General features: G+C 34.1%; 2 protein-coding genes across 8 annotated transcripts; both read left to right on the forward strand.

The window, feature by feature from the left end:
* The first annotated feature begins 18,344 nt into the window (after nucleotides 1-18,344).
* LOC127560763 (piggyBac transposable element-derived protein 1-like) lies at nucleotides 18,345-53,560 on the forward strand. Of its 4 annotated transcripts, none has more exons than XM_051995620.1 (3): nucleotides 18,345-18,604; nucleotides 52,406-52,816; nucleotides 53,113-53,560. In XM_051995620.1, the coding sequence occupies exons 2-3, from the start codon at nucleotides 52,421-52,423 to the stop codon at nucleotides 53,248-53,250; spliced, it is 534 nt and encodes a 177-aa protein (XP_051851580.1). In that variant the 5' UTR covers nucleotides 18,345-18,604; nucleotides 52,406-52,420; the 3' UTR covers nucleotides 53,251-53,560. The 4 variants fall into 4 exon arrangements, with proteins under 4 accessions (XP_051851580.1, XP_051851577.1, XP_051851578.1 ...); XM_051995617.1 differs by lacking the exon at nucleotides 18,345-18,604 and adding an exon at nucleotides 45,272-45,760; XM_051995618.1 differs by lacking the exon at nucleotides 18,345-18,604 and adding an exon at nucleotides 45,767-46,122.
* A 7,946-nt stretch (nucleotides 53,561-61,506) lies between these two features.
* PGBD1 (piggyBac transposable element derived 1) lies at nucleotides 61,507-96,808 on the forward strand. 4 transcript variants are annotated; one of them, XM_051995593.1, is made up of 4 exons: nucleotides 66,912-67,452; nucleotides 68,034-68,130; nucleotides 86,615-86,792; nucleotides 96,450-96,808. In XM_051995593.1, the coding sequence occupies exons 2-4, from the start codon at nucleotides 68,045-68,047 to the stop codon at nucleotides 96,504-96,506; spliced, it is 321 nt and encodes a 106-aa protein (XP_051851553.1). In that variant the 5' UTR covers nucleotides 66,912-67,452; nucleotides 68,034-68,044; the 3' UTR covers nucleotides 96,507-96,808. The 4 variants fall into 4 exon arrangements, with proteins under 4 accessions (XP_051851550.1, XP_051851552.1, XP_051851553.1 ...); XM_051995590.1 differs by lacking the exons at nucleotides 66,912-67,452; nucleotides 68,034-68,130; nucleotides 96,450-96,808 and adding exons at nucleotides 61,507-62,054; nucleotides 62,636-62,732 and having other exon boundaries at nucleotides 86,615-94,166; XM_051995592.1 differs by lacking the exons at nucleotides 66,912-67,452; nucleotides 96,450-96,808 and adding an exon at nucleotides 61,507-62,054 and having other exon boundaries at nucleotides 86,615-94,166.
* The last annotated feature ends 41,666 nt before the right edge of the window (nucleotides 96,809-138,474 follow it).

Below are 138,474 nucleotides of genomic sequence, written 5' to 3' on the forward strand. Positions count from 1 at the left end.
ATGGGGTATTGGGTCTTGTTCTCCCACCTTGTTTTCCCATTCTATCTCTATACCAACATTGAGCTTTCAGATGCCCTACTTTTCCACACCGAAAGCATCTATGAGTCTCTCTGGAAGTCCCTTGCCAAGAGGGACTCTGTCTTCCCATGTTTGGATTTTGGGAAGTCTGCATCATAGCCTGGCTATAAAAGGCATCTGTGCCCACTGTAGCACAGCGTCTTATGATCTCCTCTAAAGGAGTATCCTTGCGCAGTCCTAGTATAATTCTTCTGCAAACTTCATTAGCATTTTCCTTAGCAAGTTGCCTTATCAAAATGTCTGTTATTGGATTTCCTCCATTTGTTCTTGTGATGGCTGTCTGCAAACGTCCCAGAAAGTCAGCAAAGGGTTCATTTGGCCCTTGTGTTATTTTTGTGAAGGCCCCACCCTTGTCTGTGGAGAGAAGCCCATGGTTTGATAGCATTAGCAGCAATTTGCTCATATGCTGCTATAGAATAATTAATTTGTACTTCGACATCTGCATAAGGACCTACACCTGTTAGTAGGTCATAGGTGATTGCAGCATGAACTCCACTTTGACTATTTTGTTGGGCTTGTATCCAACAGAGCTCACTATATTCAGAAAGCCACAAAAAGTTTTGTCCAGGTTCTAGGCATATCTTTGCTATAGATTTCCAGTCATTAGGGGTCAAGATTTCAAAAGCCAAATTCTGTAATAACATTTTAACATAAGCTGATGTAGCCCCATAAAGAGTGCAAGCTTTTTTCAGGTCTTTGAGGATTTCTATATCAAAAGGAGAGTATCTTCTACTTTCTTGACCTGAAGAATTAAACTGTTGAATAACTGGAAAAATGTGGTGTTGGAATTCCAATACATTACTCCCTTCTTCTTTGGCCTTAATTAGTCCCTTTTGCAATCTACTCAAAGGAGCAGCTGGATGCTGGGGGGGGAGGTGCTGGATGCTGGGGGGAAGGTGCTGGTGTTGTCACTGCTCCCCCCACTACCCCTCCTCCCTCCATCCCGGAGGGTGGAGTTGATGGAGGAGAGCCAATTACCTGCTCCTTAGGTGGGGATGAAGCTGCCTCAGATTCACCCTGCCCTTGAGCCTCACTTAAGTCTGCATGCCCTGTGGTGATATGGCCATTAATCTGTTCTTTGTCTTCCTCCTTTATCTCAGGCTTCCCCATTTGGCTATTCCTAGAGTTTTTTCCTTTTCTCCTAGAACTTATACATCCAACTGTATCGTATTGTATAAATAGAATGCCTCAAAGGAAAGTGAATGAGGACCCTTTTCATTGTTATATGCGGAGAGCTGTTGACCAACCAATGCCCAGTTATCTAGAGAGATTTGCTCTTCCTCTAAGAACCAAGAGGAGGTGGGTTTTAATGTACCCAGAAGTCTAGCTGCTTGTTCCCAAGTTACAAGTAGCCCTTGATCTTCTATCAGGTTAAGCAGGCTTTCTATAGCACCACTCCTGGGTGGGGCGGGGGTTGGGGGGATTGGGGTGGGGAATGGAGAATCTTTACCTAGGATCTGTCCCATTTCAGCCAAAAAGTTACTAATTTAGTCTTTAAGAAAATAAGTTCCCTGTTTGTCTTATACTCACCTAAGTTCCTGATCACTGGAGACTTCTTCAGTGAAAGTAGGGTCCTTGGTTCCCATGCTTGGGCGCCAAATGTAATGACCGCATATTTAAAATCAGCTGGAGTCAGGAATTCAGGTTAAGGGAAAAATCTTCAATATTTATTGAAGTGAAGAGGTGAATAAAGATTGCGATAGCAATATGGGTAAGAAAGATTGCTATAGCAATATGGGCAGCTGCAACAGGAAGCCAGCTAACAGAGAGCGATCTGAGCTGAGCAAACTGTCTCAATAGCAATGCCAAAAGTCTCTCCTTCCCCTTCCTTTTCCACTCCCCTGCCTCCACCCACCAAAATCGTCATTTCCTATACAACACATCAGGACTTGCACAAAGAGTGGGAGGGGGCCATTCTTTCTCCAAGCTTATATATTAATAGAGTATGGTCCAATTACTATTTAGCCTCATGTGCTTGGGACCTCAGTGCATCAACTCAAGCCTCAGTAATGATCAAGTAATGATCTCTAGTTCTTTTTTTGATCACAAATTGCTTCCTCCTCCAGAAGTCTGAGAGATAAACTATTCTATGTTCCTCTAATTTATTTATAATCTCATTTTTATGTCTAAATCATGAACCATTTTGATCTTATCTTGGTGTGCTGTCATGACCGGGTTAGCACCCTGGAACCTTAGAATCAGCCAGAATCAGGATAAGCAAAAGTCCTTAGTCTTTATTCTTGGTCTTTAGCGGTAGGATTGAATTGGATGGAGACAGACTCTCCCTGATCTTCCTTCTTTATCTTCTGCCCCGACTGACCCTGGCTAGTCTTACTCCACCCCCTAGTCCCTCCTACAATTCTCTGTATACAGCAATTATCGAGCCAGCACAGGATAGTGGGAAGAGCCATTTTCCAAGTATATGCTTACACAGTATTGTCCAATCGGTAATTAACCTTAAGTGCTTGGTGGTCCAGTGCATGAACTCAAGAGTTTCAGCCCTCTACAATGTGCAGTGTTAAGTGTGGGTCCATGCCTACTTTCTACCATACTAATTTCCAGTTTTCCCAGCAGGTTTTGTCAAATAGTGAATTCTTATCCCAAAAGTTGGAATCTTTGGGTTTGTCAAACACTAGATTGCTATAGTCATTGACTATTTTGTCCTGTGAACTTAACCTATTCCACTGATCAACTATTCTACTTCTTAGCCAATACCAAATGGTTTTGGTGACCTTTGCTTTATAATAATAATAATAATAATAACAATATATTATTATTATTATTATTTATAATATAGATCATGTACAGCTAGGCCACCTTCATTTGATTTTTTTTTTCATAAGTTCCCTTGAAATTCTTGACCTTTTGTTCTTCCATATGAATTTTGTTGTTATTTTTTCTAGGTCATTAAAATAGTTTCTGGCAAGTCTGATATAAATAAATAGATTAGTTTAGGGAGTATTGTCATCTTTATTATATTCACTCGGCCTATCCAAGAGCACTTAAAATTTTTCCAATTTTTAAAATCTGACTTTATTTCTGTAAAAAGTGTTTTGTAATTTTGCTCATATAATCCCTGACTTTCCTTTGGTAGAAAGATTCCCAAATATTTTATGCTATTGACAGTTATTTTGAATGCAATTTCTCTTTGTATCTCTTGCTATTGGGTTTGGTGGTGTATAAAAATGCTGAGGATTTATGTGGATTTATTTTGTATTCTCCCATTCACATTTTATCAATTTTATTGTTTTTTTTTCATAAAACCAACTCTTAGTTCAATAGTTTTTTTACTTTCTATATTATTAATTTCTCCTCTTAATTTTAGAATTTCAAGTTTAGTAATTGATTGGGGGTTTTTAATTTAGTCTTTTTCTAGCTTTTTAAGTTGCAGGCCCAATTCATTGATCTTCTCTTTTTCTATTTTATTCAAGTAAGCCTCTAAGGATATAAAATTTCCCCTTATTACTTTATTTTGTATCCTGCAACTTTGCTAAAGTTATGAATTATTTGAATTCCATTTATTTCTGATGAAAAGACCAGAGCTAAACAAAAAAATTTGACCTTCAAATATAGAACTCAAGAGAAGCATAAAAAGGTGAAAAGAAAAGAACTCTTGAGAACTGTATATTCTGTTACAAATATACATAAAGAATGCATGTATAATTTGATTTTACTATTATAATATAAAAAAGAAACAAGAGGTGTACTGGAAAAAGAGGAAAGTAGAGGTAAAATGAGGGAAATTACATCTCAGGAAGAGGCAAATAAAATTTTTTATAATTGAGAGAAAGAAGGGAGGGTAATGAACATTATATGAATCTTACTCTCATCAGGTTTGGCTCAAAGAAAGAATATTCATCATATTTGGTTTCACCAAGAAGCTTCTCTCACCTTATAGAAAAGTGGGAAAGGAAAGTGCAAAGGGGAGGGGTAGGCTAAATAGAACGGAAAACAGAAATAGTAGGGGAAAGATATAAATAAGGGGGAGGGACTCTAAAGGGGGAGGACTGCTTGAGGCTAGTAGTGCTCATAAGTAAAATACTGGGGAAGAGGGAAAAGGGAAAAGGACAGAAAAAAGTATAATTTGGGGTTAATAAGATGACAGGAAATACAGAATTAGTAGTTTTAACTGTAAATGTGAATGGGGTGAATTATCCCATAAAGTGTATGTGGATGGCAGACTGGATTGAAAGCTAGAATCCTAGAATGTTGTTTACAAGAAACACATTTAAAACAGAGTAATACATACAAAGTAAAGATAAAAGGCTAGAGCAGAATTTATTATGCTTCAGGTGAAGTTAAAAAAAAAAAAAAAAAAAAGCAGAGTTAACCATCCTGATCTCAGATCAAATAAAAGCAAAAATTGATCTAATTAAAAGAGATAAGGAAAGAAACTATATTTTGTTAAATGGTACCATAGATAATGAAGCAATATCAATATTAAACATATATGTTTACCATCTAAATTCCTAAAGGAAAAGGTAAGAAATTTGCAAGAAGAAATACTGTAAAACTGCAATAGTGGGAGATCTCAACTTTTCTCTCTCAGAACTAGATAAATAAAACCACAAAATAAATAAGTGGTATGCCATCTAAATTCCTAAAGGAAAAGGTAAGAAATTTGCAAGAAGAAATACTGTAAAACTGCAATAGTGGGAGATCTCAACTTTGCTCTCTCAGAACTAGATAAATAAAACCACAAAATAAATAAGAAGGAAGTTAAAGAGGTAAATAGAAGACTAGAAAAGTTAACTATGATAGATCTAAGGAGAAAACTAAATGGAAACAGAAAGGAGTACACTTTTTTCTCAACAGTTCATGGAACCTATACAAAAATTGACTATGTATTAGTTCATAAAGACCTCAAAATCAAATGCAGAAAAGCAGGAATAGTAAATGCAATTTTTTTCAGATCATGATGCAATAAAATTACATTCAATAAAAAGCCAAGGGAAAATAGACTAAAAAATAATTGGAAACTAAATAATCTAATCCTAAAGAATAAATGGGTAAAACACCAAATCATAGATAGAAATAATAACTTCATCCAAGAGAATAACAATAATGAGACAACATACCAAAATTTGTGGGATGCAGCCAAAGTGGTAAAAAGGGGGAATTTTATATCTGTAGATGCTTACGTGCATAAAATAGTGAAAGAAAAGATCAACAAATTGGGTTTGCAACTAAAAAAGCTAGAAAAAGAACAAATTTTAAAATCCCCAAAAAAGACCAAACTTTAAGTTCTAAAAATAAAAGGAGAGATCAATAAAATTGAAAGTACAAGAACTGTTGAATTAATAAATAAAACTAAGAGTTGATTTTTATGGAAAAAAACAACAAAATAGGTAAACTTTTAGCAAATTTGATTAGAAAAAGGAAAGGAAAATAAAATTGTTAGTCTCAAAAATAAAAAGGGAGAACTTTCCACCAATGAAGAGGAAAATAGAGCAATAATTAGGGATTATTTTGTCCAACTTTATGCAAATAAATTTGATAACCTAAGCAAAATGAATACCTACAAAATTATAGATTGCCCAGATTAACAAAAGAGGGAATAAATTACTTAAATAGTCCCATTTTAGAAAAAGAAATAGAACAAGCTATTAATCAACTCCCTAAGAAAAAATCCTCAAGACCAGATGGATTTACATGTGAATTCTACCAAACTTTTAAAGAACAATTAACTCTAATATTATATAAACTATTAAAAAAAAAAGGGAATGAAGGACCCCTACCTAATTCCTTTTATGACACAAACGTGGTAGAAAATTATAGAACAATCTTTCTAATGAATATTGAAAGCAAAAAATCTTAAATAAAATATTAGCAAAGAGATCACAGAAAATCATCCCCATGAAAATATACCATGACCAAGAATTTATACTAGGAATGCAGAGCTGGTTCAATATTAGAGAAAAGTTGTAGCATAATTGACTTTATCAGTAGCCAAATTAACAAAATACAGAAAAAGCATTTGATAAAATCCAACATCCATTCCTATTAAAAACACTAGAAGTATAGGAATAAATGAACTTTTCCTAAAATAGTCAGTAGCATCTAATTAAAACCATCAGCAAGCATCATATGTAATGGGGATAAACTGGAACCATTTCCAGTAAGATCAGGGGTAAAACAAGGTTGCCCATTATCACCATTATTATTCAATATTGTATTAGAAATGCTAGCTTTGGCAATAGGAGAAGAAAAAGATTAAAGGAATTAAGAGAAGATAATGAGGAAACCAAATTATCATTCTTTGCAGATGGTATGATGGTATACTTGGAGAACCCTAGAGATTCTACTAAAAAGCTATTAGAAATAATCCACAACTTTAGCAAAGTTGCAGGATACAAAATAAATCCACAAAAATAATGAGTATTTTTATACATCACTAACAAAATCCAACAGCATTCCCTTTAAGCTATGGAATTCCATTTAAAATAACTACCAATAGTATAAAATATTTGAGAATCTATCCCAAGGGAAAGTCAAGAACTAGATGAGCAAAACTACAAAATACTTTCCACACAAATAAAGTTAGATCTAAACAACTGGAAAACTATTAAGTGTTCTTTGATAGGTTGAATGAATATAACAATATGAAAATACTACCTAAACTAATCTTTATTTAATGCTATACCAATCAGATTCCCAAAAAACTATTTTACTGACCTAGGAAAAAATAACAACAAAATTCATCTGGAAAAACAAAAAGTCAAGAATTTCAAGGGAACAATGGAAAAAAAATCAAATGAAGGTAGCCTAGCTGTACCAGATCTAAAACTATATTATAAAGCAGTGGTCACCAAAACCATTTGGTATTGGCTAAGAAATAGACTAGTTGATCAGTGGAACAGGTTAGGTTCACAGGACAAAATAGTCAATGACTATAGCAATCTAGTGTTTGACAAACCCAAAGACCCAGCTTTTGGGATAAGAATTCATTATTTGACAAAAATTGCTGGGAAAATTGGAAATTAATATGGCAGAAACCAGGCATTGACCCATACTTAACACTACACACCAAGATAAGATCAAAATGGGTTCATCATTTAGATATAAAGAATGAGATTATAAATAAATTAGAAGAAAATAGGATTGTTTATCTCTCAGACCTGTGGAGGAGGAAGAAATTTGTGACCAAAGAAGAACTAGAGGTCGTTATTGATCACAAAATAGATAAATTTTGATTATATTATGTTAAAACTTTTGTACAAATAAAACTAATGTGGACAGGATTAGAAGGGAAGCAACAAACTGGGAAAACATTTTTACACCTAAAAGTTCTGATAAAGGCCTCATCTCCAAAATAGATAGATGTTGGAATCTTTACAAACTGCTAACTCATTAGAGATGTTTTGGGCCAGAACTTGAAACAAGGTACTAAGTAGAACTAATTGATACAATGCTTGTGTTCACACCAGTACTCATTGGAGTTCACAAGTATGGGAGATTCACAAAGTAAACTTTGTAACTTTGTGAATTCACATCTCCCTTGAAGCTCTTAGAGCCAGAGAGCACTCTGGGAGAAAACCCATAATCCCATTCTCTCAGAAGAGTCATATATAAGCCCAATCAAGAGAGTTCAGGGGCATTGGAGGCTGAAGAAAGCAGAGGCAGAAGCAAAGGACAAAGCTGCAAGAGAGATTCATTCCATTTTCCACTTGGCTGGCTGATGGCAGAAGGGAGTTCAGCTGACCTTGATGCTGGCTGGAGGCAGAGGCAGAAGCAAAGAACAAAGCTGCAAGAGCTCTTCGGAGGCAAGCAGAGAGATAGGACTCTAAGCTAACAGGGCTATATTGGAGGCAATAAAAGATCTGAACTTTTATCACCTGGCTGCATTTTGGGTGATTATTACTCTTAACTGATACTCAGACTGCCTCCAGAAAACCTCCCCGAGAAACCTGCCCTCTCCCCCAGAGAAAACCATTATTATATTTTAAAGAAGAACAAAATCACCAGGAGATAGAGAATTGACTCTAATTTATAAGAAATCAAGCCATTCTCCAATTGATAAATGGCCACAGGATATGAACAGACAGTTTTCAGATGAAGAAATTGAAACTATTTTCAGTCATGAAAAGATGCTCCAAATTATTGTTGATCAGAGAAATGCAAATTAAGACAACTCTGAGATATCACTACATACTTCTCAGATTGGCTAAGATGATAGGAAAAGATAATGCCAAATGTTGGAGGGGATGTGGGGAAACTGGGACACTGATGCATTGTTGGTGGAGGTGTGAATGGATCCAATCATTCTGGAGAGCAATTTGGAACTATGCTCAAAAAGTTGTCAAACTGTGCATACCCTTTGATCCAGCAATGTTATTACTGGGCTTATATCCCAAAGAGGTATTAAAGAAGGAAAAGGGACCCGTATATGCAAAATTGTTTGTAGCAGCCCTTTTTGTAATGACTAGGAACTAGAAATTGAAGGTATGCCCACCAATTGGACAATGGCTGAATAAATTGTAGTATATGAATATTATGAAATATTATTGTTCTATAGGAAATGATGAGCAGGATGAATACACAGAGGCTTGGAGAGACATAGATGAACTGATGCTAAGTGAAATGAGCAGAACCAGGAGATCATTATCCACTTCAACAACACTACGTGATAATCTATTTTGATGGATGTGGCTCTCTTCAAGAGAGGATCCAAATCAGTTCCAACTGGTCTGTAATAAACAAAACCAGCTACACCCAGAAAAAGAACACTGGGAAAGGAGTATGGACCACAACATAACATTTCCCCTCTTTCTTTTACTGTTTGCTTGCATTTTTGTTTTTTTCTTCTCAGGTTATTTTTATCTTCTTTCTAAATCTGATCTTTCCTGTGCAACAAGATAACTGTATAAATATGTATACATATATTGTATTTAACATATATTTTAACATATTTAACATGTATGGGACTACCTGGATGGGAAAATTTGGAACATAAGGGACAATGCAAGGGACAATGTTAAAAAATTACCCATGCATATGTTTTGTATATAAAAAGCTATAATAAAAAATAAAATGTTAAAAAAAGAAAATAATTGTGTACTGTTTCAGAAAACAATAAATGTAACTTGAATTTATTTTTTGGGAGGACCTTTGTTTAATTGCTTTGAAGAGTCCTCCAAGTCATAGCATATTCATATCACTATAGAAAATAAAGGAAAAATATTTGGAAATATAATATAATATATAGGAATTAATGTGTCTTACTTGGAAGATATCCATTACTTGAATTAAATACATTACCCTCTTTCTCCTCCATTTTTTCCATTTGATTGTTATTGAAATCAAACAAAACAGGTTTTTTCTCTGCACAAATTGAAATTTTTTCTTTTGTTCAGAAAATTGTTTAGTACAACTGGTATTTCAGAAAATGAAAGCCAGTGTTAATTCTCAGGATCCTATTATAGAGGGGGAAACTGAGGAGATATCTGGAATTAAATTACAGTCCACCTACTTTCCAGATTTATCACTTTTGTGAATGAGTGATTATCAATCAGTGGGATAATGTTTATGTAAACAAAGAAAGAAAAAGAAGATACTTAATTCTCATTCAGTTTTTCTTGTCCTTCATCAAACAGACTTCACCCTTTTACTTCATGTTACAATGCATTGTATTGTCACAAGACTGTGAAGAAAATGTCTAATATAGTTTACTGGAATCAAGAATTGCTATTAATGACTTGTGACATTTCCTGAAAAGGACACTGGTTAAGAGTAATTTTAATGTAATTCCACTCAATCAAATGCATTTTTCTCTTTATTTAGGGGAAAAAAATGAAAATCTATCTTTGGTGAAGTGTATGTGGATACATAAAATCTCAAATAATCAAAATCAGAATAAAATTTTGACCTACATACCCAGATCAAAGCAAACTTGAAGTCAAATAATAGGAATAGGAAACAGAAGTCAAGTTTTATTTTGGGTGGTTGTACATTGTTCTCAATCGATGGGATAGATTACTTCAATGGAAAAAATTGGCGTACTGCTTTAGGAAAGCAATCTATGTAACTCTAGTTCTATTTCTGGAAGTCTTCATCTACTTGCCAGGGGAAATCCATAAGTTATATAAAACTGAATAGAATATAGAATTGAACAGATGAATAGAATAGAGAAAAGTTATGTAGAATCTGATAATATAATCTATAGCAATTAATGTGCCTAATTAGGAAACTGGTCCATTCTATGAATCAAAGACTTATAATATGCTCTCTTGTTCCAATTAAAGAGCTGAAACTATGAAAAGGTGTGCCTGAATCAGACAATTGAGCACTTAAGGCTAATTAAGACACTGACTCTATTAGTATATATTTGGAAAAATGGCTCTTCTCACCATTGGTGCTGGCTCAATGTTTGATGTTAAGATAATCATAGGCAAGGATTAGAGAGTGGGATGATAGAGGCCAAAGACTCACTTACTAGCAGGACAGGAGGAAAAAGGTGGAGATTCTGAACTCCAGAATCAAGAAGAGATCTTTGGCAAAACTCCTGGAAGTCTGCCTGCTTCTTTAACTTCTCACTCTAAAGACCAAGGACTTTTATTTATTCTGACTCTGGCTGATCCTGAGGCCTCCTAGGAGCTAGTTTGGACTTAACACACATGAATTAGACTTTTTCTCTCAGCTTTCCAATAAAAATCTTGCTTTTTGTTCAGAAAGTTGTCTAGATAGGGAAAGCTGGTATTTCAGCAATTAAAACACAATGTCAACTCTGTTACCTTAGTTAGAGTTTACCTAGGTTATGCTATGTTAATACAAGAGATAGAAATTGGAGAGAAGCCTGGATTCCACTAAATGTCCTAGAACTGAATGAATTTAACCCATTTTGCATATTAATGGTTATCAGCTGATGTTGATCTATGTAAAGAAAAGACATACTGCTAGAAAAAGGCAAGACATAAATCTCAACCAGTTTATTCAGATTCTTAAATAAACTGCCTTTCCAACGTTTCATTTTATGTCACATTGTTGTCTAGAAGAAGAATCTTAGAAATGTTGAAGGAAAATCTATTGGAATTAAGGATTTTGATCAATGACTAGGAACATAATTTTTTACTACAATCCTAAGAATTTAAATTAATTTTGTGCTGATTTCGTGCAATTGAAAGGATTATTCTGTTTACATGGAAAACAATGAGATCCTCCATTTGATGAGACTGACACCATTATGAAAATATGTAGAATCACAGCAAATGAAGTAGAGTGTTTTTCCTAATGACTAAAATAATAAAATAATTTTGTTGCATTTTTATTGTTATTCAATGGGATGGATTGCTTCAATAACAATGAATAACATAGTGAATAATATAGAGAAGCAAAATATATAACTCTCATCCAGTTTTTGGATAACCATCTCATTTCTACTGAAGTTCTTCAGATTTAAGTCATATTAATATTCATATAGAGAGTAAAGGTAAAGCATTTGTAAACATACAAAATAATTTATAGGAATTAATGGGCCAAAAAAAGAAATTTAGTTCATTTCTTCAATTAAATATATTGCAATTTTCCTCATTCATTGTTCTAGTTTGGGCTGTCTTTGCAGTCAATTAAAGCTAGTTTTTTTTTTTTTTTTTTCTAAATCTATGCAAATGAAATCTTGACTTCTGTGGCAAAAACTGTTATCTCAGCAAATAAATCATATCAAAGTAAAAATTTTTTGTTTCCTGAAATGAAATTAAAGTCAATCCAACTGTTTCACTCCCACTATGTATGTATCATATCCAACAGATATGATGTTATTTACTACTAAAAGAAAACAATGTTTTTAGGAGTATACTAATCTTTTAACTTTCAGATTCTTGAAAATCATGATTATAAAAATCTAGGAGACTTCTGTCTCATGTCAGACTGAAAAATCATAGAAATGGTGCAGAAATAACATAATACAGGATGTCAGGATGATTGAACATGAGACGTCATCTAAGCATTTTTGTAAACATACATATTTTCTATATTTTGTTTGGTTCACCACAATTTTGTGGTTATTGCAATTATCTGAAAGGATTTCTTTCCATCAAGAAAATGCAATTATATTTAATTCTATGAAATTGCTGCTTAACAAGAATTTTTGATGTGTCAGTCAATTTCTAAAGATAAAGATGCATACTTCTATGACCATTTCTTGTTGATATCATGTAATGATTCTGAAAATCACTGAATTTATTACCACAGGGTTTGTATTGTCCCTAATAAATAGTCCAGGCTAACTCCATTGAGATTAATTAAATTGTTATTTTCTTTCATTTTGGAAGAAGACCAATAATATTTAGTATATGTATTGATATATATTGCTTGTGCATGAATTGGATTTAAGTGAGGCAGAATTGCACAGATATCATCTCACTCATTCTTCTAGAGTCATTAAATTCCAGTGGTAGGATAAAAGTCAAAATAACTGGCACTGGTTTGGGATATAATGGTTGAGATTAGTGTCTTTGATGTTTGATTAACTTCTAAATCCACAGGGTCAAGTAATGTTGGACACAACTGAACAACTAGTGATATTGCTGAGTCAAAGCATATGAAGGGTTTTTAATAGTCCTTTGTGTATATTACCAAATTATTTTTCATAATGGTTGGGATAGTTCACAACCCCACCAACAATTTATTATTATATCTATTTTCTCTGGTTTCTTTCAATATTTATTATTTCTGGTGAAGTGTTACCTCAGAGTTGTTTTAACTTGGATTTCTCTAGTCAATAGTGACTTGGAAAATTTTTATTTGACTAAAAATATCTTTGATTTCTCCTTTTGAAAACTGTTCATATCCTTTGACCTTTTATTAATAAAGGAATGACTTATTTTTATAAATTTGACTCAATTCCCTATATATTTGAAAAAAATGATATCTTTATCAAATGAACAGGCTAGAAAACTTTTTTGTTACTCCATTGTTTATGGTGCCTTTAGAAAAAGGTAGCTTTCCTGATTATCTCTTTTAATTAGATCTATTTTTGCTTTTGTTTTGTCTAATTATTACCCCGTCTTTTTTTCAGTTGAAGCATATTAGATTTTGTTTTAAATTTTGTTTTATTTTTTGAAGACTTTTTTTTTGAAATTCAAGCTTTTTATTTTCAAAACATGTGCATAGATAATTTTCAACAATCACCCTTGCAAAACCTTGTGTTCTAAATTTTTTCCCTTCCTTCTTCCTACTAGATGGCAAATAATCCCTTCCTCTCCTCTAGATGATAAGTAATCCAATATGTTGTTAAACATGTACGATTCTTCTACACATATTTCTACAATTACCATGTTGCACAAGAAAAATCAGATCAATAGAAAAACAATGAGAAAGAAAACAAAATGCAAGCATTGTTTTTATTTTGGTTTCTAATACAGTCTTCAATCTGCTTCCTATGGGTGAATTCAGTCCATTCACATTCACAATTATGATTACTAACTGGGTAATTCTCTCCATTCCATTTTTTTCTGTTTATCCTTTTCTCTTTTTATCCTGTCCTTCTTCAAAAGTCTGTTTGGTTTTGCATATTTTGGTTTGCTTTCTTTTGATTGCTTTCTTAATGTTGAATCATCTTTGTGTTCTAAGCATAAATTCAACTTGATCATAATTAATTGATTTCTTAGATAAATCATTGTAGTCTTCTCTGGTTTAATTATATTTGTCTCGTAAAAGGAATAAGGTAGGATACTTTCATTTTCAATTAAGAACAAATTTTATAATTTTAGTGCTAATATTCTTTAAAAGTTTAAGTTTTAAGAATTTTAAGTTCTTTTAAAGCATTCTCTTGAATACATCAAGACCCAAAATTTTCTCTTTGGCAATTTTTAAATATCTAGTTCTATTTCTTTTCTAGGAGTGTGTTAATATCTTTGTTTAGCCTTTTGTTAGGTTGGATAGTTTATATTTTTAAAGACATTCCTTTTTTGTGTTCTCATGTATTAGTATGTAACTATGTATAATAGATTCTGAGAATTCTTTATATTTTTTCAGATTGTGTTGTAATTTTTATCTTGCTTAATATTTTCCTGATATTATTTTCTATCTTCTTTTCAATCAAGTTGGATAAAGGTTTATCAATTTCGAAGCCTTTCAAAGAACAAGTTTTTAGTTTTATAATTTTCATATTTTTTCTAGTTTATCTAATTTCCTCTAATTGCAATATCCTCTTCTATAGTTATTTTTAGGTTTTCTTATTTGTTGACTTTCTAATTCTTTATTTTTTGTTTTGTTTTGTTTTTAATTAAAGATTTTGATTTTCAAAACATATGCATGGATAATTTTCAACCTTCACCCTTACAAATCTTGTTTTCCAGATTTTTTTCTTTCCCTTCTCCTTATCCCCTCCCCTAGATGGCAAATAATTCAATATATGTTAAACATGTGCAGTTCTTCTACACATATTTCCACAATTAACATGCTATACAAGAAATATCAGCTCAAAAGAGAAAAAAAATGAGAAAGAAAACAAAGTGAAAGCAAATAGCAGAAGAAAAAGTGAAAATATCATGTTGTGACCTCAAAGTCCTCTCTCTGGATGCGGATGACCCTTTCTATCACAAATCTCTTGGTATTGGACTAAATCCTCTTACTGTTGAAAAGAGGAGAAATCCATCACAGTTGATCATCACATAATCTTCTTGTTGTTGTGCACAATATTCTTTTGGTTCTTCTCATTTCACTTAACATCATCATGTAAGTCTCTTCAGGACTTTCCAAATTCATTCTGCTAATTCATAATGCTAATAATATTGCATAATATCCATATACCATAACTTATTCAGTATTCCCCAACTGATGAGCATCCACTCAGTTTCCATTTCCTTATTCCTACCAAAATTTTTGCATATGTGGGTTCTTTTTCCCTTTTTTATGATTTTTTTGGGATACAGACCCAGTAGAGACATTGCTGGTATGCAATTTGATAGCTTTTTAATTCTCTCTTTCTCTATATAGTTATTGTATGTTTAGAAAGAGATAATTTCCCAGGCCTATTTTAGCAGCATCCCAGACACTTTGGTATATTGTTTCATAAATTATCTTTTCTTTCACAAATTATTAGTTGGTTCTATCACCTATTTTTTGAACTATTATTTAGGATTTGATTCCTTATTTAAAAGAATTAACTCCATTTGAATTTGTGTCTTTTGTTTGTGATCCATGAATTAATTACAATTTTTTTTAATACTGTGTTTTGTAAAGGATGTCTTTCCTAATTCTGCTTTTCTACATTTGTTTGCAATGTCTCTATGCTTAATTAGATGGTCAATTTTTATAAAAGTTCTATGAGATGCTAAAATAAACAAATTTTTTATCAGTCTTTCAAAAATTGTTGTTTCATTTCCGCCCCCCCCCCCCCCACTTTTCTTTATGTTAGACTTATCCAAAACAAAAAGGGATATTTCCTGCCACTGGCATTTTACTATCTATGTCTTTTTATAGTCAAGTTAATATTTTATATATAAATTTAGATGTATTTGAAGCATATAAATTTAATATCGATGTTGGTTTCTTGTCTGTTTCCTTTCAACATATTGCTTTCTTGCTTATCCCTTTTTATGTTTTAAATTTTGTTTTAGCTTTGTCTGATAACATGATTGCAACTCCTGTTTTTTTTTTTTTATTTACTTGATGCATGGGAAATATTTCTTAGCTCCTAATTTTTATGTATTATTTATTTTTTAAATGTGTTTATGATAAGCAACAGATTGTGTTTTTTTTTAACTCTTCTCTTTTTTCTTTCAGTTAAATATTTAAATAAAATTTCCCTTTTATTCTTTTTCAATTTATTTTGTCTATTAGTTCTACAATTTCATTTTGTGCATTTTTTCCTTAATAAAAAGAAATCTAATTGTTTTTTCTTATTTTGTATTTAAATTCAAAAAAAATTTAAAAAGACATCTTTTCTCTTTCCCTTTATTATTTTTCTTTACTTTCTGTTTATTCTTGGTTTTTATTTCTTAGATTCATGACCTTTTTTATTTGATTAGTGTTCTTTAGTCTCTATATTCTCCATGGATAAAGCTTCTAAGAACATCTAATTTTTTCCTTATAATTTCTATGTTATTGCGTTGTAGATTTCCTTTGGCCCCCTTTTTATTCTTGTACCTCATTTATATACAATAATCCCACTCCTATAGGGAATTATGTAGATTATTATTTGCTCTAGACATCCTTGTGGTCACTTTCCCCCCATTTTCCTTTAAATTTCTTCCCTAGGTTCATACTTTCCTACTTTTTTGGAGTGTCTCTAGGACGTCTGATTCCCTATGTTCTGCAACAGGATAAATGGTCTTTCTAATCACTAAATCACTATAGATTATACACTTTTCAAGGTTCCCTATCCTTCTGCAGATTATCTCTTTTCCCAAGAAAGCATTCATCAGAGTTACACGTACTGATGTAATTGAATCAAGGTTTTCTTCTTTCTTTCTCCAACCCTTTTCAATCCACCCTTTTGACTTGAGCTATTGTCCTATAGGCTGTGTTTTCCTTGAGAAACTACAGGAGCTATTTTCCCTTCATTGTTATCTTTTGACTTGATTACTATATTACATATTCCTCTCAGACTTCTTTCATGAGCAAAAAAGGGGATGATAAAAAATAGGTTAAAAAATGAGTACAAAATCAGAGGGGACTAAAAGATAAACTGCCTACATTCTAACATGTAGGGAATAATGTGTTTCTTCAAAACTACACCATTAGCAGAGGGGATAAAGACACTCTAGAGAACAGTAGGATCTGATGATTTTAAAGAAATAATGGAAGGGAATGGAAGAATACAAAAGAGAGGGGAATTATGGGGAAATTATGTTACAAAATTGGAATGTGCAAATATAAATCTATGCAAACAAGAAGGAAGGCTTAAACGTGGGGAATATTTGAACCTAACAGTGGAATAAAGAAATATTTCCATTCAACAGAGTTACAGGAGGGAAAAAAATATAGAAAAAGAGGGAGGCTAGAGTTGGGTTTCAAAGAAAGGCTTACAAGAGAAAAGAAAGGTTAATAATTTGTGAGGTTTTGGGTGAGAGAAATAAATGGACATAGGTATAAAAGTAAATTTTACCAAACTTAAGAGTACTAGTATTGAGCTTAATCCCCATTACTACTCTCTTGTTCTTTATAAAGAGAGAGAAGGAAACAAGAAGAAAGAAAAATATAACAGAACAGGATGGAGAGAAAGACAGTCATAACCGTAAAATGAATGTCATGAACTCTTCACAAAATAAAAAAGGATGGATCTATTAGGAAGAAAAATTCAATGTTTTATACAAGAAATACAGTTGAAATATGAATAGACATAAAGAGTTAAATAAGGGGTTGGAGCACTTTCTATTTACACTTCAACTGAAGAAAAAAGGAAGGTAGGGGTAGTAGTTCTTATCTTCAATATGATGATAGCAAGAAGAGATTTAATTAACAGAGATAGAGAAACTACATTTAGCCAAAAGGCAATGTTAAAACTAAATATATATGTACCAACTGGTATAACTTCTGAATACTTAAAGGAAAAGTTAAATAGAAAATTACAATGGTGGGGAAACAGTTTACCCTTCTCAAATCTAGACAAATCTTAACAATAAAAATAAATTAAAAAGACATGAAGGACTTGAATTGATTTTTTTATTTTTAATATGACAGAAATACTGAATGGAAATGAAAAACTTTATATGCCATCATCACAAAAGTTGACCACCATAAAACTCAAAAAAATGCAGAACAGAAATATTAAATGCATTTTTGCAAATCTCAATGCAGTAAAATATATTTAACAAAGAGTCACTGAAAAACTTAAAAATGAATTGAAGAATAAATAACTTAATTCTAAAAAATGTAAAGGTCAAAGAACAAACCAAAGAAAACGGAATTAATTTGATTAAAAATGCTAATAATAAGAAAACTACCAACACTTTGGGAGTGCAACCAAAGTAGTCTTTTTAAGGAAAATAATTTTTTAAAAAACCACTTTCATCAATAAAGAGAAAAAGAGCAGATCAACTAAGGGCATACAATTAAAAAAAAAAAAAGGAAAATTGAAATAAATAACTTGAAAACCTGAAAACCAAAGGTTATCAAAATTGAGAGGAAAAATATCTTCTAATTAATTAATAAATAAAACCAAAAGCTTTTTTAAGGAAGTAGAAAAGAATAAACCATCAGTTAACTTTTTTTTTTTTTTTTTTTTTTTTAAGTAAAACAAATTGTCATTGTTTAGTTATGTCTGACTCTTTGTGATGCCATTTGGGGTTTTCCTGGCAAAGAAACCAGAGTAGTTTGCCATTTTCTTATGCAACTTATTTTACAGATGAGGAAAGTGGAGACAAAGGAAGGTTAAAAACTTTCCAAGATTACCAGATAGGAAGCGGAAGCTTCCAAAATTACTACATAGGAAGCGGAAATGTAAGTGTTACAGATACACACCTGGCTTTGTGAGTCTCGTCATTTCGTACTCTCCTTTCTGGGGAACCCATCTGAGCTCCAACATCTTTGCCTCTCAGTTGGGCATCCACTGGCGCTCTCCCTTCTGCAGCCCGCGGCGCTTTCGGTGAGTGGGGCGGTACCCCAAAAGGGCTGCGGGAGGGTGGGCTGAGTAGCCCCTCTTTCCAACTAAGCTCTTCTAAAACAATGCCTAATAGAAAATGTTTACGAATGCAGGTTAGGTAGGACAATGATAAGAGATGCAAAGGCTGAGGGATAATTCTGAGATCTAGGAAGGTTTCGTGGAAAGATTGCATTCCGAGTTGTGTCTTGTGGAAAAGGTAGAATGTGTTGTCTGCAGGCAGCTATTTGAGCTGGGGTGGGTTGTTCCAAGCGTGGGAGGCAACTTGGTTAGAGGGGAGTGCAGGTAGCAGAACAACTTTGTGAGCTATTACGTATGGTGTGTTAACAGTAGGACAGTAGTGTTAAAGGAATATTGAAGCCAGGTTGCTAGGAGATTTTAGGAAGCTCCTTTTTGAGAGGGGGAGTGACATGTTTATAAATTCATATGTTCATGTATATGCCTTAAAATGGTCATTTTGTTCCATGTCAAATGCCTACCATTTCTCTATCTGACCATAACCTTGGATTATTCCAGCTACCTTTATGCTTTATTTCCCAAAAATTTTTTCTTAGCCCACAATGTGATTGTCAATTCCTTCATCCCTTATTACTTTTTCCTTATCATCAACCCTGCTCTCTGATTTCACTTTCCCCCCTTCTTAGTGACTCTCTTCTGATTTCATCTTTACTCAGACTTTACACAGTACTTACAAATCTCTTGGCCCTTTAGCTTACTGCTACTTATTTCTTGTCTATTCCCAACTTTGCATTTCTCCCATCATCTACATCGTCCCCTATTCCTTCTACTCACATGCTAAATGGAAATAAGTCACATTCCTAAGCCAACTGGATACTACAGTTCATATTATCTAACTTCTGTTGAACTTTCTGTGAAACAAGCTTGTTTGTTCTTTGTTCTTTAAAAGAAACATGACAATTTTGTCACTGAAATCCCCCAAGATATCTTGAGTTTACATCTAGCATCATGCTTACATTCAAATCACTTTGGCTCCCTTTGATTGACCAATTGACCAGTAGATCCTAGGCCAACTCCTCTTTTATCTTTGAGTCATGATTGGCTCGGAGTGAATTGAGCAATTGTTTCTGTTTTGGCCAAAACCTCTGAGAGGGTCTTCCCTTCCCAGATTGATTGATTAATTTTTGACTAGGTAAAAGAGAGTCTTCTCTACCTCATTTTTTACTTAGTTTAATCACTGATTGGCTGTTGCCTTTTAGCTTAAAAAGTCCTATATCTCCCACTGCGTCCAGGGCCATTTCCTGATATCCTGATCTGTATCTTGTCCAAAGAAGGTGAGGCGATTTCTTTGACAAAGAGACCTACCTCCGTTTCAATTGATAAATGATGGACAGAAGCAGCTACACCCAAAGAAAGAACACTGGGAAATGAATGTAAACTATTTGCATTTTTGCTTTTCTACCCAGGTTATTTTTACCTTCTGAATCCAATTCTCCATGTGCAACAAGAGAACTGTTTGGTTCTGCAAACATATATTGTATCTAGGATATAACACAACATATTTAATATATATGGGACTGCTTTCCATCTAGGGGAGGGGGAGGAGAGAGAGAGGGGAAAAACTGGAACAAAAGCGAGTGCAAGGGATAATGTTGTAAAAAATTACTCTGGCATGGGTTCTGTCAATAAAAAGTTATTATAAAATTTAAAAAGAAAAAAACATATGCCAGGATAATTTTTCACTATTGACCCTTGCAAAACCTTGTGTTCCAATTTCCCTCCCTTCCTCCCACCCCCTCTCCTGGATGGCAAATAATCCAGTATGTTAAACATGGTAAATATATATATAAATCCAATATAAGCATATGTATTTATACAATTATCTTGCTACACAAGAAGAATCAGATCAAAAAGGAAAAAAAAATGAGAAAGAAAATAAAATTCAAGCAAACAGAAAAAAAAAAAACAAAAACAAAGAAGGTGAGGCTAGTGACTTTGCATAGCCTTCCCTCACCTAAATCCATTTCATTTGCATGTCATAGCAATACCTTACTGAAGTCCTGGGCTTCTTGCCCCTATTTGCCTCATTTCCTCATCTGCAAAATAGGGGTACATTGAAGAAGGAAATGGCAAATGACTCAAGTAGCTTTGCCAAGAAAATGCCATTCTCATGAGCCTCTTCCTACCTCTGCAAAGAAGAGTTATGGGGGATGCTTTCTACTGGGGGCCATGCTTGTTCTTTATAGTTTCATATTAATCTCAAATTGTTTTATTGTTTTTTCTATTTTCATTGTTGTAATCATTATATATGGTTTATTTTGGCTCTTACCTTATTCTACATTAGTTCATATAAGTCTTTCCATATGTCTCTGTATTCAAAATATTTTTTATTTCTTTTTAAAATTTTAATTATTTCTTTTTTTTAACATTTTTTTCTTTTGAAATTTTGACTTCCAAATCCTCTTCCTCCTTCCCAATCCTTTCCCATTTGCAGAGAAGGCAAGATATGTAATATCAATTATACATGTGAAATCATGTAAAACACATTTTCATATTAGCCAAAACTTTTTGCTATTTTTTTAAAAAGCAAGAACAAAGGAAAAATTATACTTCAATTTGCACTCAGAGTTAATCAATTCTCTCTCTGGAGATGGACAGTAGTTTTTCATCATAAATCCTTTGAAATTGTCTTTATAATAATCAGAGCATTATATTGATGAGAGCCCTATATTGCTCAGAGCAGTCAAGTCTTTCATAGTTGATCATCATTACTTCATTGCTTTTACTATGCACAATCATCAGTTCTCATTTTACTTTGCATCAGCTCATATGGCTTGCCATGTTTTTCTGAAATCACTTGTTCATTGTTTCTTATAGCATTGTAGTATTCCTTCACAATCATATGCTGCAGCTTGTTTGGCCTTTTTCCAATTGATTAGCATCCCTTCAATTTCCAATTCTTTAATATCAAAAAAGTATTTAAATATTTTTGAATATACAGATTCTTTTATTTTTTCTTTGATTTCTTTGGGATAGAGGCTTAGTGATAGTACTGCTAGATTTGCAGTTTTATAACCCTTTGGGCATACTTACAAATTATTTTCCCAAATGGTTGGACTCATTGCCACACCAGCACTTTATTATTGTATCTCTTCTTCCCTAATCCCCTAGCATTTATCATTTTTGATAGGTGTAAAGTGGTACTTTAGAGGTTTTTAATTTTCATTTCTGTAATCAAATGATTTAGAGCATTTTTTCATGACTATATTTTGTCTTGTTTTTATCCTTAGACCACTTGGGGAATGTCTCATATTTTTATAAACTTGGTTCAGTATGTATTTGAGGAATAAGGACTTCATCAAAAAAATTACTATGGCAGTTTTTTATATTACTTCATTGTCTACTAAATTACCATTTAGTATAATACAATTTTCCTAATTTATCTTTTAATTAGGTCTGTTTTGGTTTTTGTTCATGATTGCTAACACTGCCTTTTTTACTTTAGGTGAAGCATTATTAGATTCTGCACCAGCACTTTATTTTAATCCTACAAATGTTTTTGTTTCAATTGTGTCTCTTGAAAAAAAAAAACCGTATATTGTTGGATTCTGCTGTTCTAATCCATTCTGTTGTTTCTGTTTTATTATTGATCTCATCTTATACACATTCACACGATTATTAACTGTGTCTTTCCCTTCATCCCATTTTCTACTGTTTCTTCCCCTTCCCCACTTTTTAATCCTTTTCCCTCCTCAAAAGTCTATTTTGCTTCTAACCACTGCTTCCCTTAATTCATAATCCATTTTATCACTTTATTCTGCCTCCATTAATCCATCTTATTCTCTCTATATCTATATCTATATCTATATCTATATCTATACATATATATACACACACACACACACACACATAAATATATACATATTCTTCCTTCTTTGAGTCAATTTTGATGAGAGCAAAGTTAGGTTCAAGCATTGCCTGCAACTCCTATACACACATACACACAATTTCCCCCTCCATTATAAATCTCTGCCTTGTGTGCCTTTTAAGGTGAGAAAAATTTCCCCATTCTGCCACTTCCTTCTCCCCTTCTCCCAATACATCCCTCTTTTTCATCCTTTCATTTTTTTCAGATCATTTTAACATAATCAGCTCAAAACCATGTTCTCTATGTATACCTCTTTTTAACTATCCTGATAATGATAATATTCATAAGAGTTACACATATCATCTTCCTAGATAGGACTGCAAATAGTCTAACTTTTTTGAGTCTCATGATTACTCTTTCATGTTCACCTTTTTTGCTTCTCTTGAGTTTTCTGTTTAAATGTCAGATTTTGTGTTCAGCTCTGGCCTTTTCATTGGGATTGTTTAAAAGTCCTCTATTTTACTTACATGAACTAATGCAAAGTGAAGTAAGCAGAACCAGGAGAATTTTGTACACAGTAATAGCATTATACGATGATCAGTTGTGAATGACATAACTGTTCTCAGCAATACAAGGATCTAAGACAATTCCAAAGGATTTTTGATGAAAAATGATATCAAATTGTAGAGAAAGAACAGAGGGAGTCTGAATACAGATAAAACATGCTATTTTTCATTTTCTTTATTTTTTGTTTTGTTTTTTGGTCCATTTTCTATTACAACATGACTAATATGGAAATGTGTTTTACATGATTACACATGTATAACCTATATAAAATTGTTTACAATCTCAGAAAAGACGAGAGAGGGGTAAGAAGAAAGAAAATTTTGGAACTAATATTGTTTTTAAAATCAATGTTAAAATTGTTTTAACATGTAATTATGAAAAAATATTTTTTAAAAAAAGTTATAGGCCAGAACTTGAAACAAGGTGCTAAGTCACTGAAATTGATAGAGACAATGCTTATGTACTTAGTTCACAACTTTAGAGTCCACACCTTTAAGAGAGTTCACACATTAGAGTTCACACTTTTAAGAGATCGTATATAAGGAGGAGCTCCCACAAACCCACTAGAGACTTCGGGAGATTCACAAGTCAGAAACCCACAAGCCCAATCTCTTGGAGGCAGAGTCAAATTGTAGAGAAAGTTTAACTTTTAACTTTCAGATCAATTCATTCCATTTTCCACCTTTGGCTGAAGCCTTTGGATTCAGAGGGAGCTAGAGGCTGAAGCTGGCAGAGGCAAAGTACTAGTGGTAAGAGCTCTTGGAACCAAGGAGAGAGATAGGCCTCCAAGAAAGCTAACCAGGCTATTTTGGAAGAGATAATAAAGGACTGGACTTTAACAGCTGGCTGCATTTGAGGTGATTATTGAATTTAACTGAAACTAAAGCTGCCTCCAGAAGCCCACCAAGAAACCTGCTCCCAATTTGGAACTATGCTCAAAAAGTTATCAAACTATGCATACCCTTTGATCCAGCAGTGTTTCTACTGGGCTTATACCCCAAAGAGATACTAAAGAAAGGAAAGGGACCTGTATGTGCCAAAATGTTTGTGGCAGCCCTGTTTGTAGTGGCTAGAAGCTGGAAAATGAAAGGATGTCCATCAATTGGAGAATGGTTGAGTAAATTGTGGTATATGAATGTTATGGAATATTATTGTTCTGTAAGGAATGACCAGCAGGATGAATACAGAGAGGACTGGCGAGACTTACATGAACTGATGCTGAGTGAAATGAGCAGAACCAGGAGATCATTATATACCTCAACAACGATACTGTTTGAGGATGTATTCTGATGGAAGTGGATCTCTTCGATAAAGAGAGCCTTAATTGATCAAAGATGGACAGAAGCAGCTACACCCAGAGAAAGAACACTGGGAAATGAATATAAGCTGCTTGCATTTTTGTTTTTCTTCCCAGGTTATTTATACCTTCTGAATTCAATTCTCCCTGTGCAACAAGAAAACTGTTCAGTTCTGCACACATATATTGTATCTAGGATATACTGTAACCCATTCAACATGTAAAGGACTGCTTGCCATCTGGGGGAAAGGTTGGAGGGAGGGAGGGGAAAAATCGGAACAGAAGTGAATGCAAGGGATAATGCTGTAAAAAATTACCCTGGCATGCATTCTATCAATAAAAAGTCATTTTAAAAAATTGAATAAATAAATAAATAAATGAAAAAGAAGCTTGCTCCCAGAGAACAATTATATTTTAGAGAAGAACATTATACTCTATTTCTATTTTTTTCTTTCCTGAAGGATTATATTCAGTTTTGCTGGGTAGGTTATTCTTGTTTGTAACCTCAGCTCCTTGGCCCTCTAAAATATGATATTCCAAGCCCTCTGCTTTTTTTTTTTTTTTTTAAAGGATGGAAGCCACTAAATTTTGTGAAATTCTGACTGGTGTCACAATATGTGATTAGTTTCTTTCTGGCTGCTTGGAGTATTTTCTCTTGGATCTGGGAGTTCTGGAATTTGGTTATAATATTCCTGGGAGTTTTCATTTTGAGATCTCTTTTAAGAGATGTATTATATATATGCATTATATATTTCAACAATAATACTATATGATGATCAATTCTGATGGACCTGGCCATCTTCAACAATGAGATGAACCAAATCAGTTCCAGTGGAGCAGTAATGAACTGAACCAGTTACACCCAGCAAAAGAACTCTGGGAGATGACTAAGAACCATTACATTGAATTCCCAATCCCTATATTTTTGCCTGCCTGCATTTTTGATTTCTTCACAGGCTAATTGTACAATATTTCAGAGTCCGATTCTTTTTGTACTGCAAAATATGGTTTTGACATGTATACTTTTGTATTTAATTTATACTTTAACATATTTAACATGTATTGGTCATCCTGCCATCTAGGGGAGGGGATGGGGGAAGGAGGTGAAAAAATGGAACAAAAGGTTTGGCAATTGTCAATGCTGTAAAATTACCCATGCATATAACTTGTAAATAAAAAGCTATTAAAAATTTTTTAAAAAGAGATGATCAGTAGATTCTTTCCATTTCTCTTCATAATTTCTTCAAAGATTCTATCTGGGTTGTTTCTTTAATAATAGCTTTCAGATAGCCCAGTAATTTTTTTAAAATCTCTCCTTGATTTATTTCCCAGGTCAGTTGTTTTTTCCATGAGATAGTTCATATTTTCTTATATTTTGTCATTCTTTTGATTTTGTTTTACTGTTTCCTGATGTCCCATAGAGTAATTAGTTTTCACTTACCCAGTTGTAATTTTTAGCAGTAATTTTTCCCAAATATATGCAAAGATATTTTTCAACATTTACCTGTGTGAAACCTTGTGTTTCAATTTTTTTTCTTTCTCCCCACACCACCCTACCCAAGAAACAATCAATATAGGTTATACATGTGCAATTATTTTAAACATATTTCCATATTTGTCATGCTGCACTAGAAAAATCAGATCAAAAGAGAAAAAATGAGAAAGAAAAAAATACAATCAACTAAACAATAAAAATATAAGCAACAACAAAAAAAGGTGAAAATACTATTCTTTGATTCACATTCATTATCCATAGTTCTCTCTCTGAATTTAGATGGCATTTTCCATCTATTGTAATTGACTCATTGTTGAGAAGAGCCAAGTCCATCACATTTGATCATCACATAATTTGTTATTACTGTGTACAAAGTGCTCTTGATTCTGCTCACTCTACACTTTTCTGAAATCAGCCTGCTCATTATTTTTTATAGAATAATAATATTCCATTACATTCATATACTTTGAATTATTCAGCCATTTGCCAGCTAAGGGTCATCTACTTAATTTCCCATTTCTTGCCACTGCAAAAAGGGCTGCTACAAATATTTTTGTACAAGTAGGTATTTTTTCCTCTTTTATGATCTTTTGGTAAAGGACTGCTGCATCAAAGGGCCATGTGGGCATAGTTCCAAATTGCTTTCCAGAATAGTTGAATCAGTTTACAACTCCACCAACAACGCATTAGTGTCCCAGTTTTCTCAAATCCTCTCCATTTATCATTATCTTTTCCTGTTATCTTAGCTAATCTGAGAGGTATGTAATGATGCCTCAGAGTTATCTTAATTTACATTTCTCTCATCAATAATGATTATGTTTTCATGCGACTATAAATAGCTTTAATTTCTTCATCTGAAAATTGTTCATATTCTTTGACCTTTTATCAATTGGGGAATGGCTTATAGTTTTTTAGATTTGAATCAGTTCTCTATATATTTTAGAAATAAGACCTTTATCAGAAACACTCACTGTAAATCCCTTCCCCCCCCCCAACTTTATGCTTCCCTTCTAATCTTGGCTGCATTGATTTTGTTTGTGCAAAACTTTTTTAACGTAATGAAATTAAAATTATTCAATGAATATTTCATAATGTTCTCTAGTTCTTCTTTGATCATAAATTCCTCTTTTCTGTACAGATCTGAAAAATGAACTATCCTCTTATTCTCTTAATTTGCTTATAATATCACCCTTTATGTCCAAATCATAAATTCATTTTTAACTCAATTTTCAGTTTCTCAGTTTTTAGCAAATAGAAATTCATTTCCTAAGTAATATATATTTTCATGTTTATTGAACATTGGTTTATTTTTTTATATTTTATTATTATATTATATTTATATTATATATTATTAATATTATATCATATTTATATTATATAAATATAATTATTTTATATTACATTTATATTATCATTATATTATAAAATAACATTTTACATTATTATATTTATATTATATTATATATTCTTATTGTTTATATATTATATATAATATTATATATTTTATTTTTTATTATTATATAAATATAAACATATTTATATTATTTATATCACATCATTTTGTATAATTAAAATATATTATATTGTTATTAATATTATATCAAAATATTATATATTATATAAATATTGTTATAATATTTTATGTTATTATTATATTATATTATAACTTTTTATATACAAAACATATACATGGGTAATTTTTCAATAATGACCCTTGCAAAAACTTCTGTTACAACTTTTCCCGTCCTTCTCTCCATCCCCTCCCCTAGATGGCAGATAGTACCATATATATATTAAATATGTTAAAGTATATGTTAAATACAATATTTGTATACATATTTATATAGTTATCTTGTTGCACAAGAAAGATTGGATTTAGAAAGAAGGTAAAAATAATCTGAGAAGAAAAAACAAAAATGGAATTAAACAGTAAAAGAAAGAGTAGAAATGTTATGTTGTGGTTCATACTCATTTCCCAGTGTTCTTTCTCTGGGTGTAGCTGGTTCTGTTCATTACAGATCAATTGGAATTGATTTGGATCCTCTCATTGTTGAAGGGAGCCACATCCATCAGAATAGATCATCATGTAGTATTGTTGAAGTGATAATGATTTCCTGGTTCTGCTCATTTCACTCAGCATCAGTTTATGTAAGTCTCTTTAGGCCTTTCTGAAATCTTCCTGCTGGTCATTTCTTATAGAACAATAGTATTCCATAACATTCATATACTACAATTTCATTCAGCCATCCTCCAATTGGTGGGCATCCCTTCGATTTCCAGTTTCTATCCACTGCAAAAAGAGCTGTCACAAACAATTTTACACATACAGGAGCCTTTCCTTCTTTAATATCTCTTTGGGAAATAAGCCCAGTAGTAATATTGCTGGATCAAAGGGTATGCACAGTTTGATAACTTTTTGAGTAAAGTTCCAAATTGCTCTCCAGAATGATTGGATCCATTCACAACTCCACCAACAATGTATCAGTGTTCCAGTATTCCTACATCCCCTTCAACATTTGTTATTGTCTTTATCTGTCATCTTAGCCAATCTGAGAAGTGTGTAGTGATATCTCAGAGTTGTCTTAATTTGCATTTAATGTTGCAAATCAACATTGATTTGGAAAACCTTTTCATATGAGTGGAAATAGTATCAATTTCTTCTTCTGAAAATTGTTCATATCCTTTGACCATTTATCAATTGATTTCTTATAAATTAGAGTCAATTCCCTATATACTTTGGAGATGAGGCCTTTATCAGAATCTTTAGGTGTAAAAATATTTCCCCAGTTTATTGCTTCCCTTCTAATCCTGTCCACATTAGTTTTATTTGTACAAAAGCTTTTCAATTTGATAAAATCAAAAATTTCTATTTTGTGATCAATGATGATCTCTAGTTCTTTTTTGGTTCTTTCCTTCCTTCTCCACAGGTCTGAGAGATAAACTATCCTATGTTCTTCTAATTTATTTATAATCTCATTATGCCTAGATCATGGACCCATTTTGATCTTATCTTGGTGTATGGTGTTAAGTATGGGTCATTGCCTACTTTCTGCCTTATTAATTTCCAATTTTCCAGCAATTTTTATCAACTAATGAATTCTTTTTTTTTTAAATAATTTTTTATTGACAGAACCCATGCCAGGGTAATTTTTTACAACATTATCCCTTGCACTCACTTCTGTTCTGATTTTTTCTCTCCCTCTCTCCACTCCCTCCCCCAGATGGCAAGCAGTTCTATATATGTTAAATATGTCGCAGTATATCCTAGATACAATACATATTTGCAGAACCGAATAGTTCTCTTGTTGCACAGGAAGAATTGGATTCAAAAGGGAAAAATAACCTGGGAAGAAAAACCAAAATGTAAACAGTTTACATTCATTTCCCAGTGTTCTTTCTTTGCATATAGTTGCTTCTGTCTATCACTGATCAATTGAAACTGAGTTAGATCTTCTTTTTGTCAAAGAAATCCACTTCTATCAGAATAATCCTCATATAGTATCGTTGTTGAAATATATAATGATCTCCTGATTCTGCTCATTTCACTTAGCATCTGTTCATGTAAAGTCTCTCCAAGCCTCTCTGTATTCATCCTGCTGGTCATTTCTTACAGAACAATAATATTCCATAACATTCATATACCACAATTTACTCAACAATTCTCCAATTGATGGGCATCCATTCATTTTCCATTGTCTTTGTGTTTTGGGTTTAGGGTCTTTGGATTTGTCAAACACTAGATTGCTATAGTTAATTGACTACTTTGTCCTGTGAATCTAGTCTATTCCACTGATCAACTAGTCTGTTTCTTAGCCAATAACAAATGGTTTTGGTGACCGCTGCTTTCTAATATAGTTTTAGATCAGGTACAGTTAGGCCACCTTCATTTGATTTTTTTTTTTATTAGTTCCCTTGAAATTCTTGACCTTTTGTTCTTCCAGATAAATTTTGTTATTTTTTCTAGGTCATTAAAATAGTTTCTTGGGATTCTGATTGGTATAACACTAAATAAATAGATTAGTTTAGGTAGTATTGTCATCTTTATTATATTTGCCCGACCTATCCAAGAGCACAATATTTTTCCAATTGTTTAGATCTGACTTTATTTGTGTAGAAAGTGTTTTGTAGTTTTGCTCATATAGTTTCTGACTTTCCCTTGGCAGATAGATTCCCAAATGTTTTATACTATCGACAATTATTTTAAATGCAATTTCTCTTTGTATCTCTTGTTGTTGGATTTTGTTAGTGATGTATAAAAATGCTCATGATTTATGTGGATTTATTTTGTATCCTCCAACTTTGCTAAAGTTGTGAATTATTTCTAATAGCTTTTTAGTAGATTCTCTGGGGTTCTCTAAATATACCATCATGTCACCTGCAAAGAGTGATAATTTGGTTTCATTACCTATTCTAATTCCTTTGAATTTCTTTTTGATCTCTTATTGCTGAAGCTAGTGTTTCTAATACAATATTGAATGGTAATGGTGAAAGTGGGCAATCTTGTTTCACTCCTGATTTTACTGGAGTTTATCACCAGTTTATCACCACTACATATGATGCTTACTGATGATTTTAAATGAATGCTAATGACTCTTTTAAGGAAAATTCCATTTATTCCTCTATTGTCTAGTGTTGTTGCTTTTTTAAATAAGAATGGGTGTTGAATTTTATCAAATGCTTTTTCTATATCTATTGAGATGATCATATGGGTTTTGTTAATTTGATTATTGATATAGCCAATTATGCTAACAGTTTTCCTAATATTGAACCAGCCCTGAATTCCTGATATAAATCCTACTTGGTCCTGGAGATGATTTTCTGTAATCTTTTTGCTAAGATTTTATTTAAGATTTTTGCATCGATGTTCATTAGAGAGATTGGTCTATAATTTTCTTTCTCTGTTTTCATCCTACCTGGTTTAGGTATCAGTACCATGTCTGTGTCATAAAAGGAATTTGGTAGGACTCCTTCATTCTCTATTTTTTCAAATAGTTTATATGGCATTGGAGTTCATTGTTCTTTTAAGTGTTTGGTAGAATTCACATGTAAATCCATCTGGTTCTGGGGATTTTTTTTTTTTTATGGTGTTGATTAATAGCTTGTTCTATTTCTTTTTCTAAAATGGGACTATTTAGCCAATTTACTTCTTCCTCTGTTAATCTGGGCAATCTATGTTTTTGAAGGTATTCATCCATTTCATTTAAGTTATCAAATTTATTGGCATAAAGTTGAGCAAAGTAACTCCTAATTATTGCTCTAATTTCCTCTTCATTAGTAGAAATTTCTCCCTTTTCATTGTTAAGACTAACAATTTGATTTTCCGCTTTGCTTTTTCTAATCAAATTTACCAAAGGTTTATCTATTTTGTTGTTTTTTTCATAAAACCAACTCTTAGTTTTATTTTTTAATTCAATAGTTTTTTTACTTTCAATTTTATTGCTCTCTCCTTTTATTTTTAGTATTTTAAGTTTAATGTTTGATTGGGGGTTTTTAATTTATTCTTTTTCTTTCTTTCTTTCCTTTTTTTTTTTTTAGTTGTAAGCCTAATTAATTGATTTTCTCTTTCTCTATTTTAGGCAAGTAAGCCTCTTAGAGATATAAAAGTTCCCCTTATTACCACCTTGGCTGCATCACACACATTCTGGTATAATTCTCATTATTGTCATTATCTTGGGTGAAATTATTAATTGTGTCTATGATTTTCTGTTTCACCCAATCATTCTTTAGGATGAAATTATTTAGTTTCCAATTACGTTTTGGTCTATTTATCTCTAGCTTTTTATTGAATGTAATTTTAATTGCGTCATGATCTAAGAAGGATGCATTTACTATTTCTGCCTTTCTGTATTGAATTTGAGGTCTTTATGTCCTAATATATGGTCAATTTGTACTCCTTTCTGTCTTCATTTAATTTTCTTCAAAGATTTATCATACCTAACTTTTCTAGTATTCTATTTACCTCTTTGACTTCTTTCTTATTTATTTTGTAGTTTGATTTATCTAATTCTGAGAGTGCAAGGTTGAGATCTCCCAGTATTATAGTTTTGCTGTCTATTTCTTCTTGCAACTTTCTTAATTTCTCTTTTAAGAATTTAGATCCTACACCACTTGGTGCATATATGTTTAATATTGATATTGCTTCATTATCTATGCTACCCTTTAGCAAGATATAGTGCCCTTCCTTATCTCTTTTAAGTAGATCAATTTTTGCTTTTGCTTGATCTGAGATCAATATGGCTACCCCTGCTTTTTTGACTTCACCTGAAGCATAGTAGATTCTGCTACAACCTTTTACCTTTATTCTGTATGTATAACCCTGCTTTCAAGTGTGTTTTCTGTAAACAACATATTGTAGGATTCTGGCTTTTAATGCAGTCTGCTATCTACCTCTCTTTTATGAGGGAGTTTACCCCATTCACATTTATGGTTAAAACTACCAATTCATTATTTTCTGCCATCTTACTGTCCACAAATTATGCTTTTCTCTTTCTTTTCCCCTTTACCCCCCCTCCCCAGGATTAGACTTATGAGTACCACCTGCCCCACACAGCACTTTCTCTTTAGAATCCCTCCTTTCCTGTCCCTCCTTCCCTCCCTTTTCTTAAATCTTTTCTTTATTTCTGTATTCCCTTCTATTTACCCTAACCCTTCCCTTTTTGCTTTTCCCTTCCTACTTTTCAGTGAGGTGGGAGAAACCAAATATGTCTAATATTTCCTCTTTGAGCCAAATCTGATGAAAGTAAGATTCACACAATATTTATCCCCTTTCCTTCTTTCCCTCACATATAATAGCTTTCCTTTGCCTCTTTGTGAGATGTAATTTTCCTCTTTTTACCTTCACTTTTCCCTTTTTCTGATACAATCTCTTTTTCACTTCTAGTTCCTTTTTTATAACAGTAAAACCAAATTATACATGTACTCTTTATGTATATCCATATTAGAAATACATTTCTCAAGTTCTTTTTATCTTTTTATGCTTCTCTTGAGTCCTATATTTGAAGGTCAAACTTTGTTTAGGTCTGTTTTTTTTTTTTTTTTTTTTTGTTTTGTTTTTTTTTTTTGTTAGGAATAAGTAGAATTCACCTATTTAATTGAATGTCCGTCTTCTTCCATGGAAGAAAATGCTCAGTTTGGGTGGGTAAGTTATTCTTGGCTGCATACCAAGTTCTTTTGCCTTTCAGATTCCAGGCCTTTTGATCCTTTAATATGGATGCTGCTAGATTCTGAGTGAACCTTATTGTGGCTCCTTGGTATTTGAATTGTTTTTATCTGGCTGCTTTTGTATTTTTTCCTTGGTCTGATAGTTCTGGAATTTAGCCACAATATTTCTTGGAGTTTTGATTTTGGGATCTCTTTCAATAGGTGATCGATGAATTCTTTCAATTCAATAGATGAAGGCTATTTTGCCTTCTGTTTCTATAACATCTGTGCAGTTCTCTTTGATGATTTCCTGAAAAATAGTATGTAGTCTCTTTTTTTCATCATGATTTTCAGGGAGTCTAATAATCCTTAGATTATCTTTCCTAGATCTATTTTCCATGTCTGCTGCTTTCTCAAGTATGTATTTAACTTTTTTTTTCTGTTTTTTCTTTTTATTTTGGTTTTGCTTGACTGATTTTTGGTGTCTCCTGGAGTCATTCATTTCCATTTGTTCAAGTCTGATTTTTAGTGAACTATTTTCTTCATTTACTTTTTTATTTCTTTTTTTTCTTTTTGTCCAGTTGAGTTTTTAAATGAGTTATTTTGTTCTATGGAATTTTTTTCCATTTCATCAATTTTTTTTTTGGAAGAATTAATTTTCTTTTTCCAATTCACAAATTCTGTTTTCTCACTTTGAAACAAAAACAAAAAACAAAACTACAGTCTGCTTCTCGGGGGCAGTGGGGTATTTCCAAGCTTCCTCTACAGCAACCGGAAGTTGCAGTGAAGGAGCAGTGGGACAGCCCCCACTGGCTGCACTGGGATTAGTAGTTGTGCTGAAAGCAGCAATGGAAAAACAGCTACTAGGACTGCATTGTGGCTGCACCAGGACCAACTACTGCTGCTGCTTTGATCACGCTGAGTCACTCTGAGTGCTGGGTAGGTATGGCCAGATCCCAAGAGCATCTAGTGTTTTGGGATTATAGTCTTTACTCCTCTGTTTATAGCTTCTCTGCTGATCTACTGACGTGGTGCCAGGACAAAGTAGCCACACTGTGGTAGAGTTTCCTGCAGATTTTCCACCAGCAGAGACCATACCCCGCCAGCTTATTTTCAGTTGGTAATGCATTGTATTCCCAATATTTGTGGTTTCTGAAAGTCTAGCACTAATTCCAAGGCAGAATTTCATTAAAACAAATGGATGCATGTGTCCTCTCTGCCATCTTGAACAGTGTTTATTGAGTTCCATTATTTCTGGTTTCTTTTCTAATTTTAGATTATTTAATAGAGATCCATTCGGTTAAGTTTGAGTGTTTTTATATTTTTGTAATATCCTTCTATTTCTTTTGTGCGTTCTTATGTGCATATTGGTTTTCTCTTTTCATAATTCTTTTAAAATTATACTTTCCATAATAATAATTTTGTTAATTCTTTTCTGGCTTTGTTGTACTTTCAGCTTATTCAGTAGCTATTTTCTGTATTTGATTTTTTTTCTTCTCTTAATCAATTTGGTTAAAGACTTATTAGTTTTGTTAAGCCATTTGCCATTTCTAGATTCTTTTATATCTAATTTATATCTTCATGATTTTTACAGAAAAACATACTCATTTTGCCTAACATAGAGGCACTCTATTTCTCTGGAATAACTCCCATTGATTATCTTTTGGGGCTACATCTTTAAAACTGCCAGACTGGGACATCATCATTATTATTTTTTAAATTTCATTTATTTATTTTTGCTGAGGCAATTGGGGTTAAGTGACTTACCCAGGGTCACACAGCTGGAAGTGTTACATATGTTTGAGACCAGATTTGAACTGAAATCAGTGTTTCTGACTTCAATGCTGGTGCTCTATCTACTGTGCCACCTCACTGCTCCGGGACATCATTATTTTAAGAAAAAAATTGCCTAGATAGTTTCATAGAGGGAGAAAATATTAAAATGGGAAAAAAAAAACTTTTATCACTAATAAACTCCAAAATGAATTGAATATGCAACTTAAAAACCTAGAAAACCAATACTTTTAAATCCTAATTTAAAACCATTAAAATAGAAATTCTACAAATCAAGGGAGAGATTTTTAAAACAAAACCAAAAAAATTGAAGGTTGGAAACGTTATTAGATAAAGCTAGGAGCTGATTTAAAAGACAAGATAAAATAAAACCATTTAACTCACTTGAAACTCATTTGTTAAAAAAAAAAAAAAAAGAGGAAAAAGAAATTGCCAGTATCAAAAATGAAAAAAGAGAATTCAAAACAAATGAAGAAATAATAGAAATCACTAGAAACTCTTTTGTGCAGCAGCATGCTGGTAAAAGTCGTAACTTAAATGAATAATTGAATATTTAGAAAATTATGAAATTATCCAAATTAAAGAAGAAAAAGAAAATTAAAAAAACCCATTTCTTAAAAGAAAGGAATTGAATAAGCCACTACTATTAAGTAGGTTGATGGAATCTAAATTTTCTGTCATTGGCTCTAGCTACCATTAATAGTGTTCCCCCATTTTAAGAGGTTATCTGTATCCCAACTCCATTTAACCACTTAGCAAGATTAACTTTTACAAAGAGGTGGCTTACTTCAAAGACAAGACAAATATACAAACATACTCTAAAATGTAGGGTATAATTTAATTTCTTCCTTCGTAGAAAAGGGAAAGGGATTAGGTTCACACAGCTCACTTCACTTTTAAAGCACAATCTGAAGTTTCAAGTTCTGAGTCCCTCTTGGGCTTGCATTCCACACACATTTGCTTCTTTTTTTAAATTTTTTTTTTAATTTTTTTATTTTTTAGAATTTTTATTTTTATTTATTTATTTAAAAATTTTTTTAAAATAACTTTTTATTGGTAGAACGCATGCCAGGGTAATTTTTTACAGCATTATCCCTTGCATTCACTTCTGTTCCGATTTTTCCCCTCCCTCCCTCCACCCCTTCCCCTAGATGGCAAGCAGTCCTTTACATGTTGAATGGGTTACAGTATATCCTAGATACAATATATGTGTGCAGAACCGAACAGTTTTCTTGTTGCACAGGGAGAATTGAATTCAGAAGGTATAAATAACCTGGGAAGAAAAACAAAAATGCAAGCAGTTTATATTCATTTCCCAGTGTTCTTTCTCTGGGTGTAGCTGCTTCTGTCCATCTTTGATCAATTAAGGCTCTCTTTATCGAAGAGATCCACTTCCATCAGAATCCGTCCTCAAACAGTATCGTTGTTGAGGTATATAATGATCTCCTGGTTCTGCTCATTTCACTCAGCATCAGTTCATGTAAGTCTCGCCAGTCCTCTCTGTATTCATCCTGCTGGTCATTCCTTACAGAACAATAATATTCTATAACATTCATATACCACAATTTACTCAACCATTCTCCAATTGATGGTCACCCTTTCATTTTCCAGCTTCTAGCCACTACAAACAGGGCTGCCACAAAAATTTTGGCACATACAGGTCCCTTTCCTTTCTTTAGTATCTCTTTGGGGTATAAGCCCAGTAGAGACACTGCTGGACCAAAGGGTATGCACAGTTTGATAATTTTTTGAGCATAGTTCCAAATTGCTCTCCAGAATGGCTGGATGTGTTCACAGTTCCACCAACAATGTATCAGTGTCCCTGTTTTCCCACATCCCCTCCAACATTCCCCATTATCTTTCCCTGTCATTCTAGCCAATCTGACACGTGTGTAGTGGTATCTCAGAGTTGTCTTAATTTGCATTTCTCTGATTAATAATGATTTGGAGCATATTTTCATATGTCTATAAATAGTTTCAATTTCTTCATCTGAGAATTGTCTGTTCATATCCTTTGACCATTTATCAATTGGAGAATGGTTTGATTTCTTATAGATTAGAGTCAATTCTCTATATATTTTGGAAATGAGGCCTTTATTGTAAAAATGTTTTCCCAGTTTATTGTTTCCCTTCTAATCTTGTCTGCATTTGTTTTGTTTGTACAAAAACTTTTCAATTTGATATAATCAAAATTTTCTATGTTGTGGTCAATAGTGACCTCTAGTTCTTCTTTGGTCATAAATTCCTCCCTCTTCCACAGGTCTGCGAGGTAAACTATCCTATGCTCTTCCAATTTATTTATAATCTCATTCTTTATGCCTAGGTCATGAACCCATTTTGACCTAATCACACATTTGTTTCTAAGTTTCTCCTCTTAACTGGCTGGCTACATATCCAACTGGGAGTCCTGTCTTCGAAGTTGTCATGTTTTGAACTCCTAGATAGTATGGGGATTGTATTACCTGCACAGATAAAACAAACTACAACCCTTTATCTTTATTCTCAGGGGCCAAAGAATAAAAGGAGAATTGAGAGGAAGAAAAACTTTCCCCCACCCACTCATTCATGGTGCTTTTTCTGTGGGTGAATTGTGACTATCACTTTCTCCATACACAAGAAAGAGTACAGAAAAAAGCCCAATGATATCTTAGTTTGACAGTTTTAAAGAGAGGCTGTCCTGAGTATAGCCAGTTGAAGGAAGCTACTCCCACCTACTTAGTGAGGGAAATGTAGAGTATCTTCTCACAGAAGCACAATGTTTACATGTTAGATGATTTGGACATAATAAAAAGCCCTTTCTTAGCTCATGTTCCCTAAAATGTATCCCCTTTAGTCCTGGTTCAGTTCCCTAAGGGCCAAAAGAAATTGTTGAATATTGTTAGCACATATATAAATATGAAGGCTTGCAAGTGACAGAATGAGGTGATGCATATATTCCAGTTTGGAGTCAGGAAAACCTGACTTAAGTTCAGGTCTTGCCTCTGACCTATCTTAGTTGTATGTTCAACTTTCCAGAGTTCCATACATTTTTGTATGGTTAATATTTATTTTGTATTATTCTGATCTAGCCGATAATCCAGCATGAAAATTAGAGAAAGAAGATTGCATACAAAACTGCACGTCTCTGCTATTTAAGGCATTTTATAGTACATTACAAATTTGTTTCAAAATTGTCTTAAACATGAATATTTTTTATTTTTATTTCATAAACATTTTAAAGATGTTTCATTAATGATGGTTCAGTGTTATGGGCTAGAACTCTGAGCTTGAAACAAGGATTTTTACAAGGTATTAAGTCAGTGGAATTGATAAAGACAATGGTTTCTATTCTAGCATGGTGCCTAATAGTTCTCTAGTTCAGTACATGTACTTAGTATTTAATATAGTTCTACAAGATTCACACCTATGATAATGTATTATAAGAGAACATATAAACTTGGTCAAACTCAGCCAGAGTCAGAGCCACGGAAGACAAGTGAACTGGAGGTGGGAGTTCAAGCCCTCAAATTCAGAAAGATTCATTTCCATCTTCATCAGTCTCCTGATTCAGCCCTTTAATGCATTTTGGCCCATTTAATTACCCCGACTAAAAAAGTCTTACAGGGCTCTTCTTCCTTAACTCTGGAAGAATCTTTCTCAAGAACAGCTCTGGTTCTTGTAATTCTTCTTATCTTCTACCCCACGTTCAGCCTCGGAGAGAGAAAAAGAGAAAAATGAAGATGGAAAACTGTGAATGGATCCAACCATTTTGTAGAGCAATTTGGAACTATGCTCAAAAAGTTGTCAAGCTGTGCATACCCTTTGAGCCAGCAGTGTTACTACTGGGCTTATATCCCAAAGAGCTCTTAAAGAAGGCAAAGGGACCTGTATGTGCAAAAATGTTTGTGACAGCTCTCTTTATAGTGGCTAGAAACTGGAAATTGAATGGATGCCAGTAAATTGGAGAATGGCTGAATAAATTGTGGTATATGAATGTTATGGAATATTATTGTTCTGTAAGAAATGACCAGCAGGAAGATTTCAGAAAGGCCTGAAAAGACTTATATAAACTGATGCTGAGTGAAATGAGCAGGATCCAGGAGACCATTATACACTTCAACAAAAATACTACATGATGAGCAAATATGATGGAAGTGGCTCTCTTCAACAACGAGATGAACCAAATCAGTTCCATTTGTTCAATAATGAATAGAACCCAGTAAAAGAACTCTGGGAAATGGGTGTGAACCACTACATAGCACTTCCAATCCCTCTGTTTTTTGTCTGCTCGCATTTCTGATTTCCTTCTTAGGTTAATTTTACATTATTTCAAAGTCTGATTCTTCTTGCGCAGCAAAATAACTGTATGGATATATTTAACATGTATTGATCTACCTGCTGAACGAGATGAAGTGAGATCTTTCAAGACAGTTGGGAAAATCAAGTAAGGCTTCATCTACTTAGAGTTTGAGTAGGACTGAAGGACTTTGAAGATTGAATCAAGGGCATACTTAAGTCTCCTTCCTGCTATCCTCTCATGACATCATTTTCTCCCTGTTTCAATCAAATATGGGCAACTATGTATTTATTAGTCAGGTTCAATTTCTTGGGTAGTTCCCTTGTTTAGAATGTAAGATCCTTAGCCAATAAGGATGAGGGTCAGTGGTAGGAGGGGGTATTTGTGTTAGGGATTAAAAGTGTTGACTTTGCCCCTGAAGGTGCTTCCTCCCTTCGATTGTCTGCTTAAGGGGTGGGACGCCCTTCTCACGAGAATGTATAATAAGCTTTGCTTTGCTTCTAGAGATCTCTCCAGCTTTTTTTATTAAATGGTGACCCCCCTCACCATTTCTGAACCACACACTGCCATCTGGAGGAGGGCATGGGGGGAAGGAGGGGAAAAGTTGGAACAGAAGGTTTTGCAAGGGTCAATGCTGAAAAATTACCCGTGCATATATCTTATAAATAAAAAGCTATAATTAAAAAAAAAAAGAAATATTTCTCAAAGTTAATCACTTTAAACTGTTAGTAGGGCTGGTAAGCTTTGTGCCTATTCTCCAAATAAGATGGGTGAAATTTAGATTATTGATTGATGTGTTGGTGGTGGTCAGTAGTTTTTAGTCTTGTCAGACTCTTTATGACCCCATTTGGGATTTTCTTGGCAAAAATACAGTAGTTTGCCATTTTCTTTTAACAGATGAGGAAACGGGATTAAATGATTTGTTCAGAGTCACCCACCTACTAAGTGTTAGAGATTTATGAAGATGAGTCTTCCTGATTCCAATCCCAGTTCTCTATACCCTGTGGCACTCACCAACCTTATTGATTAATACTGATAAATGGTTAAAAGTTTAATAATTATAGGAGTAATCAGTGTAATTAATTTCTAAGCCTTAGATTTGCATTTATTTTGTATAGGTCTTGGTAGAAAGTTTGCAAGAGATTCTATAGGAGACAGTACACACAACTGAGACTGGATTTCCTTTTGAGGGAAATAAAGATGGATACAATGGATACAGGATGATTCAACTTGGTCAAGAGATTTTTTTTCCTAGCCCTAGTTTTTTTCAGTGAAGCCTGGTATTACATTGGGGACTTTCCAGAAGATGTGCTTTCCCTAGGTGTTTTCCTGATTGTTATGGATTCTGGAGAACTCTTTTGCAAGTCAGCATAATAATATAATCGGTCCAGAGAAAATAGGGAATAGTTTTTTGCAGGTCCAGGCCCTTCTGAAAGAGACAAAAAAATGAAAACTTCCAGGAATATTATAATCAATTCCAGACATCCAGGGCAAGAAGAAATTATTGCAAATATCCAAAAAGAAACAATTCAAATATCATGGAGCCAGAGTTAGGACAACACAAAATTTAGTAGCTTTCACATTAAGGGAGCAGAGGGTTTAGAATGTGATATTTCAAAGAGCAAAGGATTGTAGCCAAGAATCACCTATCCCACAAAAAAAAAAAAATGAGAATAATCCTTCATGGAGGAAAATGGGTTTTTAATGAAGTAGAGGATTTTTATGAATTCCTGATGAAAGAATCAGAGTTGAATAAACATTTGATTTTCAAATACAAGACTCAAGTATAAAAAGGTAAACAGGAAAGGGAAAGTATAAGGAAGTTAACAAGTTAAACTGTTCTTACATGGGAAGATGATACTTGTAACTTATAAAAACTTTCTCATTATTAGGGCAGTTAGAAGGACAGAGGACACAGGTATGAGTTGAATATAATGAGATGATAACTAAAAAAAATAAAATTAAGGGGTGAGAAAGAAAAATGCACTGGAAAAAGGGAAAGGGCCAAATGAAAAAAGGTAAAAGCTCTTTTACAGTGGAAGATGAGGGAGGTGATGAGGAACAAAGAGGGAATAATATACACACCCAATCCGGTATAAAAATCTACATAACCCTTCAAGAAAATAGGAGGGGAATGGGATAAGAGGAGTGTGCAGAGGTCAGGGGAGTTAATAAAAGAAAGGGTAGATTGGGAGAAGCCGTGGTCAGGAGCACAACACAGTTGAAAATGAATAGGGTAGGAAAGAGAAAGATAAGCAGTGGGAAAAAGTAGAATGGAAGGAAATACATAGTAATTATAACTGAAAAATATTTATAGAAAGTTTCTCTTGTAAAGGCTTCATTTCTCAGATATATAGAAAATTGAATTATAAGTCATTTCCCAATTGATAAGTGGTCAAAGGAAATGAACAAGCAATTTTCAGATGATGAAATCAAAGCTCTCTGTAGTTATGAAAAAAAGTTCTAAATTTGCTATTGATTTGAGAAATGCAAATTAAAACAACTCTGAGGTACCATCTCATATCTGTCAATTTGGCAAATATTACAGAAAAGGAAATTGGCAAATGTTAGCTGGGATGTGAGAGAATTGGGACATTAATGATATTAATGTAATTGAAAACTGATTCAGTCATTCTGGAGAGTAGTTTGGAATGTTGCTCAAAGGAGTATAAAACCACGAATACCTATTCACCCAGCAATTTTTGGGACAAAAAAAGATTTTTTAAAAGGGAAAGAACCCATATGAATAAAATATAACTGTTCTTTTTGTGGTGGCAAAAACTTGGAACTCAAAGAGATGGAAATTAATTGAGGAATGGCTAAACAAGTTGTGGTATTATGATTGTAATAAAATATTATTGTGTAATAAGAAAAACCTGGAAAGACATGAATGGTGGTACAAAGTAAAATGAGAAGAACCAGAAGAACAATATACAGAGTAACAATATTATATGATGATCAACTGCAAATGACCTAACTATTCTCAGCAATACAATGATCTGTGACAATTCTGAAGTTTTAATGAAAAAATGTTATTTGCCTCCAGAGAAAGAACTGGTGGAGTCTGAATACAGATCAAAGCATACTTTTTAAACTTCGTTTTCTGTTCTGTGTGTGTACTTGTGTTTGTGTGTATGTGTTGGGCTGGGGGGGGGGGGAGGGGGGGAAGGGAGAGGTGGGTTGTTTTTTCTTTCATAGAATGACTGATATGAAAGTATGTTTTATATTCCTGAAAATGTATAATCTGTATCAAAATGCTTGCCTTCTCAATGAGGGAGAGGAAGAGAGAATTTATAACTCAAACATTTGAACAAGTGTTAAAAATATTTTTACATGGTATTGGAAAAAATTATAAAAATAAAAATTCATTCATATGTGTATTTTTTTAGATTTGATATAAAAATAAATCATTAAAGATTAAGAAAATATCACATTTTAGAGAGATGCATGGTATTGCATATTAACTCCAGGAAAAAAGAAAAAAATATTTTAAACTACAGTCTACTGATACTAAATTGACTCAGGCATAAATCTAATACATACTCTTCCAAGTGTAATTTTATCCAATTTTATAGGTTTAATAATTAGCAATTAGGCATTCATTATTTGTCACTTATACTGACAACTATAGTTAGACCTGTAAATCATCCATTTTGGCTGAGTATGTTATGAGAGATCCTAGTTTCTCAGCAAATCAGGTAAGTATCTTAGAATTTTAAAGGTCTCTCTTTAGCTATAAATGTTCTTATAGTTCCTTCTTTCACAGAGCTAAGATTTTTTTGACCTTGCCAAGGTTGAAAATCCAGAAGATCTGACATTCCCAAATATCTTCACAGACAAAAATTTTCCCAAACACTGTGAACATCATTATTATTGATTTTCAAGCAAAATGTCACTAATTAAATGGTTGATAGTTTTTCACTATAAGGACAAACTACAAAAACTCTAATAAGTGAAAGTCCAAATTTATCATTACACAGCATTCAAAAAAAGTGACAAATTCATCATATTCTAGGTGTCATTTCTCAAAGGAACAGTATTTTTTATATGCTGATAAAATCATAATAAAAAAATTTAGTGGCTCTTTTTAATGTTATTTTGCTTTTTCCAAATATATGCAAATATAGTTTTCAACATTCATGTTTCTCAAAACCTTGTGTTCCAAATTTTTCTTCCTCTCTTACCCCCAAATACCAAGCAATCTTATATAAGTTAAATATGTGCGATTCTTCTGAACATATTTCCATATTCATCATGCTGAGCAAAAAAAAAAAAATTGGCTCAAAAGAGGAAAAAAATGCAAGAAAGAAAAAAAGACACAAGCAAACAACAAAAACTGAAAATACTATGCTTTGATCTACATTCAGTCTTCATAGTTCTCTCTCTGGATGTGGATGGCATTTTTCATTACAAGTCTATTGGAAGTGCCTTGAATTATTGAAAATTATTGAAAAAGAGCCATTATTGAAAAGAGCCAAATTCATCACAATTGATCATTACATAATCTTGTTACTGTGTACAGAATTCTCTTGGTTCTACTTACTTCACGTAGTATCATTTCTTGTAAGTCTTTCCAGGTTTCTCTGAAATCAGCCTGCTCATTCTTATAGAATAATAATATATTATATTCATTATCCATTACATATTCAATATAAAATATTCAATTACATTATATTCAAATACCATAATTTGTTCAGCCATTTGCCAATTTAAGGACATCCACTCAATTTCCAGTTTCTTGTTTTTTTCATATGTGAATCCTTTTCCCTCTTTTATGATTTCCTTGGGATACAGACCCAATAAAGACATTGTTGGATCAAAGAGTATGCAGTTTTATAGCCCTTTGGGCAGAGTGCCAAATTGTTCTCCAGAATGGTTGGATTGTTTCACCTCTCTCTCAACAATGCATTAGTGTCCCAGTTTTCCCACATCCCCTCCAACATTCATCATTATTTTTTCCTGTCCCCTTAGCCAATCTAACAGTTGTGGAATTGTTTTCACTTTCATTTCTCTAATCAATAGTGATGTAGAGCATCTTTTCATATGACCAGAAATGGCTTTAATTTCTTCATCTGAAAATTGTCTGTTTATATCCTTTGAACATTTATCAATTAGAGAATGGCTTGTATTATTATAAAAATTTGAGTCAATTCTGTATATATTTTAGAAATGAGGTTTTTTTCAGAAACACTAATGCAAAAATTTAAAAACAACATAAAATATAAACTAATATGTATTTAAAACAAGAAATAAAACATTGCCAGTTAGATGACATCATTCAAAGGAATTCTGGTTTTTCTTACATGGAAAAATAATTTCATTTATCCATCAGTTTTTATATTCCATACTAGTAGCATTTAGAATCCAATAAAGAGTAATTAAAATCAAGTTGTTCTTAGTGTTTATTGCTTAATTTCTTCAGTTTAGAAACTGCAGATCACAAAACTATTGGCTTAGTTTTTCCTCCTTTTTGGAATCAGTAGAGATAAAACTTTTAAAATGGCTTCAGTTCTGTTTAAGCCTTTATGAGCAATCTAGTCATCTTAACTCCAGGGAAGAGGAAAAATGATAAAGGAGTCTGAGTTCTACCTGCATGAAAATTTCATAAACTTTTTATTTTATAAAGTCGTGGGGAGCTGCAATCTCAAAAACCCATAATAAACAGATATTTTAGTCTCAAATTAAAACATATTTTAGGTTACAATGCCTACAATACAATAGATTATCAGTTTTCAATGAGAGAATTTCATAGAGAAGGGTTTTGTTTTGTTTTGTTTTCCAAGGTTGTAAAGAGTGATATTATTTCTTAAATTAACAGGATTCTGTCTCTGGGGTTCCTGTATCCCCAAAGAGAAATTACCTGATTTCACTTCAGGGGTTGCCCTAATGAACAATTAGCTCATTTGTTTCAGGAATCTAAATTCTATTTTACCTTCTAAAATTTGTAAAATTTCATGAGCAAAAGTACTGTTAGGTAATCAGGGCCATTCATTTAGATAATTTTGGGAGGGCCATTTAAGATTGCTAGAGCTGACCAAGATGAGAATTAGACTATTCACCCTGTATTTTTTTTTTTTTTTTTCAACTCAGTCAATATGGACTCCATTTTGGACCAGAAATACTGGCTCGAGTAGTGATGACTAACTATTCAAGTTGTAATTGAGGTTCAGACTTTGATGTGACTGGACCTCCCTTTCCTTATCTGTAAAATAGAACTAATATTTGATATTTCCAACTTCACAGGGTTGGTACGAATTATGCAGATGTTAATGTGATTTAGAATTTAGCTTTTATTATTACAATCAAAATGTGCACTTCTCAGAGAGAATTTTGAATTTGCTAGATTATCTGAAGGACAGGTTTTGATTGTGAGTCAGTGCAAGTACGGACATTATGGAAAAGGGAAAGCATTCTGGGCTGGAGAGATGAGTGTCACAGGCGAACCTGACAGATCACAGTTCCATTTTGTTCGCGGAGCAGCTGCGCGGTGGCCCTAACAAAGAGACTACATCATCCACCTCTCGCAACCGCTGTATTTCAGTCTCGGTGGGCGGCGCCCTAAGGTAGAAGAACAAAGAGATGAAGCCAGTGGGCCCTGAGATTCCTAGAGAGGACTTGGAAGGGCCCTAGCTGGAGAAACAGCCTAAACAGCATGCGCGCTGCCGGGCGCCGGGCAAATCGTAGAGAGGCTAATCTGTGCTGAGCGCCCACTCGTTTTCAGGGTGCATCCTCTCGGAAGGTTTGTGGTGAGTGCCTCTGACGGGAATGGGGGAGGAGTCGGGAGGGTGTGCGGTGAAATGCCTTTCCGTCCTCCTTCTTCATTCTTCTCGGCTTTTCCCTTCCCCTACTCCTCTTCCCTTTATTTTTCTTCCCGTTTTCCCTCTGCGCCCATCGTCCCGCCTCCCTGATTGCTGGAGAACTTCTAGAGGGAGCGGAGGAAGGCCTTAGAATACCGGCTTTGTGGAATGGTGCCAGTTTCTGGAGCTCATCAAAGGCTCTGGCGGCGGTATCCTTCCTCTGGACGAAGCCCAACCCTAATCAGGGCCTGTTCTCCGGATTTGCGCCTCTAATCATTGAAGAACCTCTGAGGATTTCTGGGTAACTAAAGGTGCTGCCTTGGACATCTCATGGGGCCGAGACTTCCTTGGAATTTCCTTGGGATTTTCTCTCCTAATCTCTGGTTGTAGGAATACAATTTTACACAGTCTGTTTTCTGATTCTGAGCTATTTTGACTTAATAATTACCAGCTATTGTTTATTATAAAACTAGCCGTCTCTGCTTCTCTGACTGGTAATCTTAAAAGGAAAAGCATTACAATTGGAGGCTCCAGCCATCGGTTTTAGAGAATCGCTGTCTTCCCAAATCCCTACACTCTACAGGAACACTCCTAGAAATGGGGGAGGGGGGAGGAAGGAGGGAGGAGGAGGAGGAGCATTTTTGTTTCGCCTTCTGGCTTCGTCACTCTCCACTTGTGCCCTAGAGGGAAGAAGATTTTAATTCAAATCAGATCTCAGACCCTAGCTGAAATTAAGAGATTGGGGAAGGTTTCTTGTAGAAGATTTCCTTTAAAATAAAAATTTAAAAAGGTAAAGAGGTCTGTAGTCCGAATGTAGGAGAGAGTGAGTTTAAGGCTTGAGGTGTAGTAAAGTCCCAAGTGTTAATGGAACAGTCAGGAGGCCAGTATCAAACACTGGAAAGGTAAGAGGCTAAGTTATGAAGGGTTTTGAATGCCAAGTAGAGCATTATTTGTTTTTGGAAGTAATAGGAAACCACTGGAATATAGGGAATGGGGGTGGGGATGGGATGGGAAATCTGCATTGTAAGAAAATCACTGTAGTGTTAAATGAAGGATGGATTGGAAGGGAGAGAGATTTGAGGCAGGCAAACCCACCAGCAGCCTATTGAAACAATACAGGTAGGTGTGAAGTGATGAGAGCCTGAGTAGAGTGAGAGTAGTTTCAGAGAGAAGAGGGCATATACAAGAGGTGATGAAAAAGTGAAATTGATAGGCTTTGGCAACAATTTAAAGGGGGGTTGGGAGAGTGAGAGTAGTGAAGAATCCAGAATGACTCCCTGATTGTCAGTTTGAAGGACAGGGAGGATGGTGTTGCCCCCTCCACTAGTAGGGAAAGGAGTAGGGAGATTAGGGGGGAAATAATGATTCCAATCTTGATCAGATTGAATTTTAAGATGTCTGAAAGGCAGTTGGAGATGACAGTTTGGAGGTCAGCAGAGAGGATAGGGCAAGAAAGGTAGATTTGAGAATCATAAGGATAGAGATAATAATTATATCTATGGTTGCTGATAACAATAGAGAGAGAAGAGGGCCCCGGAAAGAAACCCTGATAAACAGTTAAAAGGTGTGATCTGGAAGGGAGTTCAGCAAAGGAGATAGGTAAGAAGAGAAACAGGAAAAAGTAGGTATTTAAAAAAAAAAAAACAATTTGGAGAAAAGAAAGTATCAAGGAGGAGAGAGTGATCAACAATGTGAATGGCTGCAGAAAGATCTAAGAGAATGAGGATTAAGAAGAGCTCATTGAATTTGGCAACTGAGAGCTCAAATTAGAAATTAAGAGTCCAGATTGTAAAGTTAAGAACAGAATGAGACTGGGAAATGAATGTAAACTGTTTGCATTTTTGTTTTTCTTCCCGAGTTATTTTTTCCTTCTGAATCCAATTCTTCCTGTGCAACAAGAGAACTATTCCGTTCTGCACACATATATAGTATCTAGGATATACTATGATATATTTAACATGTATAGGACTGCTTGCCATCTAGGGGAGGGGGTGGAGCGAGGGAGGGGAAAAATCGGAACAGAAGTGAGTGCAAGGGTTAATGCTGTAAAAAATTACCCAGGCATGGGTTCTGTCAATAAAAAATTATAATTATGAAAATAAAATAAAATAGTCAAACAAAAACGAGAGAGTGAGAGAAAAATAAAGTAGAGGCACATAATGTAGATAGCCTTTGGAAGGAATTGTAACCAAAAAAGATAGGAAAAAAATAACATAATTAGTGATAATGAAGAGATCAGTTGAGAGATTTATTAAATCAAGGGAGATGTGGACAGGTTTGTATGCAGAAAATGAACCAGTGGACAAATTGAAACTAAGCAAAAAAAAAAGGGGATGACAGGGTAATTTGTTGGGAAAGGTAGAAGAAGTGTTTGCACAAGAGGATAAAAAAGTAAGAACATTTCATTTTGTGAAATAGAGTGATGGGGGGGGAACAGTGACAATGTGAATCATTGAAGGTGCAGAATAGTATAAAAGAAGGAATTAGTGGCTAGTGGCCTCAGTGTCTTCCCCCTGCAAATTATGAGGCAAAGTTCTCAACTGTGAAAACAAGGAAGTCATGGGAAGTTTGAGAATAGAAGAAAAGTTTGAAAGAGCAGTTAAGAAAAGGAGGTTAGTGACTTGATAAGGGAAATATAGTAAGACTACTAGCAGCAGTGAAGGCCCAGTTGAAATTCTCATTCTGGGCACTTACATTACTTCTGCAAATACATAGCAGCATATGTGGACACAAAACAGTTGCCTGATTTTCTGTACCTTCAGTTAGAAGTACATGTGTAGGAGTAAAGAGGATGAATAGTGGGAGTGATCCAAGGCTGATGCTTGTTTGGGTGTATAAGCAACATGATAAGAGAGAAGATTGGGATTTAAGAGGGGAAGAACTGTATGGAGTTAAATTGGTTTAACCAGGAATCAAGACAGGGAGAAGAATACAGAGATCTTGGTTTTTTGTTTTTTTTTTTTTTTTTTTTTTTTTAATAATTTTTTATTGATAGAACGCATGCCAGGGTAATTTTTTTACAGCATTATCCCTTGCATTCATTTCTGTTCCGATTTTTCCCCTCCCTCCCTCCACCCCTTCCCCACAGATGGCAAGAGTCCTTTACATGTTGAATGGGTTGCAGTATATCCTAGATACAATATATCTGTGCAGAACCAAACAGTTTTCTTGTTGCACAGGGAGAATTGAATTCAGAAGGTATAAATAACCCGGGAGGAAAAACATAAATGCAAGCAGTTTATATTCATTTCCAGTGTTCTTTCTCTGGGTGTAGCTGCTTCTGTCCATCTTTGATCAATTAAGGCTCTCTTTATCAAAGAGGTCCACTTCCATCAGAATACATCCTCAAACAGTATCATTGTTGAGGTATATAATGATCTCCTGGTTCTACTCATTTCACTCAGCATCAGTTCATGTAAGTCTCGCCAGTCCTCTCTGTATTCATCCTGCTGGTCGTTCCTTACAGAACAATAATATTCCATACCGTTCATATACCACAATTTACTCAACCATTCTCCAATTGATGGACATCCTTTCATTTTCCAGCTTCTAGCCACTACAAACAGGGCTGCCACAAACATTTTGGCACATACAGGTCCCTTTCCTTTCTTTAGTATCTCTTTGGGGTATAAGCCCAGTAGGAACACTGCTGGATCAAAGGGTATGCACAGCTTGATAACTTTTTGAGCATAGTTCCAAATTGCTCTCCAGAATGGCTGGATGTGTTCACAATTCCACCAACAATGGAATACAGAGATCTTAGAGCATCTCTTTGATTTCCTTTATCTCTCTTTACATGGTCACAATCACCATTCACCTATTGACTGGTTTTCTTGCTTTCTTTACACAGTTATCAAAATAATTTTCCCAAAGCAAGATTTGTTTGTGTGATTCTCCATTTCTCCATTGTTCCTAGAACAAAGTCAGTCTTCAGCCTGGCATTTAAAGGATCTTCACGTTCTAGATTTTCCTTGCCTTTTCAGCCATATTTTCTAATCCCTCTCTTATTTGAGGTCAGTATTGAAGCCAGACTCAATGACTAACTAGAAAGTTAGCAGTCCATTTCTGTTGCTATGTATTTGCACAAATAGTGTTAGTATCCAGAATGAGAAGGAATGCTTCCTCATCTTCATTTAATAGAACGGTGGTCTTTTCATTAAGACTCTGAGACTTTTTTTATTTCCCCATTTGTTAGTACACCTTTTGTCCTCAAATTATGTTCTTTTTTACCTGTGGATGTGATATATTCTGTCAACTCCGTCCCCTCAGTAGAATGTAAGCTTCTTGAGACCAAGTGTTTTAATTTTGTATCCTGAGGGGGAAAAAAAATCTATTTAATCAATGAAGGAAATTTTAAGTGTGGAAACTTTTCTAATCTGATTTATATTGTCAGGGACTTAGAAAGTTTAAGCAATTTGTGTTGGCCACACAGCCATTATGTATTCGACAGGACTTGAATCCAACTTTTCGTATTTCCGATACATGCTTTTTTTTTTTTTAATTAATTTTTATTGCTTTTTTTATATCACCAGAACTTCTCCAAACATGCATCCCTTTTCCTCTCTAAAATATATATATGTATATATATATTTTAAATAATATTTGATTAATACATTGAAAAAATCTAAAGTATATACACTGCCTCCCACCTGTAGTCCTTCAACTTCTATAAAGGAGAGGATTGGGGTGTCTTCTCTCTTTGGGGCCATGTTTGTGTAATTTTGCAAAATTCACTTTTAATTGTTTTCTAATGATTGTTTTTATGTTGCATTCATTGTATAGTGTTTTATTGGCTTTACTTCACTCCATATCAGATCCTAGAAATACTTCTATACTTTTCTGTATATATGTAAATTATCATTTGTTGTGGCACAAAAATATTTTATTATGTTATGCGCCACTATTTGTTTAGTCATCCTCCAATTGATGGGTATCTACTTTGTTTTCAGTTCTTTCCTACACAAAAAGTGATATAAATATTTGATGTATATGGGGACCTGTTTGGAAGTCTGCTACTGAAATCTAGTAGAATCTAGAAAACTAGTAATGGATTCTCTGGATCAAAGATTATAAACTTTTGGTCATTTTATTTACATAATTGCAAACTAATAGACTGTGCCCGATCACAGAGTTCCACAAAAACTGCTCCAGAATTACTTAGTCAAGTCAGTAAACATTTATCAAGCAGCTGCTGTATATTAGACACCATGATAAATGCTTATTCTGATGGAATTCAGAATTCAGTGGAGTAAACAACATGCAAAAAACTATGTTCAAGCAATACATATAAAAGATAAATTGGAAATTTAATTTTAGAGGAGATTTAGTAGGAGTTAAGGAGAAGGGGTGGGAGGAGAAAGCTTCTTTCAGGAGGTGAGATTTTAGTTGGGACCTAAATGAAGCCAGGGAAAGAGGAAAAACATTCCAGGCATGAGAATAAGAGTGAAAATGCCTAAAGATTGGGAGTGGAGTGTCATGTTCAAGGAGGAGCAATAGGACAAGATACCAGGTTACGAAGGGCTTTAAAAGTCACAGAGTGACATTTAATACTGAAAGTAACAGAAAGCTACTAGAATAGACTGAATAGAGAGATGACATGGATCTGTAATTTAAGAAAATCATTTTGATGACTGAGGGGAAAATGTACTGGAGTGGTGAGATACTTGAAGAAGAGAGACCAATCGGTATGCTGTTGCCATAAGCTGGGCACGACAGAATTAAAGGCCTGTCCCAAGGAAGTGGCAGGATCAGAAGGGTGATTATTCAAGAGATGTTATAAAGAGAAATGACAGACTGACGTTTGCCTTTCTTTGTTTTATCACTGATTATCATTGTGGTATTTAAAAAATGTTTATTGACTGAAGTGAGAGGTGAAGGAAAGTGAGAAGCCGAAGACTACATCTAGGTAGAGAGACTGGGTACCTGACAAGATGGTGGCGTCCTGAACAGTTATAGGGAAATTAGGAAGAGGAGAGGGTTTTGTGGGGAGTGGAAGATAATACATTTAGCTCTAGTCCTCTCTAACATTTTTTAAGTCTTGTTTTTTAAACAGTAACAAAGAGGAAGCTTGGTTTACTAGTTTTACTTAGAAAGGGAAAACTGGTTTAATCCATGTTTGCTATTAGAGAATTTTAGTGTATTGAGATAATACACAAGTGTCATTCATTTTGTTTGAAGTCAGAGGTTGCTTCCCAGGCCTGGGATATCCTCAATGATGCCTTTGAGAGATTCATTGGATTATTTTACAGTACAGAAAACTTGGGAGATGTGATCTGAAGGAAGCAGTTCTCATTGTCTTGTTTATTTCCTCAAAAAGGAATAAATAAAGAGTAGATTTTCTACTTCTGAAAGTTTATTAGCTCTTGGCAACTTCTTTTTCCTTGAAAATTGTGCTTCAATTCCATAACCTATATTAAGCAATCAAGAGGCAATAATTGTTTAGGAAGACCTAAGTTTAAATCCTACCTCAAAGATTTTTGTGACTTTAGGTAAATTAAGTAATCTCTCCAGATCTCAGTTTCCTCTTCTGTAAAATGAGAGGTTTAGATTAACTTCCCTTCCAACTCTAAATTTGTGATCCAATGACTTTTTTAGATATTTAGCCTCAAGATGTCCGAAGACTTTTCTGTCACAGTTCCAGAAGAGCAGAAAGAAATTTTGAAAGTGAAAGAAGAAGACCTTACATGGGAACAAAAGTCCAGCCAAACTGAAGAAAACTGTCTTAACCAGGAGACCTTTAGGCAGCGTTTCAGACAGTTTTGCTACCAGAAGACAACCAAGCCCCAAGAAGCTTTGAGCCAATTATGGGTGCTTTGCTCTCAGTGGCTGAGGCCCGAGGTACTAACTAAAGAGGAGATGATGGAGTTGGTGGTGGTGGAGCAGTTTCTGACTATCCTGCCGCAGGAGCTCCAGGTTTCAGTGAAGAAGCGTTTGCCACAAAACAGAGCAGAAGTAATTACTGTATTGGAGGAATTGGAGCAACAATCAAATAAACCTGGGCAGCAGGTAGGAAGATGAATAGTGTCATGAAAGCAGCCATAAGGATGGGTTTAGCAATGGGTTTAAATTAGTCAAATTTGCTTGTAAGTGGCTTTGCTTAGCCATTAATCTCTAGGTCTGTCTTGTTCCTTCTTTTTTCTTACTGCTTTAGAGGATTAAATGCAATTCTGGTTTCTTTTCCCCTTGTTTTGTTCTGGCAGGGTGGGGTGGAGATTGAGAGGGAGAGATTTTTTTTTTGGTGATCTCTTCTCAATCCAAATTAATTCCATGATATCCTTACATAACCAAAATTTTGTTCCTAGACTTCAGTTCTTGCACAAGGACTAGAAGAACATTCAGAGGAGACAGAACATCAAGGAGCATCCCAGGAGTCACAAAGCCTCCAAGTGAAATGTGAATCTCAGGATCCTAATTCTCTACAGGAGAATGGTAAGTGTTAGAATTTAGACTTGCATATTGTTTTTTTTTTTTTTTTTTCCCCAAAAAAACAGAATAAGAAAAAAAGAAAAACAGAAAAGGAATACAAAACTAAATAAAATAAAACAAAAAAGAATATTGTCATGTTCCCAGAAGAAAGAACCAGGGAGGATTCAGAATATATAACAACAAATTATCAGATCAAGAAAGTATATATATTAGAAGATGAAATTAGATCCATGAATGTCCATTTTTTTCCTTTACTTCTTTGTAAATTGTTTTTTAGTTCTCTGATGTACACCTTATTTAGTTTATTCTTTTTCTCCCCTTCATTCCCACCTCCCAAGCAAGCTACAGTTGTTGTATTTATACATATGTAGATATGTGTGTATTTGTGTGTGTATGTATGTATGTATGTGTGTGTATATATATATATATATGTATGTGTGTACATACACACATACATACATACACACACACACCCTACATACACATGTGGAAGATCCATTTTTTCTCATTCACAATTATAGATAATTTTGCTGGATATGATAATTTTTTGCTGTAGTCTTAGACTTGGAAGTCCTGGAAAGTTAGCTTGCCTTCATGAGGGAAGAAATCCTTGGATTCAAATATTGGCTGAGTCTATATTAAAATGAATAGAGAACATTAGAATTAAAAAAGACATTCTAGTACAATCTCATTCCTTTAAGGCCTTGAGATATGAAATGACTTTGCAACACTAATCAGTTTGACTTTCAGTCCAGTGTTGTAAAAACATCACTATACAACATTGCTGCAGTATGTACAACCTAATTTTAATATTTGGGTATGTGACTTTCCACAGATTCATTCTTTTTGCCATAGTAACTATGTCCTCATTAGCCTATCTATTATCTTTTAAATTCATGAGTTGTTGAGTAAAGCCATTATATTTTAATAACTAGGCATTAATAATTTTGTTTTTCTTATACTCCACTTTATAATTTTTCATCCATTGAATCCTATAGATTTCTTCATCTTTGACAAGTAGCAGAAACTATTACTTGTAAACTACAATAGCAAAACTATACACATAGTCATTCAGGCTTATTAACACAGATATAATACCTGACTCTTCATTATCACTCCCCATATCCAATTTGTTGCCAAATCCTCTTGATTCTACTTTATAACATCTCTTGGATTTGCCTCCTTCTGGCATTGCTGCTGTTTTGTGCAGATCTTCAGCTCCTCATGCACAGGAAAAATAACCACTTCTCTTTTGATTCATGGTAGAAGTAGTCATAGAAGTAACAGAATTTCTTTTTTTTTTAATTTTATAAAATTTTATAGCTTTTTATTTACAAAACATATGCATGAGTAATTTTTCATCATTGACCCTTGCGAAACCTTATGTTCCAACTTTTCTTCTCCCCCCAGCCCTCTCCCCTAGATGGCAGGCAGTCCAATACATGTTAAATATGTTAAAGTATATGTTAAATATAATATATTTATACAGTTACCTTGATGCACAAGAAAAATCAGATTTATAAGCCATTCTCCAATTGATAGTCAAAGGATATGAACAGACAATTTTCAGATGATGAAATTGAAACTATTTCTACTCATGTGAAAGAGTATTCAAAATCCCTGTTAATCAGAGAAATGCAAATTAAGACAACTCTGAGATACCACTACACACTTGTCAGATTGGCTAAGATGACAGGAAAAAATAATGACGAATGTTGGAAGGGATGCAGGAAAACTGGGACACTGATGCATTGTTGGTGGAGTTGTGAACGAATTTAACCATTCTGGAGAGCAATCTGGAATTGTGCCCCAAAAGTTATCATACTGTGCATACCCTTTGATCCAGCAGTGTTACTACTGGGCTTATACCCCAAAGAGATAGTAAAGAAGGGAAAGGGACCTACCTGTATGTGCCAAAATGTGGCAGCCCTGTTTGTAGTGGCTAGAATTGGAAAATGAATGGATGCCCATCAATTGGAGAATGGTTGGGTAAATTGTGGTATATGAATGTTATGGAATATTATTGTTCTGTAAGAAATGACCAGCAGGATGAATACAAAGGCTTGGAGAGACTTATATGAACTGATGCTAAGTGAAATGAGCAGAACCAGGAGATCATTATATACTTCAACAATGATTCTGTATGAGGATATATCCTGATGAAAGTGGATTTCTTTGACAAAGAGAAGATTTAACTCAGTTTCAATTGGCCATGATGGACAAAATCAGCTATACCCAGAGAAGGAATACTAGGAAATGAATGTAAACTGTTAGCATTTTGGTTTTCTTCCCGGGTTATTTTTCTGAATCCAATTCTTCCTGTGCAACAAGAGAACTGTTAGGTTCTGTACACATGTATTGTATCTAGGATATACTGTGACATATTTAACATATATAGGACTGCTTGCCATCTGGGGGAGAGGGTGAAGGGAGGGAGGAGAAAAGTCGGAACAGAAATGAGTGCAAGGGATAATATTGTAAAAAATTACCCAGGCATGGGTTCTGTTAATAAAAAGTTATAACTATTAAAATAAAGAAAGAAGGAAAAAAAGAAAAAGAGAAAGAGAGAAAGAAAAGAAAAATTGGATTTAGAAGGAATGTAAAGATAATCTGAGAAGGAAAATAAAAATGCAAGCAGACAATAACAGATAGAGTTGAAATGCTATTTTGTGATGCACACCCATTTCCCATAGTTCTTTTGCTGAGTGTAGCTGGTTCTCTTCATTACTTAACAATTGAAACTGATTTGGATTATCTCATTGCTGAAGAGAGCCACTTCCATCAGATTTGCTCATCATATAGTAGTATTGTTGAAGTGCATAATGGTCTCCTAGTTCTGCTCATTTATCTTAGCATCAGTTCACGTAAGTCTCTTCAGGCCTTTCTGAAATCATCCTGCTGGTCATTTCTTACAGAACAATAATATTCTATAACATTCATATACCACAATTTATTCAACCATTCTCCGATTGATGGGAGTCCATTCAGTTTCCAGTTTCCAGTTTCTAGCCACTACAAAAAGGGCCATCATAAACATTTTTGCACATATGGGTCCCTTTCCCTTTTTTAAGATCTCTTTGGGATACAAGTCCAGTAGTTATACTGCTGGATCAAAGGGTATGCACAGTTTGATAACTTTTTGAGCATAGTTCCAAATTGTTCTCCAGAATGGTTGGATGTATTCACAATTCCACCAACAATGTATCAGTGTTCCAGTTTTCCCACATCCCATCCAACATTCTTCATTATTTTTTCCTGTCCTCTTAGCCAATCTGAGAGGTTTCATAGTGTTATCTCAGAGTCATTTTAATTTGCATTTCTCTGATCAATAATGATTTGGAGCACCTTTTCATATGACTAGAAATAGTTTCAATTTCTTCATCTGAAAATTGTCTGTTCATATCCTTTGACCATTTATCAATTAGAGCATGGCTTGATTTCTTATAAACTAGAGTCAATTTGGGAAATGAGGCCTTTATCAGAACCTTTAACTGTAAAAATGTTTTTTCCAGTTTATTGCTTCCCAAGATTGTGGAATCTTGTCCACATTAGTTTTGTTTATACAAAAACTTTTTAACTTGATCTAATCAAATTATTAATGATCTCTAGTTCTGTGGTCACAAATTCCTTCCACCCCCCCACAGGTCTGAGAGAGGTAAACAATCCTATATATCCTTCTAATTTATTTATAATCTCATTATGCCTAGATCATGGACCCATTTTGACTTTATCTTGGTGTATGGTGTTAAGTGTGGGTCAGTGTCTAATTTCTGCCATCCTAATTTCCAATTTTCCCAGCAATTTTTGTCAAATAAAGAATTCTTATCCCAAAAGCTGGGGTTTTTGGGTTTGTCAAACACTAGATTGCTATAGTTTTGATTATTTTGTCCTGTAAACCTAATCTATTCCACTGATCAACTAGTCTATTTCTTAGCCAATACCAAATGGTTTTGGTGACTGCTGCTTTATAATATAGTTTTAGATCTGGTACAGCTAGGCCATCTTCATTTGATTTTTTTTTCTACTATTAGTTCCCTTGAAATTCTTGACTTTTTGTTTTTCCAGATGAATTGTGTTGTTATTTTTTCTAGGTCAGTAAAATAGTGTCTTGGGAATCTAATTGGTATAGCACTAAATAAAGATTAGTTTAGGTAGTATTGTCATATTGTTATATTCACTCGACCTATCCAAGAGCACTTAATGTTTTTCCAATTGTGTGGAAAGTGTTTTGTAGTTTTGCTCATATAGTTTTTGACTTTCCCTTGGCAGATAGATTCCCAAATATTTTATACTATCAGTAGTTATTTTAAGTGGAATTCTTTTTGTATCTCTTGCTATTGGATTTTGTTAGTGATGTATAAAAATGCTCATGATTTATGTGGATTTATTTTGTATCATCCAACTTTGCTAAAGTTGTGGATTATTTCTAATAGCTTTTTAGTAGAATCTCTGGGGTTCTCTAAGTATACCATCATATCATCTGCAAAGAGTGATAATTTGGTTTCCTCATTACAGAAGTAGCAGAATTTCAAAAATCATATAATTTGGTTGAGAACCTCCCTGTCGCAAATCTCTTCCTACTTTAGTCAATCTTCCTTCCACTATCAAAGTGAACTTTCTAAAGTGCAGTTCTGACTTTGTCTCTTCAATCAGTTCCCTATTACCTCTTAGATCAAACACACCCTGGCCTTTTCTTGGTTTTCCTAATCTAATTAAACCTTCCTCCCCTCCATATACTCTGTGATTCAGTTACACTGACCTCCTTGCTGTTCTTTGCATCTGACATGCTGTGTCTCTGGATTTCTGACATTTTCATTAGTTGTTGCCCCATGCCTGGATTTCTTTCATTCCTTCCTCAGCTCTAGCTCTTGTCTTCCCTAGTTTCCTTCAAGCTTTACCTTCTACAACAAACTTCAATCTTTCTTAATCTTAATCCTTTCATTCTTTTTCTTTTTGAGGTACTCAATCAAAGGTAGATCAGTCATGCCTCAAGATTTTAATGTTAAGAAATGTTCTCCCAGCATGATGAAGGCTCAGAAATATCTTTATTCCTTCACAAGTGGCTAGTATAGATTGGTAGGGATGGCTGAGAAGATGTTCAGACCTCAGTTCTGTTTTTGCCAAGTCAGCTCTGTTCTAGGATCCACTCCCAAAGTTGAGTTAGTGAAAACATACAAATCTTGTTTGAGTAGTGGCCATAGATGCTGAATGTAACATTCTCCAACAATCTTATTCCTTCTATCAGTTGGTTTTGTTAAAACTATTTTCTTTGTTACCAGAGTATGTTCTATTGGGAGTGTAGGAGTAGGGAGTGAAGTAGATATGCACATAGAAAAATAACTTATACCAAAAACAAAGTTTTAATAAAACTTTATTTAAAGGAAAACAAAGTTATTTACTATGAACCACCCTTACTCCATAAAGATATCTTCTGTATTGTTATTCTTTCATTGTTTATCACTTTCTTTAAGTAAGAAATAACTTTATTTTGCCCATATCCTCCAATGGCCCACCTCATTGATTTTTTCCTCATTTTAATTTTGAATCTATTACTATTACCTACCTACTTCTCCTTGCTGCTAACATATTCAGATCTACTCAGTCTTTAAAAAATCACTGCTATTCCCTCAAGCTATCATTTTCTTCCCCTATTGTTTGAAGCAATATGGTGTCAGAGAAGGTTATGAGCTCTTCTTGAAGTAACCAAAACCTGTGCCCCTTCAGTTCCCAGATTGTTGTGTTCTTATTGGCATAACATCTATGTCCTTGTCTCCTGGGGAGCAGAAAGCCAGGTGAGCCAGAGTCCTTGTTAGGGATCAGTTTGCCTGCCACTTGGCAATATCACCCCTGAAACTGAGGGGCTGTGGTACTGATGATGGTGGTGGTGAAGGAGGTACCAGACTCTGTAGTTCCAGAGTAGTCAGAAGTCCTAACAGCTTTTGTGGTTAGGGAACTCTCCTCTGGATATGGTGGTCCACTGGCTAGCAGAGGAAGAGGAGGAAAGAAGAAACAGGAGGAACAGCATACCTAGCTACAGCACTTCAAGAGAAAGTCAAAGCAGGAAGAAGCTACTATCCCTTGTGTTTGTCCTTCTGGCTGTGGTGGTGGGTGTGGTCCCCATCTACATCTGGCCTGGGTACAAAAGAAAGTGAGCAGTCATTTTTACACTATCTAACTAGATCATGGTGCTCTTCTTCTAAAACTACATTTGTGTCCAGATAATACTATGTTAGGGATTTATCTAGACATTAAGAAAATATGTTTACCAAATCATCAGTTGACAGGATTGTTGTGGACATTTTTGGCAATCAGTTATTATTGTTAAGGGCACTTATACTGAGTTCTGGGAAAAAATGGCTTAAAATGGCTTCCATTATATAGTAGTATTTTTTTTTAAATAAAATGCCAAATTTAATGAAAAAGAAATGAGAAATAAGTTGCAGACCTTGATGAAAGTAGATATTTCAGTGGTTATTTTTTTTTAATCTTATGAATTTTCTGGAGAGAACAAGATGTAATCTGGCACTAACGAAAGTTACTGAAACTAGTCAAACATGCTGTTAAACAAGATCTTGTTAGTATTAAAGCATATATAAAAAATTACTTAGATGAAATTTATGATGTTACATGAACTTATGTAGATAAAATGGGAAAGAGAAAAGAAGCACCATCTATGGTAAAATTTCTTTGCAAAGAATATCCAAAAGTTTACATTCACATTGATCACATAGACCAAAAAAGGCCCAGAAGAATAGATATGAGAAGGTGGTTTCATGACCTTTTTGAAATAAAAAGTAAGTTGCTGATAGAGTTCTATGATTCACTGAATTTCCAAAGAAGAAACAAGTTTTCTGCAAATAATATTAATTTCAAATCAAGGCTCAGATTCTGGAAAGAAATTTTATGTGAAATTTTGAATATATGGAGCTTTAATTAGTTGCTTGCTGGTTAGTATTAAAGTGTAAGCAAATCCTGTCTGCCAGCATTTTTTCATCTTTAACACTATCTTTTTATGTATATTTAGAAAGAAGTCTTACTGGTTTTCTGTTGTCACTTCATTGCTGTTGTGCTTGCCTGATGAATTTATTTTCTTCTGCATTTCTGTTATTTTGGATGTTTGAAAGGCAAATGGTTTCTTCATTTTCTTGTTTTCTTGTCCTTTATGGTTAAGCTCATATTTGCAGGATAGATTACCCTGGTCTGTATCCTGGTGGGCTCCATTGCTCTTAATAACATATTATTCCATCCCTTCTTATTATAGTCCAAGCAGAATAGTCCTACATCATTTGAATGTCCTTCCTTTATATTTGAAGACCTTTCTCCAGAAGACTTGCAGAACTTGTGAGTTTGAAATGAAATGAAATTTAACCATTTTGTGTTTTGGAGTTCTCAACCTTGGTTTATTGTTGTTTTTTCAGGAAGTGATCTGTGAATTCTTTCAGTTAGATTTTCATTTTCTTCTATTCTTTCCTTAATTATAGTGTTGAAATTCTTTGTCCTGTCTGGGAGACTACTGATCCTTTTTTTGAAAGCAGTATGTTTTGCTTCTTTTTAATCTATTTACCTTTCTTTTCCCACTAATGAATCTGGATTGTCCCTGTAGCAGTAGACTAAATGATTATATGCTTTCTTTAGATCTGTAAAAGAAAGGACCTGATAAACTCATTAAAATCACCAATTTGGCTTAATGTATTAATCTACTTAAGAGTGATTTATGTTTCAATTATGGCAAAAGCCTTAAATCAGATAAGCATGCTTAAAAGTCACTAGTCTATGAGCAAACATTTATTAAGAGTTTGCTATGTGCCACACACACAGTTGTGGTTTATAAAGAAAAACAAAAATAGTCGTATATACCATTCTTATGTTAGACCAGTCCATTGCTTTTTGTAGTCTATAGCATACTGGACAAAGCTTCGTTGATCAGTTTCATTTGCAAAAAATTAGTAAGGTATCTTTTTATTCTAATGTTTGTGTAGGTGACTTTGTACTAATTTCTACTCCTTTCCTCTCCCATTCTTGGAATTCCTTCTTGCCTTTGAATTCCTAGTTTTCTTTGAAGTTCAGTACAGTCACTTCCTATAGGACAAAGATTCTTAAATTATGAGTTGTGACCCCAAGTGGGACTGTGTATCTGAATGTAGGGGTCACAAAAAATTTGGCAGCAGTAAAAGGTATCAGATATTTTGCCAAGATTTCATTCTTTTATACAAAAATAAACAAGCACATCCATCTCATTAGTATACAAATTTGCTTTTGTGTTTAATAAATCATAAAATTATATGCATACCAAAGAATTACTTTAAAATAAATTTCTTTATTATTTATTATCAGTAAATGTTTGATTTGTATATTTTATATGCCTATATACCCAGAGTCATAAAAAATTCTCAGACAAAAAAGGGTCACAAGTGGAAAAAGTTCAGGAAGCTATGCTATAGCAGACATTTCCTGATTTTCTCCTTTCCCTATTAAATTAGAGCCTCCTTTTCCCTCCACTCCTCCTGAAATTACTTCATATTTCCTTTCTATATGTCTTACATATGCTTACTTCTATATATGTTACTTCTACACCCACTGTAAGACACTTGAAGACAAGTACATTTTCATTTCTGTTTTTGTATCCTTATTGCTTAAAGTTTGACACAAAATAGACACTTAATAAATGCTTATTGATTGATTTTTTTTTTCATAATTCAGACATCAGTGAAGACTGAGGAAGACGACCAATTCCTTGTTTCAGAAGATTGGCAATGTTTTGACCCAACTGAGAAGAATACATGTGGAAATGTGGAGCTGAAGAACCTTGACTTGTTAAGTAAGGAAAGACCATTGGTACCACTTCACCCCATGCTCCAACCCTTCAACTCTGACTTTGCTAGTAACCAATCACTGTTCCATATCTTTGATAATCCTCTCTTGCTAACCTTGTTTGTTATCACTGTTTCCTACCTTCCCTAATCCTCTGAGCTTCCTAGTCACCCCAGATTTATCCATATCCACATTGTTCTCATCTTTTTACTCTTCTTTTTCTACATAGAACCTTTTCCAATGAACTTGTTCCTCATTCTATGAGCCAATTCAAAATCACACTTAACTCCTCTTCCTCTACCCTAGCCATATCTTCATCTTCAGTGTCAAAATCTTTCTTGTTTAAAAATACCCTTGTGTAACTCTTCTCCCACTTCAATCTTATCTGATCTTTCCAAATACTTTCTGCCTTCTTTATTCTTTTTAGTACTTTTTTACTTTCTCTTCCTCTTTCCCCATATTGCGACACATTTAAGTCCTACATTCCCATCACAAATGTTTCATTTGAATCATCTTACTCCCCCTATTTTAAGTTCCTTTCTCCTAGAATAGGGGACTGGTGACATTTAGATGTTTTGTTTATTTCAGCTGGAGAAGTCATGATTAAAGATGGAATGTTGCTTCCAAAGCCAGAAATTTCTAAAGAAGCAGAGCCACAGGAAGAGGTTTCTAGTGCACTCAAAAGGTATGTTCTCTGGGTTACCAGTGTTAAGAATCTTGTGAACAACAGGTTGTAAAGCAAGCAAATAAAACACTCAGGCAGGACAGTTAAATGTCTGTTAGATAATGGAAAAACTTCATTGAGAGCTTCAAATGAAAGTTACTCCATGATTCTTTCACTTATAATTTCTTTCTGGCATATGGTTGGTCATCTTTGCATATCAAAGCCAGATAAGAGCTAGCTCTCTGACTCTGTCTCTGTCAGTTAATAAGTGTATGTATGTTTTTTCCCATGCCATATATTTGGTCATACTTATGTGGCTTTTTTTTCTATCACCCAATAGATCTAACATCATTAGTTATGTTACAATGCAATTCTCTTCATGAAGTTTCCTTACATCATGTTACTTAAAGCAATTCTGACAAAGACATTTCATAGCATGCTTTCCCTCTCTGCCTTCTCTATAGATTTCTTATAAATTACAAAACACAACTTCTTCTTGACCTATAGAGAGAAGTGCTTCATAAGACATTTCTTAAATATGTATTTTGTATATATTTATATATGCAACATATATAGATATATATGTATGTTGTTTTCTTAATCTTCCCACATGTTGACACCATTGTCTCTTCATTTTGATTTACCTTCACCCTGGTAGATGTAGATTTTCAGAGACAAACCAACTACCCTAATTTACATTTAAATTCTCTCATGGTCTAAGGAGTAATTCTGTTATGAGAAGATATACTCCCCTTTTAACAACCTTTTAACAATTGAGCCCCCATCCAGTATATTTTTAGACAATTAAGTGGCAGAATGGATAGAGAGATGGATTTGGATTCAAGAACAATTGAGTTCATATCTTGCCCCAGATAGTTACTTGTTTGTAAAATTGTTGAGTTCTAAATTCTCTCCCTTATCCCCACCCACAATTAAGAAACCACATGTGAAATTATACAAAATATTTCTATAAAAGTCAAGTTGTGAAAGAAAACATAAATCTCTCATCCTAATGAAAATAAATATCCTCAAAAAAAATTAAGCTTAAAAAAAGAAAGAGAAAGAGAAAATGCTTTGATCTGAATTCAGACACATTCAATTCCTTCTTTGGGTATGAATAGAATTTTTCATTCTAAGTCCTTCATAGTAGTTGTGGATATTGTATTCCTGAAAACAGCAAAGTCATTTCCATCTGGTCATTCCAGAACTATTACTTTGTATATAATACATTTCACTTTGTTTGAGTTCAAGGAGGATTTTCCAGGTGTTTTAGTTTAGTTTAGTTTAGTTTTTTTTCCCCCCAGCACATCTTGCTAATCATTTTCCATAGAACAATAATATTCCATCACAAATACATACCACACTTTATTTAGCTATTCCTCAATTGATAAGTATCCACTCGATTTCCAAGTGTTTTTGCCATGAGAAGAGAGCTGCTATAGGTATTTTCTGTATGTACAGATTATTGGGAATAATACTATATCATTTACCTCCCAGAGTCCTGAAAATAAAATGAAATATTTGTAAATTGACTTGAAAATTTTAATGTGCTATATATATGTGTGTGTGTGTGTGTGTGTGTGTGTGTATTTATTTATATATAAAATATGCTTACATATAATTTGCTATTATATATAACATGCTATTAGCATTGTCATGATTATAATTATTATTTTCTAACTAGATACAATAATGATGCTTTTAGATAGTAAAAATAATCACTTATTCAATAAATGGCAAAAGAAATCTCATCCCAGATGCTAATACATTATAATCGTTTCATAAACAATAAATTATAATACCCATATAAGCCTGTGTCATACTCTCCCACTAACGTATTCAGTATCTACAGTGAAGAATGAGATCCACGGAAACCTGACAGGGAGACACAAGGAAGGAAAAGCTCTATCCCATAACTCTGGACTTTTGAGGCTTTGATGTTTTGGGTCTCTTCAGGGCATCGGCATAACATAAAATTGCTTTGCCCTTGCCCTTGCCACTCTTTAGTTGTGCAGCCCTTTTGAATCCCAGTCACCCTTAACAAGAGAGAGCCAGTAAAAGTGTTCTGAATGGAGAAGTGGGGTGTTGTGTGGATAGAAAATAGACCGCAGAGTACATGGAAGAAAAAAGGAAGACAGGAAAGGTCAGTCTAAACTAGATAAGACTTTAAGAGGTAAAGGATTTCATTGGGTCTTGGAAGCAGGAGGAGGTCACTGGAATTTATTGAGAAAGGGGTTATATGGTCAGATCTGTACTTTATGGAGATTATTTGACTGCTGAGTTATCACTCAGATAACTATCTATCAGGTATATAGGAGTAGATAAAAACTTGAGGAAGGGTATTGCTGGTAATAAAGATAATGAAGGTGTGCATTAGAAAGGTTGTAGTGTTAATAGAGAGAGCATATCTGAGAATTTCTATGAAGGTAGAAATGACAGGCCTTCCTTGACAATTGATTGCATAAGAGGGGTGAGAATAAGAAAATGGAAATTCTGTCTCAGATAAGAACCTGGATGTTAATGGTATACCCTCAACAGTATAGGAGAAATTAGGACGGGGGGGAAGTTTCTGGGGATGTGGGCAGGGAAGCAAAGACAGTTTAGTTTTAGATGTCTGCAAGGGCATCTGGTTCAAGGTGGCAGTTGAGTATATGAAACTGGAGCTAGGAAAGAAGTTAGGACTCAATAAAGAGATCTAAGAATCATATTCATAAAAATAATCATTGAAACCATGGAACCTAATGAGATAATATAGTATAGAGAAGAAAGCCCAAGACAGAATCTTGGTGGACACCCATAGTTTTAATGAGCAAAATGTAGATGAAGGTCTCTCCAAAGAGAGAGAAACAGTCAGAGGTATAAGGAGAACTAGGGGAGAACAGTGTCATGAAAACCTAAGGGGAAAAGAGTATCTAGGAGAAGCAGATCAATAACATCAAGATTAAGAGGTTAAGAAGGAGAGAGGTCAAGTATTGAGGAAAAAACATTACATTTGATAAGCATGTGCTGGTAGATGGAGGGAATAGAAAAAGAAAAGATTTAAGATGAAATATAGATTTTTACCTATGAAATAGGCATTCTAGATAGTATATTGGAAGGGTTATGTAGCTTTAGACTAGGAAGGTGGGAGCTTTGAATTTTTTTTTTAAATAATTATAACTTTTTATTGACAGAACCCATGCCTGGGTAATTTTTTACAACATTATCCCTTGCACTCACTTCTGTTCCGACTTTTCCTCTCCCTCCTTTCACCCCCTCCCCCACATGGCAAGCAGTCCTATACATGTTAAATATGTCACAGTGAGAAGGGAAAAGTGGAAAGGGAAGGAATAAGCTAAGCGGAAGGGAATACGGGAACTGGGAGGGAAAGGGGTAAGATAGGGGGAGGAACTCTAAGGCGGGGGGAGGGACACTAAAAAGGGAGGGCTGTGAGAAACAAGGGGTGCTCACAAGCTTAATACTTGGAAGGGGGGGAAAGGGGAAAGAAGGGAGGAAAGCATAAACCGGGGTTAACAAGATGGCAAGTAATACAGAATTGGTCATTCTAACCATAAATGTGAACGGGGTAAACTCCCCCATAAAGAGGAAGCGGTTAGCAGAATGGATTAAAAGCCAGAATCCTACAATATGTTGTTTACAGGAAACACACCTGAAGCGGGGAGATACATGCAGGTTAAAGGTAAAAGGTTGGAGCAAAATCTACTATGCTTCAGGTGAAGCCAAAAAAGCAGGGGTAGCCATCCTGATCTCAGATCAAGCTAAAGCAAAAATTGACCTAATTAAAAGAGATAAGGAAGGACACTATATCTTGCTAAAGGGTAGCATGGATAATGAAGCACTATCTATATTAAACATATATGCACCAAGTGGGGTAGCATCTAAATTCTTAAAAGAGAAACTAAGAGAGCTGCAAGAAGTTTCTACTCCTTTCCTCTCCCATTCTTGGAATTCCTTCTTGCCTTTGAATTCCTAGTTTTCTTTGAAGTTCAGTACAGTCACTTCCTATAGGACAAAGATTCTTAAATTATGAGTTGTGACCCCAAGTGGGACTGTGTATCTGAATGTAGGGGTCACAAAAAATTTGGCAGCAGTAAAAGGTATCAGATATTTTGCCAAGATTTCATTCTTTTATACAAAAATAAACAAGCACATCCATCTCATTAGTATACAAATTTGCTTTTGTGTTTAATAAATCATAAAATTATATGCATACCAAAGAATTACTTTAAAATAAATTTCTTTATTATTTATTATCAGTAAATGTTTGATTTGTATATTTTATATGCCTATATACCCAGAGTCATAAAAAATTCTCAGACAAAAAAGGGTCACAAGTGGAAAAAGTTCAGGAAGCTATGCTATAGCAGACATTTCCTGATTTTCTCCTTTCCCTATTAAATTAGAGCCTCCTTTTCCCTCCACTCCTCCTGAAATTACTTCATATTTCCTTTCTATATGTCTTACATATGCTTACTTCTATATATGTTACTTCTACACCCACTGTAAGACACTTGAAGACAAGTACATTTTCATTTCTGTTTTTGTATCCTTATTGCTTAAAGTTTGACACAAAATAGACACTTAATAAATGCTTATTGATTGATTTTTTTTTTCATAATTCAGACATCAGTGAAGACTGAGGAAGACGACCAATTCCTTGTTTCAGAAGATTGGCAATGTTTTGACCCAACTGAGAAGAATACATGTGGAAATGTGGAGCTGAAGAACCTTGACTTGTTAAGTAAGGAAAGACCATTGGTACCACTTCACCCCATGCTCCAACCCTTCAACTCTGACTTTGCTAGTAACCAATCACTGTTCCATATCTTTGATAATCCTCTCTTGCTAACCTTGTTTGTTATCACTGTTTCCTACCTTCCCTAATCCTCTGAGCTTCCTAGTCACCCCAGATTTATCCATATCCACATTGTTCTCATCTTTTTACTCTTCTTTTTCTACATAGAACCTTTTCCAATGAACTTGTTCCTCATTCTATGAGCCAATTCAAAATCACACTTAACTCCTCTTCCTCTACCCTAGCCATATCTTCATCTTCAGTGTCAAAATCTTTCTTGTTTAAAAATACCCTTGTGTAACTCTTCTCCCACTTCAATCTTATCTGATCTTTCCAAATACTTTCTGCCTTCTTTATTCTTTTTAGTACTTTTTTACTTTCTCTTCCTCTTTCCCCATATTGCGACACATTTAAGTCCTACATTCCCATCACAAATGTTTCATTTGAATCATCTTACTCCCCCTATTTTAAGTTCCTTTCTCCTAGAATAGGGGACTGGTGACATTTAGATGTTTTGTTTATTTCAGCTGGAGAAGTCATGATTAAAGATGGAATGTTGCTTCCAAAGCCAGAAATTTCTAAAGAAGCAGAGCCACAGGAAGAGGTTTCTAGTGCACTCAAAAGGTATGTTCTCTGGGTTACCAGTGTTAAGAATCTTGTGAACAACAGGTTGTAAAGCAAGCAAATAAAACACTCAGGCAGGACAGTTAAATGTCTGTTAGATAATGGAAAAACTTCATTGAGAGCTTCAAATGAAAGTTACTCCATGATTCTTTCACTTATAGTTTCTTTCTGGCATATGGTTGGTCATCTTTGCATATCAAAGCCAGATAAGAGCTAGCTCTCTGACTCTGTCTCTGTCAGTTAATAAGTGTATGTATGTTTTTTCCCATGCCATATATTTGGTCATACTTATGTGGCTTTTTTTTCTATCACCCAATAGATCTAACATCATTAGTTATGTTACAATGCAATTCTCTTCATGAAGTTTCCTTACATCATGTTACTTAAAGCAATTCTGACAAAGACATTTCATAGCATGCTTTCCCTCTCTGCCTTCTCTATAGATTTCTTATAAATTACAAAACACAACTTCTTCTTGACCTATAGAGAGAAGTGCTTCATAAGACATTTCTTAAATATGTATTTTGTATATATTTATATATGCAACATATATAGATATATATGTATGTTGTTTTCTTAATCTTCCCACATGTTGACACCATTGTCTCTTCATTTTGATTTACCTTCACCCTGGTAGATGTAGATTTTCAGAGACAAACCAACTACCCTAATTTACATTTAAATTCTCTCATGGTCTAAGGAGTAATTCTGTTATGAGAAGATATACTCCCCTTTTAACAACCTTTTAACAATTGAGCCCCCATCCAGTATATTTTTAGACAATTAAGTGGCAGAATGGATAGAGAGATGGATTTGGATTCAAGAACAATTGAGTTCATATCTTGCCCCAGATAGTTACTTGTTTGTAAAATTGTTGAGTTCTAAATTCTCTCCCTTATCCCCACCCACAATTAAGAAACCACATGTGAAATTATACAAAATATTTCTATAAAAGTCAAGTTGTGAAAGAAAACATAAATCTCTCATCCTAATGAAAATAAATATCCTCAAAAAAAATTAAGCTTAAAAAAAGAAAGAGAAAGAGAAAATGCTTTGATCTGAATTCAGACACATTCAATTCCTTCTTTGGGTATGAATAGAATTTTTCATTCTAAGTCCTTCATAGTAGTTGTGGATATTGTATTCCTGAAAACAGCAAAGTCATTTCCATCTGGTCATTCCAGAACTATTACTTTGTATATAATACATTTCACTTTGTTTGAGTTCAAGGAGGATTTTCCAGGTGTTTTAGTTTAGTTTAGTTTAGTTTTTTTTCCCCCCAGCACATCTTGCTAATCATTTTCCATAGAACAATAATATTCCATCACAAATACATACCACACTTTATTTAGCTATTCCTCAATTGATAAGTATCCACTCGATTTCCAAGTGTTTTTGCCATGAGAAGAGAGCTGCTATAGGTATTTTCTGTATGTACAGATTATTGGGAATAATACTATATCATTTACCTCCCAGAGTCCTGAAAATAAAATGAAATATTTGTAAATTGACTTGAAAATTTTAATGTGCTATATATATGTGTGTGTGTGTGTGTGTGTGTGTGTGTATTTATTTATATATAAAATATGCTTACATATAATTTGCTATTATATATAACATGCTATTAGCATTGTCATGATTATAATTATTATTTTCTAACTAGATACAATAATGATGCTTTTAGATAGTAAAAATAATCACTTATTCAATAAATGGCAAAAGAAATCTCATCCAGATGCTAATACATTATAATCGTTTCATAAACAATAAATTATAATACCCATATAAGCCTGTGTCATACTCTCCCACTAACGTATTCAGTATCTACAGTGAAGAATGAGATCCACGGAAACCTGACAGGGAGACACAAGGAAGGAAAAGCTCTATCCCATAACTCTGGACTTTTGAGGCTTTGATGTTTTGGGTCTCTTCAGGGCATCGGCATAACATAAAATTGCTTTGCCCTTGCCCTTGCCACTCTTTAGTTGTGCAGCCCTTTTGAATCCCAGTCACCCTTAACAAGAGAGAGCCAGTAAAAGTGTTCTGAATGGAGAAGTGGGGTGTTGTGTGGATAGAAAATAGACCGCAGAGTACATGGAAGAAAAAAGGAAGACAGGAAAGGTCAGTCTAAACTAGATAAGACTTTAAGAGGTAAAGGATTTCATTGGGTCTTGGAAGCAGGAGGAGGTCACTGGAATTTATTGAGAAAGGGGTTATATGGTCAGATCTGTACTTTATGGAGATTATTTGACTGCTGAGTTATCACTCAGATAACTATCTATCAGGTATATAGGAGTAGATAAAAACTTGAGGAAGGGTATTGCTGGTAATAGAGATAATGAAGGTGTGCATTAGAAAGGTTGTAGTGTTAATAGAGAGAGCATATCTGAGAATTTCTATGAAGGTAGAAATGACAGGCCTTCCTTGACAATTGATTGCATAAGAGGGGTGAGAATAAGAAAATGGAAATTCTGTCTCAGATAAGAACCTGGATGTTAATGGTATACCCTCAACAGTATAGGAGAAATTAGGACGGGGGGGAAGTTTCTGGGGATGTGGGCAGGGAAGCAAAGACAGTTTAGTTTTAGATGTCTGCAAGGGCATCTGGTTCAAGGTGGCAGTTGAGTATATGAAACTGGAGCTAGGAAAGAAGTTAGGACTCAATAAAGAGATCTAAGAATCATATTCATAAAAATAATCATTGAAACCATGGAACCTAATGAGATAATATAGTATAGAGAAGAAAGCCCAAGACAGAATCTTGGTGGACACCCATAGTTTTAATGAGCAAAATGTAGATGAAGGTCTCTCCAAAGAGAGAGAAACAGTCAGAGGTATAAGGAGAACTAGGGGAGAACAGTGTCATGAAAACCTAAGGGGAAAAGAGTATCTAGGAGAAGCAGATCAATAACATCAAGATTAAGAGGTTAAGAAGGAGAGAGGTCAAGTATTGAGGAAAAAACATTACATTTGATAAGCATGTGCTGGTAGATGGAGGGAATAGAAAAAGAAAAGATTTAAGATGAAATATAGATTTTTACCTATGAAATAGGCATTCTAGATAGTATATTGGAAGGGTTATGTAGCTTTAGACTAGGAAGGTGGGAGCTTTGAATTTTTTTTTTAAATAATTATAACTTTTTATTGACAGAACCCATGCCTGGGTAATTTTTTACAACATTATCCCTTGCACTCACTTCTGTTCCGACTTTAACTCTCCCTCCTTTCACCCCCTCCCCCACATGGCAAGCAGTCCTATACATGTTAAATATGTCACAGTGAGAAGGGAAAAGTGGAAAGGGAAGGAATAAGCTAAGCGGAAGGGAATACGGGAACTGGGAGGGAAAGGGGTAAGATAGGGGGAGGAACTCTAAGGCGGGGGGAGGGACACTAAAAAGGGAGGGCTGTGAGAAACAAGGGGTGCTCACAAGCTTAATACTTGGAAGGGGGGAAAGGGGAAAGAAGGGAGGAAAGCATAAACCGGGGTTAACAAGATGGCAAGTAATACAGAATTGGTCATTCTAACCATAAATGTGAACGGGGTAAACTCCCCCATAAAGAGGAAGCGGTTAGCAGAATGGATTAAAAGCCAGAATCCTACAATATGTTGTTTACAGGAAACACACCTGAAGCGGGGAGATACATGCAGGTTAAAGGTAAAAGGTTGGAGCAAAATCTACTATGCTTCAGGTGAAGCCAAAAAAGCAGGGGTAGCCATCCTGATCTCAGATCAAGCTAAAGCAAAAATTGACCTAATTAAAAGAGATAAGGAAGGACACTATATCTTGCTAAAGGGTAGCATGGATAATGAAGCACTATCTATATTAAACATATATGCACCAAGTGGGGTAGCATCTAAATTCTTAAAAGAGAAACTAAGAGAGCTGCAAGAAGAAATAGACAGTAAAACTATAATAGTGGGAGATCTTAACCTTGCACTCTCAGAATTAGATAAATCAAACCAGAAAATAAATAAGAAAGAAGTTAAAGAGGTAAACAGAATACTAGAAAAGCTAGATATGATAGATCTCTGGAGAAAATGTAATGGAGACAGAAAGGAATACACTTTCTTTTCAGCAGTTCATGGAACCTATACAAAAATTGACCATATATTAGGACATAAAAACCTCAAACTCAAATGTAGTAAGGCAGAAATAGTAAATGCATCCTTTTCAGACCACGATGCAATGAAAATTACATTCAACAAAAAAGCAGGGGGAAGTAGACCAAAAAATAATTGGAAACTAAATAATCTCATACTAAAGAATGATTGGGTAAAACAGCAAATCATAGACATAATTAATAACTTCACCCAAGAAAACGATAATAATGAGACATCATACCAAAATGTATGGGATGCAGCCAAAGCGGTAATAAGGGGAAATTTCATATCTCTAGAGGCCTATTTGTATAAAATAGAGAAAGAGAAGGTCAATGAATTGGGTTTGCAAATAAAAATGCTAGAAAAGGAACAAATTAAAAACCCCCAGTCAAACACTAAACTTGAAATTCTAAAAGTAAAAGGTGAGATCAATAAAATTGAAAGTAAAAAAACTATTGAATTGATTAATAAAACTAAGAGTTGGTTCTATGAAAAAACCAACAAAATAGACAAACCCTTAGTAAATCTGATTAAAAAAAGGAAAGAGGAAAATCAAATTGTTAGTCTTAAAAATGAAAAGGGAGAACTCACCACTAACGAAGAGGAAATTAGAGCAATAATTAGGAGTTACTTTGCCCAACTTTATGCCAATAAATTCGACAACTTAAATGAAATAGAAAAATACCTCCAAAAATACAGCTTGCCCAAACTAACAGAGGAAGAAGTAAATATCCTAAACAGTCCCATCTCAGAAAAAGAAATAGAACAAACTATCAATCAACTCCCTAAGAAAAAATCCCCAGGACCAGATGGATTTACATGTGAATTCTACCAAACATTTAAAGAACAATTAACTCCAATGTTATATAAACTATTTGAAAAAATAGGGATTGAAGGAGTCCTACCAAACTCCTTTTATGACACAGATATGGTACTGATACCTAAACCAGGTAGGCTGAAAACAGAGAAAGAAAATTATAGACCAATCTCCCTAATGAATATTGATGCTAAAATCTTAAATAAAATATTAGCAAAAAGATTACAGAAAATTGTCACCAGGATAATACACTATGACCAAGTAGGATTTATACCAGGAATGCAGGGCTGGTTCAATATTAGGAAAACTATTAGCATAATTGACTATATCAATAACCAAACAAACAAAAACCACATGATCATCTCAATAGATGCAGAAAAAGCATTTGATAAAATCCAACATCCATTCCTAATAAAAACACTTGAGAGCATAGGAATAAATGGACTTTTCCTTAAAATAGTCAGGAGCATATATTTAAAACCATCAGTAAGCATCATATGCAATGGGGAAAAACTGGAACCTTTCCCAGTAAGATCTGGAGTGAAGCAAGGTTGCCCACTATCACCATTATTATTTAATATCGTATTAGAAACACTAGCCTCGGCAATAAGAGTCGAGAAAGATATAAAAGGAATTAGAGTAGGCAATGAGGAAACCAAACTATCACTCTTTGCAGATGATATGATGGTATACCTAGAGAACCCCAGAGATTCTACCAAAAAGCTATTGGAAATAATTCATAATTTTAGCAAAGTAGCTGGCTACAAAATAAATCCCCATAAATCCTCAGCATTTTTATACATCACCAACAAAACCCAACAGCAAGAGATACAAAGAGAAATTCCATTCAGAATAACTGTTGATACCATAAAATATTTGGGAATCTATCTACCAAAGGAAAGTCAGGAATTATATGAGCAAAATTATAAAAAAGTCTCCACACAAATAAAGTCAGACTTAAATAATTGGAAAAATATTAAGTGCTCTTGGATTGGCCGAGCGAACATAATAAAGATGACAATACTCCCTAAACTAATCTATTTATTTAGTGCTATACCAATCAGACTTCCAAGAAAATATTTTATTGATCTAGAAAAAATAACAACAAAATTCATATGGAACAATAAAAAGTCGAGAATCTCAAGGGAACTAATGAAAAAAAAATCAAATGAAGGTGGCCTAGCTGTACCTGATCTAAAATTATATTATAAAGCAGCAGTCACCAAAACCATTTGGTATTGGCTAAGAAATAGATTAGTGGATCAGTGGAAAAGGCTAGGCTCACAAGACAGAATAGTCAATTATAGCAATCTAGTGTTTGACAAACCCAAAGCCCCTAACTTCTGGGAAAAGAATTCAATATTTGATAAAAACTGCTGGGATAATTGGAAATTAGTATGGCAGAAATTAGGCATGGACCCACACTTAACACCATATACCAAGATAAGATCAAAATGGGTCTATGACCTAGGCATAAAGAACGAGACTATAAATAAATTAGAGGAACATAGAATAGTTTATCTCTCAGACTTGTGGAGGAGAAAGAAATTTGTGACCAAAGATGAACTAGAGACCATTACTGATCACAGAATAGAAAATTTCGATTACATCAAATTAAAAAGCCTTTGTACAAATAAAACTAATGCAAACAAGATTAGAAGGGAAGCAACAAACTGGGAAAACATTTTCACAGTTAAAGGTTCTGATAAAGGCCTCATTTCCAAAATATATAGAGAACTGACTCAAATTTATAAGAAATCAAGCCATTCTCCAATTGATAAATGGTCAAAGGATATGAACAGACAATTTTCAGAGGATGAGATTGAAACTATTACCACTCATATGAAAGAGTGTTCCAAATCATTATTGATCAGAGAAATGCAAATTAAGACAACTCTGAGATACCACTACACACCTGTCAGATTGGCTAAGATGACAGGAAAAAATAATGATGAATGTTGGAGGGGATGCGGGAAAACTGGGACACTAATGCATTGTTGGTGGAGTTGTGAACGAATCCAACCATTCTGGAGAGCAATCTGGAATTATGCCCAAAAAATTATCAAAATGTGCATATCCTTTGATCCAGCAGTGTTTCTATTGGGCTTATATCCCAAAGAAATACTAAAGAAGGGAAAGGGACCTGTATGTGCCAAAATGTTTGTAGCAGCCCTGTTTGTAGTGGCTAGAAACTGGAAAATGAATGGATGCCCATCAATTGGAGAATGGCTGGGTAAATTGTGGTATATGAATGTTATGGAATATTATTGTTCTGTAAGAAATGACCAGCAGGATGAATACAGAGAGGCTTGGAGAGACCTTCATGAACTGATGCTAAGTGAAATGAGCAGAACCAGGAGATCATTATACACTTCGACAACGATATTGTATGAGGACATATTTTGATGGAAGTGGATTTCTTTGACAAAGAGACCTGAGTTTCAATTGATAAAAGACGGACAAAAGCAGCTACACCCAAAGAAAGAACACTGGGAAACGAATGTGATCTATCTGCATTTTTGTTTTTCTTCCCGGATTATTTATACCTTCTGAATCCAATTCTCCCTACGCAACAAGAGAACTGTTCGGTTCTGCAAACATATATTGTATCTAGGATATACTGCAACATATCCAACATATAAAGGACTGCTTGCCATCTAGGGGAGGGGGTGGAGGGAGGGAGGGGAAAAAAAAAAATCGGAACAGAAATGAGTGTCAATATAATGTAATTATTAAATAAAAAAACTTATAAAAAAAAAAAAATAAAAATACCCAAAGGCATTATTAAAAAAAAAAAAATAAAAAAAAAATAAATATGTCACAGTATATCCTAGATACAATATATGTGTGCAGAACCAAACAGTTCTCTTATTGCACAGGAAGAATTGGATTCAGAAAAATAACCCAGGAAGAAAAACCAAAATGCCAATAGTTTACATTCATTTCCTAGTATTCCTTCTCTGGGTATAGCTGATTCTGTCCTTCATTGATCAATTGAAACTGAGTTAAATCTTCTCTTTGTCAAAGAAATCCACTTCCATCAGAATACATCCTCATACAGTATTGTTGTTGAAGTATATAATGATCTCCTGGTTCTGCTCATTTCACTTAGCATCAGTTCATGTAAGTCTCTCCAAGCCTCTCTGTATTCATCCTGCTGGTCATTTCTTACAGAACAATAATATTCCATAACATCCATATACCACAATTTACCCATCCATTCTCCAATTGACGGGCATCCATTCATTTTTCAATTTCTACAAACGGGGCTGCCACAAACATTTTGGCACATACAGGTCCCTTTCCCTTCTTTAGTATCTCTTTAGGGTATAAGCCCAGTGGTAGCACTGCTGGATCAAAGGGTATGCACAGTTTGATAACTTTTGGGGCATAATTCCAGATTGGGGAGCTTTGAATTGAGGAGGATGGAAATAAAATAGGAATCAGTGGGGCTGAGGAATGAGGTTTGAACCATGGTAAATGGGAATTCAGAATCATTGGGATGAGTTGAGTATGATACTGAAATATGTCAGTCATTGAGAAATGAATTTTATCATTTGTCACAAAGGTTTAAATATAGATAGGGTTGTCCCAGGCCATGTGACTAGAAAGTAGAGAATGGTTGGGAATGAAGGCAGCTGCTGTGGAAATATGGGTGACTAAAGAAAGCATCTAGATAAGTGTGGAATGGTAGAGGTAAGGTAAACTTCATGGAACCATAGGTGATGAGAGAGTGCCTTTAATGTGATGGAATGGCATAGTCAAGATCGGCCCTATTGATTTTGTATTGGCTTTTCCCCATGCTTAGAATTCTTTTCCTCCTCTTAACCTTTAACTTTTAGAATCTTTGGTTGTCTTTAAAACTCAAATATCATGCAGGAGTCTCTTCACAGTCCTCGCAAATGCTTTAAGCCTACCTTCCATCTGTTATGGATTTATCTTATACATATTGATTTATGTATTGTGTACCATCACCTTTCATTACATATGTAAGCTCAGGGATGGGAAAGGATTATTGCATTTTCTTTATATGCCCAGTGGTTAGCACAGTATCTGGCACAAGATAAGTACTTAATAAGTGTTTGTTGACAGTCTGGCATGTAGTAAATGCTTAATAAATGTTTATTCATTGATTGATTCATTATTGGGGAAATTCATATTTGTTAAATTAAACATGTTTAAAAAGTATTTGTGGAATAAATCCTGTAAATAATTAATATGGAAATTAAAAAGCAATAGAAAATGTGATTCTCAACCCTTAAGATCCCTGCTCCAGGCACTGTGCTAGCAGTTTACAGATATTATTTCAATCAACCTTTACAATAAGGTGAAGGAAGTAGTTGGTGTTATTACCATTTTGTAGTTGAGAAAATGGAGGCAGATAGATAGAGGTTAAGAGACTTGCCTTGGTTCACATAGCTAGCAAGGACCTGAGATCAGATTTGAACTCTGGGGATAATAATGTGAGTACTACTTACTCCACAGGATTTTTATAAGAAAAGTGTTTTGTGAATAAAAGATATGGAAAACAAGTCCATCATGAAGCAGAAAGGGATGGGATCCAGATCACATGTGGAAGTTAACAATAGTAATACAACATAAAAGAGGGAAATTCTATACTTTTTTTTTCTGTTGCTACAAAAAAAAAAAAAATAGAGACAAACAAATTGATTGAAAGTTTAAGTGTTTTTCTGTGTTCTGAACACTGTGCTAAGTACTGATGATCCAAATATTGGCAAACAACATGGCCTTTGTTCTCAAAGAACAAGGAGAAACCAACATGTAAAGGGGAGCTAGGTAGTATTGTGGTATAGAAATGACCAGAACATGACCTTGTTCCCAGAAAAATAAGATGAAAGATCCCTTACAGAGTTGTAAGTTCCAGGGACAAAGTTTAAGGTTGCAGTTATGGAGAGATGAGTGTGATAGTCTTGACTGATACCACCTCACTCAGCCTTTTTACCCTTCTGACTAGAGAACTTAGAAAGTAAAGTACCAAATTCCTCCCAATACCATTCTTTATATAGAGGACAGATTCTGGATCTTTTGATTCACTCCACTCTAAATCTGCTGCTTTTACTGTTTACAAGCTTCATGGAACAAAATGCCACTACTAGATATCCTCTAGTTCCCCCACCCAACTTGCTTGTCTTTTTTTGCATTTTGCCTTTTTCCATTAGATTATAGGTTCCTTGAAGGCAAGAACTGTCTTTCTTTTTATTAATTGTATGATCAGCACTTTAGCACTTTGCCTGGCACATAGTAGGCACTTAATGTTTATTGGATTGGATTAGACATTTCACTTAAGCAAAGCTCTGCCTTAATAAATTGTGGAGTAGGAAGAGAATAGGCTGGAAAAATTAGCAAACAAAAAAAAGATTCCTCCTTAAAGAATATTTTGGTGTCAGAGTCACTCAAAACACAAAACCTGAAGAAAATTATTCCCAACCGTTTATAAGTGAAGTCTAAAAGAAAAACTCAGTTCAGGTACATGTTTAACAGAATTCTTGGAAAAAATAAAACCAGAATATTTTTTAGATAAAAAAATAACATTTAAAATTAAATAAGAATTCTAGAAGAAAAATGGGGAAAGGAACGAAACCTATGGGAGAAAGATTTGAAAAGAGAATTAACTATTTGGAGTAAGAGGTACAAAGCCTCACTAAAGAAAATAACTCATTGAAAATTAGAGTTGGCCAAATGGAAATTAATGACTTCATTAGATAGCAATAAGTTTTAAAATGAAGTAAAAAGGGTAATGAAAATAGAAGAAAATATAAGGTATCTCATAGCAAAAAGAACTGACCTGGAAAACAGATTAAGGGAAAAATCTCAGAATCTTTGAACTATGTGAAAATCAGGCTCAGAAGGAGAGCATAGACATATTATTTCAAGAAATCATAAAAGGAACTCTCCCAAAACTTTTAGAAACAGAAAACAGAGTTGAAATTTTAAAAATCTATCCATCATCTACTGAAAGAAACCATAAAATGAAAACTTCCAGAAAATTATAGCTAAAATTCAAGAATTCCAAATAAAAAAAAACAAACAAAAAATAGTTTTCAATATTCACCTTTGCAAAATCTTGTGTTCTAAAGTTTTCTCCCTTCCCTCTCTTCCACCTCCTTCCTCAAGACAGCAAGCAATCCAATATAGGTTAAACATGTACAGTTCTTCTAAATATATTTCCATATGCATTAAGAAAAATCAGATCAAAAGGGAAAAACCATGAGAAGGAAAAAAAAGGAACAAATAAACAACAACTTAAAAAAGGTGAAATACTATGCTTTGATGCACATTCACTCTCCATAGTTCTCTTTGGATGCAGATGGCACTTAACCATTCCTAGTATATTGGAATTGCCTTGAATCACCTCATTGTTGAAAAGAGCCAAGTCCACCACACAGCTGATCATCGTATAATCTTGCTGTTGCTGTGTACAGTGTTCATATAAGTCTTTCCACGCTTTTCTGAAATCATCCTGCTGATCTATTGTATAGAACATATACCATAACTTGATCCATTCCCCAGTTAATGGGTATCCACTTAATTTCCAGTTTCTTGCCACAATAAAAAGGGCTCTGACAAACATTTTTTGTGCACATAGGTTCTTTTCCCTCTTGTGTGATGTCTTTGGGATACAGACTCAGTAGTGATACTGCTGGATCAAAGGGTTTGCACAGTTCATTCCAAGCATTTCTGATGAAGAGATCAGAGCTATCTAGGTCACATGAGATACAGGTTGTAGGATTAGACATTTCCTTTGATTCCCATGATTTCCCCTATCTTTCCAAAACAGAAATTATGTGCCAAAGATAAAGCAATTTCAGTTGTCTCCATGGTCTAGTACAGGAACTTTTTTTCTGCCAAGGGACATTTGGATATTTCATGGGTCATACAAAATTTTCAACTTGTAGAACTCAAGCAATGGGAAGTTGTTGTATTAGCTTTCAGCTCATCTTTGGCTGCAGTAGTCTTAGCAAATGATTTCTCTGACCTTATATGGCTCAGAGGCTGAATGTTATCCACTCCTGGGTAACTAGGGACACCCAGAATCGAAAAGAAGATAAAACAAACCACAAAACCATTTAACTCACCCTTACTGATTTTGGGCAGATGCTTGATAGATAATAACAAAATTAAAATGTGGTTCAGGGACCACAAATAAGATACAGACCCCAATGATTCTGGGCAAGTCATTTAACCCCAGTTGGCTCAGCAAAAAAAATTAAAAAGAAAGAAAATGATAGTGATAAAACATACCACAAGATGTAGCTAATGCAGTCATTGGGCAAAATTATAATTTTACAATCATATGTTGACAAAATAGAAAAAAGAGGATTAATGAATTGAATATGCTAAAAATTAGAAAATAAAAAATCCCAAAAGAAGCACAAAAGAAGAAATATTAAAAAACTAGAAGAGAAAAAAGAAATTGGAAACAAAAAGAAACAAATTACAAATAAAACTAAAAGCTGGTTCTTTGAAAAGGCTAGTAAAATTGATGAACCATTAGCAAATCTGATTAAAAAGAAGAGAGCAGAACATCAAATCGATAAAAAAGCAAATGAGCAAGACAAAATGTTTTTTAAAAAGAAGAAATAGAATAAGAATGTAATTTCCCAATTATATTCTAATAAAACTAAAAATACAAAAAAAAAAAAAAAGTAAGCCAAAAATGGAAAATAAATCAAATGATCAAAAGGCCAGAGAGATCTCAAATAATTCAACCTTACAAAAGGAAATAGATCTAGTTGTACAAGAACTACCAAAGGGAAAAACTCTTCTACTGGATTCACATGAGAATTCTTTGAAACTTTTAATGAATGGTCAGTACCCTTACAAGAAAAATTATTTTCAAAAATTGAGAAGGAAATCATTATACTTGAATTCATTAAAGAGACAAGCATAGTTCTCATACCTAAACCAGGATAAAACACAGGAAAAACTATAAGACTAATATTATTAGTAAACCTTAACTCAAAAATTTTAACCAAAACCCTAAACAGATTTAACTATTTATCTGAGAAATCATTTGTGATGATCAGGTCGAATTTATACCAGTAATGTAGGAAAAAACCTCTGACAAAGCACAATACTTGCTTAAGTTAAAACCCAAAAAAGTATAGGCATAGAGGGACCTTCAAAATTATATCATAAAAATCATCTGTCTATAACCAAACAAAAGAATCATAGTCAACTGGGATGCTTTAGGACTTATTCCTACAAATATGGGAATGAAACAAGGATACCCATTCTCCAGATTTTTTAAAATAATTCTAGAAATGCTAACAATAGCAATAAGTCAAGAAAGAAATTCAAGCAATAAAGATAACCAAAGGGGAAATAGATTTTTCTCTTTTTTTGTTTGTGGGTTTTAGAGTTGTTGTTTTGGTTTTTTTGTTTTGGGGTGCAATATGTTTTACTTGGAAAATCTTAGAGAGGTAAAAATAACTTCTTCAAAGGTACAGGCTACAAAATAAATCTTCAAAAACCAATAGTAAGGGTTTACACATACACATATGCATATACACATATACAGTAATAGAAAGAGAAATTCCATTCTAATAAATAGAAATGCATAAAAGATTTGCATATATTCACTTACAGAGTGCTCCTTAAAGAAACAAAAAATTTAAATAGCTGAAGCAGTATTCTGGCTAGGCCATGCCAATATGAAAAAAAAGATCATATTTATTAAAATTGATTTATGCCTTTAATATTATACCAGTTTCATTACCAAGAGGGTACTTTACAGAATTTGACAAAATAATAACAAAATTAATCTGGAAAAATAAAAGAAATAGGATATCATCAGAAATGGAAAAAAAGAACAGCAACATAGAAGGAATAGCTCTTCCAGACCTCAACTTATATTATAAAGCAAAAGTCATCAATACCAACTGGTATTGGTGAAAGAATAGAGAGATGAATTAATGAAACAGACTAGACAAGGAAAATATAGAAACAATAGAATTCAGTAACTCATTTGATAAAGGTGGAAAAATCAATTACATAGAGGAAAATTAAATATATATAATTTACTATAATTATAATATAGAATTTATATATACTAAATATATTAAATATTATGATATATGATATAAACTATTTGTTTATCTTTGATACAAAACCCTCATCAGAGAAATCTGGTACAATTTTCCCTCACTGAATTACTTTCTTTCTCTTATGTGCATTAATATTGTCTGCAGGAGTTTTTCAGTTTCAAGTTATTCAAAATGGCAGTTTTATCTTTTGTAATTGTCTTGCCTCTTTCTGTTGCTTAAGCGTACATCTCTTACTCATATCTATGAGAGGTATGTAATGTATTTCCCTTCTGATTTTTTGATAGCATGGATCTTTTATATTTTGCTTATCCATTTAGAATGCATTGTGGAGTGTTAGATATTGATCTAAGCCTAATTTCTAATTGAATTCATTAAAGTTTTCCCAGAAATGTTTATGAAATAGGTAGGTAGTATAAGGGATAAGGTGTTATGTGGTCGTTTCAGGAAGACCCAAGTTCAAATATATCCTTAGACACTTTCTAGCTGTATGACCCAAGGCAAGTCACTTAATTCTGTTTGCTTCAGGTTTCTCAACTATAAAATGAGCTGGAGAAGGAAATGAAAAACCACTCTAGTATCTTTGCCAAGAAGATCCCTAATGGGATCATGGAAATGCTTATTTTATTCCATATATTAAAAACAAAGTAAAATAAGTGTGAAAAAAGAAGTTGTTCATGACTGAAAAGCGACTAAATATATGTTTATATAACTGATTTTTCCATTTTTATTAAATAATGGCTTTTGAGTTCTATTTCTGAATTCTCCAAATCAGTTCCATTGATTTGCCTATTCTTAAATCAATACCAGATGGCTTTAATGATTGTTGCTTTATAATATAGTTTAAAGTCTAGAAGAGCTATTCCCTCTTTTTTCCTGTTTCTTTTCATTTCTGTTGATATCTTAGATCTTTTGTTTTTCTAGATAAATTTTGTTATTATTTTGTCAAGTTCTCTAAAGTATCCCTTTGGTAATATAATTGATATACTATTAGATGTACTGATTAAATTTACTTGTATGGTCATTTTTATTATATTGGCATGGCCTAGCCATGAGCACTGACTATTGGTCAGGTTATTTAAATTTACACATGTTTGTGTATATCTATGTGAAATGTTGAAAGAATATGAACAAAGGCATTGTAAAAAATTCAAAATCACGTGAAAGAATACTTAAAATCACTAATAAAGGAAATGCAGTTCAAAACAATTCTGTGGTTTCACCTGAAACCCTGGCAATTTCCAAAAATAGAATTAAAAAACACTAAAAAAAAGTGGGAAGGTAGGCACATTAATACATCGTTGGGGGAACTGTGAAATGATACAACTACTCTGGACAGCAAGTTTGTATTATGGAAACAAAGTACCTAAAATATCCTGTACTCTTTGAACCAAAGACTCTATTACTGGGCTTAAGGAAACTATTAATAAGAAAAATCCCTATATACTCCAAAATATTTATAGGATCACTTTTTGTGAAAATTAAAACTTCAAAACACAATAGGTGCCCATCATTTGGGGAAAGGCTAAACAGTTTGTGATACATAAATTTAATGGAGGGGCTGTCATAAGGGGCAGTGGATAGAGCGCCAGCCCTAGAGTCAGGAGGATCTGAATTCAAATCCAGCCTCAGACACTTAACACTTATTAGCTTTGTGACCCTGGGAAAGTCACAACCCAATTGCGTCACAAGACAAAAAATAAAAACACATAAATGTAGCAGAATATTACTATGCTATAAAAAATTATGTCTAATGTTAAATGCCAGTAATGTGGAAGAATTGGGTGAAGTATACATGGTAAATATTCAATATGAATAGCACAGTTACCCACCAAAAATAAATAAAAATTAAAAAGATTCAACAAACTCAATGAAGAGATATGAGAAGCTACTCCCATCCTATCCTTTTGTGGAGGTAGAAGTGCAGAGATGTAATCCATTATAACTATTTTAGAACTTTTCCAATATATTAATCATTTTTACTAACTTATCTGTCTAAAAATACTATCATAAAGAATAGCTTCATGGTAGAAATTGGAGAAAGGATACATGAGATAACTATGGTCATGTAATGTAAAATATCAATAAAAGCATATTTTTAAAAATAATAGAGCTCAGTAAAAATACAAATTTAAATATAAACACACAAGTCAAGAGGAACAAAGATAAATATGAGTGAGCAAAAATAAAGGACTAAACAAGAATAAACTAATCACATTATAACATGGGGAGATGATATATGTGTCCCTTCTGAATTTTATCATCATTATTATCACTTAGGGTTTTAAAGTAGGCAATAGATTTAGGAATGTTGTTTTGTCATATTTGATGATCTTAAATTGAATAGAAATAAAAGAAATACACAAAATATGGAAAAGGGAGAGGAAACTCACGATTGGGGTACATAGATAGAAATTTATAAAAACAAGAAGGGAAGATATAAGGAAATGGTTAACACTGAGATCTCACTTTTCTCATTTGGTCAAAGGAGAGAGGAATATATATACTTAAGTTGGATACAGAAGTATATTTCAATCATTTGAAAAATTGGGGGAAATTTAAAGGGAAATGGTGAAAATGAAGGAAGATTAAAGGAGGGATTTGCATTCAGCAAAACAAAATTTAAAGAAGGATAGATTTCAATGAGGAACTTAAAAGATAAGAATCTATAATTGGTTTTTGGGTGTGGAAAAGAGAAGAAAGAAATGGGAATATAAGCAGATTAAACCATCACTAGAACATTGTTGCTCAATTCACAGCTCTCACCAAAATCCTCTTTTTAAGAGAATAGGAAAACAGAGAAAAAAATAGAATAGAATCAAAAATTTAAGACTAAAAGTTTTTCATGCCTCAATTATTAAAAGGCTATAAGGATTAAGAAATTCAGAGAAATAAGTCAAAGACTATCAATAGCTATCTGAAGAATGGTCTAAATCACTATCAGTTGAAGAAATGATAATTCAACCAAGTCTCTAGTGTTATTTCTCACCCATCAGGACTAGCTAAATTGACAAAAAAGAAACATATTGGAGTCTCCATTGAAAAACATTTTAGATCTAATAAACTACTCCTGGAACTATGAACTGGTTCAGTCATTCTGGAGAACAATTTGGAATTAGGCCCCCAAAAAGCTGTTATTCCACACACCCTTTGTCATAGCAATATTGCTACATCATCTATTACTCAAAGATATCAAAAAGGAATAGGACTTGTGTAGACAAAGTTTCTAGGGATTTTTTGTGATAGTAAAGAATTAGAAATTGTCCATTAGAGATCCTAATCAAGATATGGTATGAATATGTGATGAAATGCTATTGTGTTACAAGAATTAAAGAAAGGGGATGGTTTAAGAAAAATCTGAAAAGACATGTATGAACTGATGCAGAATAAAGTGAGCAGAACTAGGAGAGCAATTTACATAATAGTAATAATATTGAAAATTTAATCAACTTTGAAAGTCTAAGGACTTTCATCAACACAATGACCCAGCCATGATTTCAGAGGACTCGTGATGATATATGCTATCCACTTCCAGCTAGAGAGTTAATGGAGTGCAAATTGAAGCCAATGTAGGAAACTTTTCCATAAGTACATTTTTTTTTAATACGTTTTGTTTTTCTTACTTTCTCAAAGGATAGGGAGAAAGAGGGTAAGAATTAAGAACTAAAAATTAAATTAAACTTTAAAAAATTACAAGAAATTCCACTTAAATAAAAAAAAAGATGCATATAATTAAAATAACATACCAGAGAAAAATCTGTTATGATTTCAGAAGGACAAAAGGCAGAGGAAATAATCATGATCTCAAGATTACAGCAAAAACAGCTGTAATTAAAAGAGATAATTAGAGAAACTATATTTTACTCAAAGGTACCATAGAAAATGAATTGTCAATATGAAGTATATGTATACTAAGTAGTATAACATCTAACTACTTAATGGCAAAGTTGAATGAGTTACAGAAAAAAATATATAGCAAAACTATGTTAGGGGATGACAGTTTGCCCCTATAAGAAGTTTTATTTCACCTTGAATTATTGATTGTATATCAGTCAAATCAAAGGGCTTAATTTTACTGATCTTTTTCTTGGCATGCATAATTAACAGTCAAAAAACATGTATTAAATGCCTATTATGTGCCAGGTACTGTGCTAAGTGCCAGGGATACAAGTAAATTGAAGTTTCTAAATACTAGTGTTGCTAGCCTCTATCCCTTTACATCAATTTCCCTTTTGGAACTCTGCTGAGAAAGTACTTTGTCAAACATCTCATTTCAAAGCATTTTTTAAAGCCCATCTTTTTCTAAATCAAATTCAAATATTGTGAACCTCATTCTTTTGTGCCATCTCCATTCATCTTCCAGAAATGTGTAGGGAAAAGTGAATTCTACTGTCTACTCAGAGAGGAGGGAGCTTATTTCAAAGAATATTTGTTTTCCTTGTTTCTGAGATTTATGTTATATGGGTTTTCAAAGTTTTGTGCTCTTTTTTTCTTTTTTAGAGATTGCTCACCTCAGATCCTCGTTGGTCCTCCTGTACAAGCTGAAAAAAACATTGAATTTTTGAATACTCTTAAAGACCGTAATCCTGGGGATTTATGGTCTAGAATGCACATCTCATCAATGGAATATGCTGCAGGTGACATCACACGGAAAGATAGGAAAAAAGACAAGGCAAGAGTAAGTGAATTGCTACAAGGTCTTACATTCTCTGGTGATTCTGATGTTGATGAAGAAGATGAAGTGAAGTCACATCCTGCTAGAAAGAAACAGAAAGTAACTACTATTACAGAGAAGAAATGGATCAAAAGAGATATTCAGCCCAATTTTCCAAGCTGGTCAGCATTGGATTCTGAAATTTTGAATCTCAAAAATGAAAAACTAAATCCAGTTGATTTCTTTGAATTATTTTTTGATGATGAAACATTCAAGTTAATTGTTGATGAAACAAATCATTATGCTTCTCAAAAAAATGTCACATTGGAAGTTACAGTTCAGGAAATGAAATGTGTTTTTGGTGTTCTTCTTTTGAGTGGATATATTTGTCATCCTAAGAGAGGAATGTATTGGGAAAGTTCGGATAAGGAGCAGAGTCTTGTTAGCAATGCAATTAGAAGAGAAAGGTTTGAATTAATATTTTCATGCCTCCATTTTGCAGATAACAGTTGTCTAAATCAGTCAGACAAGTTTACAAAATTGAGACCTCTTATAGATCAGATGAATAAAAATTTCCTCTTACATGCTCCCTTAGAGGAATATTACTGTTTTGATAAATCTATGTGTGAATGTTTTGATAGTGACCAATTCTTAAATGGTAAACCTATTAGAATTGGTTATAAAATATGGTGTGGGGCAACTTCCCAGGGTTATTTAGTTTGGTTTGAACCCTATCAAGGTGAACCAGTTTTGAAAGAAGATAAAGATTATGATCTTGGGTTAGGTGGGAAATTAGTAATGAACTTTGCTGATGTTCTCTTGGAGCGAGGACAGCATCCTTATCATATATGTTTTGACAACTTTTTCACAAGTATCAAACTAATGTCAGCTCTGAAGAAGAAAGGGGTAAAGGCAACAGGAGCAATCCGTGATAATAGGACTGAAAAATGTCCTTTCATGAATGCAGAAAATATGAAAAAAATGAAAAGGGGATCGTTTGATTTCAGAGTAGAAGAAAAGGAAGAGATAATTTTATGTCGTTGGAATGATGAAAATTCTATCAATCTATGTTCCAATGCTGTAGGCATAGAACCAATGAGCCAAGTAAGTTATTCTATTGATGAAAAAAGAAAAGTTCAAGTAAATCAGCCATCAATAGTTAAGCTGTATGAAGTATGTAGGTATGGTGTTGCCAAGATGGATCAAAATATTTCCAAGTACAGGATAAGAATCAGAAGCAAAAAATGGTATTCAATTTTGGTAAGCTATATTATTGACGTGGCCATTAACAATGCTTGGCATCTGTATAGAATCTGTAGCCCTGATACTCCATCAAGTCTTTTGGATTTCCGAAGACGCATTGCACGTTTTTATTTGGAGAACAATGCTAATCTAGCAGACTAAGCAAGATAAAGTCATCAATCACATATAGGAATAAAAATTAATTATACCATGACTTCCCACTGAGAACATTAGCATTTCAATAGTTTATTGGAGTCACAAACTCACTAATTTTAGTACTCCCTCCATCATTACACCAACATCTTTTTAACATCTGTGATTCATATTCTCATATTAATCCCCCCATAGAGCACTTAACCCAATGTAGTAGAGCTGCCTTCTAATTCATTTAACCCTCCAAAGAAACCAGTGTGTCACTCAAACTATCCATTATCTCTCAGTATGTATTGGGACCAAACAATTTTCTAATCATATTGTACATCTTGAATAATATCCTTTATATCACTTCTTGCAAACAAATTATCATTGGTAGGATGCTGTACCCTACTAATGTCTGCTGTGTATCTCTTCATTGTCCTTTGGATTATCTGAAATTTTGCTTTTTTTGGATGTTGTGGGTTTTTGTGATTTAATAGCTAGTCATCATCCACAAGAGAATATTGATGTTAAAAAAGATGGATTTTTCTATTAGAGTAGAATAACTTGAGATCATTGAAAGCACTGCCTATCTTAAAATATATATAATGATATACTAAGTCAATGAGTTATCCAGCCAAACTACATGCCATGGTCTGAATAATGAGCATTTCTCACAATTTTTGTTATTCCTATGTTCTTAGATTTAAGAATTCACATAGGATTTTTTCTTTCTTTTTAAAAATAATTCTGTACTTGACTAAGGAGGCCTCATACAATCAACACACTGTTATGCACAGAGTAATCTAGAACTCTACATTTCTAGAAAATCCTCTGAACGAGGATTTATAGCAATGGCAAACACCTTTGTTAAATATACATCTATTTTAGGCCTCAATTGATGTTGATCATCATAGGATAATTGAACAAAATTATCTTTGTGCATTTATTAGAGAATCTTATATAATTTTAACATGCATGGAGGAGAGATCTTTGAAGTCTATATTTTGCTCAGTAACAGGCATTAATATCTTTTGAAAAGTTAGTTTTGAAGTCTGTATATTGTTCAGTAAGATGCACTTTTGTAATCAACAAATAATAATTATGATGGAATCATATATTTCTTTTTTTTGTTTACCTTTCAGTCAATTGTGTGATTCCAGGTATATTGTCTGGTGGAAAAAAAAATTCTGTAAGACTGCCTGTTGCTTTATCATATTTTCATTGAGGATATGCTACATATAGCGTGTGTGTGTGTGTGTGTGTGTGTGTGTGTTCGTGTTCACACATGTGTGTATAAAACAAACATAAGAAAGTAGATATGTAGTTAGAAATTGTTGGTATGGTCTTGATCATCTTTTTAAATATAGTAGTAATCCATTATTATTCCCAGTCATATGCTATAATTCCCTTATCTAAAAAATTCAATCTTTTAGGCAAAATATAATGACTTAGAATCAAGAATAAACTGTCAAAACTGTGTATGATCCTATAGTAAATAAAAAGGCTAGAATTGAACAAAATCTTTGAAATTCAAATGTAAGAGTTGAGTAATAGAGAATGGTAAACATACTTGATCAAAAAAACATCATGTGATGATGAATTATTTACATTTTAGTGTAGGAGAAAGGGATTGTCCTCTTCGAATGCTGATGACCTCAATAATCTCAGAGAAAGTTAAATAAATCAAGTAGAAGGCCTGTGGGATTAAGTTTTCCTTATATTAGAAGAAAGAAATAGGACAAATAAGGAGGAATCATTAGGAGGTAGGAGAGGATATTTACTGTCTCTCGCAATAAAAGCGCATGAAATAAAAATATATGAAAATGGAGAAAGGGATGGGTGAAATGGGCACTCCGTGAACCTTGATTTCATCTGAAGTAGAAAAAATAAGTTTGAACACACATATTTATTTTCACATGTACCATGGACTTTGAATAGAAATATATTACTGTCAACAGGGAAATGGGAGGAAGAGTTAAGAAAGAGGGAAATATAGGGAGGAGAAACTGAGCAAAATAGAATCTAAGCATCCAAGGATCTTGAAGAGGAAATTGTAAAAATCTATAATTGAGGGTGTGAAAAAGGAAAGAGAAGAGAGGAAACGATGGAAACATTCCTTCATAATTATAGATCACCAGCAAACTTCTTTAGCCATCTTTTTTAAAAGATATTTTCTTGGAGAAAAAAAGAAAGAAAAGTATAAGAACAAAAGATGCAGAAAAATGTACAATTAACAGTAATAAAATTTAACATGAATGGAGTGAACTCATCCAAAAAGCTCCAGAAGATAGAATAGATTAGCTGCTTAAAAGAAACATTCTTGAAACAAAAATTTACAGTTAAAACCAATAATTACAGCAAAAACCATTATGATTCAGGTGAACTTAAAAAAAAAAGTAACAATAATGATTTCAGACAAGGCAACAATGAATACATACATGCAGAGAAACATGCATATACTTAAAGGTTTAATTTTAAGGTAATTAGGGGATCAAATTGGGATCATAGAGTGAGAGGAAGCATTTTATTCTAGCTTGCCATTATCCTTTTCCACAAAGACCAACAAAGTCTGGAAAGGCATGAAGAGTTACAGTGGAACAGTTTTCCAGCCCAGAAAGCTTAGGGAGGCAGACAAAATTCTGTAAACACTAGGAATAGTTTCTGGTCAGGAGTGCAAATTAGAGATGTGGCTGAGGGAAGCATTTCAGCACTAAGGTATGTAAAGTGGCTAATGAGAAAGGAACAAATTCTGGAAGCAAACAACAGTTGGGTGGCTCAAATACTTTTTTTTTTTTAATAACTTTTTATTGACAGAACCATGCCAGGGTAATTTTTTACATTATACCTTGCACTCACTTCTGTTCCGATTTTTCCCCTCCCTCCTTCCACCCTCTCCCCCAGATGGCAAGCAGTCCTATACATGTTAAATATGCCACAGTATATCCTAGATACAGAAAGTAGAAATAACCCGGGAAGGAAAACAAAAATGCAAATGGTTTAGATTCATTTCTCAGTATTCTTTCTTTGGATGTAGCTGGTTCTGTCCATCATTTATCAATTGAAACTGAGTTAGATCTCTTTGTCGAAGAAATGGGTGGCTCAAATTCAAAGTCAGTAAACAGACCTCTCACAAGATCATTGAAAGCTTGCTCTGACCCTTAGACTGGCCTGAAAGCAAGTGAAGGTCATAAAAGGTAATAAATTCAGGCCAGACACCACTTCCAGAAGTAGACATAGTCTAGTGTCAACATAAAGTCCAAAGTCAACAAGTGAAACAATACTAGAAAACTTAAAAGCAATTTTTAATTTAAATGCAGTTTGGACAATTTTGGTAATGGGAAAAGATTAGAAGCCTTTCTAGTAAAATTTGTGATAAAGCAAGCATATCCATTATTGCTACTTTTACTTAACATAGTCCAAGAAATACTACTTTTAACAATAAGACAAAGAGAAATGGAGGCAATAAACTTAAAGAGGAAACAAAATTTATTTTGGTTTATTTTTGTAGATATTAAGATCCAAAAAAATCAACTAAAAACTTACTAGAAACAATTTCAGCAAAATTGCAGGACATAAATACACACAAATTATTAGCATTTTTGCATATAACCAACAAAATAAAGTAGAAAAATGTAGAAAGAAATCTCATTGTAAATACCATAGAATGTATAAAATATTTGGAATTTCTTCTATCAAAGCCCACAAGAAACATTAACATAACTATAAAATACTCTTTACAAAAACAGTGATTCTATTATTTACCTGGAGAAATATTAATTACTCAGTTCTAGTTCATACTTACATAATAAAAATAGTATATTAATTTACTTATTGATTATGATACTATTTAACTATTAAGCATTAATTTGTACTCCTAAAAAAGAAAAAAATTGAATTGAAGAAAAAAAATTGATTTTCTTGAGAAAATCAAATTGATTGTTTTCTGTAATTGATTTCATTTTGTACAAATTTTATGTAACTATCTAAGTCATGTTTTGATTTATCTTTGAGTTAAGTTAAGAAGATCAGTTTTCCTATTAATCACTGTTCATTCTTGTGTCAGCAAAATGTTATGCCTTGAAAAATGCAGGTAGATATTTGGTATTGGATAAGAAGTAGAGTAGTGAATCAATGGTATAAGTGAGATTCAAAAAACACAGTTGTCAATGACTTTCGTAATCTAATGTTTGATAAACCCAAAGCTTCCAACTTCTTGCATAAGAACTCACTATTTAATGAAAATTGCTGGGAAAATTGGAAAATAGCATGGCAGAAACTTGGCATTGACAAAAATCTAATACCCTATACCAGGTGGTTCAAAATAGACATACAAAGTGATATTATAAGAAAATAAGGAGAACAAGGGATGGTCTACCTTTCAGATCTGTGGAGAAAAGAGGAATTTATGACCAAAGAAGAATTAGAGAACATGAAATGCAAAATGGATACTTTTAATTACATTAAAATGTTTTTGTTCAAACAAGACCAATGTAGGCAAGATTAGAAGGGAAACAGCTGGGTAAATTTTTTTTTACACCCACTGTGTCTGATAAAGACCTCATTTTCAAACTATATAGAGAATTGACTCAAATTTATAAGAATATAAGCCATTCTCCAAATGATAAGTCAAAGGATATGAAGACAATTTCAGATCAAGAAATTAAAGCCATTTCTAGTCATGTGAAAAAATGCTCTAAATCACTATTGATTAGAGAAAGGCAAATTAAAACAACCCAGGGGTACCACTTTATACCTCTCAAATTGGCTAAGATGACGGAAAAGATAATGATAAATGTTGGAGGGGATGTGGGAAAACTGGGACACTAATGCATTTTTGGTGGATTTGTAAACTGATCCAATCATTCTAGAGAACAATTTGGAATTATGTCCAAAGGGCTATTAAACTATGCATACCTTTTGATCCAGCAGTGTCTCTATAGGGCCTACATCCCAAAGATATAAAAGAGAAAAAAGAATCCACATGTGCAAAAATATTTGTAGCAGTTCATTTTGTAGTAACAAGGAACTGGAAATTGAGTGGATGCCCATGAGTTGGGGAATGGCTGATTAAATTATGCTACATAAATGTAATGGAATATTACTGTTTTATTAAAAAAAAATAGTAATGAGCAGGCTGATTTGAGAAAAGCTGATTTGAGAAAATCTTACATAAGCTGATGCTAACTGAAGTGAGTAGAATCAAGAGAAGGAATATTATATACAGCAACAAGTTTATGTGATGATCAACTATGATGGACATGGCTTTTATCAACAATGAGGTGATTCAAGGCAATTCCAATAGACTTGTGATGCAATCTGTATCCAGAAAAAGAACTGGAGATTAACTGTGGATCAAAGCATAATATTTTTGCTTTTTTTCTTGTTATTGTTTGCTTGCTTGCTTTTTTCCTTTCTCATTTTTTTTTGTTTGATTTTTCTTGTGCAAGCATGACAAATACAGAAATATGTTTTGAAGAATTGCACATGTTTAACATATTGGATTGCTTGCTATCTAAGAGAGATAGGAGCTAAGGAAGAAGGGAGAAAAATTTGGAACACAGGGTTTCACAAAAGTGAATGTTGAAAACTATCTTTGCATAGGTTTGGAAAAATAAAAAAGCTATATACATTTATTTTTAAAAAAGAAAAATGCAGATAGATGTCAGGGAGTCTGGTCTGTTATCTCCACAATTCTGTCCTTCAATAAAGTCTGATTTGTTATCACTGTGACACTAACTAAGCATGTTAAGTGGCAATATGAAGTGAGGGGTTGTTGCTAGCCCTACATTTAAAATTTCCAACCAATTATATTGTCCTCTATATTTATGATACTTTATGATTTTGTAACCAATTATATTGTTTACCTTCTCTGTAATGCTGCCTTCTAGTTTTTGAGTGCCCTTTTTTTCCACAAAAATTATCTGTCAGCCCTCATTCAGAGTCTTAGCCAGCTGAGGAAGCCGATACTGTATTTACTAGCAAATTGGCCCTTTGTTAATAAATCGATCATGCTTAGAACTTTGTGCCTCAGTTTATTTTGACTTCAATCCCAACAAAGGGAAACACTGGAAAAAAAAAGAGTAAGGTAACCTAAACATACCAAAACTGTAGCACAAAGCACTAATCATCAAAATTACTTCCTACTTGTTAAAAAAAAAATCAATTGAAGATATTGGGTAAAAGCAAATAAATGAAATATAGTGTTTTGATAAACCCAAAGACCTAAAGTTTTGGTAAGGACTCACTATTAAACAAAAATGAAACTCCAGGAAAGCAGTCTGGCAGAAGTTGGATATAGATGAGCATGTTACAACACATACCAAGATAAGCTTAAAATAGGTCACAACCTAAACAAATTAGGAAAGCAAGAAAAGTCCCATCTACAACAAGTATAGACAAGAAGACTTAATTCATGACCAAACAAGTGACAGTAGAAAAGATCATAAAACATAAAATAAAGTTTTGATTTTAAAATTGTTTTTGCCCATACAATACCTATAAAGATAATAATAGAAACATATCAGTGGGGAAATTTTTATGAAATAAATTTCTCTGATAAAGATCTAATAACTGAGAAATGTAAGATGATGCCTCAAATTATTAGGAGAAAATTCAGTCTCCAAAAAAATAGTTTTCTTTTTGTGTGAAATTTAGATTATTGATTCTTAATGTTGACTAATAGCAAAGAGTTTTAGTAATCATTGTAACAAATTTTTAGGGCTTAAATTTAGATTTATTTTGTGCCAGCTTTGATAGAAAAGTTTGGAAGAGATTTCACACACAATTGAAATTGGCCTTGTCTCTTGAGGGAAATAAAGAAAATGGATGAAGGATGATTCAAGCTTGTCAGGAAATGTGTTTCTTATTGAGTCCCTGGGTGAAAGGAAGGTATCTGTGGGGACTTTCCAAGAGTTTGTTAAACTTTGTTTTTTCCTTGTTACTATGGATTGTGGAGACTATTCCCTTCCTTTTGCAAGTCAGCATAATTATGGACTAATTACAGTCTGAATTTAGTTGGTACTAGTAAATCTTGTGCAAATGAACTTAAGTAACCAAATTGTAAAAGGCTGTTCCAACTATAAACTATGTCTCTGGTTACTGGCCTCTATTTTTGGTAATTGCTAGTCTTGGACTTCCATGACTCAATTTCTCAACAACAGATCACAACAATTCTTAACATTCTTTTTAAACATTTTGAATTGAAAAATTTTTCCCTCTCAGCTCCTCCCCTACTCTTCAAAAAGACAAGCATTATGTCAATTATACATATAAAAAACATTTCCATATTAACCATGTAGACAAAGTGGGGAGGGGAAGAAGAAAAATGAAAGATTTTTAAAAAGTATATTTCAATTTGCACTGTGTGTTCACCAGTCTTCTCTGGTGGTGGATAGCACTTTAGGATTGTCTTAGATTATTGTATTGTTCAGAATCACTACAGTCGATTATTGCTACAATATTGTGTTACTGTGTACGATATTCTAATGGTTCTACTTGTTTTACTTTGTATCTGTTAATATAAGCCTTGCCAAGTTTTTCTGAAAACATCCTGCTCATCATCTTTTGGTACAATCATATTCCACCACAATTATATACCATAACTTTTTCAGTCATTCCCCAATTGATGAATGTCATCTCAATTTCTAACACTTTACCACCACAAAAAGAGTTGTTATAAATATTTTTATACTTATAGACCCTTTTCATTTTTCTTTGATCCCTTTGGTACACAAGCTTAGTTGCAGTATTGCTGTGTGAAAGGCACAAAAATTTGTAATCAACTGAATAACTTGGTTTTATTGTCCTTTGGGAATAGTTCCCAATTATTCTCCAGAATGATTGGAGCAGCTCATAATTACATCAACAGTGAATGAATGAAGTGTTTTTTCTACATAGCCTCCAGCATCTGTCATTTTCCATTTCTGTCAAAACTGATAGGTGTAGAATAGTATATCAAAGTTGTTTTAATTTACATTTCTCTAATCAATGGTGAAAATAAGAGTGGTATAGAAAATAAAATGTGATCAATAGAGCATTTTATAACTATTGATAATTTAGATTTCTTCTGGAAATTGCTCCCCACCTTCCAGTTTTTTGCTTTCTAATTTTGTCTGCATTGATTTTTTTAATAGAAAAAACATTTTTAATTCCATGCAATCAAAATTAGCTAATTTTCCCTGTAACACCCTCTATCTTTATTCATAAATATGATAGGTAAAATTTTTGACATTCCCCTAATTTGCTTATATCACCCTCTATATCTAAATTGTGTACCCATTTTTACGTTTTCTTGGTTTACAGTGTGAGATATTGGTCTACATCTATAGAGGGTCAGAGACAGTGGCGAAACTCTGGTGAGTATAAAGACCCTTCAGTCCAGAGGGAATCTGTTAACAATGTCTGTTTCAGCTCCCCATTTCCCCTAAGGGCTCTCAGCTTTCCTGAGAAGTTAGGGGGCAGTGATAACCTGTGTTGTGATTGAAGCAGAGTGATATCAAGTGGAAGAATGATACCAGGTGACAAAATACAGACAATAGCAAGTTGTTTATGTGGTCCCACGTGCACAGTATATACTGAGTGCATGCCTAGTGTTTTTGTTACTTAAGAGTATGAGGGTATAAAAAAAGGGGAAAAGTCCTTTTAATAAACAGACTCCATTTTTCCACCATCCTCAGGAATCCTGCCTCATCACTTCTCCACTAGGAAGGTTTATCTTAATCACCCCAGTGTGGAGGCTCTAGAAATCAATGGTACATTTTGTCACTCCAACTTGGGGTGACACAATATATATGTAATTTCTTCCAAACAGCTTTCCAGCTTTTCCAGCTATTTTTATTAGCAAGTACTTGTCCCAAAAGCTTGAATCAGAGAAGGAAGTCTACTGACACAGAAGACAGGGTAGGAGTACACGGCACATAGAACACTCCAGCATTTACAAGGGCATACATAGGAAAAGATGTCAACTGTTAGCTTTGTCACTATCTAATTCTAATTCATCCATCCAGTGAAGACTGCAAAAGGAGATGTGGCCTTCCAAGGACTGGCCTTCCAAGCTAAGGAGTTGCTTTGAGACCTACACTGAGAGGAACAAGTTCTGAAACAAACAACAAAGGTGTGAGTGATCCCAGGATGAGAATAGGGTCTCAGTTCCAGCTTCTAGATAGTTGTAATCTGTGTTTCTGTTATTCAGAGCCAGAAGAGCTTCCAAACTGGTCAGTCCAAGCCATTTTATTGTTCAGACCCAAACTCAGCCCGGACCATGGCAGTAACAATCTTACATTGTCCTGGATTAGATTACTTTGGGAACACTGAAAGTTTGCACGTCCCCAGCCTGAGCTATTCCTGAGATCCTAGAATAATACAATATATTCAGTACCCCAAGCAAGTAGTAAGAATGCCAGCCCAGACCTTCTCTTCGGAAATACACAGAGCATGGCCCTAATATCACATATAAAGTCACAAAATAAGCTAGAAGAATAAGCCAACAAAAAACAATCTCTTAAAAAAATGACAGAGATACTTAAAGACACAAACCTAGAAGAAAGAAATAACTCCAAAACATCACCAAGTAAAATCTCAAAAACACAGTTTGGGCACAAATTCAACTAGGATTTGTGAAAGAGATGAAGCAAGAGTTTTTAAAGTTTTTTTTTTTTAAATTTGTAATCAATAATAGCAATGGGTTGGAAAAGGGAATGGAAAAGAAATGAGAACTATGGCAGAAAGAATTGGAATGAGAATAGTTTAGCACTAGACATACAAAACCTTGGCCAACCCACCAACTCTTTAAAAATTAGAATGAACTAAACAGAAGTTAATGACATCATGAAACAATAAAAAATATTAAAATAAAATTAGAAGGTTGAAAAAACCCCAAGAAAATGTACACTGGAAAACAAATGGGGAGCAGGGGTGGAGAGGGAGGAATCTAAGAATCATTGAAATACCTGAAAGCTATAACCACAAAAAAGGTGGGGAGCTAACACATCCTAATTTAAGAAATTTTTAAAAAGATAAGTAAAGTAAAAATAAAAAGAATCCACTGGTTATTTCCTGAACGAAAACCCAAAATAGTAACTCCCAGGACCAAGAGAGCCAAAATCTAGAATTTCCAGGTTAAAAAAAATATATATGCAGCCCGAGAGAAAAATGAAAGCACCAGAGACTATTATCACAATCAGCCTGGATTTGGGATATTATATTCCAGAAAGCAAAGGAAATGAGTTCAAACAAGAATAATTTGGCAAATTTTAATATACTACTAGAGGGGGGGAAATATTTAATGAAAGAACTTCTAAATTTTTCTTATGAAAAGATCAAACTCACATAGAAATTTTAAAGTTCAGATGCAGCAGTTAAGAAAAACACGAAAAAGTAAACACAAATGAACATTGATAAAGAACAAAACAAAGACAAATTATAAACATTTTAACATGGGGAGATGATGCATGTATCCCCATCAACATTGGGAATCATGAAGGGAGTCTAAGTAGATAAAGCTTGAGATTGTCTTGATGATCTTAAGAATAGAAAGAGATTGAAAAACTGAAGAGGAAAGAGAAAAGGAAAATTAGGAGAATAAATAAGGAAAAGGGGGAGTGTGGAGAGTAGATGATATTTGAACTTTACTCTCATCTTGGACAAAGAAGTGGAGAATTCACCCACATGATTGGGTACAGAAATACATTTCATTCACCAAAAGGACAGCCAAGTAGGGTAGTGGTTAAAGCACAGTCCTAAAGTAAAGAGGACCTGAGTTCAAATTTGGCTCCAAACATTTAACATTTACTAGCTGTATGATCCTGTAACAACACCCATAGCTTTTCTCCTAAGCACAGGAGGGGATTGCAGGACTTACAGCAAACTTTCTGCAAAGAGGAGTACAGTCAAGCTTGCTAAAGCAGATCACTGCTGCCATCAGCAGCATCCAAGCCTCCAGAAACTTTTTATCTGATAATAGGGTCAAGGAACTTTAAAAGTTTAAAAAAAAAAAGTTTCAACAAATGTATACTTAAAATGAAGGCTACGGTATTAACATAATTTTTCTTTGACCCTTTTATTGGTAGGGAATGTCTTAAAAAATTATCCTAATAACCAAATATAGTAAGCTAATTCCAAGTAAGAGATAACGTCAATAAAGACATTATAGAGCAGATCTAAAGTTGAATTTGTGGTTTCCAGTTTCCTGATGTAAAGATGTGAGATAGAAAATATCTCCCCCTGTTTTGGCCTTGATACCTTAACGAGGTAAAAATAATAAATCTTAATAATCAGCCTTAATAAATTAGTCATTGATCTTAAGACTAAGTCTCTGAAATCCCTTTGATAAAGTAAAATATCAAACAAAAGATGTATTCCAATTGGCTGGAGGTTTCCATTAAGCCTTTAGGGAGTGTGGGAAGGCATCATAGAGTTAGTGAAAAAGATATTTTTTAAACATGAGAGTAAGTATGACTTTTCAATGCATCCCTGGGAAAAACTTCCTGATGAGGAGGAACTTGAGCTTCAACCTTGGCTAAGTCTCCACCCCACCTCTCCTTGACCAGAGAAGGTTCAGAGGATGTTAGACCTTCCATCTTCTCATTAATATCCTGTATGACTATGGTTAGAAGACCTCTAACTGACTTATAATAATATTGAGTTCCTGGATGAAAATAGGGGATAGTCTTCTCCCCTCTCTGTGAAAGAAGGGGACAGCCGTTCAGCAGAGGTCCCTGAAGGGTAAGAGATTTGGTGTTGTCTTTATTCCCTGTGGTTCTGAGGAAGGGAGATAATTCTAATCAATGGACTAAGGTGAAAGTACAGGACAAGTCTTGGCATCAGTCCTGGAAAAAGCTACATACAAACAGACAATGATGCACTACAAATGGCCCTGACCCATTTTCAGAAATCAGTGACTGTGCCAGAAATATTATCCTGATATTTTTTCTATTTGCAAAATCTTTCTGGGAGTTCTGTTTTTTGGTTTCCCATATTTAGTCATTATTTCATGGAGCTTATTTGCTTGACTTCTGTTCTGCTTTCTATTATCTTTCTGTTTTAGTTTTTCGTTTCTTCTTCTTGTACTACCTTTGCTGGGATTCTCATATCCTCAAGGATCTAAAAAGGACTCTAAACTTATGTCAGTGATGGAAGATCCTCTAGTCCAGAGCAGTGTTATTGAAATCAAAGCAAAATAGGAATCACTAAACAATACATAAGAATTCCTGTGGGCCATATGCATACTCAGAAAACCTCATAGCAACATTATTTCTATTCTAGCTATTTTTATATATTTTGTTAAATATTTCCTGATTACATTTTAATCTTGTGAGAATTGGATGAGGGTTTAGTTTCCACAGAGTTATGAAAATTCAATTAGAAAAATTCATAGAAAATTAAGTTAGAAAAACAAAATAGAAACATAAGAAATGGAGGCTAGGATAATGAAAAAAGGAACAAAATTAATAAAAGGAAAAATTAATTGGGGTGGAAATCTTAGACTTGGAAAGGATTGTAAAATGTGATCAGGGGTAGGGACTTACCAATAGAAGAGGAGATGTAGTTAAAGACTTACACTCAGCTTGGGGAGGAGGGAAAATAATGTAATTATGGGGAAGGGGAGCAAGGGCATTCCTCTTCACATAGGCTAAATTTAGTACTCAGCCAATAGGGAATCAGGAGAAGGACTGAACTAAGCCCAAATATGGTGAACACGAAGGGAAGGTGTAAAAGGTGTAATGATGTAATCAGGGATAAATATCCACATTTTGTGGGGGGAGGGAGGGAGAGAAGAGAGGATTTTGGGATTTGGATAGATTGTGATCTAGTGTTAGTCATTGGGTAATTAAGGGAGGGATTTTGGATTCTGGTATTAAAAAAGACATGTATTGATTCCAAGTGTTCCTATTCTATAAGACACCCACTTCTGTAATCATTTAACTTCACCCCTCTCAAGTCCAATGGAGTTATTTTTCACAGTTTGGTTTAGTGGCACTCAGGAGGGTTATGGGCCACAATGCATCTCACTGGTCATGTGTTTAACTCTTTGCTCTAGAAGACCTTTAGAATCTTGCCACCAAGGAATGGGATATGATAGGAATGACAGGAAAATTAACTTTAAATTGCTCCTTCCCTCTCAACAATCCTAGTAATATCAGAATTCTATCTATTACATACAAAATAACAAGATTTTTATTGATCTAAAGGGAAATACACACACACACACACACACACACACACACACATACCTTTTTCTTCCTGCAGGTATGAAACCCTTTCTGTAAGTTTTCTTATTGGACATCAGTGTACTCAGACCTTTTTCTCATTTAAATATATCTTTTTTCTCCACTTATGGAGGTTGATTTATTTCAGAAATAGCAAAAGCAATTATCTAAAGCACCTTGACATGGGGAGTGAATTGGCTTTTCCTAATATTCTGCCTTATACAGGTTAGGCTTTTGATTTTCCTTTCCATTCACTCAAGAATATTTAAGCAATTTATGGAGTTAGGGCTCTTCAGATCTGACAAATATCCAAAAATTTGGCAAGTTTACACACTTTATCCTGCTGACCAGACATATTTCTCCACGAAAATGAGTAGAGCCATGTCTGTGGCTAAATAAGCTTTCTTTTCTTAGCTGTTGAATAGTCTGTCTCATATCAGATCTCAACAATAAGCTTGATTAGGTCAGTTCTGGCTTATTACATACAGAATAACAAAGTTTTTACTGATCTAGAGGGACAAATACACACACACAACAACAACAACAACAACAACAACAACAACAATAAAAACAACTCCAAGTTTTAGAGGGATGTGAAGTCTATGAGCAACAAACTTCTCTAGCCTCCAGTAGTGATTTTAGTTTACCATTCACTTAAATTTTTTTTTAGCTGATAAACATAAACTATAAGCATTTCTATATATACAAAGGAATAGGAAAAGAGGATTTTTGGTGAAATCACCAATCTATCAGTACAGCTTGTATTTTTAAAATAATGCAATAAATTCAACATATTAGTTTGAAAACTATCCTGTCTCTTTCTGGACTCCCAATAGAGATTTAAAAGGAATCTCTTTTTTTTCTGCAAGTCTCCAAAGTGGGAGAAGACTCTCCAATTTCTTGTCATCTCTCCATGCCTTGGACACATCATCTTTCTTTCTTTCTTTTTTTCTTTCTTTCTAAGACAATTGGGATTAAGTGACTTGCCCAGGGTCACACAGTTAGGAAGTGGTAAGTGTCTGAGGCCAGATTTGAATTCACATCCTCCTGACATCAGGGCGAGTGCTCTACCCATTGTGCCACCTAGCTGATCCTGAACATCATTTCTGATGCCAGAAATATTATGGCAAGAAATTCCACTTGATTGCAATTTGGAATCAGTAAAATGTATTAGTTGGTTCATAAAAAAAAGATGTCAGTCAATCATTATATAAACATTAAATGCCTGCTTTGTGCCAGAATAAAATAAAAACCAAGACAGTTATTGCCCTCACAAGGCAATGCACAAAAGGAAGTGAAGTGAGGAAGAAGAAAGAGGTATCTGGTGTTGGAAATAGGATGAGATAGCTAAAGAATTCCAAGAACAATATAGCTGGTGGAAAATGAAGAGGAAAAACTATTCTTTCTCCCCTTCTTTAAATAGAGACATTGGGAATCTTGGCCCTGCTCTTCCCTTCAAAGTTAATGATCAGAAAGTCAGAGGACACTGTGAGTGCCAGATAGATTTAATCTTTCAAAATGAGATTTCCCAGTGATGAGTTTCTTAGGGAAGGAAGGTATGATGGAGTCTTTCAAAAAAGTCCAAAAGAAGTGTAGCTGATGTGGCAGGAGGATATATGTTTATGCAGCAATAGAGTTCTATATACATTGGTTGTATAGACACAATGGATACATTTTCCAAATGTACTTATACTCTGCAGAAAACACAGTCACCCTGGGTTTACAAGCAGTCAGTCACTGACTTTGAATCAGATCGTTATTCTTCAGGAAAAAGGAAATGTAAACTTTTTAATTTAATCTGCCATTGGTCTCAGATATCTTCTTGAGCAAGAACTGGAGTAAAAAGTAGCAAAACATAAATGTTAGATGTGATTGCCCATTTAACACTGAAGCTGAAGCTTGAAAAGAAAAAAAAATGCTTACAAATTTTTTGTAATGTTCTTGGTTGGTTTTCTGGAGGTCTCTGGCCCAGCCTTCGTTTCAGTTCAGTAATCACCACAAGAATAGCCAGGTGTTAAAGTCCAAATCTTTTATTATCTCCTTCACAATCTAGTTTCCTTGGCCAGCTTTCTGGAGAGCCTTTCAGACTGGCCTTAGTTTCAGTGGGGGAAGTGCAGGAGGCCAGCCACCACGGTGCTATGGATGAAATGAATGAATCTGGCTCCGAGTCTGAGGGATTGTACTTCAGCCACCACAAAGGTGGATGATGGAATGAATCTGTCTCTCTCTCCCTTTTGGCTGTTATATGCTCTATTTATAATTACATTATCGTAGGTGTGAATGTTGTAGAACTATATTAAGTACTAAGTACATGTATTGAACTAGAGAACTATTAATCACCATGCTAAACTAGATAACCATTGTCTTATTAATTCCACTTAGCACCTTGTAAGAATCCTTGTTTTAAGTACAAGAGTTCTGGCCTATAAAAATTTTTAATGCCCCTTCTCTATTCCATCAAAAGTGGCTTTTAGCACTTCCACTTTGAGAAACTTTAATTGGTTTAACTAGTATGCACATCTCTCTAGTTCATCAATCATTTACATATATAAATTTACATTTATAATATTTAATATAAAAATGTATAAGTGTACATATACATATATGACAACAATAACAATATTTATTAAATGCTTACTATTTGATAGATACTGTGCTAAGGAAAACAATGGAAGGCATAAGACAGTTTGTATATCTTACTTCATATACATTATCTCATTTGGTGTTCACAATTTTGAAACTGATACAATAGGCATGATTATATTTTATGGAAAAGAAAACTAAGGTTCAGTGAATTTTACATTCATGATGTCACTGTTAACAAATTTCTCCTATGGAAAAATTGGAAAATAACTGGAAATTAAAATTATGACTGTCTTCAAAGAGTAGCTTAATTATTCTGGGAAATTCCCTAAGAAAACAAGGGAAAAGTAAAGTTTCACTAATCATTGGGTTTAAACTTGGAAAGGATGCTAAAATATTGAATCTTGCCCTCTTATTTTACAGACTATAAGGTCTGGACAAGATTATATACATAGAAATAAACTATGTAAAAACAATTTCTGTCATCTGGAAAATTTACATCTAATATACTGATAGAAGTATTACTATCTAAGTGACAAAGTATTACTATATAAGTGAACATGAAAACTAAGTGACTGTTCAATCAGATGCTGTCATAGATTTGGATTATAACTATTACTTTAAAGTTTCTAAAAAAGTGATTCAGGAAGACTTTTTCATCAAATCAAATCAACAACCATTTATTTAGTTCTTACTATGTGCCAGGCAGTATGGATACAAAGACAAAGAATGAAGCAATAACTTCTCTCAAGGAGTTTGCATTTTAAAGGAGGAGAAAACAAATACACATTAGGTATCTGTACACAATACTTATGTATGTAAAGTATTTTATGTATATGGATTAAAAATTAAGTTATAATTTTAATACTTTATATAAACCAATTTGAATTACATTAATTAGAAATTGAGATACTTTATATGTTAAAGCCAACTAGTATTTATTAATCTCAGACTATATGATCTATTCTATTAATTTTTGAAACAAAACCTGGAACATCTTTAATATGGTTTAGAGAAGAGAATTTTAGTGCAATCAGTTTTCTTAGAGGAATGTAACATAATAGATTATGTAACAGTAAATTTTATTTGAGTTTGTTACTAGTGTGAAAATAACATCTGTTTGTGTTAGAATACATGGGAAAGATGTTGGAATACACGGGAGCCACCTGACAGTGGCTGCTGGAGATCCAACCCAGACCTGCAAAACGGATCTCTTATGAGAAGGTGATACAAGGAGACTGAGAGACAGTTGCTGTTCTCTGACTTCTCTGACTGAGAGGCCATTGCATTGTCTGACCTCTTTCATCTTCCCTTTGCCTCCAATTTAACTCATTCCCAGTCCACAACACCTGTGTCAGCAAAGGCTGCCTTGCAACTACTTTAGATGTTATGATCCACAATTGTGGAGACTCTGGAGAATTGGCCTCTCCCTTAACATGTTTTTCTGTGTATCCTGTGGTACAGACATGTTTTCTTATAAATGCCTTATTTGATATGTACTATTTTGGAACTGGGCAATTAAGTACTCCCACAAATCTTTTATCCAGGTGTGAAGGCCTCTATCTGCAAAAGTATTGTTACTCATGTTTTCATGCCAATTATTCAATTTTTAGATGAGCTTTGTCTCTTCTAGGCTCCAAGTCATGTACTTCTTACTACTTCTTCAACTTGAATATCATCTGCTACCTAATTCTGAGGCTCAGCACCCTCTGGATGCCATGCCATGTCACCATTTTCATGAAACATGTCTCCCCTCCTCAGACTGGATCCTGCTAAGCAGGACCAACTCTACACTTCTTATCACTCTGAGGCAACTTCAGAAGATGAGAACTGTGTCCCTTTGCCCCAGATGAATTGGGGTCTGAACCTTCTTGAGGTGGGAATGATGTGGTGTAGCTCCTAGGGAAGAATGAAGCAATATTAAGGTCACCTGGCCTTAGGTGTGATGTAGTTGGAAGTAGCATATTTCTTTCCTTAGGCTATCCTGCTCCAGTTTATTCTCTATGACGAAGTTGCTGAACCCACACATATTGCTGGATAACAGTTTCTGAGACTAATGAGCAGTAATAATGAGGTACTTAAAGCTGACACAAATGCAGAACAAAATTGGATGTCTGCCATTTTATCTAGTAATATGTCAGGCCTAAAAACACATTCTGGAGGGATTCCTCCCACCAGCCACCTCCAGTTGCCCAGAGAACTATGGATACTGTACCTGGATACAAAGTTAGAACCAGACGACTCCTCAACTCCACTTCTAATCCACAAAATTGGCATATCTCTTTTTCCTATAAATTTATCTTCTTGCTCCTGATTCTTCCCTAACTTCTTTTGAAACTTAGCCCACTTTAATTGATGTTATAATTATAATAAATGTTGTCTCTTGACTTGGACATGGGTCCAAGTCTGCAAATTCTTTTGAGATACCTAGTGATGCTAGTCTGCAAAATCAACCTTTTTGGGGTATCCCAAACAACCATATTTTGTATCAGTTCATAAAAGTTTTTCCAGTGATCCTATTCCAAGTGATCCTATTCATTACAATCATATTCCATCACAATCATATATACTTATACAGTCATTCTCTAATTGATGAGCATCCCCTCATTTTCCAAATCCTTTTCACAAAAAAAAAAAAAAAGCTATTCTAAAAATTTTTGGACATACAGGTTTTTTTCTCTTCTTTCATCTTTTTGGGAGCCAGACTTAATAGTGCAGTTTCTAGATCAAAGAGTCTGCAAAGTTTTATAATCCTTTGGGGATAGTTGCAAATTATTCTTCAACATGATTAAATCAGTTCAGAATTCTATCCATAGCTCATTAGTTTCCCTTTTTTTCCATATCCCCCTTAGTATTTATCATTTTCCTTTTTTTGTTATTTTACTTTTCATGGAAAAGATGCTTTTTAAATCTGAAAGAACTCCATCAGTGCCTGCCATTTTAATTACTGAATGATCAAGGACATTATAATACAATAATAAGTAAGGGAATATAAGGGAAAGCATGTAACTCTAACTAGAGATCTGTATTCAAATTTTCTCCAGGCTGCTTTTTCATCTGGCCTTGAACAAATTACATAATCTGTATAGGACTCATTTTTTCATTTGTTAAGCAAGAGGTTGGACCTCAAAGATCTTTCAGTTCTGTGCTGAAGTTAGGAGGAATAGCTAGCATATTTGGTTAAAAAGTCAAGAATCTAATAAATCTTGACAGAATCTGTACTTGAGTGGCACTAATGAGATGAAGTAAGTATAAAGCTGAATTCAAAAGAATCACTTTGGTGAGTACATAATGGTAGTGGGGAGTGCCTAGTATGTCTGAAAAAAGATATGAGGTTTTAGCGAGTTTCAAACACATCATGAAAAACAATATAGTGAAAAAGCTAACATGACTTCAGGCTGTTTTAAGAAAGGCATATAATGTCCACAAATAAGGAGATGATCTTACTGTATTTTGCCTGATGGTCAGATCATATATTGTTCAATTGTGGGTACAATATTTTAGAAAAGACATTGATAAATTATTATCCATGTCAATGAAGGACCTCAGTTCATGCCATATGAGGGTAACTGAAGGAAACAGGAATGTTTCGCTTGGAAAATAAAATATTCAGGGGAATTAATAGAAATCATTTCAACTATTTAAAAAGTTTTGGCACAGAAAAGGAGTAAGACCCACTCTCTTTGTACAAGAAGGCAGGAACGAGTGGAAGCTGTAATTATCAATTTGATGAAAGGAAAACTAAGCAAATGAAACTATGTAAAAATAGAATGGCTCCATCACTCAAAGTCTTTAAGTAAAAAGATGACCATTTGCCAAGTATGTTGTAATTCTTCTTCGGGTGTAGCTTGCACTATATTGCCACTGAAGTCCTATTGAAATCTAGAATTTTAATATTTTATAATTACAGACAGACTAGGATCCTCCTGCCTCCCCCATTAGTTATATCTGACTCTTCTTTATTTCATTTGGGGTTTTCTTGGTAATGATATAGGAATGGTTTTTACCATTTGTTTCTTAAGCTCATTTCACAAATGAGTAAACTGAGGCAAATGGAGTGGACTCCACTTCACCACCTAGCAACTTCATGCAGTAAACTACTCTTTTTATTTCTCTCTATTATTGATTCACTCTAACACTTCTCACAGAAGTTATTCCCTGTTTCCTCTTCTTTTCCCAAGTTTCCCATCCTTCTTTTCTTTTTCCTTTTCTATCTTGAGAATCTTGGCTCTCAGTTTCATGAGAAAACTAAAATCAATCAAACTATGAGTTTTCTTTTCTCCCTTCCCTTACTTGCAAATCCCATTCACATTCTTTTTTCCTGATCTCTAATAATAAAGCAATTCCTGCCAAATCTAGCCCCTTTACAAGTGCCTATTATGCCATTGTGTGGGATGGAGTACTAGACCCCCTTATGCAAAAGGACAACTCAGAGGCATCTCTAAGCAGAAAGCCTTTATTTGTTTCTTGCAAGAGATGGCAGACACTAACTGGGCAGTCCAGTAAGGTGTGGCACAGTACAGAAGTAGAAGCTGGGTAATATAGCCAAAAAACTTTTTCTGTTGACCTTTAAATTCATTGATTGGACTGAATACAGAAGGGGCTGTTGGCCAACATATAACAATGTCTCCTTATCTGGCATGAATGGGGCCATGCAGATTGTTTCATGATGATCACATGACTTCTAGGAACCTGAGACTTAGCCCCAGGATTTGCTCTACTTTACCCTACAGTCTCTGAGAAATCTTCACCTAGCCCCTCAGTCCCTCCTCTTTATTTCATACCTTTGATGCTTTCTCACACCAATACTGATCCATTTCTTCCACTGGGATATCCTACTTTTCTAGGCCCTCAGGCTCATCCCTCTTTTCAGTATCAATGGGAACCCACCCTCTATTATTCAGAACCAGCATCTCACATCAGCAGAAGCTTTTCTTAAGACCATTTAGCTAAGGAAACTTGAACTATGCTAGTGATTAAATGCATCATGCAAGATAAACAAGCAAATAATAGGATAATGCTGCTTAAAGCAATGAGCAGGAACCAGAGACCCTGCTTCTATATTAACAGGTGCCCTTTGGCCTCTACGGACCATTAACTTGACAGATCCTCCATCCTGGCCCTCCATTAGTAGGAGGACCTCATTGAGTGCTATGAGGATAGCTTTATTGATTGGCTTGAGCAGGATCATCTATGAAAATGCCTATCACAAAAGTCAGCAACAACAAAAATGCTATGCACCTAGCAATAGACTAGGCCAAATACTAATCTGTTTATTTAGAATATAATGATATATTTTGAGGTAGGAAACTGCAAGATCTTACATATTTGAATTGTGCTCATGGCTTCTACTAACCATTTGTTCTGATTATAGAAACTTTCCATAAGAGGAAAAAGCAAGGACATGATTATAATCAAAAACTAATCTTTCAGGCCTTAGTCTGAGAGCACATACATGACAGGATAAGGCATCCTTAGCTCAGTTTGACTTCAGGTAATTGTCATGATTTTCAATTAATTTTGTAGTAGCAACTCCCATTTATAGGCAGAATCAGGAATAATCAGAGTTCTTATTGAAAAAAAAAAACAGCACTGGGAAATTGAATCAGAAGGACCCCATCTTAAGTGGAGGCTAAGATTGTCCTCCCAACTCTTGCTGCCCAGAATATTAACCTCCACCTGTAACAATTCAGGATCACATCTTCTGAGTACCTTCTGGCATTTTCCTTTCAGATGGTGGATTCAGATGCCTTGCTGATCAATCATACCTGAATTTAAAACTCCAAATGATATCAGCTACAGTGCCAAGATACTTTATCTCAAATGCCAAGTCTCATTAATCAAACATCAGGTAAATTTAGTTCTCAAAGAATACAAGCTTATATTAATAACAGCAAAAGATTCATCCTAGAAAATTCATAGCTTATCTTTCATATGTAAGCAGATGGTTTTAAGTTCAACATTACACAAATCATTTGCTTTTAAAATGTTCAATAACCAATAAGCACAGGCTCAAGTTTTAGAAATATAAAAAAAAATCTGAGTTGTATATTGTCTATGGCAAAAATATGTTGAAAAGGACAAAGGCATAAACTACTATTCACAGAATTCTTTTAAATAATGGTACAGATTTAAGATGACTTAATACAATCAATTAAAATAAAGTTTGCTGAGCTTCACATACATAAGAGATTTCATTTAACATCTTTGATGCCTTTTTTTTGTAGTAAAAATTCATTCTGGTATAAGAGGTAAACATAAGAAATCATTTTATATCATTTCTTGTTTGGAGATTATAAAACCTAATAAATCCTTTTCCCAGGACTGACAAGATGATTTCAAAAAACATAGTAACTTTTCAAATAGGGGAATCAACAAGGGTCTTAGAGGAGGGGTTGAGCTTGATACCTCCAACTATCCTTAGGATTTTTCTTCTGGATGTCCTCTTTGATATATCTCTTTCCCCATCCAAAACATTTTTAATTGCCCTGAAGCAAAGTCAATTTTTACAGATTTGAGGTTCCTCTATAGGTCCTTTAACTCTGGTTTTCTCAGCCTCTGCAGTTTCAGTCATCTGTGATGTATGTTAAGGTCCTTCCCATTCTGCTTCCTTCAGGACTTAGTAAGCACCCACTCTTCTGGAACTGCAGACTCCAAAAGTGTTATAATGGGCAGCAATACTTGCTTCCTTAGGATTGAAAAGAATGAGGACACTACTATACTTACTCTTTGTTTCAAAGAGTGTATTTCCCTTTCTTCTCAATCTCCCTCTCAAATAACATCTCATATGGGGAAAGCCCTGGATCTCTTCTAGGAACAGTTCTAATTCTTTAAAGTAATAGGCAATCATTTGGTCCAAAGCAATTTAGTAACTAACATCAATTTGGTAATGTTTCTTAAGAACCTAATTCACTCTTTTCACTTTTCTTGATGAGGGCAGATGCCCTCATTTTACACCCCACTTCCCTTATTTCTTATAAAACTTTAGAACTAAAATATGTTTCATCATCAGAATTCAGTAGTCCCTAGAAATCCATACCTAAGTATAAATTATTCTGAGGTTATTCTACTAGCCTCTCTCAAGATAGCAGAGCTCAGAGGAAAGCATCCACCCATGTATAGTCTACTATAACCAATAAATACCTCAGTTTTCCCTCTAGTATCCTTTCAGCAAAATCTAACTTGAATGTTCTGGAGCCTTAATCCTTTCTGATACTCTAATATATCACTAAATTGTTTACTGCCCTAAGATCTTGTATTAATCCATAAGTCTCTTCTGATTTCTTAAGGGGCAAAATAGGAGTATTAAAAGGGGGCGTATACAGTTTTAATAATCCACCCTTCACAAATTCCTTTATAACTGATTGCAATCTTATTTTTCTTACCAATGATATAGGATATTGTTTAACACACACATACTACATCCTCTGAATTTTTAAGATTGATTTTAAGTGGGGAATTTTTAAACCTCCTTTATTTCTGCCATTCATATTTTACCAAAAGAAGGTGCATTTTAAATCTACCTAATAATTCAACACCTTTAATTTTAATACCAATTATATAATTCAATCTCTGTCTGACAAGTTATTCCCCACTTCTGGGATTTACATCTATCTATATATAAGAGTAATTTCTATAATAGGTACACAGAAATCTTTTCCTTTACTCTCATCATTAACAATTCTTGAAATTCCTGACTAATTTACAGAGTGAAGATCTCTCCACTCTAGTGACTACTAAATCTTCTCCCTATTATTCTTGTTCTACACACACAATAATTACCAATTGTAGGTTTTAACATAATGAACAATCTTAGAATTTTCACAAACCAAATGGTCAGCTATAATTTCCTCCTAACATACAAGCGAGGTTGGAAATACCTAATTTCCTAAATTACATTTACTGAGTTAGTAAAGTTGATAATAACAATAGATTCTTTAACACATTTTCCATCTCCTATTAGTTTTTCAGTTTATATTTTAGTAACATTCAGGGTACTATATAACAAGCCAAATCTGGGTTCTACAATCTCAGAAAGAAACCATTGCTTATAAGTTCAGGTAGAACAGAACCAATCTATGTCACAATCAATTAAGTTCCTGATTTTAACACATATACCAATTTAAAGTTATCTTAAAATTAGCCAGTACTTCAGTTTGTAAGATTCATTAAAATCTACCTAGACGTTCCATTCAAACAGAATTGTCTTCTAGTAGTTTTCCTAATTCACACAAATCTCGTCTCTTTTGTAAGACAGGAAAGGATTAAGTTTCAAGGTGGTAGCAGAGGATGGTTGAGCAACTCTGAAAGAATTATGACTCTGAATGAATTCCAGAAATTCAGCCAATTACACAGAGGCTGAATTCTCACAAGCTGATTAACTTTTTACCTAGAACACAAAATGCAAAGCAGACATCCACAGACACACACAGAAATCTGTCTCCAACTTTTACATCTGGCAACCCTCTTTGTAGTGGCCAGAAACTGGAAATTGAGTGGATGCCCATCAATTGGAGAATGGCTGAATAAATTGTGGTATATGAATATTATGGGATATTATTATTCAGTAAGAAATGACCAGCAGGATTATTTCAGAAAGACCTGGAGTGACTTACACGAACTGATGCTGAGTGAAATGAGGAGGATGAGGAGATCATTATATACTTCAACAACAAGACTATATGATGATCAATTCTAATGACATGGCCCTCTTCAACAATGAGATGAACCAAATCAGTTCCAATAGAGTAGTAATGAATTGAACTAGCTACACCCAGAGAAAGAACTCTGAGAGATGACTATGAACCACTACATAGAATTCCCAATCCCTCTATTTTTGTCTACCTGCATTTTTGATTTCCTTCACAGGCTAATTGTACACTATTTCAAAGTCTTATTCTTTTTGTACAGCAAAATAACTGTATGGACATGTATACATATATATTGTGTGTGTGTATATATATATTGCATTTAACTTATACTTTAACATATTTAAACTTAAATTTAACATATTGGTCAACCTGCCATCTAGGGGAAGGGGTGAGGGGAAGGAGGGGAAAAGTTGGAACAAAAGATTTTGCAACTGTCAATGCTGAAAAATTACCCATGCATATATTTTGTAAATTAAAAGCTATAATAATAAAAAAACCAGAAAAAAAGTTATTTTTACTCATTATCTTTATTTCTCTTCCTAGAATTTCAACTACAGCGATAACACCTACATCACTCTTGAATTCTTTATCTCTAAGTTGTGCTTCTTACTCTTCAAACTTCTTTCTTGATCACATCCCTATATGATTAACTTTTTTTCAGATCTTTACTTTTTAGTTTCCTTTTATATGTTATCTTCTCCCATTGGAATGTAACTTCTTTGAGCACAGAAATTGGCTTTCTTTTTGCTTCTATTTGTATTCCCAGGCTTAGCACAGTGCCTAGCTCAATAGTAAGCACTTTGATGTTCAGTTGTTTTACTTGTGTCTGTCTTTGCGATCTCATTTGGGGTTTTCTTGGCAAATATACTAGAGGGATTTTGCCATTTCTTTCTCCACTTCCTTTTACAGATGAAGAACTGAAGCAAACAGGGTTACGTGACTTGCCAGGATTGAACAGTTAATAAGTGCCTGAGGTCAGATTTGAACTTAGAAAGATGAATATTCCTGACTTTAGGCCAGTACTCTACTCATTACAAAATTCTTACTGACAGACTTTGAGATGGCATTTCAAAATACTTCAACTATAGTATTATTAAATTGGTTACACTGGTAGACAATTTTGTCTCTTGTGGCATCTTTGATGCTGAGTTATGAATTCTCACTAAAAGCTCCTACATACTCCCCACAATGAAAAATTTTTTCACCCCAACATGGATTTTTAACAAAATAGTTTGGAAAAAATTATACCTTTTTTCTCTAGTCTGTCCAGCAGCCAGCCAGCCCCAGACAGCATATGATAGTCTTTATATTAAGAAGTGGAAAAAGTTAATATTACGTATGATTATAGTAAAATTTTTCTTTTATTTCACAAATTGCAAACAAATTTCCACATTGGCCATGTTCAAATCTGCGTGTGTGTGTGTGTGTGTGTGTGTGTGTGTGTGTGTGTGTGTGTGTGTGTGTGTGTGTGTGTGTGTTTATCTCATTCTATACTCTGAATCTATCACATATCCATCAGGAGATGGGTAGTGTGTTTCATCATTGGAAAAATGGAACACTTCTGGAATCATGGGTGTTCTCTGTGTTGACCATTAGGTTTTTCAAAGTTATTTGACTTTACAATGTCGTTTTTGTTAAAGTTTAAATGTTCTCCTGATTTTGTTCACTTCGCTCTCTATCAGTTCACACAAGTCTTTACAACACTTCTGTGGTTTCAGCAAATGATTTTACTGAAATAATTGATTTATTTATGTCATATTTTTAACATATTTAACATGTATTGGATTACCTGCCATTTAGGAGGAGAGGTGGGGGGAACAAGGGGAAAATTTGGTACACAAGGTTTTACAAGAGTCAGTGCTGAAAAATTACCCATACAAATGTTTTGTAAATCAAAAGCTTTAATAAAAAAAAAGAAAAAAGATTTAATCATGTCTTATGACACAATATTATTCTATTACTTTTAGATATTGTTATTTTTCAGCTGATTTGAACTCCCTTAGTTTCCAGTTCCTTGCTATCATGAAAAGAGCTGCTATAAATATTTTTGTACATGTGGATTTGATGGGATCCATGGGGTGCAGCTTCTAGGGGAAATATAGCAATAATCCTGAAGTCTCCTGGCCTTAGGAATATAATAATACATATTTCTTCTCTTAGATTTTAGGGAAGATATAGCAGAAATCCTGAAGCCTCTGACCTTAGGAGTCCTTTTATTCTAACAATCTGTCAATCATTCTAAAGTCTCCTGGTCTTGGGAATACTATAAGTGTAGTTCTGCAAACATTACTAGCTGTCAGATAAACAATCTGTTGCTCAATGATAATCAAGTTCCTGAGACAATAGTGAATAGATCACCTTTCAAATCTACCTGTAAAGCCATAAATGAGCAAATAAGTAATGTGAAGCTCTGGTCTCTGTAAATTTGTCCTATAAATTTATTTTCTTTCTCCTAGTTCCTTGCTAAAATTCTTTTGTAACTTAGCTCACTTCAATTGGCATTACAATTATAATAAACTTTGTCTGAATTTCTGGTCATAAAATGGATCTTTCTGACATGTTGCTATAGCTGTGTGATTTTTGTGTTTGTGTTCAGTTAGAGATATTGGTGCATAATTGTCTTTTAGATGTTTTGATTGATAATGGTTTAGGTATCAAGATCATATTTGTATCATATTAGAAATTTGGTAGAATAGTTTCTTTCCTATTTTCTACCCTCACAATATATCTCATTCATTTTTCCTTCCCTCCATTTAGACAGCCACTATTTAAAGGCAGTCTCTTATCTTCCCATGTCTAGATTATTTCATAAGTCTTCTGGTGTATTTCCTTCTTTTAGTTTCTCCCCACCCTCCACTCAACAGACAAAATGATCTTCCTATAGGTTTGATCATGCCATTCCTTAATCAATAAAACTCTATTGGCTCCGTATTGACTCCTGAATTGAATATAATTTTTCTGTTTGATTTCATAAGTCTTTTACACGACTGATTCTTCCCTACGTTCCTACCAATCTTCTCCTACTTTGTTCCCCTTTGCAAAGGATCCAGTCCCATTGGCTTTAATAATGTTTTCTTCACAAAAAAGTGCTTTAATATAGTCATTTTGAATTTTATGATTCCCATTTACACAGAACTTAAAGCAGGGGTCCTCAAACTTTTTAAATTGGGGGCCAGTTCACTGTCCCTCAGACTGTTATAGGGGTGGACTATAGTAAAAACAAAAACTATGAACAAATTCCTATGCACGCTGCATATATCTAATTTTGAAGTAAAGAAACAAAATGGGAATAAATACAATATTTAAAATGAAGTAAAGTTAAATCAACAAACTTACCAGTATTTCAATTTGTCACTGTTAGTCGTAACAAATGATACAAGTGGGCATCCGTTAGTCTTGATCTGGTTGGCGATTTCAAATGTTTCATTCTAGAAAAAGTCTGTTCACAGACATAAGTGCTGCTGCCAAAGATGGTTGCCATTTTGAGTGCATGGTTCCTGAGATGAGGATATGTCTCAGAGGGGAGAGATGAATAGAAATTATGAAGGCTGCTTGACTTGAATGAGTCTTTCAGAGACTCACAATTCTGCAGTTTAGCCAGTTCCATTTGGTAAATTGTATCCACATTTTCAATGTCAATAGAAAATGGGTTACGGAAAAGCTGTATGTCCTGTTCATGGAGATGAAGCTCTTTAAATCTAAATTGGAACTCCTTTTGCAATTTTTCCAGTGAATCCACACATGTTTTGTTTGGGAATGCAATTAGTGGTTTTTCTGCTAACAGATTTTGAGTTGTGGGGAGATGGCAGAAGTTTTCCTCCTTTACTTGTTTGATGAGAAGGCCTAATTTTACTTCAAATGCTTTGACATGTGATTGCATATCATAGATGAGCTTCCCCTTTCCTTAAAGTTACATATTGAACTTGTTGAGTAGTTCTGTTACATTTGTCAGAAAGGCAAAGTGCCATTTCCATTCTGCATCATTGAGCTGTGGTACTTCTTTGTTTTTTGAAAGCAGAAAAGTTGTAATCTGTGGAAGTAAGTCATAGAAATGTTTCAAAACTCTCCCTCGACTCAGCCAATGGACTTCTGTGTGATCTAGAACATCTTCATACTCAACATTTAGCTCAGACAGAAATTCCTGAAATTGTGATTTAGTGCATTAGCTCTAATGAAGTTAACACAAGATACCACAATTTTCATAACAGAGTCCCACTTCAGTGATTTACTATATAGCGCTTGTTGGTGGATGAGGCAGTGTATGGCTATTGGATGAGAATGGTTATGTTTGTCCATCTCTTGGTGAATGAGAGCAATTACTCCTTTCTTAGACCCCACCATACTAGGAGCATCATCAGTTGTTATGCTGGCTAGTTTAGCCCAGTCCAGCTCCAAACCATTCATAGTTTGGCAAACTTTTTCATAGCTATCCTCTCCTGTAGTTGTTCCTTTGATGCTCTGCAGTGCAGCAAGCTCTTCTATGACTTCAAAATAATCATTCATCCCACAAATAAAAATTAGAAATTGTGAAGAATCATGAACATCATTGCTTTCGTCGAGTGCCAAGGAAAAATATGAAATTTTTTTATGGAATTTTGCAAATGCTGATTGTCTCCCATTTCTTCAATCCTCTGTGTAATTGTAGGTGCTGAAAGACTCACTGTACTAAATAAATTGGCCTTCTCTGGACACATCTCTTTGGCAACAGAAAGAAGGCATTCTTTAACAAATTCTCCCTCCATGAATGGTCTGCCAGTGTGTGCTATTAGCTTGGCAACTTGAAAACTTGCTCACAGTGATGAAATATTTAGCTGCTTCTGCTTCACAAAAGTATTTTGCTGAGTTGTCAATGTATTTTTCAGTTTTCATATTTTATCTTTTCTCACTTCTCCAACCAAACAATCATGTTTATCTTTATGTTGAGTTTCATAGTGTCAATGCAAACTATATTCTTTGAACACAGACACTATGTTCTGGCATATCAGACATACAGCTCTTTCCTTGTACTGCATGAAAAAGTAATCATAAGTCCACTGTTCTTTGAATATCCTACATTCCGAGTCAATTTTTCTTTTTCTTGACATCATTATTTCCTAGGGATTGCAAATTGCTATTAGTAAAATACCAATATATATCTATAGCACTACAAAAACAATATACCAGCAATAACTTTGCCCACACAGAGACATATAGACTGCAATGCCCAACTTTCTCCAAGCTGCCTCTGTGCTGTGATGGCTCCGTTTCCCGCACTCTCTCTCCCACTCTTCACGCTCCCACTTCTGACCTTCACTGCTGTAGTGAATTCCCCCTGCAGTGGCCGTGACATGCGCAGCACGCACTGTACATTCCCCACACCTGTCTGTTGTGGTGGCTGCCATTACTGTACAAGGCCGCAGGCCATCAGTTGTCCATCTTCTGCATCTCTCTCCCTTCCCCACACCACAACCCTGGCCTGGGAACTCACCTCACCTCGGTATTGCCTCACACTCTGTCTCCGCCGCTTCAGCCCAGTGCCGGAAGTATGCTTTGCTAATACAAGTTTAGGTCCAATGTCACTTTCAGTCTGATTTTTCCATAACCCAGCGGGCCGCATAAACGTCCTCAGTGGGCCACATCTGGTCCACGGGCCGTAGTTTGAGGACCCCTGACTTAAAGTAATACTCGTGGTCATACATAATTTAAATGTTGGAGGTGAACCTGGCCTGCTTTCAAAATAAGGGAATAGAAGATTGGCCTGGTTCTGTCATTAGCAAACTGCTTATGATGCATTACCAACATTACAAGATGTGGGTTCATCCCTGACACATTAGGGCCTCTTGTATAGTCTGGGTCCAGAGTTTCAGGAAAATATTAATGACTCAAAAAGACAAGTAAAGGAGCTCCCTTAACATTCCTTTGAACCCTGGAGGCTAAGTGTACTGTATTTTTAGATTCCACTATGACATCTCAGAGAAGAATGTTGGAGACTTCTGGCTTTCTGAGTTGCATGGTTTCCAAAAACTCTGCCCTTGAACTTACTGACCTATCTGGTCAGACTTATATGAGCTATCAGGGAATATTGTATTTTGGCTGTATACCCATACTTCTGGCCTATCTTTGGTCCCATTCAAGACTCTGTCACTTTTTTTCTTTGCAGTTGAAGTGGCTTTCCTGAAAGCCTCCTTTTCCTATTACACAAGGAACTCCTTTTTGTACAGTTTGGGAGTGGAAGAAGGTACTTATCATAGGCCCAACTTTAGACATCAAAAGAAGAGGTTGTGAGTTTGTACAGTAGATTGAAGGAGAAGAATTGGTAGTGGGGAGAGCTTGAGGAATAAAGATAGAGGTGACTAGTCATACAATTAACTCTTCCAATAAAAACTCTTCCATTTGGAGACCTAAATATTTCCCAATGTTGATCCATTTTTATAGAATACTGCTTCTGAATCACCTCACCATCCTCACTCCTAGACTCACTTTCTGTTTATCACATGTCCCTATTTCTGTTTTTTTTAGTGTATTCTTCCTCTTAAAATTATCTAGTATTTACTTACCTGAGTAGATATTGTATTCCTTCTGCCTCAATATAAATTCTATAATATAAACTCATTTAGAATAAGTATTTTTAAATTTATCTCCCTTTGTATTACCATTATTTAGCACAGAGCCTTTAACACATAGTAAATGTGAGATATTTGATAACTTTTAGTTGAATTGAATTCCCAATAGTACCTTATTGTGAGAAATGCTGAAAAGTTGGGTTTCCACAGTATTGCAAGTTTTGTGGTAGTGCATGATTGGGATAGTGGGTACTACTGACCAAGAGGTTTCAGAAAGTAAGAGCTTAAGAAAGATTAGGATTCACAGAACAATTAAGTGATCAATAGGAGCCTTGAGCAAATAAGAAATTGGGGAGCTAGGAAGGCATAGGAGGGATTCAATGAATCAGAAAGAGTCTTTTGGTTTTTAGAAAACCACAAACTTTTTTAATTATAGCTTTTTATTTACTAACACATGCATGAGTAATATTTCAACACTGACCCTTGCCAAACCTTCTGTTCCAAATTTTCCTCTCTTCCCCACCCTCTCCCCTAGATGGCAGGTATTCCAATACATGTTAAAATATATGTTAAATCCAATATATGTATACATATTTATACAGCTATCTTGCTGCACAAGAAAAATCGAATCTAGAAAGAAAAAAAATCTGAGAAGGAAAATAAAAATGGAAGCAAACAACAACAGAAAGAGTGAAAATGCTATGTTGTTGTCCACACTCTGTTCCCATGCTTCTATCTCTGGGTGTAGATGGCTCTCTACATCACTGAACAAGTGGAACTGATTTGAATCATCTCATTGTTGAAGAGAGCCACATCCATCAGAATCGATCATCCTATAGTCTTGTTTTTTCCATGTATAATGATCTCCTGGTTCTGCTCATTTCACTTAGCATCAGTTTATGTAAGTCTCTCCAGGCCTCTCTGAAATCATTCTGCTGGTCATTTCTTACAGAATAATAATATTCCTTAACATTCATATACCATAATTTATTTAGCCATTCTCCAATTGATGGGCATCCATTCAGTTTCCAGTTTCTAGCCACTACAAAAAGGGCTGCCACAAACATTTTTGCACATGTGGGTCCCTTTCTCTCCTTTAATATCTCTTTGGGATATAAGCCCAGTAGTAACACTGCTGGGTCAAAGGGTATGTGCAGCTAGATTTTGAGCATAGTTCCAAATTGCTCTCCAGAATGGTTGGATTCGCTCACAGTTCCACCAACAATGTATCAGTGTCCCAGTTTTCCCACATCCCCTTCAACTATTGTCATTATCTTTTCCTGTCATCTTAGCCAATCTAAGATGTGTGTAGTGGTATCTCAGAGTTGGCTTAATTTGCATTTCTCTGATCAATAGTAATTTGGAGCACCTTTTCATATGACTAGAAATAGTTTCAATTTCATTTGAAATTTGTCTGTTCATATCCTTTGACCATTTATCTTTTTTTTTTTTTTTAATTTTATTTTATTTAATAATAACTTCGCATTGACAGAATCCATGTCAGGATAATTTCTACACGACATTATCCCTTGCAATCACTTATGTTTCGTTTTTTCCCCTCCCTCCCTCCTCCCCCCCCTCCCCCCCCCCCCCCGGATGGCAAGCAGTCCTATATATGCTAAACCTTTGACCATTTATCAATTGGAGAATGGCTTGATTTCTTATAAATTTGAGTCAGTTCTCTATATATTTTGGAAATGAGGCCTTTATCTGAACCTTTGAATGTAAAAATGTTTTCCTAGTTTATTGCTTTCCTTCTACTCTTGTCTGTATTAGTTTTGTTTGTACAAAACCTTTTTAACTTAATATAATCGAAATTATCTATTCTGTGATCAGTAATGATCTCCAATTCTTCTTTGGTCACAAATTCCTTCCTCCTCCACAGGTCTGAGAGATAAACTATCCTATGTTCTTCTAATTTAGTTATATCATTCTTTATGTCTAGATCATGAACCCATTTTGACCTTATCTTGATATATGGTATTAAGTGTGGGTTAAGTGTGGCCTAGTTTCTGCCAGACTAATTTTCCAATTTTCCCAGCAGTTTTTGTTAAATAGCAAATTCAAAGCTGGGGTCTTTGGGTTTGTCAAACACAAGATTGCTAGAGTTATTAACTATTTTGTCCTGTGAACCTAATCTATTCCACTGATCAACTACTCTTTTTCTTAGCCAGTACCAAATGGTTTTGATGACTCCTGCTTTATAAGATAGTTTTAGATCTGGTACAGCTAGGCTGCTTTCATTTGACTTTTTTTTTTTTTCATTAGATCTCTTGAAATTCTTGACCTTTTGTTCTTCCAGATAAATTTTGTTGTTATTTTTTTCTAGGTCAGTAAGATAGTTTCCTGGAGTTTGATTGGTATAGCACTAAATAAATAAATGAGTTTAGGTAGTATTGTCATCTTTTTTATATTCGCTCAACTTATCCAGGAGCATTTGATATGTTTCCAATTGTTTAGATCTGACTTTATTTGTGTGAAAAATGTTTTGTAGTTTTGCTCATATAGTTCCTGATTTTCCGTTGGCAGATAGATTCCCAAATATTTTATACTATCAGCAGTTATTTTATTTTATTTTTTTGCTGAGGCAATTGGGGTTTAGTGATTTGCCCAGGGTCATACAGTTAGGAAGCGTTAAGTGTCTGAGGCCAGACTTGAACTCAGAACCTCCTGACTTCAGGGCTGGTGCTCTATCTCCGTCACCACCTAGCTGCCCCTTGACAGTTATTTTAAATGGGAATTTCTCTTTGTATCTCTTGCTGTTGGATTTTGTTAGTGATGTATAAAAATGCTGATGATTTATGTGGATGTATTTTATATCCTGCAACGTATCTAAAGTTGTGTATTATTTCTAATAGCTTTTTAGTTGATTCTCTGGGATTCTCTAAGTATATTTCCTGCAAAGAGTGATAATTTGGTTTCCTCATTGTCTACTCTAATTCCTCTAATCTCATTTTCATCTCTTATTGCCAAAGTTAGCATTTCTAATACAATATTGAATAATAATGGTGATAGTGGGCAACCTTGTTTCACCTCTGATCTTATTGGGAATGGTTCCAGTTTATCCCCATTGTTTATGTTGCTTACTGATGGTTTTAAATAGATGCTATTTATTTTAAGGAAAAGTCCATTTATTCCTATACTCTCTAGTGTTTTTAATAGGAATGGGTGTTAGATTTTATCAAATGCTTTTTCTGGCAATAACTAGGCATTTATTTTTGAGATAATCATATGATTTTTGTTAATTTGTTTATTGATATAGTCAATTATACTAATAATTTTCCTAATATTGAACCAACTCTGCATTCCTAGTATAAATCCTACTTGTTCATCACCTGGGGATGATTTTCTATAATCTCTTTGCTAATATTTTATTTAAGATTTAAGATATTAAGAAGAGAATTTCCAAATCAAATAGATAAATTAAGTGTTGCCTGCATCAATATTCATTAGGGAGATTGATCTATAATTTTCTTTTTCTGTTTTCATCCTACCTAGTTTAGGTATCAGTACTATGTCTGTGTCATAAAAGGAATTTGGTAGTAGTCCTTCATTCACTATTTTTTCAAATAGTTTGATAGTATTGGAGTTAATTGTTCTTTAAATATTTGGTAGAATTCACATGTAAATCCATCTGGTCCTGGGGATCTTTTTCTTAGGAAGTTGATTAATAGCTTGTCCTATTTATTTTTCTGAAATGGGACTATTTAAGCAATTTGCTTCCTTCTCTGTTAATCTGGGAAGCCTATATTTTTGGAGGTAGTCATACATTTCACTTAGATTATCAACTTTATTGGCATAAAGTTGGGCAAAGTAACTCATTATTTCTCTAATTTCCCCTTCATTAGTGGAAATTCTCCCTTTCAATTTTTTAAAACTAACAATTTGTTTTCCTCTTTCCTTTTTATAATCAAATTTATTAAAGGTTTATCTATTTTGTTGGGTTTTTTTTTCATAAAAACAGCTCTTAGTTTTATTTATTAATTCAATAGTTTTTTTTTTTTTAAACTTTCAATTTTATTAATCTCTCCTTTTATTTTTAGAATTTCAAGTTTGGTATTTAATTGGGGGGACGGGGTGTTAATCTGCTCTTTTTCTAGCTTTTTTAGTTGCAAGCCCAATTCATTCATCTTCTTTTTCTCTACTATATGCAAGTAAGTCTTATTACCGCTTTGGCTGCATCCCACAAATTTTAGTATGTTGTGTCATTATTGTCATTGTCTTGGATGAAATTATTGTGTCTATGATTTGTTGTTTCACCCATTCATTCTTTAGGATAGTTTCCAATTACTTTTTGGTTTATTTTTCCTTGGCCTTTTATTGAATGTAATTTTTATTGCATCGTGATCTGAAAAAAAATGTATTTACTATTTCTGCCTTTCTGCATTTGATTTTGAGGTCTTTACGTCCTAATATATCATCAGTTTTTGTATAGGTTCCATGAACTGCCAAGAAGAAAGTGTATTCCTTTCTGTCTCCATTCGATTTTCTCCAAAGATCTATCATATTTAGCTTTTCTAGTATTCTATTTACCTCTTTAACTTCTTTCTTATTTATTTTGTGGTATTATTTATCTAGACCTGAAAGAGCAAGGTTGAGATAGCCCACTATTACCCTTTAGCAAGATATAGTTTCTTCCTTATCTCTTTTAATTAGCTCAATTTTTGCTTTTGCTTGATCTGAGATCAGGATGGCTACCTCTGCTCTTTACCTTTACTCTGTATGTATCACTCTGCTTTAAATGTGTTTCTTGTAAACAACATATTGTAAGAATCTAGCTTTTAATCCAATCTGCTATTTGCTTACACTTTATGGGAGGGTTCACCCCATTCACATTTACAGTTAAAACTACTAATTCTGTATTTCCTGCCATTTTATTATCCTCAGATTATATTTTTCTCTTTCCTTTTCCCCTTTCTCCCTTCCCCAGTGTTTAACTTATGAGCACCCTCAAGCATTCCTCCCCTTTTAGAATTCCTCCCCCTTTAGGGTCCCTCCCCTTTTCTTATACCTTTCCCCTACTAGTTCTGTTTTCTCTTCTATTTAAGCTACCCCTTCCCTTTTTGCCTTTCCCCTCCCACTTTTCAATAAGGTGAGAGAAGTTTCTCTGTAAACCAAATGTGTCTAATATTTTCCCTTTGAGCCAACTCTGATGAGAATAAGATGTTCATCCCCTTCCTTCTTTCCCTCACATATAATTCCTCTGCCTCTTTCTGAGATGTAATTTCCCTCATTTTACCTCCATTTTCCCCCTTTTCCAGTACAATCCCCTTTCCATCTCTAGTTCTCAAAAGTTCTTTTTACCTTTTTAATGCTTCTCTTGAGTTCTATATTTGTAGGTCAATTTTTTTGTTTAGCTCTGGTCTTTTTTATCAGAAATAAATGGAAATCACCTGTTTCATTGAATGCCCATCTTCTTCCCTGGAAGAAAATGCTCTGTTTAGCCAGGTAGTTTATTCTTACCTGCATTCAAAGTTCCTTTGCCTTTCAGAATATCAGATTCCAGGTCCTTTGATCCTTTAAGGTGGAAACTGCTAAATCCTGAGCAATCCTTATTTGACCTCAGTATTTGAATTATTTATTTTTTTTTCTGGCTGCTTGTAATATTTTTTCCTTGGTCCTACAGTTCTGAAATTCAGGCACAATATTTCTTGGAGTTTTAATTTTCAGGTCTCTTTCAGGTGTTGTTTGGTGAATTCTTTCAATGGCTATTTTACCTTCTGATTCTATGACATCAAGGCAGTTCTCTTTGATGATTTCCTGAAAAATAGTGTCTAGGTTCTTTTTTTTAATCATGGATTTCAGGGATCCCTGATCCTGAGATCCTTAGATTGTCTCTCCTCAATCTATTTTCCAGGTTAGTTGTTTTCCCAAGTAGGTATTTTACTTTTTTTTCCTATTTTTTTCATTTTTAAGAGGGTTTGCTTGACTCTTTGCTTTGATTCTTGGGGTCTCATCGAGTCATTCATTTCCATTTGTTCAGTTCTGATTTTTAGTGAATTATTTTCTTCATTTACTTTTTAAATTTTTTTTTTTTTTTGTATTTGTCCAATTGAGTTTTTAAATGAGTTGTTTTGTCCTATGGAAATTTTTTCCCATTTCACAAATTTTGTTTTTAAGAGGTTATTTTCTTTTTCCATTTCAAAAATTCTATTTTCCTGGCAGTTATTTACCTTTTCTAATTCACAAATTCTGTTTTCCTTGGAGTTATTTACCTTTTCCATTTCACAAATTCTTCTTTTCAGGGTGGTGTTTTTTTTTTCCCCATTTTGTCAAATCTATCCTTTAATGAGTTATATGCCTTTTCCAAACCCTCTTGAAAAGTTTTCCTTTCCTTTCTCCATTTTTCTTCTAGCTCTCTTTTGAAGTCCTTTTTAATTTCTTCTAGGAGAGTCTTATGTGGTAGGTACCAGATTATATCACCCTTTGGGGCTTCATCTGGAGACAATCTGCTTTTAGTCTCCTCAGGGTTTGAAATGTCTTTCACCATAGAAACTATTTATAGTTAAGAGTTCTCTTTGCCTTTTTACTCATTTAAAAAAAAATTGTTAGGATCTGCTTTTAGAGTAAGGAAGGTTTTCCAAGCTTCCTCTACAGGCAGCAGCAAAGCAGCAGCAGAGTGGCAATGGCTAAGCTGGATCAGTGCTGACTCATTTCCGGTGCTTGGTGGGCATGGCGAGGTCCGCTTTTTGGGCTTCTCTATTTACTTATTTTATGTTATCTATGTTTGTGTTGAATGTTTTATAATTTCTCTGCTGATTTACTGGCTTGCAGCCAGGGGAGAGTTGCCAACACTGGTATAGATTCTTCTCTGCCATTGGGAGTCTGCACCACCTTGGATTTGCATAGCATTCTCTGGCTTCCTGTGCCTGGCGACCTCCTCCCCTGGACCACCAAAACATACCTTTTCTAACGATCTTTGAAATTATTTTCTGCTGATAATTTGTTGCACTCCCAATATTCATGGATTCTGCCAGTCCAGAGCTAATTCAGAGGCTGGATTTTGTAATTAATGTGAGAATAATAGAAGGTCAGAAAGAAACAGGTGTCCTCTCTACCATCTTCACCCTGCCCCCCAATAGAATTTTTTAAAAAGAAGTTCTAGGGGTTCTCTCTTTCCTCTATATCAGAATACAATCTTCTATGAGTTCTAAAGTCCTTCATGATCTGTCTTCAGAATTTGGGATATTACTCTCCTCTTCAAATATTCCACATTTTAGCAGCAGTTCAGATGTCTCTCTAAGAAATCTCTGCTTCATCCAAGCAGGGCAAATAAACCCAAAAAAGAATGAAATATTTATTCAATCTCATCCATGACAAAACCCAGCCATGTCAAAATAAACCTGTAGCCATTTCCAGGCTCTTTCAAGGAATCTCAGAAGTCAGATAAAAAATTAAGTCAGGCCCATGAATGCAAACAATATTGACAACTAAGACTAGATAATTGGGCTTCAGGCTGAAACTGGCTAAGTTCGGGATAAATTCCACTGGCAGAAAGAAACAGAGAACTTTCTACACTTCTTAAATATGCTTGAGAACTCCCCCTCTACTTTCTCACCTGTTCAATTACTACTCATTTCCTCATCATTTTCAGCTTCATAGTCATCAGCAGCTTCCTTGCCACCCTCTTCATCATCCATCTCCTAGTCATCATCTGTATCACCTAATCTTTCCAGTTCAGTTTAATATCAGCTGAAGTGGTTTCTTGCTGCTCCCCACAAATAGCATGGTAACTCATCTTTGTACATTTGCACAAGTACTCATGCTACCTGGAATTCTCTGTCTTTTCATTTTGGCCTCTTCACCATTCCTAGTTTACTTAGAAGCTCATCTCAAAATAGATTTTTGTGGGGATCACAGAAACTTCTGGGAAATGTCCTGGAAGGATAGAGACTCAATCCTGGGACTGAGTTATTAGAAATTCTGAAGAAACCTAGAATCCTAATACACATTATGAGTTTTGTTGTTTGGGGGTTCTAGTGAACTCAAAAATTTGACTGTGTCTCAAGTTTTGGGGTACTATACAAGGAGGCCCAGAGCCAAAGGAAAGAACATGGACATATGATAGAAAAGTAATAGTAGCCTGTAGCTAAGACCAGACCAAACCAGTAATACATAACAGTGAAAGCCAACTCTAAACAGCAGTCTTTTTAAAAATTAAATTTTATTTTAATTCTAAGTTCTCTTCTAATCTTATCTCTCTTCTTCACTCATTGAGAAGGCAAGAAAAACAGCATCCACTACATATATGTATGGAAATGAAAAACAAATTTCCACATTAACTATGCCCCCCCCTTAAAAAAAAAAAGAATAAAAGAAATTATGCTTCAGTCTATACTTTGATTCTCTATCCAATAACTCTATCTAGAGGCAAACAGAATGTTTCTATGAGTCCTTTCGTACTATAGTTGTTCATTGCATCAATCCCAAATCCTTAAAAGTTGATTATGTTACAATATTATTATTATTATTATTATTATATTATTATTATGTCAATTTTTCTTCTAGTTTTGAGGCTGAATTCGAACTCAGGTCCTGACTCTAGGACTTTATACATATAAGTCTCTATAGGTTAGTCAGCCTATCTCTGAAGAAAAAAGCTGATAGATGAGATTGTTATAATCCTTAAAGTACATGCTCCTTGATCTTGGGCAGAAATCCATCCATCTAGATCTCACTTCTATTTGAAATATAAACAGAATCTAATCTAGGTGAATTCTTGCACTGAGGGAATAATCCCATTTCCTTTTATCCCTCCACTGGAGTTTGGGGTGACTCAGCTCATGAAGGAGAACCAATCAGAGTGGTCTGGGTGGAGATGGATTGCTTTGTTCAGATTGCTGGAGATGTTTGAATCTTGTGATTAAGCCATGTTCTCAGCAGAAGGAACTGAAGAGGTTTAGCTCACCCTCTAATTAATTGCTTTTTAAAAATTAATTTTAATTTTAAAAAATATGTTTTATTTATAAAACATATGCATAGGTAATTTTTCAACATTGACCCTTGTAAAATTTTCTGTTCCAAATTTTTCCCTCCTTCCCCCCCACCTCCTCCCCTAGATGAAGGTAGTCTAATACATATTAAAATATATGTTAAATCCACTATATGTATACATATCTATACAGTTTTCTTGCTGCACAAGAAAAATCAGAATTAGAAAGAAAAAAACTAAGGAAAACAAAATGCAAGCACATATCAACAGAAAGTATGAAAATGATATGTTGTGATCCACACTCAGTTCCCAAAGGCCTCTCTCTGGGTGTATATGGCTTTCTTCATTACTGAACAACTGGAAATGGTTTGAACCATCTCATTGTTGAAGAGAGCCATGTCTATCAGAATAGTCTTGTTGTTGCTGTATATAATGATCTTCTGGTTCTGCTCATTTCACTTAGCATCATGTTCATTAGTTCATCTCTCCAAGCCTCTCTGAAATCATTCTGTTGGTCATTTCTTAGAGAACAATAATATTCTATAACATTCATATGGCATAATTTATTCAACCATTCTCCAATTGATGGGCATCCATTCAGTTTCCAGTCTCTAGCCTACAAAAAGGGCTGCCACAAACATTTTTGCACATGTGGGTCCCTTTCCCTCTTTTAAGATCTTATTTCTCTATATATTTTAGAAATGAGGCCTTTATCAGAACCTTTGAATGTAAAATGTTTTCCCAGTTTTAATTAATTGCTTTTTTAAAGAGATTATTAGTAACTTTATAACATAATTTCCTCCTAATTACATGTTAAAATAATTTTTAAACTTTTATTTTAAAAAGTCTTGAATTCCAAATTCTATCCCTTCTTCCCTCCTCCCTGAGATGATAAGCAATTAGATATAGGTTATACATGTACAATCATTACCCATTAGGATTGATTTTCATCCATCAAGCATACCCCCTTTTCTAAAAGTATATTAAGTTTTCTAGTCTCTTCATGTCTTTGTCTTTCATTACCAGGAAAAACTATTGACTATCAATTTATTGATTATTTGCTAGCCTAATTAACAAATTGATTATTAAATACCCAAAAACTCTGTCTCAGGTTTTTCATTTGTCATACAAGCTTTAAAACTTTCTGATTTCTATATGTGCTTGTCATTTGAATTCCTGCCAGATTTTCATTTAGTTTTACTTCAGATTTGGTCTTATCCTTTAAAACTGACTCATGGAGGCTTGGAGAGACTTACATGAACTGATGCAAAGTAAAATGAGCAGAACCAGGAGATCATTATACACTTCAACAACAATCCTATATGAGGATCAATTCTGATGGAAGTGGCCATCTTCAGCAATGAGAGGATCCAATTCAGTTCCAATTGATCAGTGATGAACAGAACCAGCTAGACCCAATGAAAGAACATTGGGAAACGAATGTGGACTGCTTGCATTTTTGTTTTTCTTCCCAGATTATTTTTACCTTTCTAAATCTGATTTTTCTTGTGCAACATGAGAACTGTATAAATATGTACATATATAATGTATTTAAGATATACTTTAGCATGTTTAACATGTATGAGACTGCCTGCCATCTTGGGGAAGGGGTGGAGGGAAGGAAGGGAAAAGTTGCAACAGAAGTGTTTGCAAAGGTTAGTGTTGAAAAATTACTCATGCATATGTTCTGCTAATAAAAAAAAGCTATAATTAAAAAAAGAAAAAACCTTATTACAAATATGTATTGGCTAAGAAATAGACTACTTGATCAGTGGTAGCTTCACAGGACAAAATAGTCAATAACTATAACAATCTAGTGTTTGACAAACCCAAAGACCCCCATCTTTGGGATAAGAATCATTATTTGACAAAAATTGCTGGGAAACTGGAAATTAGTGTGGTCGAAAGTAAGCATTTACCCAAAAGTAACACCGTGCACTAAGATTAGATCAAAATAGATTCATGATCTAGGCATAAAGAATGAAATTATAAATAAATTAGAAGAACATAGGATAGTTTACTTCTCAGACTTGTGGAAGAGGAAGGAATTTGTGACCAAAGAAGAACTAGAGGTCATTATTGATTACAAAATAGAAAATTTCGATTATATTAAGTAAGCTTTTGTACAAATAAAACTAATGTGGACAGGATTAGAAGGGAAGCAATAAACTCGGAAAACATTTTTTACAGCTAAAGGTTCTGATAAAGGCCTCATCTCTAAATATAGAGAATTGACTCTAATTTATAAGAAATCAAGCCATTCTCTAGTTGACAAATGGTCAAAGGATACGAACAGACAATTTTCAGATCAAACTATTTCTGGTCATATTAAAAGGTGTTCCAAATCATTGTTAATCAGAGAAATGCAAATTAAGACAACTCCGAGATACCACTACATACCTGTCAGATTGGCTACGATGACAGGAAAAGAGAACGACAAATGTTGGAGGGAATGTGGGAAAACTGGGACACATGCATTGTTGGTGGAGTTGTGAACAGAACCAACCACTCTGGAGAGCAATTTGGAACTATATTCAAAAAGTTATCAAACTGTGCATACCCTTTGATCCAGCAGTATTACTACTGGGTTTATCTCTCAAAGAGATATTAAAGAAGGGAAAGGGACCCATATGTGCAAAAATGTTTGTGGTAGCCCTTTTTGTAGTGGCTACAAACTGGAAATTGAATGGATGCCCATCAATTGGAGAATGGCTGAATAAACTGTGGTATACGAATGTTATGGAATAATATTGTTCTATAAGAAATGGCCAGCAGAATGAATACAGAGAGGGTTGGGAATACATAAATGAACTGATGTTAAGTGAAATGAGTAGGATCAGGAGATCATTATATATTTCAACAACAATACTATATGAGGATCGATTCTGATGGACATGGCTCTCTTCAACAATGAAAGTATCCAAATCAGTTCTAATTGATCTGTAATGAACAAAACCAGCTACCCCCAGAGAAAGAACACTGGGAAATGAGTATGGATCACAACATAACATTCCCACTCTTTCTGTTATTGTTTGCTTGCATTTTTGTTTTTCCTTCTCAGGTTATTTATATTATCTTTCTAAATCTGATCTTTCCTGTGCAACAGGATAACTATATAAATATGTATACATATATTCTATTTAACACATATTTTAACTAATTTAACATATGTGGCACTACCTGCCATCTAGGAAAGGGGGTGAGGGGGAAGGAGGGGAAAAGTCAGAACAGAAGTTTTTGCAAGGATCAATATTGAAAAATTACCCATGCATATGTTTTGTATATAAAAAGCTATAATAAAAAATAAAATAAAATAAATATATAAAAGTGTCAACTATCTTAACATGCAATTGGAAAAATAAAATACTATTTTTGAGGGGAAAATGGCAAGTTGTGCATAATAGAAAAAACAAACAATAACAAAATACAACCTCAAACACTTACTAGCTATGTAACTCTGGGCAAGTCATTTAATCCTGTTTGCCTTAGTTTCTTTAACTGTAAAATTAATTAGAGAAAGAAATAAATTGCTATAGTATCTTTGCTTAGAAAACCCCAAATTGGAGCATGAAGAATCAGACAAAACTGAAGCAACAATTGCCGATTAAGGGCCTATTATGTGCTAGGCAATATAAGACATATAGCACTAAGGATATGTCCAAAACATTAATCTATTATTTCTTTTTTTCATGAATATATTTATAGATAAGCATTTTTCATAAGTTTTGCTTTGTTTGCAATCCACAAATTTAAATTATTTTATCTATTATAATGCTCTGTAATCAGTAGTCTTTGATGTTACTATTGTAATTGTCTTAGAGCATCATGAACCATGCCCATATAAGATGGTAACCTTCGTTATCAATAAATCTTGTGTGGATTCTGACTTTTCCACCAACCAGGCTTTCCCCATTTCTCTCCCTTTCCTCAAAGGGTCCCTTTGTTCCTTTAAACACAAAAGTATTGAAAAATATTGTATAAACTTAGCTGATGAAGCAGCAATAGGGTTTGAGAGGATTTTCTCCAATTTTGAAAAAAGTTATACTGCAGATAAAATGGTATCAAATAGCATTCCATGCTACAGAAAAATCTTTCATGAAAGGGATGTAACATGATTTTTGTGGTCCCCTGATTTTAAGGGGGGAAAGGGGGGCGGACTTCTGTTCTGGCAATAAGTCAGTGATTCTAGATTTTCTGGTTTGGAATCTGCCTCAGGAAACTCCCATACCCAATCTGTCTGATTCTGACTACTTCTTAGTCAAATAGCTTCTGGCCTCAGGAAACTCTGGCAGATCAAACTCCTGACACCACTCCTCATTTCATTGCTGATTAATAATCTGGTCAGTGAGAACCAAATTCCTTCCTATCTATGAGCCATAGAATTAGCATATCTATGATAAAAAACTGCATAAATGTATCTCCTTGCTTCTGTTCCTCTGCTGAATTCTCTTACCATTCAGTTCACTTGTAATGGCATTACAATTGCATTAAAGATTTGGACCTTGGCTAAGGAAATGGGTTCAAGCCTGCAAATTCTTTTGGGACACCTCATAAACTTGGGTTTGTGACCCTTTGGAGGGCCCCTTTCCCAACCTCAACAATCTCATTTAGTTTTTAAAAAAAATTTTTTTTAGTTCTTTTAAAAACTCTTCTAGACTTCTTTTGGATTTGTGTCTAAGCTTCATTTTTCTTTGAAGCTTTGTTTGTAGATATTTTTAAATCATTTTCACCATATTCTTTATGTTAATATTCTTTTTTCCTTCTATCCTCCATCTTAACTTTGGACTTTATGTTCTTTCTTACTCCAGACTCAGTGTTCTATCAACTACATTGCCTACTTTCATGGTGATAGGTAATTCTTATGTGATTCTAACTATAGGTCCTCTGACTGGTTGCTCCATTTTTTTTTTCTTTGAAATTTCTGGATTCTGTCTATGATATAGAGTGAAGTTTGCATTTTAGGGTTTCTTTCATCAGGTAGGACAAGTGGGTTCTGTTTTTAATTTTGTTCTTTAGGTAATTGAAAACCAAAATCCTCTTTAAAAATGAATGATAAAAATTGTTTTGACATGTAATTAAAGGAAAATAGCATTAAAAAGTAATGAATGGGTATTCATGAAGAAAAAAGTTTTCTGTGCCCACTGGGCCCAATTGACTCATATTTGCCCCTTAAAGACAAAAACAATCCCTCTTCTCCCACCCCCAACTCATTCACATATTCTGATCTAAATGTTCATTTTTGTTATGAAAAAAACAATCCCCCAATATACACACTCCTCTATATGCTCATTTCTCTTATAATAAATCTAAAAATCCGCATGTAGTTATATCCAAATATCCATCAGCAGGACTGTTGTGAAAGAATCATAACTAGAGAATAAGGTTATATATGTTCACAAGTGTGAAATGATGTGGAGAGTAAAAAATACCTTTCTCATGCACAGAGAATACAAATTATTCTGTGCTGGGAAAACTGAGTTATGCTAAACAGTTGCTGTTGTTGACTGCTATCACATACAATAAAACAAAATAAATCTCCTGGAACAATAACAAACAACAAAAGGTATTTTTGTCTCTTTTTTCCTATTGTTCTTTTTGCAGGGAGATGCCCGATCTAATATACAGAAATCTTTGTTTCTTTCTTTTTTGCAGAATTGCAAGATGTACAATTCTGTTGAAGTTGTTGTTTCAATTAATTTTTAGTTGACTTTCTATGGTTCTTTAAGCAAACTATTTTGTCACCTGCAAAAAGTGATAATTTTGTTTCTTCTTTGCCTCTGCTTATTCCTGCAATTTATTTTTCTTATCTTATTGCTTATAGGTAGCATTTTTACTACAATGAGCAGTAATGATAATAATGAAATCTTTCCTTCACCCCTGATCTTTATTGGAAAGATTTTTTTTCCTTATGGGAAGTCTTCTAGTTTAATTCCTCTACAAATAATTCTTACTGTTAGTTTAAATAGATAAAATTTGCCATTTTAAGAAAAGTTATATTTATTCATTTATTCTAAATAAAAAAAACAGAATGGGCATTGATATTAAATGTTTTTCCTGTGTCTTTTGAAATAGTGATTTGGGGGGTTTGTTATTATGTTTATAGTTTTCTTAATATTGAATCAGTCTTGTATTCCTGGTTTAAATTTAGTTTAGTCATACTGTTTAATCTTTTTTCTTCTTAATAATATTTTAAAATTTTTATCAAGGTATATTATCAAGATATCAAGATATATCAAGATACATATTTATCAAGATATAGAATCTCTATATTTGTGTAATTTTCTTTTCTCTATATAACTATTGTGATTTGAAATTGCTCTGTAATTTTCTTTCTTTTGACTCTTCTTCTTTGCGTATCAAGATGATATTTGTGTCCTAGAAGATTCAGTTATGTAGTTTGGGAATGTTTGATAGAATTCATCTGCAAATCTATTGACTCCTAGGTTTTTTTGTTGGAAATTCATTTATGATTTTTCAATTCAATAAACATTTATAAGCACCTACTATGTGTCAGGCATAATGCTAAGTGCTATAATACAAAAAGAAGTAAAAAGATAGTCCTTGCCCATTTTTCCCCTTAAGGGTTATTTAAGGACTCTTTTCCTGTACTATTAAAACAATTTATATTTTTGTAAATATCCATATGGGGCAGCTAGGTGGCACATTGTCAGGAAGCTTGAGTCAGAAATACTCATCTTCCTGAGATCAAATTTGGCCTCAGACTCTTACTAGCTATGTGATTCTATTAAAATCATTTAACCCAATTTGCCTCAGTTTTCTCATCTGTAAAATGGTCTGGAGAAGGAAATAGTAAACCATGCCAGTTCTTTGCCAAGAAAATCCCAAATGGGGTTTCTCACAAAAGTCACAAAAAGTCAGACATGACTGAAACAACCAAACAGCAAAAAATATTAATTCATTTCATTTAGATTGTGGTATTGGAAAAAAATAACTTCTAAAATTGATTTTAATTCTACATTGGTTGTGAATTCAACTTTTCATTTTTGATACTTATAATTTGATACTTATAATTCTTTTTTTTAAATCAAATTAGCCAATAACTAATCTTGATGTATGAGAAACCTTGGGATTATTGCTTCACAAGATATCCTAATCGCTTAAGTTTAGCTACTTTGACAAAGATTTCCATTTTTATTTAAAATTAAAATTAAAATTTCACTTGTCACTATTTCATGTAAAGCTATGCTTACAATATGATAATCCCTGCATTATATAGCATTTCAAGGTTCTCAAAGCACCTTATGCATCTCATTTAAACCACATGTAGTCTTATCTGAGTAACTCTTTAAGATAGGTACTATAAATATTATTATTTATATTTTTAAAGATGGCAAAACTAAAGCATAGGTTAAATAACTTGTCCATAGTCACATAGCTAACTAATAATGGTCAGAGACAGGATTTAGAACTAGATTATGCAACCTACTGTTTATAAGTAATAGTCATCTATTATTACTATCACCAATGAATCTTCAGTTCAAGACAGCTAAGTTCTTTTAAATAATGAAAATTTAATTGCAAACCAAAACATTAAGTCAGAGAGTGGTATTGTCATAGGATCAGAAATGATGGTCTCTTACTCTTTTTGACTCTTACATATAGAACTCCACTATCTAAAGGTTGTTTCCTGAGGCCTTATGACACTGAATACTGTGCACAGGAGAAGAGACACAACTTTTAAATGGCCAAGAAACCTGTAAGTTCTTGATATGTTAATGTGAGGAGGCTTTGAAGAGACTGCTGAAGGAAAGAATAAGAGTTAGGAGAAAAAGGGACCAAAGAGATGAGGTGAAAATTTTTGAATGGCTTCCTGAAGTCCATGAAGATACAAACTTAACTCATTCTCCTACATATATGTTCTTTTAATTCTAAGCATTTGCATTCCCAGAAGCTATAAAAATAACTTTACTCAGTAAAATTATTCTTTCCTTAGTCAAAATAAGATTTTTATCTCATTCAATTGAGAATCTCTATATTTGTGTAATTTTCTTTTCTCTATATAACTATTGTGATTTGACATCTAAATTTGTTTTCTTTTTAATCAAGCATTTGGTGGCAGTGATTTAAATTGGTAAGAATAAACTGACTATTCCACTCCTCTTAAGGTAATAAGGAAGAATGGCTTTAATTCTAAAACCCCAAAAGACCCTCTAGACTACAAATATATAATTTTAGCATTTTTTGGAAATACGTGAGAGAGGGAGTAAGCACTCAATCATGGTTTACCTCCTTTTCATCTCAAAGGCAGAAACCACAATCTTACTTGGGAAAAAAAAAAAAAAAAAGATGGATGAGATGCCAGATCAGATATCTATCCAAGCCACATTTGAGCATACCATTTTATAGGAAATGGTTATCTATCTATCATTCTGTCTACCCATTTACAGATATAAAACCCATGTGAAGAAAATGTGATAATTGCTTTTTAAAAAGCATTCAAAATATTAAGGGGGAAATGGTTGATCACTATAAAAAGTCTTTCAGAATCACTTGATCAACAAGATAGGGGATGAGATATTGTATGGATTGTCAAAACTCTGTAAGATATGTATTATGTGTAAGAGATAGTTAACTGCAGCTATCTTCCCACTCATATCAAATTAGAAAACTGAAACCCACAAGAATATCAAAGAATAATCAAGGGTAGGAATGTAAACTCCTTGGGAGCAGGGACTGATTTTTATAATCAGGGGTGGTGATCTAAGATTTGAAAAGAATCTTTTTATAAATGCCAAAATAATTATAGGATTACTTTTCATAAGGTATGGGGCAGCTAGGTGGTAGGTACAGTGGTTAAAACCTGTTTAAGCATAGAGAGCATAGAATCAGGAAAACCTAAGCTCAGATTCAGTCTCAGACACTTATTGGCTTTGTGATCCTGGGGAAATTGATGTATACTGTGTCCTTTTTATTCTTTGTGGAAAGGGTACTCTTGAGTCTCAAACCCTCCTAGCCTCTGGGAGGGGCTCCACTTGAGGGGCCCGCCCATTCATGAGAGAAACTCCCATCTAAGTATAATCTCATTCAATTGGAAATCTTGGCCTGAGGCATGGCCAAGGCCCTCTATTGAGTTGAAGATTAGTCTCTTGTTCATCAGGAGATTGGAGACAAAGTGACCCCATAAAATCACATGCTATGTGCCCAGACTTTTGCAAAATTATCCTAACAGGATTTTGCCCACTAAGAAATTTTGGGTTTGCAAATTCTTTCACAATAAATCCCACATTGACCAGGGGATCTCTCAACCCTCAATTCTCACAGCTCAACAAAATCACTTAACTCACTTTTCTCATCTGTAAAATAATAATAGCACTTCTCTATTGTTGTGTAAGGATCAAATAACATAATTGAAAAATGTTTAGGATTGTTGAGGAGAAAGACACCCCAACAAAATTAGGGAACTCCTGGTTGGTGTCATGGGTTTGTTCAAAGAATTTGCCCGCTCATTCTCCAAGTTAAAAGGCAAAAATTTATTAGGCTGCTTGACAGAGGGCTAATTTTCAAAGAAATTTAGCAAAGAGGCAGAAGCAAGAATAAATTATGCTTAAGAGCAGGCTTATTCCAGGGGAATCTAGCAGAGTCAGAATCAAGAAGATAATAAGGATAAAGATAAAGATAATAAGATAAAGGCTGAGTGGTAGGACTGGGATACTTCCCATAATAGCATCTATAGCTTATTGACCAACAGAATTAGTATTAATTTACTGCTATTGGTCAGCATTATTTGTGCTACTCCCAAGGCTGGGTAGCTTTAGGGTTTCTCACATTTCTTCATTATCAGGGCCTTATACATGATAAACACTATATAAATATTAACTATTATTATTAATCAAAAACTAGAAATGAATAGCTAAATAAACTGTGGTACATGAATATAAAAGAATATTATGATACTATAAAAAGTGACAAATATGAATAAAAGAAGCATGCAGTTAAATGAACTGATCCAGAGTGAAGCAAGCAGAGTTAAGAACACAACATACAAAATAACAAAGGAACATCACAAAACAACCAAAATTAAATGTTGCAAAATTACAATGAACAAGCATAACCTCAAAAAAATGAGAATATATTCTTTCCTAACTCTTTTGCAAAAGTGGAAGGTACAGGGCTGTGGAACTCAGAATAGATTTTTTAGATTTTTAAGATGTATTGGTTGGTTTTGCTGATTTTTTTCCTTTTCTTTTTCTTTAAAAATATGTTATATGGAATGGTTTTCTGGGAGGGAGGATATGTGGAGAAATTTTGGTGATATGAAAGCAAAAGATTTCAATAAGAATTTTCTTTTTAAAAATCAGTCTTTCATAAGCATTTTCTACCAGCAGTCATATTGTAAAATTCCTAATAGTACTTGCCTGCTCAGTAATACTTGTAATTACCTTTCTTAGAAAA

The sequence above is a fragment of the Antechinus flavipes genome, chromosome 4, assembly GCF_016432865.1.
Source record: "Antechinus flavipes isolate AdamAnt ecotype Samford, QLD, Australia chromosome 4, AdamAnt_v2, whole genome shotgun sequence".
NCBI classification, from domain to species: Eukaryota; Metazoa; Chordata; class Mammalia; order Dasyuromorphia; family Dasyuridae; genus Antechinus; species Antechinus flavipes.

Excerpts from the sequence above, each read along its gene's own strand:
- LOC127560763 (XM_051995620.1), top strand. The coding sequence starts at position 52,421 with ATGTCCGAAGACTTTTCTGTCACAGTTCCAGAAGAGCAGAAAGAAATT. Across the intron at positions 52,817-53,112 it reads CAAATAAACCTGGGCAGCAG|ACTTCAGTTCTTGCACAAGG; the intron begins GTAGGAAGATGA and ends TTTTGTTCCTAG.
- PGBD1 (XM_051995590.1), top strand. The coding sequence starts at position 62,647 with ATGATTAAAGATGGAATGTTGCTTCCAAAGCCAGAAATTTCTAAAGAA. Across the intron at positions 62,733-86,614 it reads GTTTCTAGTGCACTCAAAAG|AGATTGCTCACCTCAGATCC; the intron begins GTATGTTCTCTG and ends TTTCTTTTTTAG.